Consider the following 144,179-nt stretch of genomic DNA (forward strand, 5'->3'; position numbering starts at 1 on the left):
TATAGCCATCCAAATGCAAATGCAAGTCATTTTGGATAATTATTGACCTGTCAGAATGAGCAGATCTAACAAATCATTTGAACATTATATGATAATAGATACAAAACACCATTTATAACCAATACAGGAAATTTACCATAGTAAACGCACCAAAGTGTTTATAGTTATAGCGCCACCTATAGACCGATCTCCATAAAAGTTTAAATGCTTGTTTAGAGTCATATGTCACATGTACTTACCTATTTTTGAGAATATCTAAACATCTATTGCAGCGTTAAAGGCTTTAGGTACACTTGGTCAAAGTCACATATTGATATGACCCTATTATAGCATCCAGATGCAAAAGTCATTTTTTTTGCATAATTATTTAAGAGTCAGAATGAGCAGATCTAAAAAATTATTTGAACATTATATTATAATAGATGGAAAAGACTTTTAAGGCTCTTTAACAGTTATAGCGCCACCTATGGTATGATCTCCATAAAACGTTCCATACTTCTTTAACATGTTATGCCACATATACCCAACAATTATCATGCAGTTTTGAGTTTCCCCTTAGGATTTATAGGCTTTTGAGTGTATTTTGCCACACCTCTTTTCTAAATGGCCCCATTATAGCCATCCAAATGCAAAAGTTCAACTTTTTTTCAAAGATTATTGATTTAGAGAGTCCAGAGAATTGTCCTAGACTGGTTTGGTTCTGGTCGGGTAAAAAACCAAGGATTAGTTAGCAAAAGTAGGTTTTTAACGTAATTGCGAATATTTAATGAACAATGCAATGGTTCTAGAGGCAAAGTTGTTCAGTATGAGGAGATCTATCAAATGATATGCATATTTTGTGAATGTGTGCAACACCACAACATGATTACAGAGCAATACAACTCATTAGCACCAACTAGTGGCCAATTTCTTTCAAAATTGTTACAGACCTCTGGGGCCATGAGTCAAACATGCCCACCAAGTTTCGTTCCGATCGGCCTCCGTTAACCCCGTCTTATAGGTGCTCAACTTCACTGGCAGATGGCGGCCATGTTTTTTGAGATACGCCAATGTCCTCATTTTTTTATCGTGACCAAAGACTGAGCCCATACATATGTGTACCAAGTTTGGTGACGATATCTCATTTCTTTCTTGAGTTATAGTCTTATTAATAAAATAGGCTCTGCCTTGAGCAAAATTTAATCGAAATCTAAACTTTTTTTCAATGATTATTGATAATCTGACTCCATATAACATTTATGCACTGGTTTGGGTCCGTTTGGTCAAAAAACCAGGGACTAGTTTGCAAAAGTAGGTTTTTCAAAATACCCAAAATATCTTAAAATTAGTGCCTTAAGAGCGAGCCAATCTGAGGCATGTTTCTTGTCCAACTTGAGCCAATGATTCCAACGATATAAGACACCTGAGGCATCAAAACACATCAAAACACATCAAAAATGACAGTGATGAGAAAACAGCAGTTAAGAAAGCATCTGATCATAGCGATGTGGATAAGTTTGCACAGGCTTTGCAATTCACCTGCATTACAACAGATACATCGATTAAAATTACAGTTATGATCATTTAATTTGATTATAAAGTTATAAAAAGCTATGTTCAATAGACTATAGACAATATAGATCTGTAGCCTGGATGACAGTTGAACTTAGCCCTGCCCACAACATTTGATGTTTGGAAGTTTGGCCTGCACTTGATCTGTTGTTGAGCAACTATGCTCAAACCAGAGCCGTTCGGACCAATTCAATTGTCACGGCAGGCTTTATAAAATGAAGGACAGATGTAATGTAATCATCCACATCACCAAAGAGAGCTTGGTTTGAATTCGATCTAATCCTAAACGGAGAACTTGTTCTTATAATCACCTTAACTATTTCTCTCAAAAATGATGATTGTGTAGGTAAGTATACACCGTGTATCCTTAAATTCTTTTTACGACTTTGGCAAAGATTGTTTACTCTTATCTTCTTCTACTTTTTCCAGCGTGTGTGCAGCTGAGTCCTGTTGACCCTTGGTAAATATGAAATTAAATCTTTATAACTATTGTTTTAAACATATATACAAATCTAACCTTTCATTGTAGAATATGAATTTTAAATGGGGGGGGGTCTCATTATGAAATAAATGTTTTTTTCTGTAATACACATTGCTTAACCCTTTTATTCAATACTTTTTGCAAACTCCTTTTGCCATGATAACAGCTCAGAGTCTTCTCCAATAATGCCTGATGAGTTTGGAGAACACCTGACGAGAATCTGTCCAGAATCTGTCCAGATCCTTCAGATTTTCAAATCCACATTTATGCTTCTCTTCATTTTACCCCAATAATTTTCTATTGTAGCGACTCAGGCGAATCAAACACACAATCGCCAGTTACATTTAACAAATATGTTTTGAAAGTTGTGCTCACTAGCATACCTTCCCCCAACACAACAGAGGGAGATTCTTCAGTCACCCTGGAAACCATCTGATAAGGTGTTTTATGGCCCCCAAAAGAATTCGGCCACATGAAGTCTTATACACAAAGAGTTTAAGACACAGAGCTTTTGCCTCAAATTATAGACAAACCATCTATAAATGAACATGCACCCCAGGACATTATATGTAAACACATAACTGTCTTGTAAAATGTTTATTCTGTATGGTATTTTGCATCTTTTTATCTTTGTCTTAACAAATTACTAGTTCAGATAACCTCATATATGTCATGTCTCCTATCAAATTAATGCTCACTTCACGACCTACACTTCCATGTATATCACTTATTCAGAAAATGCAGTGTGTGTTTGTTGCATTAATTATAGTATGAAGACTCAGAGACCCACTGAGTCCAACTTTTAAACAAAGAGCTATAAATTCTGCTGAGGAATTTCCCGCCGGGAAATCCCAACACTCTCATTGGTTAAGTCTAACCCTGGAGGGTGGGACTATTTCCAGACCTTAAAAAGACCAGTGAAGACAGGCTCTTCCCTCTTCCTCTTGTTCTCTTACTCCGCTCTCTTCACTTCTCCTCTCTCTCCCTGTGGGAGCCAACACCCACGGGGGGGGGGGGGGGGGGGGGGGGGCTGGCACTTAAGCCATGCCACCAATGCAGGCCCTCCAAGCAGGCCTCATCTCTTCCAAAAATCTTCTCTTCTACAATCCGATCTTCAAGAACACGAAGCATCGCTAAAGCAAACAGCCGCTTCCCTCCCAACCTCGGAAAGGACCGCCGGACACGCAGAGACACGCAGAGACACATACGCACACAAGCGAGAAGCCAAAACGAAACCAAAAAGAATGCAAGTATTCTTATTCTTACTGCTGTAAAGAGGATGTGTTATTCTCCCGTTGGGATAAATTAACTCTGTGAAGGTCGTATTTGGTTGAACTGAAGGAAAGCTGTTTCTTACCCTCCCCCACTCTCTTTGTCTCTCTCTCTCCCTCTCTCTTTGTCTCTCTCTCTTTTATCTCTCTCTAACTTCAGTCTATTCATTATTCTCTTTTATGTATTCTTTCGTTAATATCTATACTTCTACTCTCGTGATGCATATTTAGTATGTACTTTCTGTGTGAATTGTAGTGTTATTTTTTTTAGTCTGTGTTTATTAAACCTTCAAAAGACATTTAATGAGTTGAATCTGTTATTCTGCCACATACACAAAGTCAATGAAACTTGCGATCTAAACGTTACCTAACTGCTTATGCTACTATGTTAGTAAAGTAAACTGCATGACCATTTGAAATATCGAACTTATCCTGATCAGTAAAGTTAATGTTTCTTATGCGCTCGTAAAGCAGTAATCCCTTTATTGAGAATTGATTTGAAAAGTCTATAACTAATTTGCAGGACAAACTTAGTTGGATAATTTCAAGCAATTTCATAAAGGGTTACTTGTATTTAATTAAACAATTTTCCCTATCGGAAAATTTTAATACGTAATGAACAACTGGCAAATCATATTCATAAATTCATGAATATTGAATATTAAATCCCTTTTGAGTTAATTATTCCCCGAGACATTAAACTCATAAGACGTTGTTGTTACACTATGGTTCAGGTCAGGGAACTGGGATGGCCATGCTAGAAGCTTCATTTTGTGCTCAGTGACTAGTTTTTCTTTTGATTTTGGCGTTTATTTTGGATCATTGTCCTGCAGGAAGATCCAAACTTGGCCCATTATATGATTTCTAGCTGGGACAGCCAGGTTTTAATTTTTGATATGCTGGTATTTAATCTGAACAAGATGTCCAGGATCTCTGGAAGAAAAATCGGCTCACAACATTAGAGATACAGCAGTGTATTTAACAGTGGGCAGGGGGTACTTTTTTATCCCTCTGTGCACCAAACCCATCTTGAGTGATTGCTGACAAAATGCTCTTCTTTTTTTCACCACTGCTAGAAATCTTGGACCAAGGTTGGATGTTTCAACAGGAAAATGATACAACTCCCAAAACAAAACAACTGAGCACAAAATGAAGCTCTGTTATGGCCATCCCAGTTGCCTGACCTGAACCCTAAAAAAAGAGTGGGGTGAACTGAAGAGAAAAAGCACCCATGTGGATCTGGGTATCTGAAGGATCTGAACAGATTCTGTATGGAGGAATGCTCTCTGATCTCTCGTCAGGTGTTCTCCAAACTCATCAGGCATGGAGAAGACTCTGAGCTGTTATCTTGGCAAAATGAGGTTGGAAAAAGTATTTAACAAAAGGGTTGAACAATGTGTATTAAAGAACAATTTTTTTTTTCATAATGGGATTTCCCCCTCATTTATTTTTTTTCTGAAAATATTATGAAAGATTAGATTTTTGTAAAAAAAATAAAAGATCAAAATAATTAACAATGCTGATTTATTTCCACAGTCTTGTTTCGTCTTATTTACCAAGTGTATGGATAATTGTGAGCACAACTGTATTAGGCCTATGCATTTGTGGCGTTTGTGTGAGTAACACTGCACACTTTCATGGAAAATTCATTAAAATCACTATTCCATTTTAATTCTTGGTTGTCATACTCATTTCATATAAAATGTTAAAGAAAAAAGGGTATTTAAATCAACGATAGCTATATAAGATAATGAAATACAGTTATGAGCTGTAATAAAATCCAGAGGTGCACAAAATTGTTCCCATATAGCATAATGCCTGGAATTACAGTAGCATAAATGACCTGTAATCTCGTGAGTGATTGCATTTTTTTTAATTTATTTTTAAATTTATGTGATAGGCCTATGTGTAGCATGGGTATCCATTAAAGTGTAAATCTTTGTTTTAGAATAGTAATAAAATCCTCTCACAACTTTCTCGTTTTGTGAGGGTCGTAGTTTGTGGCGTCGCGTTTCTGCCAGTGCACGTAGATGTGGCGCGCGCTCATCACTTGATCAGAGAGGGGAGGGTGACGCGATCAGTCACGGCGTGCGGGAAAAACTTTGTGAGGTTTGCGTGTTGGTGTCACCCTGTTCATCTCTTGTGACAGGACAGGCGCCCGCTGGAGCTGAACGACGGCCGAAATCAGGTAAGGCACTTTTAATTAACAGGTGGGAGAATGAATAATGCAAAAGATTGATCGTGTGTTACGCAATCAAACTGTGTGTCACTGTTCTCTCACCCATGACACATGGCCATGAGTTTAATTCAGAGTTAACTGGTGGCATGCTAAGTCATGTCTAGAGAAACCACATTTGTTAAGCCTAAGTAATTACTTAAATTACAAAAAGAAACATGCACTTTAAGTTATTTGAAGAAACTGCAAAACACTTGTTGGTTATTGTTTCATATCCATATGTCAGTCTTTACCAGTTCGATAGGGTAGAAAATAACTCCTAAGATAGCACAGATACCCTTTTAAAATATGAAATAAGAATTACCAGCATGTTATAGAAAAAGTAATATTGAAATAAACAATACTGCAATATTGAAATATAATAAAATACTATAAAACAACAACAAAAGCAAGTCATTTACATGTTACCAGTAGCCCTTTTTTGGCATTTTACTCCTATATCTGCAACAGTTCAGCCAGTTATAGTGAAATAATTTAATTTAACTTTATTTAGTGTGTTAACCAGGCTGGATGGCGAAGCAAAGCATGTGTATTGTGAAGGTCTGGGCTCTTCTCAGGCACAGGAGAAAGAAGAGGTCGCTCAGGGCAGGGGCTATAGTTTGCTCTCTGAAGTCTGTCTATTCAGGCTGCTGCAGCTTTTCACAGAGAAATAGGTCGAACCTCTTTCATTGTGACCCAACTTGACTGGGAGCGGGTAATTGGCAAATCCAGAGACATTCAAATACCCTGCTGAGACCCTAATATCAGACACAAGCTTTGCATGGACTCCACAAACATGCTGAAGTACAAATAGATAAGATTCTTCTTTTTGTGCATGCAGTACACCAAACCACTAAATAACATTTGAGAATGAAACAAGAGCTGAGAAAAATGCAATCCCATCTTCATTTCTGAATTTGATTAAATTTTTGTTTGTGAACCTAAGGTTTGCTTCAGGTTTTTGGGACGGTTACAATTGGCTTATTCCTGGTATACTTTAACCTCTTAACCCTCGCCCTGTGCTGAGAAATAAATAAAAAAATGACATACCCCAAATAAAAATGTCTGCAGCTCTTAAACCCTATGGTCTATATCCATAAATGTGGTCTTATTTTAAACTAGACACTTTAAATTATGTTACCCAAAAGTCATAATAACTCAAATAGTATAGGGACCGATTAAAACAAGGGGAAATATGCATGTAAGTGACTCACGTTTTTATTTTTTTATTATTCCCTTATGGAAAAAAATATTAGATTTTAATTTTTATGCCCTGAAAATAACCTAAATATAAAACTGAATGTCTGATCATGCTTTGATTAAAATTTGAGGACGATTCTCTCAAAAATGTAGCTTCTGTAAGCTTTTATGTCAAAAAAGACTGGGCGTCCTTTCAATAAAGTCCAATTATATTAGAACATTTGTGTAATAGTAAAGAGTAGTTTTTATTCAAATAAATCTGCAATAAACTGCTAATTATAATGCATTTGCAGTCCCTGATAACTAAAACAACTATTTACAGAATTTACAAGTGTAAAAAAAACTCATTTAGTTGATAAAAACAGTCTCTTATTTAGTCTGCGCGTTGTGTGTAAGTATGTGTGCTTACACTGGCAGGCGCTGGATACGATGAATGAATACTGTGGAGACGACGCTAAGTAACAGCTAAGTAAGCATGAGGTATTCACCAATGCTTCTTACGACATCTCTTACAGAAACTACGCAAAATATTGTCTTTTGATTCGTTACTACATCCATCAATCAAATCTATGCTGGCTATGCATTGGCTAGGCATTGACTGGCTTATCCAACAAAGGACCGGCGAGTTTGACTGACAGATGCATCACCCAGTGACGCGCTCCCTTTCTATTTATGTGTCCTAGTCAGCTTTTGATTGAAGGAGAGAGACCTGGGAGGGTTTAATATAACCGGAACAGTCCACAGTACAGGGGAGATTGTCAAAATAAGGCTTACAATCGCTATTTCATTGAAAATGGACATGATTGATTACTCTTAACACAAAACGCTTATGCAAACAACGGAGGATTTTTAGTTTTTTCCCCTTATTTTTTCGTTGTTTTGGATTAAAAGTGGGATGCATTTTGAAGAGTGGACTCTTACACAGACATGTATGCTGTTGTTTTGTGGATTCGTCCGATCTGATCTGAACGTCAGGAGATGAAAGATGAGTACCGCGTTCATTATGCTAATGTTTAAATAGCCACTGCTTTAGCATTTAATTTAACCCTTTCCTCTCTGGTGTATTTATTGCAAAAACGAGTTCAGAACATGAATCTTGAGTGTTTTAGCTTTCAAATGATGCATAGTTTGTGATAGTTGATTGAACAGTTTGTATAAAACAAAAGTAATTATAAGTAGAGACACGCCCACTTGCGTCAGACGCCCCGCCCACGATCCGGTGCGGATTAAGAAGTTAATTCCTGTGGCAGAGGGAGGTCAAGGACTAATACGTAGAGTCCAAAATATTAGGAATGAGATTACAAACATTACAGAGGTTGTTGTATTGTTCTGATCCTTTTACGGTTACATTTGGGTTGTCTTTATTAAAATATTTAGGTGGGATAGGTCTTGACAAACAGATGTTTTTAATAGAAAAGCCCATTGAGGGAAATGCACAATGTATATTTTGTAATTTTTACATGTCAGTTATCAAATTATGGAAATATTTCAATTTTTAAAGAGCAGAGGATGTGCACTATGGGGTTTCAGAACCTTTGTTTTTTAACCCCCTTATAAAACTACCATCTAATTTGTCTTGTTTTGTTCCACATTTTTTAAATGCTGGTGTAATGGATTTAATTGATTTGACACAATGTCAGTGGCGAACTGTGTTATCAATCGCTGGACAGGTTAAATTTAAAATCTCTGAGAACTGTGGATACGATAATCAAGTGTATTAGGGATGCTATCCCCCTGCATTGATGTCCTTTATAAACTCAGCCCTGGTAAATTGTTTTACACCTCAGAACTTTCCTGAACTGAAGGTGATCCCTAAAGATGGAGGAGTTGGGGGTAATATAAACCACAATACATTGTTGAAGGGATATGGGGATTTGTTTTTCATAATGTGGCGAAGAAAGATCTTTACTATATTTGTGTTAAATCGGTGCATGTTGGACAATTGTAAGGAAAAACAGATACTTAATGGAGGGATAAGATCTCGATTTGTGAAGATGTGTATCCATCATGGAGAGTATTGTATAAGCCTTCTATCTCTAAGCGATGTGGAGATCTACAGTGGAGAGTACTCCATTGTGCTAGAGCCTCAAATAGCTTGGTTTCCAAGTTTAATAAGATGGTTTTATTATTTCCCTTTTGTAATGCTCACCATACTGTTTTTCATGTTTTTTGAATGCCCACGACTTGATCCTTTATTTGTGATACTTGAAAAGTTGATCACAAAACTAGGGTTTTCATATAACAATACCTTGTTTATATTGGGATATAAATATAGAAGGTCATGGCAACAACCAGTGTAAAAATGCAGGAAAAGAAGTTGGTATGGTTGCTATGTTTAAATCTTTAATAGAATCGAGTGGTCTTTGATTATACATATTATAAACAAACTGTTAATGTTGCTTTGTTTAAATGGAGATAGGGTGTGAGAGAGGCATTGGTGTCTGTGAGTGAGTACGGAAGTTTAGTTTTTACTTGGTAAAATGTGTTTTTATTTATATACAATTGTTTTGAAAATGTATTTTGTTAATAAGTGGGTTAAACCCTAAATTGTATTAAATAAAATGTGTTAAGAGTCAATTTCTTCTTATTATGCATTCAGATACACAAATTACAAATCATTTTTGTTTTAGGATTTTTAGTTATAAATTTTTAGTTATAATTGTGAGCATTTTTAGGTTTTTCTATCTATACAGAAGCGTTCCTCGCATTCCATTCTTTCCTATCGGGGTTAAGAGGGAACTTTTATTTTTTTCCAACCACAAAACTCCTTGAATTTTTTTTGTACATTCATGTTTCAAGCGTGACAAAAGTCCTAGGGTCTTGGAATACTCAGATAAACTCTCAATTTTTTATATATATATATAAAAAAAATGACCCAGTTGAAAGATAAAATTGAAGTTAAAAGGGTTTTTTGAAAAATGCCTCTGCTTTTTTTGGCCATGAATTGAAAGTCAATAGGTACAATTTTGTATTGGACCCCACTGACTTTCACTGATGAATTTTTTTTCCAATTCATTATTCTTCAAAATGTTTGAAGAAAATCAGCTCATTTGCTCCATATAGATCGATACTGCCATATAGTAGTGATTTGCTGTTCATGAACGATTCAAATCTTTAATATGACTCACGAACAATGGGTTGTCTCAGAGAGCGATTTATACATTTTTAGTTGACAGTGCATTTACAACATCCCATATGTTCTGTACAGAAAACAGAATTGATTACTTCATTTCTCGAGTCTAGGGTTTGAGTTGTTCGTTCATCAAGTCCCAGCCCCATATTGTCTCGCTTTCACCAGACCAAGCTTAATTTAAAACTGAACATTGGTTGGGGAGTCTGCTCTGTATTTTCTACTGCACAAGAGGTGTGATCAACGGGCATTATTCAAATAACTCTGCATGCAATTGGATAGTCCTTCAACCAATCAGGGCATAAGAGGCATGATCAACAGGCAACGACCCATTACTTCTCTATCCGTCATCGTGTTAAACCGGCCAATAGCGAGCCAGGTGGATAAGCCAGTCTGTGATTGGTTCCTGCAAAAGTGAAACAGAAGCAGTAGAAATGAATGTATGGGTTTCCAGACTGAGTTGCAGGGCGAAATCAAATCACCGGCAGATCAGGCTGAGTTTACCCAGTCTAAGCCCCATAGACAGGGCTATGCATTCTGTACTGGATTTATATGTCTCTCACTCACTAATAATGATTGTAAGTCCATTTAATTTCTGCAAACGGTTCTTTTGGACAGTTTGTTTCAATGAACCAGTTAAACATAAAACCATTCAGCTGTTATTTTGCGTCATTGCATAATGACGTTACTAGAACGTAATTCTAACAACTTATTTTTATGATATGCCATGAAGAAACGTTCGAATAAAGCCTTATGTGAGCACATATCGCTGATTATTATACTACCTTTTATTAACTTAGGTTAATGGTGTTAGAATTTTACTACATTTTGCAAACAAAAACTCTAAAGGCTAATTTTAGTTTAAATCTTGAAACAGTTATGTTTTCCTCAATGGTAGGTTTTGAGCGCTGCTTACCAGTGGCGTAGCATCAAATTTTGGGCCCTGGGTACAAACCATCTTGCTGGGCACCCGTACCATGTATGTGTATGTATAGAAAACGGACTTCCCTGCCTCGGGCCCTGGTTACTCAGTACCCTTTATCCCCCCAGTCCCACGCCCCTGCTGCTTACAGATACAGATGTGAGGGTCTTATTTTCATTTTCTATAGTCTAATGATAATTCGGAAAGAAAATGCGCCTAGAGTACAGATGAATGACTGAGTCTAATGTTGCTATAGTACCGAACGCAACTTCCTCATAAATCTAAACTGCACACTCTTAGGCTATAGTATTGTTTTTGTTAATATTGTGGTTATTTTGTCTCGTACATTCCGTGCAAAAGCACTTAAAGGGGGGGTGAAATGCTGTTTCCTGCATACTGAGCTTTTTACACCTTTAAAGACTTGGATTCCCATCCTAAACATAGACAAAGTTTCAAAAACTAATGTTGGACGTTTGATGGAGTATTTCTGTGTTAAAAATACTCCTTCCGGTTTCTCACAAGTTTCGGCGAGTTTTTTTCGAGTATGGGTCTAATTGACGTTAAATAGAGCGGAAGGTCCTTGTATGGGCTGTACGGGCTCTTCTCCCGGAAGGGTGCGCGCGCGCGTGACTAGAGGGAGAGAGAGGAAATGCACGCTGTAAACAATCTCTCAGGTGCAGATCCAGTCCTCCGTGAACACTTATGACGCGCCCCGGGAAGGCAGCGCTGCATTTGAACCGATTTGAACGCAGAAATGACGGGAAGCTTCAAGGCATCGCTTCAGTCGCGTCGCAAAGTGGATTTCCACGGTCACTGCTGTCACAGGACTTCACCAAATCATACCAAAGAAGTGTGTTTTTGACAGAGCGGTCCTGCTTTGGAAGATGCCGGTGAGTAAATCAACTTCAAATGTCTCTGCTATTGGCTACCGTCGCATGAGTAAACATCAGTAAACGATACGATCGCGTGCTTCGTCATTCAAATGCGCTAACGGTTACTCCATTGTTGTTCTGTATAACGTTACACTAGTCTGACGTGCAAAACCGTTCTGCTTGCTACTTCTAAGGTCTAGTCGCATACAATAGTCCATAAACCGAATCATGTCCTCATACACTGCGAGTAAAGACACAGAAATGTGGAGAGGCCATTAAATACAGTAACTTACATACCACAGAGACGGACGTCCTGATGTTGCCGTTTCTCCTGTTCAGTTTATTTCAGCCTCAGATTTGATTGTGGATCATTATCTGTATTAGCTGAGATAGATGGGTTTCTCCACGCTTGAGGACGTCACCGCTTTGCGCGCTTGTGATTCTTTAGCTCCGCCCACACGATACGCCTCCAGGCGCTCGGTTTTTTCCGGAAAGACTCGGTACAGCCCATATTTCTTTTATAAATATGATAAAACTAAAGACTTTTCGGAGATATGAAGGATGCAATACTACTCTATAGGTACTCAAGATTGACATGAGATTGACTGAAACTGAGTGTTTCACCCCCCCTTTAAGTAAACGTAGTCATTAACTTAACTGTTGACATGCATTTTAGACAGTCATGTAGTTTTAACCAATTTAAAATGCACATCCTTGAAAAATGTGCTATACTTTTTATTGATTAAATCGCATTTACTGCTGGGTTATATGGGACATTTCAGGAGCATCCATAATTTAAAATAAATTAGGGTTATTGAAATGTATCTTTATTTTACAAATAAAGTTTCAGATAAGGACATTTCTACATCCTTGCATCCTGTGGTCACTCTAGAACTAGGTTCCTCCATCTATTTAGTAAAAAAAAAAAATCGAAAGAATCGAAAAAGAAACGAAAACGATGCGGAATTGATTCTTGAAATCGATTCTGGAACCAGGAATTGAAATCGGAATCGATTCCAAAAATTTCGGAATCCAACAGCCCTAGTTTTCGGTCCGAGTCTCGTTCTTTTGTCACGTGACGTGACAGCCGTTTTGGATACAGAAATTAGTTCATTTACAACCTTCCTCACAAACAAGCGCGTCATTTTTTGTTTGTTTGTTTAGCTAGTATAATAAATGAATCCTGACACATTGGGTTGGTCAGAATGGATAGGCATAATAAAAGTGTATTGCCCATATCTTCTGATGATTTTCTAATAATAAATATATTACATCATGCAGTCAATAATACGACTAATGTTGTAATGTTGTATATGTTGAGACACTGGACCGGGGAAGCGGTCATGTGACAAAAAGAATGAGACTCAGAGTCAGACTCGAAGACTGGAGATTAACTAATCATTTCAGAACTGCATTCAGCATTGGGACTTGAACGAACGACTTGAACGAGAAGACTCGAGCGATGAACTAATCTTTTCTATTTCCGGAGGCATGTATTACATATGAGGCTGTCACGACCCAGATCAGAGATGATGCAAAACTAACGGCTCGAACCAGAAGTCACAAGGGGTGTACTAATCTTTCTTGGGAACAGGTGTGATAAATGTGAAGTGACTAAAGAAAGAACAATTTGGATCAGGAGGTGAGGTGAACTAACTGACTGCATACATAGCTCGAAGCAAGTTAAGCAATTATTAAAGGGGGGGTGAAATGCTGTTTCATGCATACTGAGCTTTTTACACTGTTAAAGACTTGGATTCCCATCCTAAACATAGACAAAGTTTCAAAAACTAATGTTGGACGTTTGATGGAGTATTTCTGTGTTAAAAATACTCCTTCCGGTTTCTCACAAGTTTCGGAGAGTTTTTTTCGAGTATGGCTCGGTTTGACGTTAATAGAGCGGAAGGTCCTTGTATGGGCCGTACGGGCTCTTCTCCTGGTAGGGTGCGCGTGCGTGACTAGAGCGAGAGAGGAAATGCACGCCAATAAACACTCGCTCAGATGCCGATCCACTCGTCCGTGAACACTTATGACGTGCCGTGCTCCCGTTCCACTTTATTCCTATGGGTGATATCAACGCTTAAGCACAGCATTCCCGGAAGGCAGCACTGCATTTGAACAGATTTGAGCACAGAAATGACGAGAAGCTTCACAACATCGCAGATTTCCACTGGTCACTGCTGTCACAGGACTTCACCAAATCATACCAAAGAAGTGTGTTTTTGACGGAGCGGTCCCAGCGATAAAGGTTCGGTCCTGCTTTGGAAGCAGCCGGTGTGTAAAACTGCTTCAAATGTCTGTGCTGTCTATCGTCGCGTGAGTAAACATCAGTAAACGACACGATCGCGTGCTTCGTCATTCAAATGCGCTAACGGTTACTCCATTGCTGTTCTCTGTATAACGTTACACTAGTCTGACGTGCAAAACCATTTTGCTTGCTACTGCTAAGGTTTAGTCGCATACAATAGTCCATAAACCAAATCATGTCCTCATAAACTGCGAGTAAACACACACAAATGTTGACAGGACACTAAATACAGTACATACCACAGAGACAGACATCCTGCTGTTGCTGTTTCTCCTGTTCAATTTATTTCAGCCTGATTCTGGATCACGTATTAGCTGAATCCCATCGATAGCATACTTGGGTTTCTCCACGCTTGAGGACATCATTGCTTTCCGCGCTTGTCATTCTTTAGCTCCGCCCACACGATACGCCTTCAGGCGCTCGTTTTTTTCCGGAAAGACTCGGTACAGCCCATATTTCTTTTATAAATATAATAAAACTAAAGACTTTTCGGAGATATGAAGGATGCAATACTACTCTATAGGTACTCAAGATTGACATGAGATTGACTGAAACCCCCCCTTTAATCATTTCTTTCTCAAAGTTTGGCCATGGCATTAGTATATTTTTTATTCCAAAAGTACTAAATGTGTTGCAAAATGTAACATTTAATTAGAGTCTGCTTAACTGAATGAAATAAACGAAAATGACTTGGAAAAAAAGGTGTTAAGGTATACAATAAGGTGATTTCGTGGAGATGCACGTACGCACAACCTGCTGCTTGCTGTGATTTATAAAGGGATTTTTGCGCAGGTTCTGGCGTACGCATGGTTTTTTTGGGGTATTTTTTTAGAATTAAAGATTTTGTACATACGTACACTTTTAGGATGAAATCTATGCGAAGTTTTATAAATGAGACCCCTGGTCATTTTGACCCATAAGGGAAGGATTTGTTGCAAAGTGCGACAGAAGGATGAGTGTTATACAAGATTCAACTAGACAACATTTTTTTAAAAAAAATGTACAGACAATTTGTTCATACTTAAAAATGTAAGGAACTGTTGAAGTAGGTGGACAGAATAAAAAAGCCATTCAAGTCTGATTCAATGAGCCACGTTTGGAGTGAAATCTATATATTTTTAAATCAAATCTTTTGCGACATTACAAATGTTTTACTGTCCCTTCTGGTGAATTGAATGCATCTTGTCCTTATTGAATATGTTTGAACATCGGCAGACTTATATTTTAATGTGGCTAAATAATTTATTTATTTGGCTTGCACTGTGCCAAAGAACGAAACTTAACCATGTTAAAAGCACTGTTAACATGTCCTCTCCAGCTACATTTTACATATGCATACATTTATTTTGGAATAGAACATTAAAAAAGTTCAATAACTGCCTCTGTTTGTTATCTGACAGGGAAGTGGATACAGGTGCGAGCGACACACTTCAGGAGGTGCTAGTGAGATTACATTGAGAAGAGGGACCCCAGAGAGGGGCCTCATTAGCATATGAATCTTATTCAGCTTGATAGAAAAGGAGCATATATGGGAACAGACCTAAAATGATACAAAGATTCATGAAAGAGGGAAAAATTGCACATTTGGCTCCTTTCACACGCAGTAAAACAGCAGTGCAGTGTGAAGCTTTCTTGATCTAATATAAACCATCACACACCTAACATAACCTGCATTGACCTGTAAAAACGTCTCACAGTAGCAGCCGTTCCTCATACTTCCCCGTTCTGTGATGACTGCATTTTTGTTGCTCTCATCGGACAGTATGTGAGTTAAATAGCATCTGAATCCTCAGTCTTTCATTTGAACCAGAGTGTAAGTGTCAAATGATTGTTTCTGTACTCCCAGTGGATTCCACTGAGTCACATGAATCACGACAAACAGGAGAGGCGGAGGATGTCTCTGGGACGACTGGAAAACGTATTTACTTCATGTTCCAGTGTAAGTGGAACATTGTCAATATGGATAGGTGGGTGGCTGGGGAAAGAGGGTGTTATTTTGAGACTGTCATGAGTGGCTCAGAGGGAAGTGTGAGCTAGAAAGGTTGTTCTATATCGGGACACACAGTGAGAGCTCTGTTGAGCTGTGTGAGATGGGCTGAATTGGACTGAAGTACACTACAAGTGCCAGCAAACCATGTCTATGTGCACTTCGGAGGAATGTGGGCCATTATGCCTGTCAATAGGGAAGACGTTTTTCAAGTGGGTTCCAAAGAGTGTACAGGACGTTGGGAGTGGGTGTCTTTTGTATGAGTGTGTATTTGTATTTGCGTGTGTGATTCGAGCCCCGATCTTTCTTGTCCTCTCACTCAATGGGTGGCATCGTTATAGAATATTGTTTCCTCTCCTCAGAAGTGCCATGGAATGCTGTGGAAACCGTGTGAGATGGTAATTACATTAGCTGCGGTCGCGGGAGAAGTCAGGACCCCATTTCCATCTACTCACTTTGATGACAAAACATCAGTGTAACACTTACTCCAAGGGTTTTTTTTATAGTAAAGATGACTAGTACACTAGAAGTGAAAATTACCAAATAACCAGGTGGATGTCATTAGTATTCGTAGGAATTTGTATTGTAAAGCCTCCCAAATCATCCCAATGGAGGCTAACGATGGAGGGAGAAGTTTGCTGCGCGTTCGATCTTTTCAGCGGGGCAAAGGATTGAATTCCAATTCCTATTTATCTGACTCCATTTAATCATAATTTCGAATTTAGGTTAGAATGCCAATTGGATTTGGTCATTTATATTTAATAGTTTAAACACACATTTCATTATTCTGTTTAACCCTTTGTTGAAATTTTACCCGTCCATAACCTAAATAGTTCCAGAGCAAGTCAGTATGTCAGTCATGTATAATGGCAATTACATAATCAATTCAAAGGTAGCCTAATCCATATAACATCAAATACTCTGAAGTAAAGAATGAAATATATGCCTGACTTCTGAAAATTACATAATGCTGGGTTATCTTTAAGCGGACCTGTTTACAAAATCACGCCCCGATCTCTTTGCAACATTCTCTAAATACCAGAACCAGCGGCAAAAACTCTTTCAAATCGAAACGTATGTTAACAATGGAAATTTGCATTAATCAAGTCCTATAGACCTCTATTGATGAAGGACCAAATGGCTGAAAGCCACACCCTATACTAAGACAAGATATCTCTAAAATCTTAAAACATTGATTATCTTTTGAGATATTTGTACCAGTTACACTGAGACATTTCAAACGATATTAAACACATATAATACTGTATCGTGTGGCTTGACATTGTAACAGAGGTGAGTGATTTTGGGTGTATTTTCCAGTGATCTCAGCATGACAGAGCATAGGAATTGGGGGAGAGAGGGGATCCACAAGGAAAGATGTAGATTAGCTGATACTGAGGTGAGGCTTGCGTCTCCAATGGTGCGTGAAGTACAGTTCAGATGTTAATTTCCTTTCTTTTCTCCAGGAGTCCATTCCTCGATTAGACATTTCGGCATCTTTCCAGCCTTTCAGTATGTAACGTTTACATAATGTAGACTGAAAGCTATGACTAGGTCATGATGATCGACTAATCTTTGACTAGTATTGGCCTTTTCTTACACACTGTTTTTGAACGTTTTGTCAAGTTAAGGTTCTAGACGCACCCTAGCGGCAGCAATTCTAATTTGCAGCGAGTGTCGTCCATAGACTTGCGAGCTGGAAAAACCAAACTCTGGTCAGGCCAATCACATCGTGCATACAGTCGTGGATGGGCTCATCATAATGACGGCAGAGTTGCGGCGGTTCCGCGTGCTTGTAAACAAAGAAGCTGGCGAACGGCGGTCTTTCAAATCGGCTTTGACCGTGACTCTGGAAGACTTGGAGTTAAGCTTTTCTTTGAGAAAAGAACAGCACTGAAGTCATTCTTAAAGGGTTCGTTCACCCAAAAATGAAATTTGTCATTAATGACTCACCCTAATGTTGTTCCTCCCCCGTAAGGCCTTCTGTTCATCTTCATGCTGTTCATCTTCGGAACACAGTTTAAGATATTTTATATTTAGTCCGAGAGTGTATGCAACTGTACACACACTATTGTCCATGTCCAGAAAGGGAATAAAAACATCATAAAAGTAGTCCATATGTGATATAATTTGGTTAGTTTGAATCTCTTGAAGCATCGAAAATACATTTTGGTCCAAAAATAACAAAAACTACGACTTTATTCAGCATTGTCTTCTCTTCCACGTTTGTTTTCAATAGGGCTGCACGTTTTCAAGTTTTTCATTAACCGTTACCCGAGGCCCTTAGCGGTTAAAACTCGGTTAACCATAGTGTGCGTCAGGGTTATTATTTTTAGTTTATTCATTTGACGCCCGACATCTCCGTAGTGAACGCGCCTATAGAGAGAAAGGCACATCTTGGATTACCTAATCAGAGAGTAGCCTATTTCTTTTCGTTTTAAATTGTTAAAAGACATTTCAAGCTTTCTTAAGATATATTTCATGTCTGTGAGGCCTACGCTGAGTTTCGTTAAATTAGGATGAGATGCGCTCCAGTTCACTGGATTAGGGCATGTAGTAAAATATGCAGCCGAGAATGATTTCACACAGCGTTTGACTCGCGCGGCTGAGCCTCTCCCGGCAGAGAGTTCAAGCATCTGTGGACTCGTCCCTTCAGCTCTGGCCATCTTGCTTTCAGTCCGCGATTAGCTTTTTTTGTTTTCTTCATTACAGTTAAAGTAACCTCTGCTTTTCGCTAGTCCCTCACAAGTTTCTCACTTCAAACTTTCTTTCTTCTGCTCCGTTATGCACAGCGCGCGCGGCTCCCGCTCTGCTTCTGCCCTAATGCGACTTATAGTCCAGTGCGACGTATGTTATTTTCCTTTTCATGACGCATTTTTTGACTGATGCGACTTATACTCCGGAGCGACTTATAGCCTGAAAAATGCGGTAAGCACTGCATTGCAATACTTACATTTTGCCCCGTTACTCTCAATTTTAAAGTGCTCCCATGCTCTACTTTTCTTTGCCCGCTTCCTTCATGTTAGAAACAAAGCTGGTCATGACTTCTTCTTGTGGATATTACAAATGTCTGGGAGCGCTCTGGCGGTCTCTATTGGTGCAAAAATATATTACAACTAAATTCAAAGCACGTCATTGACGCCACTTAACCGAGCAAAATGTTTCACTCGGTTACGAAATTTTTAAAGGTTTATCGGTTAACCTTGGACACCCCTAGTTTTCAATCCTCAAATAAAGATTTGAGTGGTTATGAATCAGCGGATGGATTCATGATTCTGATCGTGTGTCAAACTGCCAAACTGCTGAAATGATGTGACATTGGCGTTCGAATCTTCTTGACACTAGGGTGAGTCATTAATGACATAAATTTCATTTTTGGGTGAACTAACCCTTGAAGAAGGAAAGATTTGTTCAGAGTTTTGCCCGGATACGGCAAAAGTTTAATCTATCAACTAGCTCTGGTTCACGTTGCTCTGGTTGGTTGTAGCGCTATCCAATTGTGTGCAGAGGAAGTTTGGGGCAGGGAGGGAGTTATCTCCCAACTCCCTGCCAAGTTCTACTGACAATCTTTTTTGTGAAATGTAAGTTTTTATTTAATTTCATCACATTTGTGTGCAATTCAATTTTAATGATGCCACCCTGCCATCTAGATATCACAACCCATGCATACTGATTAAAAAAAAAATGTTTACTGCAAAATAATACAGTTCTACAGTTCAGGGAAGAAGGATGCTGGAACCGCCGTTTAACATTTAACAAATACTTTAATAAATATATAGACAAAACAAAAGCGATGCAGGCAGCCCCTCACTGACGGCTGTCATGCACACACATAATAAAACATACACAAAACACAACATAAAGTCCAGGCCTGGTCCTCTCTCATCCTCACTGGTTTCACTCGTCCTTATATGCCTCCGAGCTCCCTCACAAGAGAACTCGCTCCTCCCACATCCCTCGTTCGCCAACCTCACCATACCTACCCTGAACCTAACCATCAGTGTCTTTGATCTCTATTGTGACAACATTTTCTCAAGACTCGTACCAGTGTTCAAGATGGCAAATTCAGGGTTTAGAGCTACCTACCTAGCAAGTTTACTACGTCAGAAAAGTACAACTCTACAACAAATACTAATGAGATGTTGTGGATATATCAAAGTTAGAAACCTTAGATGTAAAGAAAGAATGCTGCAAAACCAGCCTTCAGAACGCCCACCAGTAGCCAAAAAAATGTTATTGACGTCAAATTCCTTTTAGAAGCAGAGATCTACAGAAAATGCAGACATGCTATTTAACTAATTCCACTAGATCTCAAGATAATAACCACTTTTCACAAGCGGTCTGGCAGAGAGGCTCAATGATGATTCATATTCATCTGAAGAATGAAAACTTACTGTCCTGGAGGGAATAGTTCCCTAACAGGCCCCAGCGGACACAGAGCTCTGACTGTGAAACCCACAGCAGGACACTGTCAGCACTATACACCAGACCTGTCTGAGAGAAATCTGTATGTAAAAGCAAGCTTTTGCTCAAATCCTTTAAAAGACTCCCTCCTTTTACTTTTACTAACTTTAGAATACCAACTAGATGGAATACTTGCACTGTCTGAACATCAAATACAAGCTAGGGTTTTCATTTGATAATGAATGTCATCACAATACAGAGTAGCCAAGCAGAAACTTTTCTGAGCTTGAATTTACACTTAAACTAACAAACTAAGTACACTATAAAAAGAGTATGTTCAATAAGTTATGACAACATATGTTTTACAAACTCATCAAAATAAGTTATGTTGAACTTTTTTTTATAAGTTATACAAGATGTAACTCATTTTCAAGTCAGTTTAACATAATCTAAGTTGAAATAACTTAAACATCCAAGTCAATTGTACTTAAAAATTTCAGGCTGTGACTTTTTTTTTTTTTTAACAGTGTAACATTTTTTTTATTATTTTGTTCTGGTTTGCTTGGTAGAGAAGACAATAATGTAGAAGTTTAGATGACCAGATTTCTGAATTTATTCTATAATAGTAATCAATTCTATTCCCTATTCAGTGGTCAGATTATAACTATAATTGAAAAACGATTTTTGTTTAACTTATCAAATGTTATTTCATGTGCTTTTGCGAATGGATCTTTACTGTTGCCAAATTAGCGTAAATTTTTGAGCATGATGTATCTTTTTCAAGTATAAGTGGGTACAACGGGCCTAAGGCTCAATGCTTTTAAAGAACACACCCTGTTTAGGCCCTGCTACATCGAACAAAATGTATTACTTTCAATTCAAATTGGTGTGGGTCATTAAGGAACCACCTAACAACCACTAACACCCTTAAACCACCCTGAACTCCCTAACAATTTAATAATAATGTGCTAAAACACCAACATCCTCTTAGCAACTGCATAGCAAAGCCCTACAACCTACAAACAATGGGGATGTAAATTTTAGAGTTTTTTTTTCCAGTTTTCTGCTATAAATAGGTTGAAGATGCCCAAAATGGATACATATAAAATATTTATCAACATACTCAAAGACAGGTCCATAATGAACTGTGTACTTGGAAACTGGCTAAATATTAAATAGACAGACATTAAGTGGGCACTCAGCCCTACAGAGCCTCATGGGATTAACTCTGTGTTTACTGAGAACAGCACAGTCTCCACTGCCCACTGACTTTCACAAAATCACCTCAAATCCATTCTCACCACGGCAGGAATCACACAAAGGAGTTTATCCCTAAGACGGTGCAAGAATCCAAACACAGACATTACCTAGGAGAAAATCTGCTGGTGGTGGCAAACGTACAGAGAAATGTGGAGTTTAGATAGATGTTGATAAATTGGATTACAGGTTTATATGCGTTTTATGTGCATTGGGGCAGTTGAATGCTTCAGGACATAATGATAGAGATTAACGATGGCTGAACCCAACAAACTGAGTAGTTTCTTTACATTTTTGATGGATAAAGCATATTTTCTTAGAGAATTATTTCGCTTTGTGAGTGTTTTTTTTTGCCTTCTTGTCTAGACAGAATTGTTCACCTAATAATGGAAATTCAATTAATATTTACTTGCCCCCCTATTGTTCCATGAAACCATATACATCGATCAGGCATAACAGTCTGACCACCTTCCTAATATTGTGTTAGTCCCCCCTTTGCTGCCAAAACGTCCCTGACCCATTGAGGCATGGACTCCACTTGATCCCTGAAGGTGTGCTGTGGTATCTGGCACTAAGACGTGAGTTTCAGAGTCTTTAAGTCCTGTAAGTTACGAGGTGGGACCTTTATGGATTGAACTTGTTTGTTCAGCACATCCCACAGATGCTCAATTGGATTGAGATCTGGGGAATTTGAAGATCAAGTCAACACCACAAACCATTCCTGAACCATTTTTGCTTTGTGGCAAGGCGCATTATCCTGCTGAAAGAGGCCACAGCCACCAGGGAATACCGTTTCCATGAAAGGTTTTAACAGGTCTGCAACAATGCTTAGGTAGGTGGTACATGTCAAAGTAACATCCACATGGATGGCAGGACCAAATGTTCCCACCAGAACATTGCTCAATGCATCATAGTGCAATGCCCACTGTTAGTGCTTTCGGTGGTGGACAGGGGTCAGCATGGGCACACTGACTGATCTGCGGTTATGCTTTTTCTCAGCTTTTTATTCAAAATGTTGCTTTTTTATGAAACTTACCCATATTCAAATGTTGATAAAAATGGAATGCATGACTAGAATAGAATACTTTTTGTTTAAAAGAAGAGGGTCAGCTCTTTATTTGGATATATTGCATGCTCAGATGACAAAATATTCTATGTGCAATAAAATATTTGTAAAAAGGGTCAAAAACCCTGGCGGTGACTGGAATCTTTTTTTTTCAAACGCTGGTGGGGAAAGAGCTAATGCAGTATTTAGAACATCACTGAAAAACCTAATAAGTTGATTTAACTCAATTTATTTGAGTAAACTTCCCCTCAGTTCAATTGAGTAATGGAGTCTCCCAAAACTTGTATATTTAAGTTCACTTAACTTGGTGCTCACGTTCACTGTACTTAAATTGTTAAGTGTACACCAGAAGTTCAGTACATGGATGGATAGATGGATGGATGGACAATGAAAAAGTCTCCATCTTAATTTGAATGAGCAACAAGCAACAGACGAGGCGAAAAGGACTGCCTTTTGTAAATGTCCTTCAATCAGTGAATTAGTTCTCTTGTTGCCAGGCAGAATTCCTTGCATGACTAATCACATCGAAGCAAGACCAGAGTGAGCAAATTTAATGAATGAATTAATTAATTATGATTTTAAGTTTATGTATTTTGTAGGTTAATAAGTTATACTAACTTATATTTTTGAGTTTCTGGACTAAACCAGTAATATTTAGTCAAGACTACTTGATTTGTTTAAGTAAAGACAACATTAGAGTTTACAGTGAGGAGTTAAAGCTCATTTGACTTTAAATAATCAGTAAGTCTTTACATGAACCACAAAATGTTAAAAACAACTTCCAGTCTAAAGCTCTCTTCAAGTCATTTAAATAAATATGTCCTGAAGGCAGATAAAGATTGGACTTATCACAACATTGGTCCTGTTAGCTGCTCATTAAAAGTTTACTCATCTTAAATACACACCTTTTTCATCACCTTCTTTAATATACTGATTAAATCTCTTGATATTTAAAAAAACAAATGTAGAATGTATTTATTTTGTATTGTATTTATTAATAATAAAATCTGTATATTTGAATTTGAATCACAACATATATGGGAAACAAATTACACAGTAGGTGTGGATTAATTTCTGCACAGTCCTTGCCCCTCTAGAGATTAAGTGTACGCTTTAGGTGAAGTGTGGATGTTGTTTGGGAATATGGTTGCTGGGCTGGGTGTTTTCCTCAACAGGCTGATACATGTGGCAAAAAATGATAACGCTGCTGTAAAGCCTCAGGGATTTCTGATTACTCATCACTCTCATTCTCTCCCACAGAGATGCACGCACGCAGACACACACCCTTTGCATATACAATGCATGCAGATACACGCTGACACACACATGCGTTCATAGTACGATATATTTTGAGACAAAGGCAAAAAAATACCCTTTGATTTGGAGTGTGTAACACACATTCTTCCATTGTCTGAGCGTAATTGTTACTGAGCTGTGCTATTCAAAAGCAAGTTTCTGTGATAAAATGAAAGGAAGATTCCAGGTGTAGCTGTGAGCAAATGTTTTTTTTTTTCCTCATTTGCTCTGGTATATATTGCCCTGTTTCAATCTCAAATTGCTGGTTATCGCTTTTGTTTACATTTTATTCGGTTTTATTTTTATTTTATACAATTGCTAGGACACATTTCTTAATACTTGGGTCACTTTTTCAAAACTCTTCACACAGTTCTTCTAGCTGAAGCTCATGCTTTACTCCTTGCTGTGTAAAATATAGAAAATGGACAAGAGCAAAATTTCTTAATCTTCACAGACTCAAAATGCTGCCTTCAGGCGCTTAAATCTGTAAAGACTAATCATCCCATAATTATAATTATATTAGCTAAATTAGATCTTTTACGCAAGGATAAACTTCAGTTTCTTTTTCTGCTGGAAAGATCATAGCAGAAAGTTTCAGATCATATTGGTTATTCTAGTAATGAGAAAGCAGACATCGCTGCAAAAGGGGAAACCTCAACTTGAATATTTCAGTGTGTCAAGTTCCACGGATATCAGACCAGTAACTAACTCTTATATTAATAACGTGGCAGATGGAATTTGATGAATGCCACAGAAATAAGTTGCATGAAATAAATCCTTTTTTTATACTAATTTAAAATCAAGTGATTTCAAGTTGTTTTACTAGGTGCCATTTAAAAATCAAATTTACAGAGTTTTAGTGTCAGTACTGCATAACTACTATATAATGTTGGATATAATGTATAATAATGCAATAGGGAAATATTTGTATTTGGTCCTGATAATGCCAAATGTCTTATGTTTCCAGTCAAAAGTTATTTTAAATATATCTAGTCAGTGACTGCAAGCATATTTGTCTAAAATTACTTCCGCCATTTTCCTGTGCACTGAAATACAAGCACCAAGTCCATGCCTATTAATTTCCAACCCCAATGTAATACCAAATTTAGAATTTTAGTTAACAGAACATTTTTTGTTAACCTTTCACTATGTCTTTGAGTATCGCAATAATATTGTATTGTGAGTTCAGTATCGTGATATGTATCGAATCGTGACATGAGGGTATCATTGCAGCCCTAATATTTATTAAAGGGATAGTTCACGCATATTGTTCCAAACCTGTATGAATTTCTTTGTTCTGTTGAACACAAAAGTAGATATTTTAATGAATGTTGTTAATCAAACAGTTGGCGGTAGCCTTTTACTTCCATAGTAGGAAAAAAAATACTATGGAAGTCAATAGCTATTGTTAACTGCCTGTATTATCTAGTGTGCTTGGTCGAAACATTATCTAGTGTGCTTGGTCGAACAGTAAAAAACATTTTAAAGGTGCAGTGTACATTTTAACGGTTCATTATGTAAGGTCTTTATACACCAGTGAAAACATAGTTACTCTGTGTATATTATATTCCATTTATGTCAATAGATCCTCATAAATATTACAATTAATATTAACAGAATATTTTGTAAAAATTTTGGCATGCGAAAACTCATTCTGAACGAATCGACAACTTTGAGGCATTATTCATTTTGTAGGCTACATACAATATTCTAAGATTAGCGTAAACGCTGAATAGTTGTGATGCATGACAGGTGAGCGCATCCGTCTCTGGCTCAGCGCCAGCCAAAGCTTGAACGCAGATTTAAATTGAGCTGTTGATGATGTGAAGCACTGAACATTTTAATCACATTATCATGTTATTTTTGTGTGTTTACTCTCTTCTGGAAGCTGCATTCAAATCCACTCGACTCAAATATCTGAGGGGGCACGTGGCCCTCGGTTTGAATGGGCAGGACACCTCTGGGGATACTTTGTATCCACTGTGCAAAGAATTGCGTGCTTTTTTTCTCTCAGTCACTCACACTCATGCTTTATTTATTACTGATGCTTCACCTCAATGAATTGGTCTAAAGCTGTGAGAGACATCTCACTCCTTAAAGTTAAGTGTTTTTCTTTATCTTTGCACATTTGGCGGTATCCGCCGCTTAACTTTTAAGCTGCTTATCCCGGGGATTTTCAGCAACACCTTTGTGCTTTGGTCTGTCCATTTTGAGAGATGGAGAAGAAGGGGGGAGGGGTAAAGTGATATTTACCGCTCGGAAGACATACCAATGGACCGTTGTCCTTGCATGATTGACCATGATAGGCCAGTCCTTCGTAAACAAACAAACCAACATAAAGTGCATCTGCCCACCGCAAAGTTTGTTTGAATTTTTTTTAGTTATTAAAACTGCTGCAAAAGATCCTCTACTCAATTCTCCTGTCATCATCTTTGCTTCGTTTGGATTGATGGAGTTTGTTTGCTAGCTGCTGCCTCGTTTATCTTGTGTCTTCTTACTTTTTATCATCTGTTTTTCTCCTTTTCTATGTCATCTATGATTCTATGTCATCCTCATCTATGTTTTTCTCCTTTTCTCCTTATCATACTACACACAATAGACATATTCAAGACAACAACAACAAAAATCATATTTTAGACAATTGTACCATGACAATTGCACTGATTGCACGGTTGACCATGTTATTTCAATATAATGACACCCACCGAGGGCTGATGTACTGAGTCTTCATCTAGCGTGAGAATCCTTTTATCACTTTAATAGATCGGTTAAATTACACCACTGACTTTTATGGTTCTATTGTAAGTGATTATTTTAACTTTACACTTTCATCAGCTTCTCCTTCTCTATTCATCTTCTCTTTCTTTCGTTTCTCTCCCGCCCTCTCTCTGTTCACTTTCGGTCTGACCTGACACACTGCAGTCCTTCTCGACCTGCTGTTAATTTGGTCTTTCAGCAAACCTCACAGACTAGAACAAACACACTCATTCATGCGTTTCCAAAATGCTAATGCGGCTGGTTCCCGGCACATTTTCAAGGAGTTCCCATGTCATGGCACGGTGTAATTCCTCACACAGAGAGCCATTAGTGCAGGCAGCCTACAAGCTAACAGTGGCCAACAAGACCCTGACATAGACTGGCCTCTGGTAAACAGGTGCCTAAATGCATTTGGCACAGACAAGAAAATGCATCTCTATTGCTTGTGTGCTAGAAGGGTATATTGGTGCAGGTTTTTTTGTTATTTCTGTGTGATAGGAGAAAAGTCACTACTCTAGTAAATACTTAGCATTTAACTTCCAAATGGTAACCAGTGGCAGCCTGTCTGGGGAGGCTTTTAATGTAATATTAATAAAATTCAGGTTTGGAATGTGAATTTCTTGTTTGTTTCTTGTTAACTTCGCCACTTTAACACCATAAAATAATATTGAAGTCGAAAACGCCGCAGCTCCTCCACCACATAAATCTGCCGTTTGGAAAACTGCTAAGGTGAGGATAGAGAAGAAGATGGGGAATCAATAGCTGTAGAATTGTACCTCTGTTGAGCAGAAATTATTATTGTTACTTAAAATGTACTGAAAACTTAACTTTTAAACATTTTTCACTCAGAATTTGCTTGTAAATATCAGAAATATTTTCAAAGAAACGTTAAGTAACACTGAATTAAACGTGAAGTACATAAACTGGAACTTTGGCAAGACCTTTTTTAACTGTTATTAATCATGCTCTTTAGTGTTGGAGCTGCATCTGGTTTTAACTATTGAGTGAATTTGATTGACAGGCTGTGGTTTCCTGTTTATCTGCTGCAGGGTTCTGTCACAACATGTTGTGAAGATTATAATTGAAAAAAAATGTTTGGGGTAAATCATCATGAAATGCTCTGCAAGTTGGGGCAGAATGCTCATCCAGATTTTTACAGCTGATGATCTTGGTTCAATCTTGGAACAAGCAAAAATGCCATAAAATTCATTTTGTTCTCTAGTATATCTGAGAAGAGCTTATCTGGAAATGAGTCCTGGACATTCCTATGAAGGGCACATTCACCTCCCGCACTTCTTTACCTACAAGAAATGAACTAAATGTTCACTGATAGAATCTGATTCTGGCCGCCTGATCTAGATAAAACATTTATACCTTGGTCTTGTTCTTGTTTTGTGTACACAGACAGCACAGACCCATTAAATGAAGAAGGAAAACCGATAGGTTCTTTTATTGAGTCAGGTTTCATAACCCTTACACAAGATTTTATATTTCTGCTTTTACTGTTCGCAATCTTGTTTCTAAGTAACACGTCTGTCATTAGTGTGAACAGAACACATCGACAAAAATAACACTGCATCCATCAAATAATATGATGAACAAACAGTTACGCTTGAATACTATTTTTTTAACAAATTTTTCCAGATACTAAATATTTTTTTGGAGATACTGGTACTGAATGACTTCAATTATTTATGATATCTATGATAAATATACACTATTCCAATCTGGTGGTGTTGCATGGCCTCAAATCTGATGTAAATTATATTTGAAAATAGGCCAAATCAGATTGTAAAAGATAAATTATATTTGGACTACTTCCACCAGCGAATGTATCATCAGGGACATGACCAGTTTGTCAACAAATATTTCGATATCATGAATCGGATTTATTGTTGTTTGTTTTTAAATAGTCCTTCCAAATCCCTTCAAGCCAACCTTAGTTTAGAGGCGGACAGTAATGGGGTGTTTTTACTTTCCAAGTAATTGTATTTTTCAAGTATATGTACTTTTATCAGTGTTCTTCTTCTGAAAACATTTACTTCACAACATTCCAAAACATAATATTGTACTTTTTACTGCACTGCGTTTCATATTGAATATCATTTAATACTTAATTACATTAAAAATGTAGTGCTATATACTTTTACTCAAGTAAAAGTTATAAAATTTTTGCTTTTGTACAAGTAAGAAAGTACTATGTGTTAAATGTAATCGAGTTTAAGGTAAAAAACAACAACTTTTATTTATGAAATGTAGTGCAGTAAAAAGTATGACATTATACAATATATTATGCTTTGGAATGCAGAGAAGTAAAAGTTTTCCAAAGAAAAACCCTGATAAAGTATACTTGAAAAATGTGCTTGAGTAGAAAGTAAAAATACTCCACTACTGTCCACCTCTGCCTTAGTATTTGCACATTTTCTGATTTGGGAAAGGTGTAAATATCAATAAATTACACATATTTTGCAGTAAGATTTTTACTAGCTTTGTTAAATTTATGTAAAAAAAAAAAAAAAAAAAAAAACTTTTATTTGCTCTACTACTTGGTTGTATCTAAGTTTTAGGGGTCTTTTTTTCTCCGCTAAGACTCAATGTGGGCTTGCAGTGGTAGAATGTTGCATGAGAGGGTTTTTCTCTTTTCTGGCTGTGTATTATTGAAATGATTAAAGCAGGTGCTGTGCGAGAGTGCTGACGGCCCAGGATGTCTCTGAATGGTAACGAGATGAATGGGAGGTTCCGTCACTCTCTTCCTGTCTGTCCCAGATACTTCCAAACTTTTACTGCGTTGCTGTGAGGCAAAGATTAAGAGCGCTTCCCCTTCACTCTCTTTCTCATCCCTTCATCTCTCTCTCTCTCTCTCTCTCTCTCTCTCTCTCTCTCTCTCTCTCTCTCTCTCTCTCTCTCTCTCTCTATCTCTCCCCATCCCAAATACCTGAATACTGTTTGATGCATTTACAGAATTTTGCACTTGGCATGAAAAGTGCCGTGTTGACTAAACTGAATGTGAACGGAAGGATGTGTTGCAGCAGGTCTAGCCATATGGAAGAAATAACACATTAACTAATACAGATGGAGAGTTTAAATTGTGCTTTTGGATCTGTAATGTAGCACAGTGGGATTCAAAAGGTTCTGATTCAGTATCCAGACAAACATTTTGTGAATGGCTTCTAAATGTCTCAGCATTTTCTGTTCTGTTAACTGTCAGCAGCCAATAATTCAACACAAAAAACCAAAGTGGTCTTGTCGTCACAATCCGTGCTTATCATTTTAGTAAACTCGTATTCTGTAGGATCGTGGATCTTGCCTTCATTTATTTGGAATTGTATTTTTGGTTATAAGGATGAAAGCCATTATAAGGATCAGTCAACCATGTTGGCAGCTGTATTTTGTTTTCCCATGCATACCGTTCCATATTTCTTCCAAACAGTGTATTATGTTGAGTATGAATTTCACAATTCAAATAAATAAATAAAAAATAAATAAATAAATATAATAATAATATATATATATATATATATATATATATATATATATATATATATATATATATATATATATATATATATATATAATTATTATTATTATTATTATATTTATTTATTTATTTTATTTATATATATAAACCTGCATGAAATTAGCGCTGTAATATTTTTTTGTAATTAATCTTTATTTACACTGTTGACCCCCTTCCCTTATCCATTAACCCACCCTTTAAACTACCCAAACCTTCTGTATTCAACTTACGGAAAAAGCATACCTGACGCGATGATGTAGGAAGTACTCTAAGCATTTTGAACTGTGAGAGACGTTACACTTTCTTCGTAAGCTGAATACGGAAGGCGGTCTGGCAGAACCGTCTTAACGTCTTAAATATGGATATTTTTCTCAAACAAAAACATCGCTTCACTTCAGAAGGCCTTTATTAACCCCCTGGAGCAGTGTGAAGTATGTTTATGATGGATGGATGGACTTTTTTGAGCTTCAAACTTGAGCCCCTTTCAATTGGAAACATCAGGATATTTGTGACCATGGACCATAAAACCAGTCATAAACGTACATTTTTTGAAATTGAGATTTATTCGGAATCATCTGAAAACTGAATAAAAAGTCCTTAGCAATCCATTTTACTATTACTAATAATTTGTATGTATATTTATGGTAGGAAATTTACAAAATGTCTTAATGGAACATGATCTATACTAATATCCTACACTGTAAAAAAAAAAAAAAAAATGGCTCCAATTGAAAATTTTCTAGTGACTGATCACATCTAAATTTTTCTGTTGGACGAATTGAAATTCTGTGAATTGATACAATTTATTTTAAAGAAATTAAATTAAATTCAGCCTTTTTTTTTCTTTTTTTTTTCTTTTTTTTTTACAGTGAAGTGCTTTTTGTCATAAAAGAAAAATATAATTTTGACCCATCCATTTTGCTCAGTATTGTTGGCTTTTTCCACAAATATACATGTGCAATGTACGATGTATGGTCCATGGTCACATTTATTAATATTAGTCTGATTGTCTTCATCAAAAAGAAGAATGTCATGTACACTTAGGATGTCTTGAGTGTATGTAAATCATTGACATTTTTTCACTTTAAAGTGAACTAATCCTTTAAGGACACATAATATAAAGTTTGACCATTATTTTTGTTTCCAAGTATTTGCCAGGGAAATTATTTTAATATATTAATATATTATTTAAAAATAAAATCTTAAATTAAATAATCTAATAGTTATTAAATATTTTGTGTAATCTCAAACATGACAATTTATTATAATTTCAGCATGTTATTGAATATGGCAATTCATGTATTTGATCTGGGCAGTTTAGATCTGCTACACAGATGCACTGCTGTGAGCATGTAAGATATGCTGCTGCTGCATAAATATACATAAATAAATCCCATAGCAGATCTAGGTAGGTGGAGCTGTGGAGGTGGAGGGTTTCAGAGGACTAGCCTACAACAAAACACTGAACCAGACTATTTTAAATGTTAAGCATGTAATCTCATTGGCTGCAGCAGAATCAGCTCAGGCCAATCAGCTTGCGGGTGATGATGTAATTGCTTGCAGATTGAATGTGGATGACCTATCAGCCTGCACCATATAGAGTTTCATGACTTAACTAGAATATACTTTTTGGCTGTGTTCTCTGGAGTATTATTATATTTAGATGGACAGTGTGCCTAACATCTGGGAAATATTGGGTCTTTTTAGCCAAATGATGGGATAATGGGACACACCTCATGAAACTGGGATGTCTGGTCTCCCATCTCGCTGTTAAACCATTAACTCCATTATAAGATTGAGAAAGCCATTAATGTCTTTTCATGAAGCTGCATTGGTCATGTCAGACTAAATGGAAATTAATGTAATGGACGTTTTTATTATAAATGCTGCTTTATTGTGTGACTCACTATAGCGCTTTGTGATCCTATGGTATTCTTTTTGAAAATGGGCTTTCTAGAAACAGGATAGGTAGCCACACGCTTCACATTGACTTGCCATGCCTCCGTGTTTGCTTAGCCCTCAAGTCACCTCCCTACTTCTGGTATTACTGGTTCTAGCTTTCAGTGAGTTGTCAGAGGTCTGGAATAATGTACACAAGTGTTTGTGTTTCAGTGAATGGAGTTCAAGCTTGTTTGATCTCAGTGTTTTGGTGCAGGTGAGAGGGATAGTAGCGTGAGAGGAGAAAAGTGTCTGAAGGTAAGAGCGTCTGTCTAATGCAGTTCATAATTGTTTTATTTTATTGTACTGCTTACTATACAGAAACTATGTATTTTGTGTATTTTTGTTTCTTTTAAAGTGATAGTATGCTATAACATTTACGGTATGTCAGTGTAACTTTGGTATTTTGACAGCAGACACGCACATGTGATTTTACAGATACCAAAAGAATGTTAAAGGTTAACCCAAAAAATGTTCGGAAGCTAACATATAGAAATAATTAGCTTGTTTCAACATGAAAATCACATGTTCATGCACATACATATATATGTGTGTGTGCCTCTGAAATGCTTTAGAGTTTGGAGCTGCACACAGGATTCGTAACTGATTTGCTTTGAAATTTGCTGAGCATTATCTGCATGATCTGCTAATTAGATTTTGATTTGTTTACATTTTTGTGTATACAGTAGCCTCAAATATATTTGAATATGTAAGCTACACTTAAGAATGTAGTTTACAAGATGTGTGTATCTGCAATCAAATTTTGCTAACAAATGATGCTGACTTCCTTTTTCTCAGCTGTTTTTATGTCTTTTACTGTTATTCAAGATTATTTTTTATCAGTTTACGCAGGTGTTTCAAATATTAACTATGAAATTGATCATGAACTAATAATTATCCACAATCAGAAAATTACACATTTGCTGTTTTCATTTTTAACAGTAGGTTTTTTTCAAGTATTTAAATTCTATAACACATTTTGTGAATTGTTTTGATCGAACTTTGGTATGATTGGTTTGGTATTTTGTTCATACACTACTATTCAAAAGTGTGGTGTCTGTATGGTTTTTACTAAATAAATGTATACTTTTATTAAACAAGGATGCATTAAATTAATCAAAAGTGATAGTAAAGACATGTATAATGTTACAAAAGATTTCTTAAATATTAAGCAAAACAACTGTTTTCAAAATTGATAATAATAATAATGTTTCTTAAAGGACAACTCCGGTGAGAAATGACCCTAGGGGTAATTAACACATTGTTCCAGAGTAGATCGTTCTCTGGGATGCGTTTTAATGAAAATCGAATGTAAAGAGTTTTTTCTCTAAAAACAGATTAGCTTATGAAGCGAGTGTATGGGGCACAGAGTAAGAAAAAATAATCACTAATACAAGGCTCAAAATAGCCCCACACTAACACGGCAGCATAATGAGGGTTCCTACATGCAAACCGAAGCATTGAACACTTTGTAAGTGTATAAACGGTGTAATAAGAAGATACTTTATAAAGACAGTCCATTACGCGTATACAGACAGAAGCCATCTTGGAAAACAGTCTCGACGAATCGAGCCACGAACGCTGTTGCTATGCGATGAACTGTGACACATCATATGGGACCCCTTCTTCCCTTGTAGTTAGTCAACCATATATTTCAATAAACAGATATAATTCATGCATTTCCATGTAATTAGATTTCACAAACTTAATTCCTATTGCTCAGCTCGTTCGTGGCTCGATTCATCAAGACTGTTTTCCAAGATGGCTTCTGTCTGTATACGCGTAATGGACTGTCTTTATAAAGTATCTTCTTATTAAACCGTTTGTACACTTACAAAGTTCTCAATGCTTCGGTTTGCATGTAGAGACCCTCATTATGCTACTGTGTTAGTGTGAGGCTATTTTGAGCCTTGTTAGTGGTATTAACTAGCGATTTAATTTTACTTATTCTATTCCCCATACACTCACGATATAAGCTAATCTGTTTTTAGAGATAAAACTCTTTACATTCGATTGTCATGAAAACGCATCCCAGAGAACGATCTACTCGGTGACCTTGTGTTAGTTTTCCTTTAAGCATCAAATCATCTTATTATAATGATTTCTTAAGAATTATGTGATACTGAAGACACGTAAAAAGAGAGAGAGAGAGAGAGAGAGAGAGAGAGAGAGAGAGAGCGAGAGAGAGCGAGAGAGAGCGAGAGAGAGCGAGAGAGAGCGAGAGAGAGCGAGAGAGAGCGAGAGAGAGCGCGAGAGAGAGAGAGAGAGAGAGAGAGAGAGAGAGAGAGAGAGAGCGAGAGAGAGAGCGAGAGAGAGAGCGAGAGAGAGCGAGAGAGAGCGAGAGAGAGAGAGAGAGAGAAACATACAGTGGAGTCTATTAATTGCTATAAACAGCTTGCTTGTTGCTCATTGACCAGTCAGGAACTCACAGTGTATCCTCGCAGATGGCCCCTCAGGGTGGTTTGAGTGAGTGAGTGAGAGTGGGAATACTTACATGGGTTGCAACTTGTCCAAAACTTTTCACACGCAAAAACAGTCAACATGACGAATCTCGCGTAATTGGTTTCATATGTGACAGGTGTAAGCCTTACGCACAGGCCTTCAGTGGGTCGATATACCTGCTTCTATAATTACAGGTGCCTTTATGTTGTGGCTTCCGGCATGAATGAATGTTTCTGTGTCTGATTATCAGTTGTCTTTCCAGGCTGCTTGGATTGTCTTCGCTTCCTCTCTGGTATTTTTAAACCTTTGTTAGTGTAGTCAAAATGCTTTTATGATGTTGTAAAAGCTCCGGTACAAAGAAAAAGAGATATGTTTGTGAATCATGTTTGCTGTAGACAAAGGTCAAAAGGCAGCTATCGCAGCAGGGTGTCCTTTGTTTGCAGGGACGCTGGCATTCTATGAACATGTTGAAGTTAAAAAGTCTTTGGAATTCAGAGACAGTATCCTGGCACAACATTGCTGGTCGCTTATTGAGAGACATGTCTTAATAGATGAACTTATATGACCCATCGTTTCAAGCTATGTCTTGAACATCTGCTCGTCTTTACAAGATGTCATGCACGAGAAAAACCGGTTGGAGGTTGAATTTACAGACTATCTATCCATCCATCCATCTGTGTCTGGCTGTTGTCGAATTATATTTTATTGTAAATAAAAAAACACATTGTACTAGAAAACACCATTTCAGTTTTTTTTTCTATTTCTTAGTTTAATTTAATATGTTACATGTCATTTTTGCATAATTGTTAAATTTACTAGCATTTTCAAAATGGTAATATTATCCATCCATCCATCCATCCATCCATCCATCCATCCATCCATCCATCCATCCATCCATCCATCCATCCATCCATCCATCCATCCATCCATCCATCCTGTGATGGATTGGGGCTGAGTCTCAGTCAGGTTAGTTTGTTTGTGTATTCTATTTTAATTTAAATCAGTTTTTTGTTTGCAGTAAGGAAATAAAACTCACAACAATATTATTTTGGGTTTAATAAACTTTATTTAAACTTTCGTTTGGAGTTAAGTGCGCACACTCTTTAACGAGTAGTTGGAGTTTATTCTTACCCTTCTTTTGTTTGTCTGTTTTGTTATGGCTGAGTCCCGTGAGCTGGTGCGCCGTCTAAAGGGGTTCGGGCGGAAACACTGGACATATATATACTGTTCCGGCCCGTAATCTAGCCGCACCATTCCTGGTTCTGCCTGGGGGGGAGGACTCCAAGAACTCTTCCTCTTGTTTTGATATATATAGGAAGTAAATGCATAAAATGGAGTAATGTGACGAAGTGTTATGTAATGTATTTGTTTCCAGTTTTGTTTGATGTTTTCATATGTTTGTATTTTGTGTAATGGCCATTATTTGTGTATCTGTTTTCCCCTTTTTGTGTTAATTGGTGCTGGCCACCAATGTATAAAGGTATGTCTGGTGTTTGTAAGTGTTAGTGTTGTTCTGTGAGGGAACGGGTCCTGTAGTTCTTAGACCTCTGTTGTATTTCTTTTTAGAGGCAGATACAGAGACTTATGTTTATTGTATAAGTTGTTTGTTTGGTTGTTTTTTTTCTCTTATATTTTGGTTTAGCTCAGTTAGGTTAACATTTGCTTTGTATTTTGTTAATCCTATTCTGTTGCAATAAACCCCTAAACGCAAGTATTAGCCTGCTGCCTCCATGCTCTTTATCCATTTACTGGCCACATCTATCACAATTGGTGGCAGTGGTGGGATGTGCCAGTAGGGGGCAGCAGTAAGTTGGTTTCCCCTCTCCTTTCATTGGACAAAATGGGGCCGAAGAAAGCCGTGAAGGGCGACGAGATGGCCGTATCCGCAAGGGGAGGTGTTGAGGCTGAAGTTCCGCTAGTTTTAGGTGACTCACAGAATGTTACCGTAGAGGAGTTACGAGACATGTTCCGGGCACATATGAAAATGCAGCAAGATAGAGATGAACGACTAGACCAGGAAACTGCACGGCAAGAGAATAGATGGAAGGCTTTGCAACATCAGTTCAGGCAGCTTCAGGACGAAGTGCACACAAGAACGACACCAATTTCTCCCCCGGGTCTTCAGTACACCCCTTTGAATCAAGAGAGTGGGCAGGGAGATGTGCGGGGGTCGTCAGCCGTTGGGAGTCAAGTTGTAGAACAGGCAAGGGCTATGACTGAACCACGTCTACAGCCACTTAATGAGGACGATGACGTGGAGCATTTCCTTACTACCTTCGAGCGGATAGCCACAGCGTGTCGCTGGCCGAGAACGGATTGGGCCGTGAGGTTAGTACTGCTGCTTACTGGCAAAGCTCGTAGTGCTTATGTGAACATGGATATTAATGAATCTCTTGTCTATGATTGTGTGAAATCAGCAGTTCTAAAGAAATATGACATTAACCCAGAGACCTATCGTTTGAGGTTTCGGTCTGCAGTAGTTGGAGCTGATGAGACCCCTAAGGAGCTCTATGTGCGTCTTAAGGACACTTTTAACAAGTGGGTTCAGCCCCAGGATCGGAGTAAGGAGGAAGTTACGGAGGTAATCATTATGGAGCAATATCTCCGTGTGCTTGCCCCAGAGCTGCAAACATGGGTTAAGGAGCATAACCCGGATTCGGCGGCAAAGGCTGCAGAACTGGCAGATGTGTTTGTTGCAGCACGACGAAGAGGTCAACCCTGGACTTACAACCAATGGAAAGCATTCAAAGACCCCAAGCGACCCAGTAAGAGATCTGTATCACCAATGAAGACGAATGTAATGGCAGGTAAGTCTGTGGGTGATAATGGTGGTCTTATTAGTGGGAACCCAAGATTTAACACCAAGGTTATTGTGTGCTATCAGTGTGGGCAGGAGGGACATACTAAGCCTAGGTGCCCTAACAAGCCGTCCACGCATGCAAATCTCTGTGGGGTACCTAGACCTGAAGAACCTACTTGTAGGGTGAATGTTTCTTTGCATCATGTGACTGTGTGTTTGAATGGGCAGGAAGTGAGTGCTTTAGTGGATACTGGGAGTATGCAGACACTGGTCAAGTCGGAATTAGTTCCAGCCCATCTGTGGAAACACACATCTCCGGTTGCGATTAAGTGTGTTCATGGTGATGAAAGGTATTATCCTACAGCTGATGTTTATGTGACTGTGCAGGGACAGACTTATCTGCTGGAAGTGGGCCTATCACCTGAGTTGCCTTATCCGATGGTTCTGGGTCAGGATCTTCCGGTTTTATGTGATCTCCTTCCTTTGCAGGCTTGTAATGCAGCTGTGACACGGGCCATGGCTAAGACTAGTGAGGAGGAGGTAGGAGTACTTGGGTCCTTACCTTTTTTTGAGGCAGACCTTGAAGGAAAGCCAGGAAAGTCTCGGAAGTCCCGGAGTCAGAGGAAGTGTGAAAAGTTTCGACGGGTTGTGGTGAGTGAAAGGGAGTCTGCCCCTGAGAATACTTTGGGATATAAAGTACCTCGAGACATAGTACAGTTGCAGAAACATGACGACACAATTGGTCCCCTGTACAAGTTGGTAGAGAAGGGAACACTGGCTGGACAGGCAGAGGTGAGAGTCAGTCAGGGAATTTTTTTTTCCTGCAAGGGTGTTTTGTTTCGGAAACGTAGTTCAGAGCATCAGTTGGTAGTCCCCAGGGAGGGTAGAGAACTAGTCCTTTCTTTGGGTCATTCGGTACCTTGGTCAGGTCATTTAGGTAGGCATAAGACAACTGCACGTATCCTTCGGCACTTTTATTGGCCAGGCATGAGAAGGGACATAGCTGTCTACTGTAGAACTTGTCCGCAATGTCAACAGACCTCCCTGAGGGTTCCTCCTAGAGCACCTCTTGAGCCTCTCCCCATTATTGGGGTACCCTTTGATCAGTTGGGCATGGATATTGTAGGACCCTTAGAGAAGACCAAGGCAGGCAACCGTTACATGTTGGTCGTTACAGACTACGCCACAAAATATCCTGAAGTTTTCCCCCTCAAATCCATCAAGGCGAGAGTAGTAGCATGTTCCCTCATACAATTATTCTCCAGAGTGGGGTTTCCTAAAGCTATTCTTACAGACCAAGGGTCTAACTTTATGTCAGAACTGTTGAAACAGGTGTATAAACTATTGGGTATAAAAGGAATAAGAACCACCCCGTATCACCCACAGACTGATGGCTTAACCGAACGCTTTAACCAAACGCTGAAACAAATGCTGCGCAAGTTTGTCACAGACAAAAGTGATGACTGGGATCAGTGGCTCCCATATCTGCTTTTTGCCTACAGGGAAGTTCCCCAGATCTCAACTGGATTTTCCCCGTTTGAATTATTGTATGGACGGGAGGTTCGGGGACCGTTGATGCTGTTGAAGGACATGTGGAATGGGGAACAAGACCGTGTAAGTCACACTAATGTTGTTGACTATGTTGTTCAGATGCGGGAGAAGCTGGAAGCCATGAGTGTGTTGGCCCATGAGCATATGGCAGAGGCACAGAAACGACAAAAGACCTGGTATGACCAGAAAGCCAGAACACGGAACTTTGAGCCAGGCAATCAGGTATTGGTGATGCTGCCCACTGATGCGAGCAGGTTAACTGCCAAATGGCGTGGTCCGTTTGAAGTGGTGAGGAAGTTAGGGCCGGTTACATATGAAGTTGCCACCCCTGGTCAGAAGCGTTCGAAGTGGACTTTACATGTTAACCTACTCAAAGAGTGGTTTGCTAGACCAAGGGATGCAGCAGGGGTGTTCCTGATCCGGAAGGTAGAAGATGAGGAAGAGGTGGAGGCTCAGTATCTACCAGTTCCATCTCCTTCTAGTCTATCCCTGAGTCACCTGACCCAAAGTCAACAGTTTGAAATCCAAAGACTGTGTGATTCCCAAGTGTTCCAGAAGAGGCCGGGCCATACCAGCTTAGTTGAGCATGATATTGTGCTTCGAGAAGGAGCGAGTCCAAAACGCCTGAGCTATAGAATACCCGAGCGCCTCTTGGAAGCTTTGCGCAAGGAGTTAGATGAAATGCTAGCCATGGACATTGTGGAACCCTCAAGAAGTGAGTGGTGCAGCCCAGTGGTGTTGGTGCCCAAAAAGGATGGCAGCCTACGGTTTTGCATTGACTTTAGGTATCTTAACTCAGTGTCAAAGTTTGATTCTTATCCGACCCCAAGAATCGATGACCTCATTGACCGTTTGGGTAAAGCCAACTATTTAACCACTATAGACTTGGCTAAAGGTTACTGGCAGGTCCCGTTGAGTGCAAGGTCCCGGGAACTCACGGCATTCCGGACCCCCTGGGGTCTTTATCATTTTTGCAAGATGCCCTTTGGCCTTCATGGGGCTGCTGCAACTTTCCAGCGGCTCATTGATCAGGTACTTGCTGGTTTGACTGACTTTACAGCTGCTTACTTGGACGACATTGTTGTTTACAGTTCAACTTGGGAAGAGCATCTGCAGCATATGGAAGTGGTTATTAACCAGATTCGATCGGCTGGGCTCACCATCAATCCTTCCAAGTGTTCCATCGCCAGGGCAGAGACTGAGTACTTGGGGTATGTGATTGGCCGTGGGGTTATGAGACCTCAAGTTCAAAGAATCCAGGCAATACAGAATTGCCCCAAGCCTCAGACAAAGTCGCAGATAAGATCTTTTCTCGGAATGGCAAATTGGTACAGGCGGTTCGTACCCAACTTCTCTGTGAGAGCAGCTCTCCTTACAGATTTGACAAGGAAAAACTGTCCGAACCAGATTCGGTGGACGGAGGATGCAGAGCGGGCTTTTCAGGATATTAAGAATGCGCTGTGTCTGGGGCCAGTCTTAAGTTGTCCTGATTTTGATCAGTCCTTTGTATTGCAAACTGATGCATCAGATGTTGGAGTAGGAGCCGTTCTTCTTCAGGGGACGCAAGAAGATCGACATCCTGTAGCTTATATCAGTCGCAAGTTATTCCCCAGAGAAGTGCGGTACTCTACAGTGGAAAAGGAATGTTTGGCAGTAAAATGGGCCCTTGATACATTCAAGTATTATCTTCTTGGACGTGAGTTTGTGATTGAGACTGACCATAAAGCATTGCAGTGGATGAACCAGATGAAAGATTCGAATGCCAGGATTACACGCTGGTATCTGTCTATCCAGCCATATCGGTTTTCCATTCAGCATGTCCCAGGCCGAGACAAGGTGATGGCGGACTTTCTTTCCCGCCTGCCGGCGTGAAACCAGAAGTGGGGGAGTGTGTGATGGATTGGGGCTGAGTCTCAGTCAGGTTAGTTTGTTTGTGTATTCTATTTTAATTTAAATCAGTTTTTTGTTTGCAGTAAGGAAATAAAACTCACAACAATATTATTTTGGGTTTAATAAACTTTATTTAAACTTTCGTTTGGAGTTAAGTGCGCACACTCTTTAACGAGTAGTTGGAGTTTATTCTTACCCTTCTTTTGTTTGTCTGTTTTGTTATGGCTGAGTCCCGTGAGCTGGTGCGCCGTCTAAAGGGGTTCGGGCGGAAACACTGGACATATATATACTGTTCCGGCCCGTAATCTAGCCGCACCATTCCTGGTTCTGCCTGGGGGGGAGGACTCCAAGAACTCTTCCTCTTGTTTTGATATATATAGGAAGTAAATGCATAAAATGGAGTAATGTGACGAAGTGTTATGTAATGTATTTGTTTCCAGTTTTGTTTGATGTTTTCATATGTTTGTATTTTGTGTAATGGCCATTATTTGTGTATCTGTTTTCCCCTTTTTGTGTTAATTGGTGCTGGCCACCAATGTATAAAGGTATGTCTGGTGTTTGTAAGTGTTAGTGTTGTTCTGTGAGGGAACGGGTCCTGTAGTTCTTAGACCTCTGTTGTATTTCTTTTTAGAGGCAGATACAGAGACTTATGTTTATTGTATAAGTTGTTTGTTTGGTTGTTTTTTTTCTCTTATATTTTGGTTTAGCTCAGTTAGGTTAACATTTGCTTTGTATTTTGTTAATCCTATTCTGTTGCAATAAACCCCTAAACGCAAGTATTAGCCTGCTGCCTCCATGCTCTTTATCCATTTACTGGCCACATCTATCACACATCCATCCATCCATCCATCCATCCATCCATCCATCCCTTATGTGTTTTTTTTAAACAGTCAGTGTTTATTATTTGTGTGTGAGTATTTTTTAGTGGCTCTTTCTGCAAGTTACATCAAAACGCTAGTAAGCGGTGACAAGTGAATCTTTTAGAGTGTTGAGTCATTTACAGGCCATGCAGGCTACTAACAATATAGCATATAATTGGCTAAGTGAAGGCTCAAAACAAAGCGAGAAAGGATGACAGACAGAATCACAAGCGATCAAGTCTGCTAAAAGTATGGTAGAGGTAAAGTGAATATCTGGCATTATCTGGGAATAGCTTGGGCCTATTCATATTATGTAACCGTATGTAAACTCAAGATGCACATTTTGTTCTTTTCTTATTGTTGCCATTATTTTATTCTCTTTGAATTCAAGAGGTTCACACCACAAAACTGTCATGCACAAAGTGTGCATGATGAACATAGTTTTTGCTTTCTCGGGAAGTAGAGTCGCATTGGAGGACCAACCCTCAGCCTCATTTTTAGTCCATAGAATATTATTTGACTATTATGTTCTTCTTGTCATTATCTCGGACAAATTTGAAGTAATGCGCATACGTCCATCTTGCGAATGTACAGTCTTCTACTGCCATCTTCACCCATTAGCCGCTTTTCCACTGACCAGCCCGAGCACAGAGGCCGAAATCATGCCTCGCAACACTCCTGTAAAACCCGCCCTAAACATGCCTTCACAAGACTATGTCACACAATATAAACAACAAGAGGGAGATTAATGAAATAAATCACTATACAAATATATCATAAGATGTCATTCATGCTTTATTTACAAACTTGGACACATGGCTATTGACTGTCCACGAACAGGTAGCCTAACTTACGTGCATTTTTTTATTTGGTAATGTTTTGAGGTATGGCTGTTTTTTGTTTTGTTTTTGTTTTTTGAACAATTACATTTCGGGCTAAAAGTGTGTTGTAACGCAAGCTTTACTGAACATGTACTACTAATGCCATACACTACTGCATTACTGCAACACTGGTCATTTACTCAACCAATAAAAAACACACGCAAAAAACACACCGATTCACTCAGGAACGAAACACTGTGAGTTGCAATAGTTCTGCTATTGGTTTAAATTTGCCCCCGAACCAAAGTAATTGGCAATATCTAAAACATACAGTAATTTACTCAATATTAACCTTTATAAAAGCAATCACACAATTGTTTCCGCTTGTTACCACAATACCTTTTGCTGTCATTGCTAGTTGTATGGTGCACTTTTCAATGTAATGTTTACATTGTGGTGTACACCTTGTATGCAAAGTTTAAGATTATATATAAAGTTTGTGTCCATTCTGGACTCATTGCTTGCTTTGTGTGTACAGTTCACAATCCGGGATCATGTGTTGATCCCGTTAAGTGAGTGTGTCCTTCACTTTATTTGTACTTTCTACATGCCATATGGTAGTAGAAAGCATTAAGTAAAAACAGGTGAGTCAAACAGACCACAAAATGACACAAAGCACTTAAAAAAATCATTATTCTTCACTCATTAGTCCCCAAAATGACCGTATCAATAGCCTTATACGATTGCGACTTTCAAAACGTGCAGTTTTATCAACAAGAAATAGTTTTGTCTCGGCATGATGCAATCGGCATGCATCCGACCCTATAAGACAGCATTAAGAATTAAGACAATAGTCTCCATTAGGATATACTAAGAGGATTTTCACTGTTGACACTCTGCATGCAATCACAAATCAGAGGAGTTTCCTTCTTGACTACTCGTTCCTGTTTATTACACAAAGATAAAATCATCCCAAGGTTTGTTTTCAGTCAAATAGCTCAGTGTCAAAGTCTCTTTGGACTGCTGTGTTTTCATGTCAAGGCTGTTCTGATGTGTTGAGCTGTGTAGACAGGGACTCCAGCACTTTCCGGACCATTCTTTAATGGTTTGTGAATGGCACGGCGGATCAGGCTTTATTTGAATCTTTGTCAAAGGTTTAGCAAGCCTTGTATCCCGGTGAGAGGCTTTACCGACATATGTCTCTTCACTGAATCCCCTTTAGTGCTTTACTGGAGTGCCGGGGCATGTTTTCGGACTCTCTCTCTCTTTCTCTCTCTCTCTTTCTCTCCCTGTGTAGGAATTTGAGGGACATGCTGAGAGTTTGGATGCTCAGTCCGAATGCAGTTAATACTATCACTGCTACCTCTGGGAATTACTTTCTTGACTGCATGTGTGTGAGTGTGACTCCTATGTAAGTACAGAGTCTCCTTGTTCTGTTTAGTTGGCTATTTGTCTAATGGATTAAAGTGTGGAGTTGTGTGGTGACAGTGAAGCAAATGAGAAAGGTGTAACCGTAAGCCTCAGCAGTTTTCCTCTGATGTTAGTCAAGGATATCTTTTTTCTATATCCAGCCTCCGGGATTAGTGGATGAAGTATCCAGTCATGTGCATCAGTGAGTTTGTCTTACTCAGACTCATTGTTTGATTAACTTGCCGCGCATGTTTGCAAATTGTTCATTCGAAATAGATCTGCAAATAATTACAGTATGATTTGATGTAGATGTCTTCGCTTCAGTTAGAAGTGCTAAAGCTTGCAGTCAGAAGGGTTTTTCCATGTTATCTTAAGAAGCTTCAGGCACTTGTTAGGGGTCTGGAGAGGTCACCAAACTACATCTCTTTAAGCTAAAGATTTGTAGGTCAAAGGGTTGATATTGAAGCTACAACATTGGAAAGCAATAGGGCTAAAAATGTTGATTTCCACTCCTTGTCCTTACATACACTGATTTTTTTTTTTTTTTTTTAAATGGCTCCAATTGAAAATTTTCTAGTGATTGATCACTTCTACATTTTTTCAGTTTGCTGAATTGAAATTCTGTAAATTGATACAATTTAATTTAATTCGGACAACTGAAACATAGACTTGAAAAGGTTCAATTGGAGACAATCTATTTTACAATGTATATATATATATATATATACATATATATATATATATATATATATATATATATATATATATATATATATATATATATATATATATACATATGTTAAAATAGATTTATTTTTATTTTTATTGAAGACTGATGTGTCGTAAATTGTGTCAAAAAAGACATAATAAAATAAGAAGAAATATTAAGGCGCCTGCATCGCTGTTGTCAGTGCATATAGTGTGCTGATTCCTCGAGTCCGTCTAGATGTTTTGATTGCTCTTCATGACACAGGACAAGACCTCCAAATTATGAGCCAGGGGCAAAAGTAAGAGAATCCATCACCTCTGGCCACTCCTGGATAAGGAGAGTTAATCTTGGTCGATGCTGGTAATTTGTGGAGGCGGCTTGACTCTGTGCATCTTGTGAGTGTGAATGATTGTGTGGAATGAGCCTGCGGCGCGAGCGTGCTCAGCCTTCACGGAGACGTGAAGGCAAACAACACACACGGGTCAGTGAAATAAACAACATGAAATTCTTTTCTCAGCTGATGTCTTTCGTTTAAACCTTGCAACCTTTGTGTCTTGACTTTGCACATGCTGAAAAGTTCACCTTTTCTGAAGCTTTTTTGAAGCTATTAATGTTAACTTGTGTCATTTTAAACCTTTTATACCACATATACCTTTTAACCTTTTATAACACATTTTCAATATGTGAGCAGGCCCTAAAACTAACTTTTTGACACACCTGCCAATGGCCGGTGAAAATATTACTTACATGCCATGAATCATAATAGTCTTTATTAATCTTTGAAGCTTCAAAAGTTATTTAGTCACGAGGGATTAGTGGTTGTTCTGTCTTTTGTTGTTTGATTAAAATTAAAAACGCAGACAGCAGCAGGAATATTACACTGCTGTCTCTTTAAGACCCAATGCACAGATCCAATATACTGATAAACTTTTTTTTCTCAACTGCTTACGCTCACTTTAGACATAACTTATGTAACATAACTGATGTTTATGAGGATACTTGCCAAGATGGGCATTTTTAAATTATTTAATTTGAATATGTCTGTTCAAGCGCAAGAAGACGTAAAGTAGACCTCAGTTCAGTATGTCTGAGACACTAGAGAAACAAATTGAGTTCCCTTTTGAGCTTTTGTGACAAGGCAGCACTGTCCAGTCATTTATCCCAAGTGTTCTCACAGCATTGTTAGAATTCATTCAAATGTTAGTTACCGGCCAACTGGCGAATGACACCATTTCATACTCACCAATGCTGATTTTTACTCGCATTTGGAACTTGGTGAGTGTTCATTTTAATTTTTTTATGTGAGTGTATAGGGGTGTGCTATATTAACAACAAACAAAAAAATCTTGGTAATTAGACAATATTTTGAGTGTTTTTGAGCTGGTAACTTGACATGTTGAGGCATGTGGTGGACAGCTGACTTGTCAATTTTCATATTCTTCATGCTTTATGTAAAGTGGTTGGTTTACAGTACTAACAGAAATCAATGTTCCATTAAGGGGTGATTTTTATCCCTGATGATTTTTATCAATAAATTCAGTTAGAATATTAGGCACTATAGGACTGTTACAGATCAGCATCAACACAATTCTAATAGTACACAGAAAGTGCGCAGAATTTGAAACTGAAGTGCTTTTAGGTACATTTGCACAGACTGTATAATGCAGGTCTGAGAATGTTTTAAAAATAAAATGTTGAATATTGAAATATGAAATAATAATAATAATAAAAATTAAATGATACTTTAAATAAGAAATGAAAGTGACTGAAAATATGAAATTTCACAGGCAGTTATGACGCGTTTCCATTATTATTAGCATTGCAAATCTAGTAAAGTTTTTCATAACATTTATTTAAAAAAAAAAGACAATTTTTTATTAACACTGCAACACTGTGTTTTTAAAACAATGGCTGAGGGAGTGATGGAAAATTTTGAATTTTAAAATATTACCATTGAAGCAGTTTTGTTAAAATATTATACTTTTTTTTAATAGAAAATTACAAAATATTATTCTGTGCTACATAATGAGGGTTTCTTTTAAATTGGCTGAATTTTCTTCATTAGGTAAGATACCATGTTGTTTTAACCAGGCATTTTTTAAAACCCAAAAACATCACAATTGATTTTACAACATGCTCAGCATAAAAGAAGTCACTGCATGTATAAATTGTTTAATGTATTTTTAAATCGATACCATAAAAGAAGCAGCACATCATTGACCTAATTCCTGGATTTTATTTCAGGCTGTGTTGATAAAATATATCAATATCAATACACTTTTGAGGTGAAATAGTTTTGAAAAGCATCTCACCTGCTATATTTTCAACAAGATTAACGGTTAAAAGTGACCAGCTCCTCAAATCTCCTCTCAGTTTCACTGTAGAAGGATTTATGACAACTTGTTCTCTGTTCTGACTTTTTGTAGTCTTTTATGTCTCTATAGATCTTTTCCTTGGAGGAGTCAGTGAAGAGCTCTTGCTAAAAGAACAACTTTCCAAGGGTTTTTTCAGCCTTTCCGTCACCTTTGCCCTTTTTATCTGCTGGCTGAAATGAGGGGGCTCAGGAGCCTTAGTGTCGGGCTCCTGTCGGCCTTCTTCTCCACTTCCTTTGGTCTTTTTTTCCCTCCTCACGGTAAGTACCAGGACAGTTAAATTGCTTTCGTACTTTTGTTCTTATCAGTGCAACAGTTCAACTTGAGGCTATGGTCATTATTCAACACTATTAAATGTTATTATCCAGTAAACTCTTCCAGAAAAAAGCTTCCTTTTAGCATAAATGACTATCTCAACAGCTCTTTTATTCTTTGACCTCTTTCCTGCAGTGGAGCAGCTGCCGACCATCACTGCTCAGACCTCGGGCTCTCTCATTGCCTTGCCATATGATGAGAACATCCTGTTCAAGTGTGAAGCCAAAGGCAACCCAAGACCTACGTAAGTGAGATGTCCTGCACTTAAAGTGTTAATTCCCACCAAAATGGAAATTATGTCATCAATTACTCACCCTTGTGTTGTTCATTATGTAAGGTGAAAGACATAATGAACCATTATGTTTTATTACCTTAGAATGAGCCATTTTTATCTACATACACCGCGGGTAACCTTACAGTGAAGTCACCATTTTGTGCTGCAATGTTTCTACAGTAGCCCTAAACGGACAAACTTTTCTACAGATCACTAGTCACACACTGCGGTCTCGAACAATGACATTTTTGTCCTGTGTCAGCCCCCCGTAGCTTTGTGCTATGTGCTTCCAAAGGGAGGGGTGAGCTGTAGGTGATTGCGATTCACAACCTCACCACTAGATGCCCCTAAAACTTGCACAGTGCACCTTTAAACAAATGGAAAGAACGTTCAAACTGTGAACAAACAAATATATTCTATAACAGAGATTGTTTTAGTTACTCAGTATGTATTGTTAGTAATGTTTATATAGTGTAATATTTGTGAATTCGATTATGTACTACTGATCCATTTCCTTTGGGTGCCGTCAAGATTAATCTCTGGTACACTTGCCCACAAGAGCCCGCCCACACGCTGTTCTGATTGGCTGTAGTTTTTGATTGATTTGTCGCATCTCGTAGTCGCATTGCATCTGTTGTGGAAAGACAAGTTGCTTGTCCCTGGAATCTTATCCCATCGCATGTAGTTAGGACACGGTGTAATGATGACTGACAGACTTAAGTACACGTGACAAATGTACAGCATGTCATTTTAGATTTGCTTTAATGTATTTACCACGTCCAAATGTTGCTGTAGATAGATGCAAATTAGGAATTGCAGTGAAGAAACAAAGGCCACTTTCATACAGCAGACGAATACGGTTCTCAGCCCTGTATTTGAGTCCTTAGTATGGTTACGTTCACACACATTACAGTTATTTACGGGAGTGACAACCGCATTCAATAACCGAACTCACACCCATACATTTTCAGGGCTCACAAAGACATTCTCTGAAAACCTGCGTTGTGCTAATGGAACCGCACTGGACAACTAGTTGTCTGTCACGTCATACAGTGCAGAAGAGCCCCTTTTTGTGTGTGGTCACTTTCGTGTCATTTGAAGGTTCTAGATCTAGTCCCTGTTCTCCACTGAAGCGACTCCTGTCAGTTTTGAGTTCTATGCACGACTAAATACGTGTCATGCATGAGAGGCTGCAAAAGGATGTAAGGCACGAGTGGAAGTGTTAAAGGTCTGGCTAGCGTGTTTGCACAGCTTCTGTCAGTTAATGAAGATTAGACTGATAAACTTGCGACTCACTCTCTCAAAAAAAAAAAAAAAAAAAAAAGAGTACAAATTGTACCTACCTGAAACATTGTCCTCCCTGATTTTTCAGAGTTTTTACCCCGTGCGAGTCAAAGTACTCTCAGAAGTGTTATTCTGCCATACATTGTAGTTCTCCTTTTTAACCCGCTAATAAAAGCACCACGTTTTATTTTATGTCACCATACTTGATCGTTCAACTATTAGTGTAACTGTATTTAAATGGGGAAACGTGGAGGTGTTTGGTCGCTTCTAACTTGATCTCTGTTTGGTTCCATAGTGAATGAACTGGGCTTAGTGGGCTAAGCTAAATGCTATCAGATCGTCACCGCGCGTCAGAGAGATTAAGGGTGTACTCACACTAGCCAGTTTGAACCGGGCCCGGGACAATCGTACTCGGGCCCTGTTCATGGCAACCGTGCCTAGTGTGAGTACACCCTAAGTGCACACACTCAGATGAGAGAGGTGTGTATCAACTTGTTTTAGTTAAGGGAATAACCTAGTTTAATATGAAAAAGTGGTGAAGTATGCCAAACATATTTGTTGCAGAATGTACAGCGGGGAAAAACTCTGACACTTCAAAATGTTCATAAAGGGATCATTGGTTCTTGCAGAAGCTCAAATGTGATGGTGTAACACGCAACAAAGAATTTCAATGGTTCTGGCGTGTCAAGCAAACATGCATGAGTTTCCGTTTACCGAATGAGTGCACACTAGCATGTTCTCTGATCAATGTTAATATGTGAATACAAACCTAAAAGTACGAGTAAATGATGACCGAATTTTCATTTTTGGGTGAACTATCCCTTTAAGGTTGTCATTGCAGACAGCTAAACCAGAGAAGTACCCAAATAAAATTGTGGAATTTCTTTGTGCAAAATGTGAGGTGAAAATTAGGTGTTTTTCTCTCACCGTGAATATTCTTTATTTTATTTTATTTTTTATAATTCTCTGTATTGTATTCACTTCAAACGTGCAGGGAAAGTTAATTAAACAGAAAGGATGTACAAAGAAAAAGAGTTGAAACAGGAATCTTGTTTAATATGACACTAATAAGAAATCTATAAACTATACTTAGACCTTTTCTTTTAATTTGATGAAACAACCTATTTTTTTCATTTTCTTGTGGGTGGAATAAAAGTATTAGTGTTGCTGAAAGCTGCCTGTTGTGTGATTTTAATTAAACAGGTACCACTGGACAAAAGATGGGAAGGATTTTGACCCACATAAAGACCCTCGGATCATTAAAGAAGCAAATAGTGGGACATTTGTTATACCCAACAATAAAGATAAAGTGAAATACCAAGGAAAGTACAGATGTTATGCCTCAAACAAGCTCGGAACGGCAATATCAGAGGAAGCAGAGTTTACTGTGCCTAGTAAGTCATTGCACATAAATATCCTGTCTCACACATCATCTTGGCTGCTTATCATGAAACGAGTGGTAGGAATCCAGAAAATCTAATATTTAGAATTTCCTCAGATCTGTTCCAGGACATTTGCATATTACATGTGTCGCCTTGAGCACATCAAGCATGATGTTGCTGGACTTGTTTTTAATCTTGAGCATTTATTTCTGCCAGTTTCAATAGAAGGCTACCAAGTGACTGAATTTAAATGCAATTTATTTGTTTTTGTGCTTGCTGATAGTGGTACCCAAGTTTCCCAAAGAGAAGACAGAGCCAGTGGTAGTCACAGAGGGTGAATCGGTGGTTTTGGAGTGTAACCCCCCACAAGGGATTCCACCTTGGCAGCTGTACTGGATGACCAATGGTAATTCAATATACTTTAAATCGGTTTCACATCAAATTGCCTTAGAATAATTCACGAGTTCACACTTACATATGAGTCAGATAGAATAAACGGTATGCGTATTTTTGCGTGCTGTCCGAGGAGAGGGCTCTGAGCTCGGTATTTGGACCGAACCCAGAGTACTCCCCCTGTATTTCTGGTTAGGAAAGTAACCAGGTGAATGTGAGGATGACAGGGTTGGGGAGGGAATCTGAAAACCTGTCAAGAAACATTGGAGTTGACTGGGTATTTATGTGACCCTCCACTTGAGCTGATTGGTAGACGTGTTGATAACTGATTGCTGACAGATGGTTGGAATGACATCATGATTGGATAGATCATTTGAACGTGCTCCTCCCGAGTTTAGTTTTTAAATGACACATCATATATGCACTTTCAAATATTCTTCAAATCTCAGCTGCTACAACAAACATTACTGTTTCTTATATGTCAATCAACACCTTGGCCACAGTAAAAATGAATGCAGGCATACACCGGTCAGGCATAACATTATGACCACCTTCCTAATATTGTTTTGGTCCTCAAGCCCGACCCGTCGAGGCACGGACTCCACTAGACCCCTGAATGTGTGTGGTATCTGGCACCAAGATGTTAGCAACTGCAGCTATGTAGCCCCATACTTAACAATCTGTGTTCCACTGTGTATTCTGACACCTTTCTATCAGAACCAGCATTAACTTCTTCAGCAATTTGAGCTAGAGTAGCTCGTCTGTTTGATCAGAACACATGGGCCAGCCTTCGCGCCTCACGTGCATCAATGACCCTATTGCCGGTTCACCACTGTTTCTGCCTCGGACTACTTTTGATAGATACTGACCACTGCAGGGAACACCAAGAATACCGCACAAGAGCTGAAGTTTTGAAGATGCTCTGACCCAGTCGTCTAACATCACAATTTATCCCTTTGTTAAACTTACTTAAATCCTTAATCTTGCCCATTTGTCCTGCTTCTAACACATCAACTTTGAGGACAAAATGTTTAGTTGCTGCCTAATATACCCCATCCACTAACAGGTGCCATGATGAAGAGATAGTCAGTGTTATTCACTTCACCTGTCAGTGGTCAAAATGTTATACCAGATCAGTGTATATTTCAACCAACTGTAACTAAAACTAGCATTTTACTGGCGCCAGTCTTGAGTTCATGAATGCCTGTACTAATAATAGGCTTTTGATGATAAACATGTTTACATATTACATGATGCAAATGGTGAAGAATGCTTATGATTAATACTTACTGTAAGCACAAGATATGTGGCATTTGAAGAATTTCATCTTTTCAGTCAAGCCAGTAAAAGAGTAGATCGGCCGGTCTCAACTGGTCGCAGCTGAACGCAGAAAAAAATCATCCTATACAAGTAAACAAATATCATTAAAGGGTTAGTTCACCCAAAAATGAAATTGATATCATTAATGACTCACCCTAATGTTGTTCCACACCCGTAAGACCTCTGTTCATCTTCAGACACAGTTTAAGATATTTTATATTTAGTCAGAGAGATTCTGTCTCGCCATTGAAAACGTATGCTCAGTATAATGTCCCTTTCCAGAAGGACCAGAAAGGTAATAAACATCGTCAAAGTAGTCCATATGTGACATCAGTTAGTTAATTAGAATCTCTTGAAGCATTGAAAATACATTTTGGTCCCAAAATAAAGAAAACTACGACTTTATTCAGCATTTTCTTCTCTTCCAGGTTTGTTTTCAATCCTCAAAAAAAGATTCAAATTGTTATGAATCAGCGTATTGATTCATGATTCGGATTGCGTGTCAAACTGCTGAAATCACGTGACATTGGCGATCCAAATCATGAATCAATACGCTGATTCATAACCGTTCGAATCTTTGTTTGAGGATTGAAAACAAACACAGATGTCACATATGGACTACTTTATTGATGTTTTTATTCCCTTTCTGGTCCTTCTGGAAAAGGACAGTAAACTGTGCACATTTTTTATCAATGGAGAGGCAGAATCTTTCGGAGTAAATATAAAATGTCTTAAATTAGTCATTAATGACATCAATTTCATTTTTGGGTGAACTAACCCTTTAATAACTAACCATTAAAAGGTATTAAAATGAACATAATGTGGATAGGCCCAATAATATGCTTCACATTTAGTTTCTAAATGTGTCTTTACTTTTTTTCTCTTCATTTTTGTCTTGGTTTCCAATTCGAATATCTAAACATCCTTAAACAAGATAAGGTAACTTAGATTTAGATTTCAGAGTAATCAAATGAACTTAATCAGGTTTTGGCTTAGTGGTGGTAAGAAAAATACATTTTCATTATCTCTTTAAATTAATTTCCTCCCACATTTAGAAATGTAAAAAAAAGTTGTATTTGTTTTTTGCAGTGTTATTATTGTACGTGTCTTCATTTCTTGAGCTGAAGAGGTGGCTTAATCATGTTGAGCCACCTACATTTGATGTGAGGTACAAGAATATCTGAGCATTCGAAGCTCTACCCATGATGCCTGTTATCTGCTGTGCAGTCTGTCAGATGGGACTATTTCTGGGCGGTTCATGTTAATCTAACAATCCTCTCTGTATTGTTCTCAGATCTTCGGCACATTGAGCAGAATGAGAGGGTGTCCATGGGCCTCAATGGGAATCTGTACTTCTCTAATACACTGGTGTCAGACAGCAACGATGACTACTGCTGTTTTGCCTCCTTTTCCAGGATACGCACAATTGTTCAGAAACCCCGCATGGTCCTGAGGGTCAAGTCAAGTACGTGCCAAGAATCTCTGTAGAGAGTACAAGCAACATGCAATGGTTTAAAGAAAAATTTAATAGAAAAGAGTTTTATACTTGTGTGTGTATACACATTTTGTATATATTTTTCGTTTCCGAAAGAAATCTCTTGCTCTCACCATGCAAGGCTGCATTTGCTTCACTAGAAATATAGTAAAAACTGTTATATTGCGAAATATTATTACAAATCAAAATAGTTTTTTGAATATATTTTATTCCTGTGATGCAAAGCTTCTCTATGAATATGACGGACATATTTTTGCAGCTAGATGAAGCACAGCAGGTGTTTTTAAAACGATTTTTAGTCATGAAAATGAAATTCAAATGCAAACCGTGAGATGCACAACAGCTAAACAAATTATACATATATTAACAATACAACATTTTGATTGACTCTCAGTAATTATCTCTCAGAATGTATTCACATTTGGCTCATTTGGAGCGTTTGTTTCAGAACCTGGTACGCTGTATCACTTAGTTTGGTTTGTTAAACATAAATGAATGCGGCAATCATGCTCGGATAGGTATCATTCATCAGTCAGAGCGGGAATGACGGCTACATCCGTATAAGTGTTTGTGTGTGTCTTGACAGACACCGATAAAGCCACAATAAGTTTCCGGAGCGAATTTGTCAATCCAACCTAATGGATGACGCAGAAGAACTCGCATGTGACTTGCATAAACACATTTTGGTACGCTTTGAAATGTTGACTTGTGAAAGCAAACCAAAATTTGAATTTAATTGTATTATATATTTTTTGTTTATTTAACAGGGACAATGCAGAATAACAATTTCAAGCAGCCAATGCGTTACATGCAGGCTTCTAGCCAAAGACTAATTTGCAGCCCCAGTCCCTGTTTCAGATCAAAGCAAACAATCTACAAAAGGTTATTGATGATGGTGGTAGATTAGTTCCAAAAGCAAAGCTCAAATGGCTGTAGTGGCGATTCAATAAAGTGGATGCAATTTATAGATGATGATTTATACACTTGGTTTTAGTGTATTGTCAGCATTATGTGCTTTAGCGTGCTAATACATAAGAGTAACTGTTGGACAAACATTTGCATCTCTATCTTAACCCCCTTTAATGTCAACATGTACTCTATTTACATTCTTAAACTTGACATACTTCACCTGCACCTACCCCTGCCTGTTAAACACTTTATTCCCACTATTCTAAGATAATTTGGCACTTAATTTCCACTTTTCTGTTTTTTATTTAAAATAAACGAGGCTGATATGCAATGGGAAAGAAAGAAAAAAGTCCGATTCAGTGGGGCACTGAATCGGTAATGCCACCTTCCTTGCTCTTCACACCGCTGATTTCTGATGGATAAAATAAAGTTCTGACCTACACCCCCCCCCCCCCCCCCCTTTATGTATATTACAAATTAGTTCGCTGAGAAATATAGACGTTAATACAATATGTTTAGCACAGTTAAGAATATAAAACCTTATCGTTCTAATCAGTTTGGATGACCACTCTGAGCGTTTTTTACTTTGTATTTTCTTGTAGACGTTTCTGTGGGTTTTTGTGCTTATTTATTATCATTTGAATGTGCTGAAAATGTCAAAAAACTGCTGTATTTTTTTATTTTTTTAAATAGTAAATTCAAACCAAGGGGAGGATGACATCATGAGTGGTAAGTCACATATAAGAAGGTTGAATATTTAGTCAAATGTGCTGTGTGTGAAATATGCAAAACCTTTAATTTATCTCTCATTTTTGGGGGCTTTTCTTTGTGCTGCAAGAAGTTTAAGATAAAGCTTTGCCAGGCTTCAGCACTTGCTAGTTTGTCAGCTATTTTCAGAGTTCAGATTGTGTGTTCTAGAGTTTTTTTCAGTTTGAGATATGGGCTTTTCTAGGAATATCTGACTGTCAATTTGCAAAGTGTAATGACCTGTTTTTCAAAGAATATATCTTGAATTATGTTTATTTTCCTCATCAATTTGGCCCATTTTTCTTATTCAGACGTAAAGGTGGTTTTCTGTTTTTAATCCACGTCAAGGCCATTTAACATCATTTTTCCCCATTCAGTTCAGAAGAGGAAGCCGAACATTTTGGTTCCCTCAAGTCATACAACAACATACCTAAAAAAAGAAGAAGAGCTGGAGCTGGAGTGTATCGCAGAAGGGCTGTGAGTTCTCTTCTCTATGGTCACTTAGGGCTTACAAACACACCAAAGTAACCAATCATTTCCACTGACAGACAGACTGACGGCATTTTTTTCAACTTTTCTTAGGCCTACACCGGAGGTAGAATGGATCAAGATGTGGGAAAGTTTGCCAAAGCGCTCACAAATCAAAAACTTTGGAAAGCTTCTGAGTATACCAAATGTCACAGAACTGGATGAAGGGAAATACATGTGCAAAGCCAAGAATGACCTTGGTGAAGCTGTGCATCATTTCCAAGTTGTTGTGGAAGGTATGTTAACATTTAGAAGTTTTGAGATGTACTTTAATGATTCTCAGTTATTCTAGTCAGTAAATCTGTTTGACACAGGCCATAACCACCAAGCCCCCTGCAATATTTAGACATGGCCAAATTGCCCTCCACCCAATATTTGGAATTCTTGCACTGCTGCTGCTCTTCATTACACGCCGACTTTTGGGGACTTTAACCATATCCCCCAGAGTTAGATAAGTCCATAAATACCATTCTCATCTCCGCGCGTGCCATAACTCTGTCTGACGCTCCCACCGCTAGCCTAGCTTAGCACAAAGACTGGAGGTAAACGGCTCATCTAGCCTACTTCTCAATAAGTGACAAAATAATGCCTACATTTTCCTATTTACATGTTGCTATATATTTAGTTATAGTGAAAGCACTAATGTAAAGACAGTCAAATTGACAGACAGCATGCCACAGGTCAAATTGCCAGATATCAAACTTTACCTAACTATTGAATCAGTCTACAGTTTACAGAAAACATTTTGTTTACTTATGGCTTAACTATACCGTCGTTGTCACAATGTTGGCGCTAGCCTGCGGCTAACTAATGATAAATTACCACTTTTTTATTTTTTTACCTTGGCTTAAGTCAGGTAATAGACCAGCTTATAGGTTCACTACAAAGGGCAAGTATTATATATAATTATCGCAAACTTGTGTGGTTGCAGCGATAGCTCTCGACGCAGCAGATTGTCTTGTTTGAATGACATGTGGAGTTAATAAATCCTTATCTTGAGCAAATAAAGCAAGCTGACATTCAGTACGATCATATATTTTATTTTGAATACATACAAATGTCATTTATTTCTTTTAGTTTGTCAATGCACTTTTTTTGCAGAGCACATTAAGAATTACGAGCTTATGAACGAATCTGGAAATTAAGCAAAATAACGGAGAAAAAAAGAGAATTAGTCCTCAGATGCCATGTCTATAATTTATAGCAAAAAAATCTAGCTTGAATTCGATCTCAAGCTAATTCATTAAAAGCAGTAATTAACGTTAACGTTACTCCACCACCTGCTGACATTAACACACCCCAGCCCGTTATAGCTTGCAGCCACATATGTCATCGGTCGATGTTCTTTAACGGATGAGATCCTGTGGAAATCCTGAAAAACTTGAGTCCGCAACTGGTGCGATTTTCACAGTTCACGATGCAAGTAGGCATTTTTTTTCTTGACGAGAAATTCTCTGGTTAACATACAATTCAATGGAATGGAATGAACTTTCTGACCCCGACATGTGCACTGCGAACTGTGAACTCACTCAGTTTCAGTCAATCTCATGTCAATCTTGAGTACCTATAGAGTAGTATTGCATCCTTCATATCTCCGAAAAGTCTTCAGTTTTATTATATTTATAAAAGAAATATGGGCTGTACCGAGTCTTTCCGGAAAAAAACGAGCGCCTGGAGGCGTATCATGTGGGCGGAGCTAAAGAATGACGAGCGCGCAAAGCAGTGACGTCCTCAAGCGTGGAGAAACCCATGGCTATCGAGCTCAGCTAATACAGATAATGATCCAGAATCATTCGGAGGCTGAAATAAATTGAACAGGAGAAACAGCAACAGCAGGACGTCCGTCTCTGTGGTATGTACTGTATTTAGGGGCCTGTCAACATTTGTGTGTGTTTACTCGCAGTTTATGAGGACATGATTCGGTTTATGGACTATTGTATGTGACTAAACCTTAGCAGTAGCAAGCAAAACGGTTTTGCACGTCAGATAGTGTAACGTTATACATAGAACAGCAATGGAGTAACCGTTAGCGCATTTGAATGACGAAGCACGCGATCGTGTCGTTTACTGATGTTTACTCACGCGACGAGCCAATAGGAGAGACATTTGAAGCAGTTTTACTCACCGGCTGCTTCCAAAGCAGGACCGAACCTTTATCGCTGGGACCGCTCCGTCAAAAACACACTTCGTTGGTATGGTTTGGTGAAGTCCTGACAGCAGTGACTTGCTGTGGTGAAGCGTTAAAGTCACTTGATGTCACCCATAGGAATATAGTGGAGCGTGGAGTGTTTATGGGCGTGCATTTCCTCTCTCGCTCTAGTCACACGCACACACCATTCCGGGAGAAGAGCCCGTACGGCCCATACAAGGACCTTCCGCTCTATTAACATCAAACCGACCCATACTCGAAAAAAACTCTCTGAAACTTGTGAGAAACCAGAAGGAGTATTTTTGACACGTCCAAAATTAGTTTTTGAAACTTTGTCTATGTTTAGGATGGGAATCCAAGTCTTTAACAGTGTAAAAAGCTCAGTATGCATGAAACAGCATTTCACCCCCCCCCCCCCCAAATGCGTTTTATTGCAAATCTGTTTTTGCTTTTCAAACTCTGAAAGGTTTCAGTTTAATATGTTGCAGACTTTTATTAATTAAAAAAAATTAAATTATCCTAAATTATACTGATGATAATAAATAATATAATAATATCGGGTTTGTTTTTGAAGCTGCGGTTGCTGCTTTGCCTCACGAGAGTTGGCAACACTGATGCGTCGGTCGCTTTAACATTGAGAGAAAGTGAGGTGAACTGTGTGAATTGTCTTGCGACAGAAATGTTAAACGACCAACAGTAACATTCAGTGATGAAAACTTCAAATATGGCAGTTTTAAATTGAAAATATGCATTTATGCGATTCATTAATACACATAGTATTTGCAAACAGCCCGTCCTGCATTCAATACATGGTTATGGCCTTAGTTTGACAAAAATAAATATTCTAGAATGTTTGAAAATGCCAAAGAATGTTAAAACTATGATTTCCAGTAGCAAGGAATTGCTCCGGTTAAGTGCAGCCTCTATAAAAATAAATGTAAAATCATTATCCAGTAATCACAAACACAAACAAAGCTTCTGTACTAAGAGTCTATATATAAAAAAATTGTATGTTTACTATTTAATGCAGTAACACACACACACACACACACACACACACACACACACACACACACACACACACACACACACACACACACACACACACACACACACAAAAAACACACATCTGAATGAAAACCAAACTGCAGGTTGATCTCATAAAATCAACACTAAATAAAATGGTCATGTCCCTTTCAAACGCAGGAGGGCAGTATTGCTCTAAGTAGGAAGTTGTTTTAATCCGTATTCATATGCTGTGTCTCAGAGCCACCCAGCTGGCAGGAGGAGCCAGTGAAGAGTCAGTTAGCAGGGATTGGATCTGACATCCACATCAAGTGTTCTGCTGCAGGAAAACCACAACCCACAATCACCTGGAAGAGGAACGGCCAACCCCTTGATGGTGTGTTAAACCCCCTCATCCCCCACCCTTATCATGGCCATTTGACTGAAATTGTCAGCTCAAAGCCACTCTGCCAAATGTGCAATTACTGGCTGTGTGAACAGTCTGTTGTTCCGTTTTGGTTTTTCCTCATCATTAAGACTCTGTAAACATCAGTGAATATGTCGACCCCTGTATTCACACACAATTTACATGCTCTGTTAAAATGATACATCAGTAGTGAGTAGACCAGAGCATAATATGCAGCAAAAGTCAATGATGTCTCTTCCAGATATGTACCTCACAAGTGTAGTGTTGCTATAGCTAATGATATGAAATATTACTATATAGACAGCACTCTATGAGATATTTCTCAGAGTGGATTTTTGTTAGAAATGTGTTTGTTTTTATGTCAGTTTCTGTATAGACATATACCTTCAAGTCTTGGCTATTGAACATGTCCAGTGTTATCACTCACAGAAAAAAGGCAATAGCATTTATATTTAAATGCCTGAATAGCCACTATTTGGTGGCTTTTCAGCAAAATGTAAATCTTTATGAAACACAAAAATATTATTAAGCAGCACAACTATTTTCAGCATTGATAATAAGAAAGCATGTTTCTTGAGTAACAACTCTGCATATTAGAATGATTTCTGAATGATCATGTGACACTGAAGACTGGAGTAAGGATGCTGAAAGTCCAGCTTTGACGTCACATGAATAAATTATATTTTAAAATATACTGAGATAAAAATTAAAAAAACTATGGAAGCCCGTTTCCGCCACTAAATAATAATAAAAAAAAAGTAATTGCAACTCACAATAAATTCACAATTGCGTAATAGTCACAATTCTGACTTTTTTTCTCACAATTGCGAGTTTTAAAGCCAGAATTCTGAGATATAAACTCGCAATTCCGTGACAGTCACAATCTGACATTTTCCACACAATTGCAAGTTATAAAGTCATAATTCTAACTTTATATCACGCCATTGCGAGTTTATATCTCAGAATTGTGACTTTATAACTCGCAATTGTGAGAAAAAAAGTCTGAATTCTGAGATTAAAAGTCGCTATTTTTTTATTTAGTGGCAGAAATGGGCTTCCATAAAAAACTGTAATTTCAAATTGTAATAATATTTGGCATCATAAAAAAAATCATATTAAAACCAAACTTTCGAATGTAGTGTGAATGTAGCCCCAGGTCTCTTCTCTCGGGTGCCAATTTAATTTTTTTTTACCCCAGATTTTCTTTCTACCAATCACAAAATGCTTGACGACAGAATAATCATAGTCGGAGCGGAGCAGAGAGACACCGCTGTGTACCAGTGTGAGGCCTCCAACAAACACGGGACCCTACTTGCCAATGCCAACGTGCTTGTCATGAGTGAGTACTTAACTTACCTATAGACAATGAAAATCATATTGCAATGTTTAAAATGCTAGGTCACCTCTACTGATGTGCAACCTATCTAATCTACATGTATCAATTAATCATCGCACCAGAAGAGAAGATTGTGGTCCTCATTGAAATTTTTTGGGCTTTGATTATATTATGATGCTCTTGCTGACACGTAAAGGCTTAAGGGTTTCAGCAGCTGTTCATTCGTAATTGACGTAGAAGAGAGAGAGAGTGTGTGTGTGTGTGTGTGTGTGTGTGTGTGTGTGTGTGTGTGTGTGTGTGTGTGTGTGTGTGTACGTACGAACTACTTCAGTCTCTGTTTTCTGTTTGTAGATCTGGCAGAAGAAGAGAGCTCTTTTATATGCTAATAGATTTTTTACAGTTTAATTGTGATTTCGGGAGTGTACCTTGGATTCATGAGCCTCGGCCATATGCCACACTGGTTGTTTGATGTTTATCTGTGTGAACTTTTGACTAATGGTCCGGCTTTCTCTCAGATCACCCTCCTTTGATTCTGACGCGGAATTATCTGGAGTACGCTACCATGTTAGGCAAGAGTGTGATTATGGACTGCAAAGTCTTTAGCTCACCACCTGCCACCCTTAACTGGTGAGTTTTGTATAAAGCTCTCTGTTTCTAACACTGTGTCCTAACCAGACGCAACATAAGCCACAAGTCAGGGGTCTCTTTTCTGTTCAACATTCCGCTTTTGTCCTTTATACGTATTCCTGAAATGGTGAGCACACTGAAATCTCATTAAACTGATGTGCAGGAGTTATATTAAACATCAAACTTGGACAATTGATTGTGGGAGAATTGGATATTATACAGTAGGACAAATTCAACAATTTGCTAAAGGGAAACCTTGAAAATCATGCCATCCAATAAAGCATTATAGAAGCCATGTCAGTACAAGAAAAGTACATGTAAATACCTGATATGTTTTTTAGTTTTATGCAGAGAGCTGCTATGATTGGCTGCTTTGTGATTGATTGTTGCATCCTGCATTTTGCCACTGCAGAAAAAAAAAAATCTTCTTCACCGAACAGAAAAACTATCAATTTTATGTCACACCTAGTTGGGACGTGTACGAGTGTTAATTAAGTTCATTGATTGTACATAATATTTAAAATATCTAGGCCTATATTTAAGATTTATGTATTTGAATCGCATACAAATTTAATCCATTTGGATATTTCTCAGTTTTTCAAATCTTTTAAACTTAATATGATGCATATTTGCCAGTTTTGCATAAATTAAACGGATAAGAATGAGATTTATGTACTAATCAGAGGTGGAAAAAGTACACAACTTCATTACTTGAGTAAAAGTAAAAGTACTACTGGTCAAATATTACTCCGTTACAAGTGAAAGTTGTAAAAACAGATTTTTACTCAAGTTAAAGTACAGAAGTATTTGTTTTCAAAAGTACTCAAGTATCAAAGTAAATTTCCTTTTTTATGCCAACGCATTATTTTATTATTGTTGTATAAATGCACACTGTCATCATGGTTTAAGTCATTCAGTGATGCTCCATCTGACATACTAGCATACGACTAACTTAAACTCATTTGAATTTTTAAAATAATGTCAGATTTAAAAAATAGTAAAGCAAAGGATATATTCGGACTTGATACATCACTTTTAAAAGAACACAAAACTATTCTAACTCCTCCACTAACCATAGCTGTGAATCAATCCATAAATGAAAACAATTTTCCTTTGGCGCTAAAAAAAGCAGTAGTCAAGCCAATTTTCAAGTCAGGGGACAAGCTCTGTGTCTCAAACTATAGACCTATTAGCATTCTGCCAGCCATCTCCAAGATCTTTGAGAAGGTGGTGGCAGAACAGCTAGTAGAGCATCTTAACCACACTGATGCATTACATCCTTGCCAGTTTGGGTTCAGGAAAAGATACTCCACAGAGTCTGCATGCTGCTACCTACTAGAAGACATCAAATCCAGTCTTGATGGTGGAGGTGTGGTAGGGGCGGTCTTTCTAGACTTGAAAAAGGCCTTCGATACAGTTAATCATCAGCTGCTCATTAGCAAATTATCTGATTTTGCTCTTGACACAAATACAATAACATGGATTCAATCTTACCTTAATGACAGACAACAATGTGTTGGGGTTGACAATAAAAAATCACCATTAAGACCTTGTAGCATGGGAGTGCCACAAGGTTCCATTTTGGGCCCCCTGCTTTTTACCCTTTACATAAATGACCTACCAGCTGTGTGTAAGAGTAAAATTATTATGTATGCTGACGATACGGTGCTATATGCACATGGTAAAACTGCGGAAGAAGTCGCTTACAAACTGACTAAAGAGATGAAGAAAGTTTGTTTGTGGCTGAAAAACTCATGCCTCACTCTAAATTTGGGTAAGACTGTTTCTATGTTTTTCACAAATCGTTTTAAAATACAAATTTACCCTAATATTTTAATTGATGGACAAATTGTTTCAAATCAAGAACAGGTAAAATATTTAGGTGTCATATTGGAACCAAATTTAGGCTTTAAAAAGCATATAAAAAAATTAACAAATACAATAAAACTTAATATGGCGCAGTTCAGATACATTAGAAATTCCTTTACAATCGAGGCCTCAGGGGCCTATTTAAATGCCATGATTGTTCCTCATTTTCGCTATTGTTTGACAAGTTGGTCACAGGCTACTAAAACTGCACTCAAACCACTTGAGTCATTATATAAAAGCTCACTAAAGATTCACGATAAGAAAAGCAGACGATACCATCACTGTCATATTCTTGTAAAATACCAGTTTCTCAGCTTTGAAAATCTGATAATTCACACCAATCTTTGTTTGATGTATAAGATACTTCATGACAACGCTGCTCCTCCACTAAAAGAATTCATATCTTTGGGCTCTGAAATAACAGCTCGAGCCACACGATCTACAGTGCGAGGTGAATGCAGGATCCCGAAACGCAGGACAGTGTTTGGAAACTGCTTTTTCTTGTGTGGCCGCTCGTCAGTGGAACATATTGCCTACAGAGCTAAAAAAAAGCACAAATTTTTATACCTTCACACGCCAAGTAAAGAAATGGCTTTTATCAAATCAAATTTGTTCCCACATGTGACTAGATATGTGTATGTGTGTAAGTGTGTGTTCTAAGGTCAAAGTATGTGAAAGGTGTGAACATGAATGTTTGTACAATTTCTGTTTTGTTTTATTTATTTATTTATTTTTTTGGCAAGTATGAATTTTATTTCTCATGTTTGTTTATATATTGTAGCTTAACATCAGCCTGCCCAGGGACTACGGGTGAAAATTAGCTCTTGAGCTAAAACCTGGTACTATGCATCTCTCCCTTTGAGGTTAATGTTTATTGTACGCTGTCCCTGTTTCTTAAATAAATAAATAAAAAAAAAAAAAAAAAAATACTTGTATATAAGTTACAACACCCTTTACAAAGCTGCTGTCACTTTAAGGCCAAATGCACGGATCCAATACACTGATACACATCTGATATTCTCCCAACTTTACTCTTCTCTTTCTCCCAGATGTTTATATTGTTAATATTTTAGAAGACATGCACCAAGTGTATGCCAACTAAACTAATCGTGATTTTTTTTTTTAAACTGAAACATACTTTCAAAGTATGGCTATGGGTGCACACACTTGTGCCTAAGAACCGTCTTCTTCCATTTTGCTATGAAGAGATCAGTGTTCAAAAAAAGTTGGGAAAATATATATGACCCTATAAGAGTGATTCCTGACAAAAATTTTCATTCCTGAAAAAAACTTTTAAAGATGGAAAAAAAATCATCCTCCGACTTTCAGAGCTGCTGCAGAAATGACTTTAGACCTAGATAGAAATCTAGTGGAGTAAAAAGTACGATATTTGTCTTTCAAATGTAGTGAAGTAAAAGTCATAAGTTTCCAGAAAAAAATATACTCCAGTAAAGTACAGATACTCAAAAAGTATTTTATATATTTATCATAAATAAATAAAACTATTTTGAAAATATGATTATTTAATCAAATATTAGAAATGGGTCTTTGAGAAACATCTGCCAAAATGTAGGAGGGGCTAACGTTTCCATTGCTTGATGATAATGATTGCCATGCTTCATTTCATGTCCATTCTATTGTAATAAATACAATTATTACTATATAATTGCAAAACCTGTAAAAAAAAAACATTTTTATTAACCTAATTTTAGACATTTGTGCTGACCTCATCCATCCATCCATCCATCCATCCATCCATCCATCCATCCATCCATCCATCATCAATCCACATATATATATATATATATATATATATATATATATATATATATATATATATATATATATATATATATATATATATATATATATATATATATATATATATTATATATATATATTATAGACATTTGTGCTGACCTAATCCATCCATCCATCCATCCATCCATCCATCCATCCATCCATCCATCAATCCATCAATCATCAATCCACACATATATATTTATTATATATATATATATATATATATATATATATATATATATATATATATAATATAGACATTTGTGCTGACCTAATCCATCCATCCATCCATCCATCCATCCATCCATCCATCCATCCATCCATCCATCCATCCATCCATCCATCCATCCATCCATCCATCCATCCATCCATCAATCAATCATCAATCCACTAGAGAGAACAGACATTTCATAAGGGCTATAGATCTTGCAGTGTCTTTTCTCAATATTGTCCCTTTTTCATTCACTTAATTCACTTGACCCTACTGGGTCTGCATCCACCCATAATCTGAGGACCAGCTACAGTGATAATGCAGTGCTGAAAAACCCTGCCAAAAATGATTTAGCATGTAATAAAATGTTAATTGAGAGTTCATAAAAAAATTAAAAAATAATAATAATAATTATATATATGCAGACCCAGTAGGGTCAAGTGAATTAAGTGAATGAAAAAGGGACAATATTGAGAAAAGACACTGCAAGATCTATAGCCCTTATGAAATGTCTGTTCTCTCTAGGGGATCCTCCTTTTGCACTCATATTTATACTCTTTTTCTTCTGTGAAAAGTTTCCTTTCAAAACCTTTGGTCAATTTTGAAAGTCATGTTACAAAAAAACAAAAATAGCCTACATTGGATTCAGTTTTATCATCAGAGCATCTGTAGTCATTTCAGTAAAGGCCATTCCCATGGGCCCCTATTTCAGAAGACCTGTGAAGAGTTCAGTGTTTGTTTTGTAGGAGAAGAGAAGACCCAGAGGGCTCTGTAGATGGAGAGGGATATTCTCTCCTGAAGAATGGCTCCCTGCAGATTCACAAAGTCGAGATGGAAGATATGGGCCAGTACAAATGTTTGGCAAGCAACTCTGAGGGCACCGCCAGCATCACCACTGAACTTTTCATCAAAGGTTAGCCACCTTCCTTAATCAAAAAGCTTTGTCTTTTGGTCATTACTGAAACTAAAGGCCTGCCATTGATAGATTCAACTAGGATCGTAGAACCTCCCCAAGACATGAAGGTCAAAGGAGGATCTATGGCCGAGGTGGAGTGTCAGGTGGAGTGCGACCCCACCCTCAGAAGAGAGCTGGAGATCTTGTGGCTGAAAGATGGGATAAATATCCTCTCTAACTTCTCAGAAAGGTGGGCGACCTGTTTTCCCTTAGTGGTGTAGCTTGTCCCTCATGTTTCAACTTTGAATTCATAGAAGCCATTCTCCATTTAAGTAAATCCCCATTGTGCTGTCAAAATAGGAAGGATTAGCGTGAGCCGTGACATTTTAACATTTTATTTATAGTTTTATCAGTGTTGGAATCATGGATTAAGTACTTACACTTTGTAGTCATGTAACAGAGCGGAGCTAGATGTAATTGTAAGCTTTTATCAGTAATAGTACGCTTTTATGGGGGAAATGTCTCCTGAAAATCAAAAGGTACTTCAGCTAATGAGCAGGAGCTTTAACCTCTTTCTACTATAGGCTAGAATATGATGTCGAACAGGATTTTCTGTGTAAATGCAGTGTAATACTGAGCCATATTTAGGGCCCGAGCACCAATGTTGCGAGGACCCTCTTGGCTCTGTTTATTTGTTAATGTGGCTACTAGTTATTTGCTTCAAGACAAATTATGTTTGCATTTTTACCTCAGGTCACCAATAGCAGGCTGTGATTCAGATCCACACCCCAGATTAGTTCCACCCGAACCGCTAATGATTTTTTCATTAATTTAAAAAATTGTAGACAAACACACACAGCGAACAGAACAGAGCTGTGCACTGATTGTCATGACAACATTTAGCGCCATTCTTGTTTGGCTTTTCATACAGAACAAAAGCCACAGAGCCGCCTCTGACAACTACATCTACACCATCTTGAGACAAACTAGATCCAGTACAATCAATGGAGATGTCTAAACTATAAGTGGCCGTTTCATTTGACAGATGCCTGGTTTCTATTTTTGTCGAGCTGCACAGCAACTTCAGCCACTTTATTCTCCTGGTCTGCTTGAAAATGTGTATTTTGTGGGAATTTGATTGCTTTGAATTTTGCGTTAAGGTTTATTTGCAGATATTCATGAGATTCAAAGTCAATAAATCTCTTCAAATGTCAGATAATTTGACCTTTCATGATAAACACAAACTAGGATAATCCAGGTTGTAAAATGTCATGTGGTGTGACTCACTTAATTAATAAGGCATAATTTATTTAAAAAATACTGTTTACCTTAAAACAAATGTATTTAAAAACCTCATTGAAGGTTTAAGGAAAATATGGTAATGCTTTAGTTTGGGGACCAAATCTAGCTATTAAGCATTGCTTATTAGCTTGCATATTACTAGCATATTGGCTGTTTATTAGTACTTAAGCACATTTTAATGCCTTATTCTACATAAACATATTTTACATCCCTTAATCCTACCCCATGAATAAACTTAACAACTACAACTATCCTACTAACTATTAATAAGCAGTAAATGAGGAGTCTTAGATTGAGGCGAAAGTCATATTTAATAGTGAATACGTGATCGCCAAACTAAAGTGTGACTGAAGACATTTATTAACTTATATGCTGGAAAGAAACTTAGGAGGAATTAAATATAAACATTTGTTGAAAATTTGACAAAAAAAAGTTCGTCAGAACAATATTAAACCAACATAAATGCAAAGAGCACACTTCCAAGAACTTGGCACATCTTTTTAACTAGATAAAAGATTTTTCTTCATCTCTGACACTCTTATATGTCGACAACAATTGTTGACATATAAAATCATTGTTTCTTACCTTTTGTTTTACTATTGACTATTGCTGCCAAACATAGAAATATGCAATACATATTCCTGGAATGCACATTGCTTATTTTATTTCATTTCATAGCCATGAAAGATACTGGCTCTTGAAACAATGTACGGTTTGTTTTTGAAGGACATTTAGAGACTTGGAACTACTACATGAATGAAGTAATTGTGAGCCTGATGTCTCATTTATGAATTCATGAGTTTTATTTTGACAAACTATCACATCTAAAACTATTATTGTATAATAATATTAGTTTTTTAATACATCATATACCTATTTTGGGTTATTTGCAGATATTCCACAGATGATGGAATTCTCAAGATTATCAATGTGAGCTACAGCGATCAAGGGGAGTACACCTGCATTGCTCGAACATCACTGGACAAAGATACAGCTTCTGCATACATAACTGTGTTAGGTACGATTGAAGGACCGTGCTTTGACCGTGTTTTGCACGATTGTGTTATGTTTATATACTACTTTAATACCACAATAACAGAACTGCTTTGAAAAACTATTTTCAGATAGTGGTTCAGCAATCTCTACGAACGACTGTAGAGAAAACACAACACACAGTTGTTTTGTGATCATCGTTGCACCAGTTATTTCTTGAAGCGATTCTCTTTCTCTTACTAACGGCCTTCAGATATAGTTATTTTGATATGAAGCATGTTTATAGTCTTGTGTCTGAAATGTGACAGATGTCCCTGATCCTCCGGTTCAACTGACGCTCACTGATCACAAAGACCGCAGTGTGAGGCTCAACTGGGCGGCCGCCAGTGATCATAACAGTCCCATAAAAGGTAAAATTCATCTAAAAATATACTGTAATGTGAGGGTTGCAGAACAAAAGCAAAACACTTCCATTAGTGTACCCTTCATGTGTAATGGTACACATTTTCAGTGCTTCTGAGCTAGGCTTTTGCTTTAAGCAGATTTCTCTTCTCTCAGAAGTCGTTTTCATGGACGTTGCTTATACTCAAACATTGCTCTACAATATTTGAAGGGGGCTCCCAATGGGATTGCGCCACAGTGTATTGAGAGCATGCACTTTGCATATTCAATGAGTGCTGTGCTCTGTTCCTATGACTAGAGTTCATCATCCAGTATGAAGAGAACCACTGGGAGCCAGGGATTTGGAAGGAGCTTCTACGAGTGGCTAGCAGCCAGTTCTCAGCCCCCTTGACGCTCTACGGCCACATTAACTACCAGTTCAGAGTCATCGCTGCCAATGCTATAGGGAGGAGTCGGCCCAGCATGCCCTCCGAAAGATATAAGACACCGCCTTGTGGTAGGGATCCTCGCAGACTTGCTTTCGTAACATGTTTCCATTCAATATCTAGGCTCTCCTTGATTCACCTTGGACTTGTTTGAAGTGCCTGTCTCAGTGTTTTTGTGGGGATTTACCCTGAGAAAATTATACAGATGTCTATAAAAGCTCCATAAATTTTAATGCTCTTTTAAGCGAGCGCCGTCTCGGACTATCAATGACTGCATGCTCGTCATTATGTGTGATACACATTGGCAGTGTTAGAGGGCAATGGTATTATTGACTGAGACAGATGTTAAATAATTCATATCCACATTTGTACAGCTCCCGACAGGAACCCAGAAAACATTAAGATTGAGGGTCGCCTGCCACATCAGATGGACATCAGCTGGGAGGTAATAAAATGCAAACAGCATTGTCAAAAAATTGGAATGCATATGCATATATGCATGGCTTGGAAGCCAAAGAAGGCAAACACCCTCACGCAGGGAGGCCTGGGAACTTAATGTTCCTGGAGCTTTTATGAAGTCTGGCGTCTCGTTGTTTTAAGGCCATAACAACTTAATTTGCACTGGCAGTCAAGTATATGAGCAAATCTCCATTCACAAGTCATTTGATGCTCTATTTATGAGTCAGAATTCGTTCAGATTGCAATTCTGAAGGAAAGCCAAGCGAGGCACCCCAGGAACTATCCCACGCCAAATTTCTTCTAACCCATCAGCAAATGTCTCTCGCACTCTTTCACTCTTTTCAGATGTTCCAAATGCTCAGTAATGTTTGCAGTGCACTGACCCACTTTTCCCTTCAATCACCAGCATCTCTCGCCTGTGGAGCACAACGGTCCCGGTCTGGAATACAAACTGAGCTACAGGCTCCTGGGTGTCGAGGACAGTTGGAAAGAACAGATGGTGAAGAGACAAGCATTTGAGGTGCGAGACACACCAACGTTCGTCCCCTACGAGGTCAAGATCCAGGCCTTCAACCAACACGGGTGGGCACCAGAACCCAGAGCGGTGACTGGTTATTCCGGGGAAGACAGTGAGTGTAACAGCACATTAATATATTCATCTCGCAGACGTGTGACACCGCCACGATTAGCCAACAATAAACACTTAAGATGGGAGATTAGTTGGGAGAGTGATTTAATCCACTCTTTACCAGGATCAGCCATTTCTGCAGAGCTTTTACAATGTGCTTTTAGGGATCAGACACATTCTTTGCCAAGCACTTATGTGATTATCTTTTGTTTTATTACATTTTTCTTGCCCTTGTCTCTAGTCGACATTTGGTATTGTTTAGAGGATGATGCAACAGGTTGGGCTGATTTTGTCCTTATTATTCCTGCAAAGAAGGTTATCCCTGTTTTTCCCATTGCAAAGTGCAGGGATGCAAACTTGTCACCTTTTTTTAGCTAAAAAAAATGTTTTTGAATCCAAAATAGTGTGATTCATGTAATGCCGATGAGAACGATTTATAAATACTGCTCTATAAGACCTCTGTCACCGCAAGCGTTGTAAAGTTTGAGTAATAACGTACATTATAAAACGCTTAGTTCCAGTCCTTGATTCTGATTGGTCAATAGGTGTGTTTTATTCACAATAAAACACGGCTATGACCTCTTCACCCAACCGTTCTTTGTATCACTGCACAACACCCTTAGCAACCACTCTTCTCATATTGTTTGTTCTCATTGATATTGATCAAGGATGCTTGAGAGAGAGATTGAGTGACCGAGTGTATTACCTGCATTCAGATATGCATATTCCAAAGGTCAGTTCTATGTTCATCATAAAGCAATCCATTGAATGTCCGCTGCTGCGATATCTTTTATTTTTACCAGTAAAGGGGTTATCTCATGTCCTGACAGTGACAGCGCTCATTTATCAGTTGCGTCTTGTTCCAGTGTTCACACAACAGGTTTTAGTCCTTTTAATATAAAAGTGTTCAGTAGTGAGTGATTTATTACGGCTATTGTTGCTGTCACTGATCTATAGTATATAAAGAACATTTATTTGTATAGATCAGGGGTTGCCGTTTACAGTCAGGGACTTTTTTTTTTTCCACGGAAGCATGTATTTACTTTATGAAAGTTGCATTGATACATATATTTTGGCTTTAACTCTTTCCCCGCTAGCATTTTTAAAAAAAAGTTGCCAGCCACCGCCAGGGGTTTAGACAATTTTCATTAAATTGAATTAGAACATTTTGTTTAATGAATATCTGAACATGCAATATATCAAAATAAATAGCTGACGCTCTTCTTTAAAAAAATAATAATCATGCATTCTCTATTTATCAACACTTGAATATGGGTAAGTTTCATAAAAAAGCAACATTTTGAGCAAAAAGCTGAGAAAATCACGTTTTTGTGAAAGACTGTTTCCAGATCAGATTCAGAGCGATGATCAAACACAGACGGGGTACGTCGATACCATCATTTACATGTATGCAATTAGCAGACGCTTTTATCCAAAGCGACTTACAACTCAGGAGAACAGGAAGCGATCCGTCAAGAAGAGGCAAAGAAACACAAAAAGTTGTCCCAAATACCAAGATTTGTATACCGCTCAGAGTAGCAAAAAACAGAAAAGGGAAGAAGAAAGGAGAAATAGAGGAGGAAAGGCCTTAAAAAGAAAAATTATTTTTTAATGTAAGATTAAGTGCTGATGGAAGAGATGAGTTTTTACCTGTCATTTGAATGAAGCGAGTGATTCTGTCGTGCGTATGGAGGACGGAAGATCGTTCCACCAACCAGGAACAACAAAAGAAAAAGTTCTAGAGAGGGATTTCATGCCTCTCTGTGATGGTATCACAAGCCATCAACACTCCTAATGCTTGCACAGTCCTATAGCTCGTCCTGGGTCCACATTTCATTCACTAACATTAGATCGGATTAGATTGGACCATGCGATTGCTTGTTTTACTCAAGCGCCAACCTCCCCCAGGTTTTGGTCACTTGGAGTGACAGGTGAATAGCCATTTTTGCGCTGTCTGTTAGTCATCACATCACCACGTCTCGCCTTTTTATCCCTTTTTCTGTTATCCGGGAGTGACGCGCGATGATGATGATTTCAACCTTCAGAATCCTATGGTTGACGTCAGGATCACTAAATCCATATTTTTTTTTACAGTCTATGCTTTTACTGGATCTTCCTCATGTGTGCTTCCTCATGTGTGTGATCAGGAGATTCAGTACTCATTCAGAAGATGCATAATAGCGGCCCCCTAGCGTCTGACAGTGAAAACACGGAAAAATCAGTTTTTGGCTAGGCAGCGTTGCCGCACAAATAACGGAAAATTACATTTTTGGCAGGGAAAGAGTTAACGTTTTTATTGTGTGGTAACTGTTTTATTAAAGCAATAAGCCCCATGAAGCTGTGGTTTTTCACCTCAGATGAGTTTGCATCTCTGAAAGAGCCTTTCCCATGTACCCACATTTCTCTGTGGATAGCTTTGTTAGCACGTGTGTGTTCCTGGAAACAGTAAGTGTGTTATTCAATTATAGTCCATTCACCCCCTCTCCCAATCTCCCTCGCATATGTGGCTTTATTTGCTTCAGGAAATGGTTATGTGTATGTGAATTTGTGAAATATTACCCTTTTGCGCCAGTTGTGAAAGTGTAGCCTTAAACAGATGTGCCTTCTGATATCCCTTCTAGTGCCCTTGGCTCCTCCTGAAAATGTATCTGTGGAGGTGTTGAACTCTACACTGCTGAGGGTCAACTGGTCACCGGTGCCTCAAACCACCCTGAGGGGCCATCTTGGAGGATACACTGTGAGTTCCTGACTGGTCAATGAGCAACAAGCAAGCTGTTTATAGCAATTAATAGACTCCACTGTATGTTTCCCTCCCCCCCCCCCCCTCTCTCTCTCTCATATCCATATATATATCCTTATCAACACCCTCTTCCTCCTGTCTTTTTCTCTCAGGTGCACTTGTGGCGAACTCAAAGTCTGTTGACGTCTAAGAGAATCCACTTGGAGAAACAGTCTCTCACCGTCGCTGGAAACAGGAGTCACACCATAGTGCCTGAACTGAAGCCATTCTCTGAATATAGCCTGACTGTCAACGTCTTTAACCGGAGAGGGAATGGGCCCAACAGCAGTCCCATCTCTTTCACAACTCCACAGGGAGGCAAGAACGCTTTGACAGTACACACATTTTAAAATTCAGTGGTTTGAGCGTTATTTGTTCACAAATGGTCCAAAGTATACTGCTAAACATACAGGGTTGGGAAAGTTATTTTTAAAAATGTATTTCACTATAGATTAAAGGTAATTTGTAATGTATTTAGTAAGATTACACAAGTTTTGTAACCTAATCTAAATACTTTAGAATACTTTGTAATACTTATAAGATACTAATACTAATAAGGTATGTAACAAAGAGACCACTAAGTGTCCTATGTAATATACATACATACATTTACACATTATACTGTTCAAAAGTTTTCTCAGTACAGAAGTCTGAACTGTGAGATATAATCTTGCAATTGTGAGAATAAAATGACCTAAACAAATGAAAACATGAAAACAGTAGTGGATCATCCAGGTAACGAAAGTTAAGATTTAAGGGTATGTACATTTTCGAATTTGGCAATATGTATAAATTAATGTATTCATTTAGTCTTGTGGAGTATATGTAAACATCTATTATGTGAAATAGCTTATTCAGGACAGTGCTAAATAAAAGTAATGTGACATTTTTACAATTGATTACAATTTTGCATATTCTGCAAAGAGTCTGAAACTAATGAGCAGAAATGTTTTTTAGGATGCTGTTTACAATTGCCCGTTATAGTTTTAAATCAGCACTAGGTAACTTTTCAACCTTCATAATATATTTTTTAAGACTCTTGTGATGATAAATCGACTTACAATAGGTTGAATGACACGGCTGCCATAGCCTTATGGGGTCTGTATCGTTTTTAATCGTACTTTTAAAGTTCGGGTTTCGGGTAGTAACTCGAGAACAAAAAGAACTACACAATTCGACTGCTTTACAGCATATACGTCACTTCCACCAACAGCCACACTTCCTTACATTCGGACGTGCGAGCCCAACTTTGTTCGTCGGATAATATAGTCATGTCCGAAGCAGCACAGACAAATAAGAAAGATAAGGTTTTGTTGGAGGAAAGCAATAAGAGGAAACGAGAGAGTGCTGTGATTAAAGGCAGGACGAGGATCAACATGTGACCAGCGTTTGCTCGTCGGCGTGAGCTGAAGGAGGCGTGCCCGACCGATGCTGTCCTGCTTGTTACGGTGATTACCTACCACTCAAACATTGAACTGAAGTATCATATAGATTCTGTAAAATGGTAACCAATAGACTACTATAATGACGCTGGCTTGTAAACGTGAGCATGGTGATTATTTGGCATTTGAAAAAAAATAAAACCCATGAAATGATATTCATATGACATGCTGAAACATATGCCACTGACTGTACCTGGGATGAAGACATTTCACACGCGACGCCAGAAGAACACCTTCATGTGAACTCCTCCTGCAGTGTTCAGGGGAACTGTTAGTGCTGCACTAACCCACGGCGCCGCTTTTATGAAGTTATTTGGCCCGCACCGCACCACTGTATATATTTTTACAACCCGCCGCGCACCCGCGACCATTAAATAGACATACGGGGTCCGCGGGTTATGAGACGACCCGCGCATCACTAGTTCAGGGCTATCAGGGTTGTCATGTCAACAAATGCACGCGCGATGGCATCCCCTGTTGAAGGATGACAGAGCTTACGACAGTAGTTGAGGACATTATTAAAATTTAATTTTGTATTTTAAATACCTAACTAAGTTACATGTATTTCATTACTCCCCAATCTTGTGAACATAACATGAAGACAGTGACTTAAATACGATAGAAATACGGAATACAATGCAGTGCTATTTCAGCAGAATAAAAACGCTGTTTTTTGCACGTAAATGCCGTTGGCAAAAGTGGCGCAAGTTTTTAAACAGTTTCCAAGTTTAAGATACATACTGACCGATTGTGCTGCTGCTCTTCCCACAGTTCCTGAGAAACCTCCCATCCTGAGAGCCTCAAACTCCCAGAAAGACTCCATCACGTTGGTGTGGGCGCCTCCGCACGAAACCAACGGCTTTCTCACGGGATACTTGCTGCAATACCAGACAGGTATGACACTCGAAGATTTGCATCATCTGTCTATATGAATTGGATATAAACCAGCTTAACTGTACTCTATATACTGCTAAGTTTGGGGCCAATACATTTATATGTTTTTAAAAGAAGTTCACATGGCTGCATTTATTTATTTACTGACCCCAAATGTTTTCACTGACCCAGAAATCTTTTATAATATCTTTTTTTAGTAGTTAATGAGACTCTGGGTGAGCTGAACTCTGTGAACATCAGCGGGCCAGATACAACACAATGGGTCTTGCATGATCTACAGGAAGACAGGTATAAGTTCCACCTGAAAGCGTGTACGCAAGTTGGCTGCGGGTCAGCCATCAGTGAGGATGGAAGCACCGGCCCTGAAGCATGTAAGTGTGCCCGGAAGCAACTATAAGCAGATTCCCAGGAGCTATAATAGATCTGGTGTCAGAATCTAAATTGAAGTGCCCATGCTGAGAGACAAACATCTGATACAAGCAAAGTTAGTGTTCTAATTAGCACAGCCGCAAGGTGTTCGAAAGTGATTAAGCAGCAGTTATGGAACTAAAGATGTTGCTGTTGGCAAGATCTTGTTCCTTAAAGAAGGAGGATTAGATTATTGCTTAAGTGCTACACAGCCTATCAGAGCCTAGTGACCAATGCATTGACCGATCAATGAGGCCTTAGTAAAAATATTTGCTTCTAGATGTGTTTTTACTTACTGGATAATTGATTTTGTATCGCCAGTATTGCATTTCTCTGTAGGCCACAATTTAGTTATGCATTGCATGTTTCGATGTGTTTCTTTAAACTGATCTGTCTTCTTATCAAACAACTTTTGTTTCTCATAAACTAGTTACCATGCTCGAAAAATCACTTCCTGAAGTTTCCACAGTCTCTGCTCAGACTTCAACAGAGCGCTGTATGTATCATGCACTGTAGTTTGTAGCATTTTGCAACTTAGTTAGTAGTCAGTTAGTAATTGCTATTTTTGAGAATGTTACTTTTGCTGTGCATTGGGCATCTGCATTTTTGGAGACCAGCATTTTAAAGTTATCAGTAAAACGTGTCCTCCTATGGACATAACACTTAGTGATTTTGAAGTCACTGAAAGAAGATTTAGGGCCCTATCATACACCTGGCTTAATGCAATGCCAGTGTTTTTTGCTAGTTTCAACCCGACACAGTTATCATTTTCACGTCCAGCGTCACATTGTTTAAATGCACTTGCTCCCATATTTTCACCCATGGGCGTGCTGGTCTGAAAACAAGGTGTGTTCAGGTGCATTGTTGGCATGTTGCTGTTTACTGAAAATGATACTATTGACCAACAAAAAGGGCGTGTGTTATTTAAAGGGCGCATTGTGCACCCGCCTATACTCGGCTTGTTAAGCACATTCGCAGCAGCACACAAACATTTTTAAATACTAAAAAAGGATTCCTCTCCGGAGAAGCGTTCAGTCTTTCCGCTCGCAAATTCCTCCGTGTAAATAGCGAATCTACCGTGGTGCAAGCACAACTGGATTTTAAAGGGAATGGGAGATGACTCTGATCGGTTTATTTCACATTACGGCCAAAACACGGCCATGACTCATTAAGAGACTAGATACAACCCTTTTGGGCTATGCACCTGGTGTGCCAACTGTTTTTTTTCCATCATTAAACTAGCAAAAGTGGATTCGGACCATAGACAGTAAAAGAAATGGACAGAGCGTTCCCATTGACTTCAATGGCGGAAAATGAGGCCAATCAGAGGCACTCACATCCTGATGGCTGAGTGCACTGCGCAGGCTCAGACTGAGCTTGACGACGTAGATGTGACGTGAGCAACCTGTCTGACAGTTGTAGGTCTTCTAGTAGTTGGGGAAAGTGAAATCTGAATCACGTTGTTTAAATATTTTCTTCCGTTGCTTTTGGCTCACTATGGGCTTCTCCCCATTCTTCCCGCTTGACTTTATCAGACTTTATGTCTCCACGTCCCCCAGACTGTCTCACAGACAGTAAAATATTGTTTCTGAGCGTCTCCTCCTGTCTATATGGTAATTTCTCAAATATGCGACAGTCGCGTTGGTTATGACGCAATCGTTAGCCTATTTTTACAAAAACAGCTTATTTGGGGTGATGGTGTAAGATACAAGGTAACGGAGCCTTTTATATTTATTGTCGTGTTTCTTTAGAAATAAACAATGGACAAATGGAGTCTTTAAACACCTCAGATGTAAAGTTATTCACTGTCAAAGTGACGTAAAAATGAATAAGATATGGGATGCTAACAGCAGGTGATGGCTTGGTTAGCAATGGCAGCCCCTATGGGTGGAACGCTTTCTGAGTGCTAGATTACCACCTTGATTCGGACATGACCTAAATGCACCATGAGGTTTAGACCATGCGCTTGAATCTATAAAATAGGGCCCTTAATGCTTATCTGCCACAGTCATAGAACATTTATTATTAATTTGTTTAGCTACTTATTATAATAACAATTATATATATATATATATATATATATATATATATATATTATCAACATTGATCTGTTCTGTCTTCTTAAGATGAACTGTCAACATCTGAAGTGGCATCTTCTGAGTTGAGTATGTACCAGCCGATTTGAAGCTGTTTTTGTGACCTAAAATCTTAATTAGTATATTTAACCCCTACATTATCATGTCTAAAATAACTGTTATTTGTTACATTATCTATTAACGGCATGGAAACACATTCTAGTCTTAACATTAGTTATAGCATCAGTAGTTGTACTAATTTTAGCAACATAAATATTTAGTTATGAATAAATAAACATCTGTTGTTGTTGAATTACAATTATTGCTGTATCAAAAGTCCCTGCAAAACTCCATAATTAATGTAGGAAATAATTCCTGCAAACTATTCCATCAAAAATCCACTTAGTGACAGCTGGTTCAAGTATACTTTAGCTTAATTGCTGTTGGCGTTTGCTTTGTCTTTTATGGGCCGCTCTGCAAGCCAGTACTATCTCCGAACCCCTGCTAAAACAGCAAAAACATGCTTTATCAGCTGCTGACAAGAACACATCATTCAATAGTGTTCATTTTGTAAAGACCAGCTGTATACTTATAGTCCAAATGCACAAAAAAACAGGACATTATAATCTCCCATTTATTTTCTTCTTATGCACGACTCTATTATTAGTTGCATTTTATTATTTGCAGTTCTCATGCATGTGGTTTGAACTCTCTCTCTCTTGCAGGGCAACCTTTCTCTTTCACCTCATCTAATACAGACACTCCTTCTGTCAATGCCACCTTTCCTACCTTAGGTATTCATCCATTCGTCTATATACACAGTTAACCATCATTTTCATACATTCAACATTTCCATACTTGAGTGAAACTTGCATTTAAAGTCAACATGAAATAAAAATGTACAGTATTTACTACATGTTCCTGGTCTTATTAAGAATTATGAATTAGTGCATCAGCGCAAAGAAAGACATTTAGCTAATTACATGGTCAACAGTGTAATTAGATATCTTATTACTAATTACTTACTAAATCCCATATCAACCTCAGCCAGTTGAACAGTACAAGGGCAGTCATGAAACTGCTCTTTTAATTCTTAAAATGAATATTTAAAAACAAATTCTTATTTCTTCCAAAGCATTTAAAACTGGGCTGTCAGTGATGCGCAGGTTGATCCAAAATAAGCGGGCGCCTGCGGTCACCCTGCGGTTATGAGTCATCTAAAAATATTTGTAATGATATTCGAGTTGCGGTCGGTCGGGTCGTTTGAAATACAGATGCCAATTAAACCTTTGTCATTTATATTAGTAGGGTTCTAGAAACAATTTACTATGAAATACATTGGCAAGGAGGATCCTCTGCGTTCCAGTATAAGTGCAGCTAGTGAGCGCAACATTCAGCTCCACCGGCTGTGTCAGAGGCGAGAAGAAACCGGCTCAACTCGGGGACGGCTGATTCAATATTATTTCTACACAGTGCGAGGAATACAAAAAATAAGTAGGCTAATCTTCTGTTTTAGGCCACCAACGGCACCTTATAGCCCTTTTAACCCCTTTCCTGACTCGGGACAACATGCCGGGTGCGGTTTTCTGTCATTAGTTACTCACACTCGTCGTTCCAAAACCCGTAAGACCTCCGTTCATCTCCGGAACACAAATGAAGATATTTTTGATGAAATCTGAGAGATCTCTGACCCCACATAGACAGCTATACAACGACCACTTTCAAGGCCCAGAAAGGTATTAAAGACATTGTTTAAATAGTCTGTGACTACAGTGGTTCAAACTTAATGTTATGAAGTGACAATAACTCTCTTTGTGCACATTTTTTTTTATTTTACGGTGAACTAACCCTTTAAATCCACTATAGTATTATAGAAATGTTCGGTAGACTATACAGTATATAATGCAATTACAGCTGAAGTAACAAATTAATAATTCTGTACTTTCTCAATTTATTTACAGTAATGAATTACTTAGTAATGCATTACACCCAACACTGGTTATGTAAGAGCTGTTTCATGTTGACTTAAACAATGTTTCATTTCTTTATATAACGCAATCCAAATGGTGGGTGTACTGGGTTTCTTTTGCAGGAACTAACCTTTTAAGAGTTTTCCTGTCTTTTCTTCTATATCTTCATCTCTGTGTATTTCTCTCAGTTGTTCTCAACATATCCACCTTTGTAAGTGACACCTCTGCAAGAATCAGCTGGAGAACCAGTGGAGAACGGTCTGATTCACAGCTCTATATTTCAATAATGAATCACCGTAAGAATGTCACTCCTCAATGTTTTGTCAGGATTTAAAGTTTACAATATTGAACTTTCCGTAAATTGTAGACATACTTGTAGTGCATCTAGGGCTGCAACTAAAAACTATTTTTATGATCAATTCATCTGTTGGTTATGTCTTAGATTAAGTGAATATTTAACATTTTGATCAATTTACAGAGTAGTTATACAGATAATGTATAATGATATATATGATTTGCAAACATGTAATAAATGTTCCTATTTAAAGTGCAGAAACAACATCAAAAGCTCTCAGTTTGAAAGCAGCACCTACTGAATAACCAAAGTCAAAGTAATAATATAAAAGAAATTCATTCTTGACTATTTTCTTTGTGGATTTTTATTTGCAGCCCTAGTATCAGTTTTACTCTAACCTTTATTTTTTTCTAACCTTTCAAAGTGTGGCTTTTCACTATCATAGCTATCACCTCTTTCTGCTGGGTGGTGGCCTGACGTTATCTGGTTATGCGGTTGTTCCTTCAGGTGATGGTATCTGGCAGATTTCAGAGGCTTTAAATACATCGAAAGGTTTCCACGTCGTTGAAGGGCTCAGCCCAGGAACTGTGTACACAGTCCGGCTGCAGACTTCACGCAGGGTTGATGGCCCTAGCATTTTTGAAGAGGTTTTCAAGACTAGTAAAGGTGAGAAGCTAGAGACCTGCTGTAGAACAGCATTAGAGGTATCACTGACATGTGATGGTCTTTCTGCGGGTGCATTAGCACTAAGGACATTCAAAGATTCTTCCATTTCTTTGACTAAGAATTTTTTTTAAAAACATTAGACTTAACTATAATGGGATCTTAATATGCCCTGTAGTGTGTGTGTGTGTGTGTGAGCATCAAAAAGTAAGAATGCTGAATGTTTCATGTGAAGGGTAGGTTTAGGGGCAGGGGCAGTGTAAGGGGATAGAAAATACTGACTGTACGGTATAAAATCCCCACATTTCACAAAAACAAACTTGTGTGAGTGTGAGTGTGTGTGTGTGTGTGTGTGTGTGTAATTTACACCAGCAGCTCTGATTTTAGGTTTCATAGGACTGAAAATAAATTAACAGTAAACAAATTTGTATTTCATTAACTGACAAAATGTTAAAGGGGAGGAATTATGTTTTTTTTTTTTTTTTTTTTACATTTTTATCTTTCTGTAGGGATTTATGTTCCCTGAGAATTCTCGATTGTTGTCTGGAGTTCTTCCCCGAACAAACACGTCACAATATTCCTCATTTAAATAATGCCCAAGACATAAGCAAAAAAAGGGCAAGGCCTGGTTGTGTTGTGTTAGTAGTGTGCTGGCGCCATGTTCAAGATGCTGTTTTTTTCCAGCCCGGATCTAACACGGTTATGGTGTAACTGTTGACCAATCACAACACAATGGTCCAGCCATCCAATCAGAGCACACTGCGCACTTTTCGGAAAGAGGGGCTTTATAGACACATGAACTAAACAGAGCATTACTGACAGACTGGGGAAAGGTGCTGCAACAATGTCAAAAAATATTTTTTTGAACATTCATCTATGAAAACATTATAGTATAGCCCAAAAACAAAATCAATTTTTTGTAAAAAGGCATAATAGGTCTTCTTTAATATTACATCGTCCTCTTGTGTTTTGTATAACATAACCTCAAGGCCCACTTTTTGTCAGAGTTTTGCTCTAACTCTACTCAAACACACCTCAGTTAGCTGATCAATGTCTTCAGGATTACTAGAAAGTGGACCTGGAAGTCCAGAGTTGAGATCCCCTCATGAGGTCTTATCATAAGGAATCAATTGTCTTGATCTTTGGGATAAAAGCATTGATTTTACTGTGAATTTGCAAAAGTTCTACTCTAGACTAAACAACCTTTTATAGAAACTAGGCTGTAAAACATCCACAACTTTCTGATTAATTCATTTAGACAGATGACGGAAACTCGTCAATGATGCCTACTCTGTATTTGCAGAAATTTGAGGTAATGCAAAGGGGAGAGCATAGAGGATGTTATTCACAACACCAGAAGAGGTTAGGATAATGCAACAGAGATATGTATAACTGCTAGATGTAGCACCTACTGCTCTGCATATCCTTCAGACGAATCGGAATATAAGAAACAAATGATAAAAATGTATTTGCAACAGGATTCCTGATAATTTCATTTTTACAGCAAACCCACAGGCTATGAGACGGCAGCAAAAAACAGCTTATTTAAGTCAGCAAGTAGGTTGGAAATTTGTGTTCCAAAAATGTATTGAACATTTGGAAGTTAACAATTTTTGCCACATTCACAACAAGTAATTAAAAATATATACGACGCACAAATGCTCTTCTCCGGGTTCTAATTGTTCTCATTTGACAACCCACATCAGAAGTTGCCGCAGGAATTGTATTTAAAAATGCCATTTGAGGTTATGATTGTTTTTATCTTGTAACCCAACAAGACAATATTTGTTAATGTTTTCAAGTTTGCATCAGTGTGATTGTGCTCATGAATCATATTTTTTCCAAAAACAAACTCTCTTTTGTCCTTGTAGCCTCAAGTACACAAGTGGCGGGATCCCAGGAGTGGTTTGTGGGGATGATGTGCGCGGTGGCTTTACTAACTCTGCTTGTCCTCATCGGCTGTTTTGTGCTCAAGAACAAAGGCGGCAAGTACGCAGGTAAGACACAAACAGCTTTAGAGGTCACACAGAGCCTCTGTCCAAACTCACAGTAGTCTATAGCATCTAGACCTTAGCTCATTGCTTTTGTGTGGCTCTGTCGCACCAACCATAGACTTATTACTAGCTGCCTCAGACAGATATCTTGTGATCAGTGAGCTTCACTGGTATAATACCACAAAAAAAAGTGAATAACACAGATTATCTCTTCATCACGGCACCTGTTAGAGGGCGTCATATATGTGGTAGCTAGTGAACATTTTGTCCTCAAAGTTAGAAGCAGTAAAAATGATGAAAAAAATGAAAAAAATGATTTGAGCAAGTGACAAGGGCCAAATTGTGATGTTAGACGACTGGGTCAGAGCGTCTCCAAAACTGCTGCTCTTGTGGGGTGTTCCCGGTCGGTGTTCCCTGCAGTGGTCTGTATCTATCAAAAGTGGCTCAAGAAAGGAACAGTGGTGAACTGGCGATAGGGTCATGGGCGGCCAAGGCTCATTGATGCATGTGGGGAGGGAAGGCTGGCCCATGTGTTCTGATCAAACAGACAAGCTACTGTAGCTCAAATTGCTCAAGAAGTTAATGCTGGTTCTGATAGATAGTTGTCAAAATTCACAGTGCATTTGTTGCATATTGGGGTACATAGCTGCACACCAGTCAGGGTGTCCATGCCGACCCCTGACCACCACTGAAAGCGCCAACTGTGGGCATGGACCACGGAGCAATGGAAGAAGGTGGCCTGGTCTGATGAATAATGTCTTCTTTTTCATCACGTGGATGGCCTGGTGTGTGGGTGCGCCCCTGGGGAACACATGGCACCAGGATGCACTATAGGAAGAAGGCAAGCCAGCAGAGGCAGAGTGATGCTATGGGCAATGTTTCACTATGGCTGTTAGCTATACTTTACATTATATGATTGGTTATATATACCTTAGCAAGCTGAAAATAATCAATGCTACTCTAGTAAGGTTCAGCTTACACTGTATTTTATCTTAAAGGCAGTAAGTGTCCTTGATATGCTTCAATGCAGCAAAAAAGGAAATGTTCTCCAAAATTTGTGAAGTATTGAATCAATGTGAAGTGGATATCCATATTATCTCTTATAAAAAACAACAATGTATCAAAAATATCAAGAAAATACAGAAAATATCATATTGAAAATATCAAGGCATGAAGTTTTAAAAGCAACTGAGATATATCAGTAAGCAAGGCACTTTCCTTGAATGTTGTAAATTCATTACAATTAAATACTCAAAAGTAGTACAATATAATTTATAAAATTAATAATCTTTCCTATTTTTTTCTTGGCAGTGAAGGAAAAGGAGGAATCTCCTGCTGATCCGGAATCTCACAGCATGGGCGAAGAAACCCCCTGCGAGTACAGGTCAGAGAGCCACACTAGTTCTGTTATTGATCTCGACGCAAATTCTTCGTCGCACTGAGTTCCTGCTATGACATCATTTCTTAATGCCTTTATCTCCTGCTATCAAACCCTGCATGCATGGCCTTTCCTTGGAGCCATAAGGAAAGCATTGCTCTCACTATAGCCTACAGACACAGGTAGTGAACGAAAGCTTTGTTTAGTTCAAAAGTCAGATCTTTAGTGTAGTGTGTGTGATAATAGTTGTCGTATTGTGTTTAGCTTATATTACAACTTCAAAAGGTTCCCTCAGTTATAGAAATTGTACAATTTCTAAATTTCCATGCAGGAAAATAAATACAATTTAAAGCGAAAAAAATCATGACAAAGATCATGAAAGATTTTTATAGTGTATATAACATATATGTCTTTTTTTTCAATGACTAGATGAACACTATTACAATCGTGAAATATTGCTCTTAAAGAGTGTTTGTGTCTGGTGAGAATTTTACTGGAGACATTTGCATACTAAGTATAATAATAGACACGTACCTGACATACAAATGGAAATCTGTTCATTGATAAATTAATAAATACATAAACAAAACCAAAAAACTGACTCCAAACAGTAGTCAGTGTGTTTACTATTTGGAGTCAGCAAGATTTTTTTAATGAATATATTTATTTCGAAAGGACGCATTAAATTGATCAAAAGCAACAGATTATTTTGTAAGTATTCATTTTTACTATTTTAAATAAATGCTGTTCTGTTTCCTTCTTATGAAAGGAAACCTAAAATATATTTCATGATTTCCACAAAATGTTAAAAATCACAACCGTTTTTAACATGATAATAGTTATTTAATGTTTCTTGGGCTGCAAATCAGAATATAAGAATGGTTCCTGAAGGATCATGTTTTTCTGAAAACGCAGCTTTGTATCACAGGAATAAATTACATTTGAAATACAACTACATTTTGAAAATACAAACAGTTTTTGATGAGTATGAGAGACTTCCTTAAAATCTTACTGCCCCCAAACTTTTGGACATCAGTAATCTGGAAATGTCATGGAAATTTGTTGGCAAGAAATTGTGAAAACCCTACAAAATATGTTGTGATTGTTGGAACATCAACCAGTCATATCCATGACACTGGGCCACAACCAGGTGCAAACAAGTAGCACATTAAAAACCGATTCGAAAAACAGACCAGAGTGAAAGGGGGGAAAAAGAGGTGTGCAGTTAGCATGCATACTTGTATACAGAGTAGCTTAAATCCGTAAATGTCTTTCCATCTCATTACAATTAGAAATACCCGTTTTATTCCTCCCTCAGGAAAGAAATGCAGCTTTAGCAGAGGCTCGTAGTCTGATCTCTATGCTACCCTTGTTTGGGGAGTTACAGCACCAGACACACTCAAACATCTGCTATCTGAAGTAACCCAATAGGGAAGTGCGTCCCATACCAGCTGTGGAGTATGACGGTAGCCTCAGAGGCTTTCGAAACTGCATTACTCTGGCTTACACAAGGAGGCCACTGATTTATTACACTTATGGGAATAGAAGAGCTGGTTTATCATGTTACGCCATTGATGATATTCATTTGATGCGATGAAATATGATATAGTACATTGAATTCTGGGATATGATAGATAGAAGAGGGGGATAGAGAAAAGTAAAATTCAAATTAATCGGTCAGTAGATATTGCGTGAGAAATACTGAGTGAAGATGAATATATAGTAGAAGTATAGTCATGGGTGAAGTGAATATCTCTCAAGGCCACATATTAAGGTCTGGGTTGATTAGATGGTAAGCAAACAGTCAGTTCTCGTAATCAATGTGTTAGATATCAGAGAAATGGGCAGGAATAAAGATCTGAGTGCATGGGCATCAGAAGCAAAATAATGCAGTAGGGTCCTCCCCCAGAAAAGTTTTACTGGAGTAGATGCCATTTATATTACATGCAAACAGGGGCGTGGGACTGGGGGGATAAAGGGTACTGAGTAACCAGGGCCCAAGGCAGGGAAGTCCGTTTTCTATACATACACATACATGGTACGGGGGCCCAGCAAGATGGTTTGTACCCAGGGCCCAAAATTTGGTGCTACGCCACTGCATGCAAATAACATACCTTATTTACTAAACAGCAGACAAAATGATAGAAGACACCAAATTATTTGCAATGGCAATAGTGTAGGGGTAAGGGTCATAGCAGAGAGTTTTGACACACATCGACCCAAGGTTCAAATCTGCCTTTTGCAGAACTCGCTCCCTTTTCCCATCGCTTATCAGATCAGAAACACATTTATTTTCAATAAAAATTAAGCGGAAATAAAGCGTCTAACGAGTGGTTAATAATAAAGTGTTTATCGGTTAGTGGTAGGTAAACAGACATGTGCTGAATTAGAGACGGTAAAAGTGAGCGGGCCCAATATCATTAGTCTTAAAAATGGTTAGTCGTACAATGGTTCCGGCGCCCATGTCTGAATGACTTTGAAAAGGGCCAAGGGCTTATATAGTTAGCTCCCGGTCAGCAGTGGTGAGAATTTACCAGCAGTGGTCCGAGGAGGGAAAAACTACAAACTGACGGCAGGGTGTTAGGCGCCCAAGGCTCATTGATGCACGAGGGCAACCTCTCCGTCTGGTCTGAGCCACCGGAAGTCAACAGAATTCACACCAAATTTTAAGGATGGTTATATGGGAGAACTTTGTCACAACACAGTGCTGCAGACCAATCAGAGTGCCCATGACATTCACCATCGAAAGGGTCTAATGGGCACGTGAGCATTACTACCGGACCTTGGAGAAGTGGAAAGAGGTCACCTGGTCAGATGAGTCCCATTTTCTTTTATATCACGGGGATGACTGGATGCACCATGGGACGATGACAGGCCAGTGAAGGGAGTGTGATGCTCTGCTCAATGTTCTGCTGAGAAAGTCTTAGTCCAGCTATTCATGTGGGCATAATTTGACACATGCCACCTACATAAACATTGCTGCAGACCAGGTACACCCCTTTATGACCGTGGTGTTCCCTGGTGGAAGTGGCCTCTTTCAGCAGGATAATGCACCCTGCCACACTGCACACGTTGTTCAGGAATGGTTTGAGGGACATGATGGAAGAGGTCAAGGTGTTGCCCTGACCTCCAAATTCCCCAGATCTCAGTCCATCTGTGTGTTGTGCTGCTCCAACAAGTTCAATCCACAGTGGCTCCAACTCACATCTTACAGGACTTTAACGATCTGCAAATACATACATGAACATTCAAAAGTTTGGGGTCAGTAATAATTAGGGCCCAAGCCCTGAAAGGGCGCAGAGCCCTATTGTTCTTCTAAGGATTATTTTTCTTTTTTTTTGTTATTATTATTATTTATTATTTTTTTACGCGACTATTTGGGCATTTTTGGGGCCCTTCCCATGCTCGAAAACTCTTGAAACTTTGCACACGCATCAGAATGCGCGGCCATCAGGGCCGGGCTGAGGCTGGTACCCGGGCGTGGCAGGGGGGCTCGACAGCGCCCCCTAAAGTGGGGTCTGAAAACGTGGTCTATAAATCAAACACACTTGCACGTACATATATGAAACTCGGTACACATATAGAGCTCATCGGGCCGAACAACTTTCGTGCTCTAAGTTATGCGTCAGCACAACAGGAAGTGAACTATTATGGGTTGTTCGGAAAACGCATGCTCTGGAATTTACGATACTCCTCCTAGACGATTCACCAGATCAGCACCAAACTCGGTCAGCCTGAAGTCAAGACACTGAGGATGCTAAATTGCGAGCAACTTTTTGATATCTCAAACGGTTTGGCCGTGGCGAAGAGACGAATTTATGGCGAGAAAAGGGAAACAGGAAGTGTGTAATAACTTCTGCATACATTAATTCATTTTGATTAAACTTCTGCTGTGTGTTCGTTGTAAGAGGCCGATCACATGGATATGACTTTTGTGAGTCAAAGTTATAGCGCCACCAACTGGCAGCAGGAAGTGTCACTTTTGTCCAAAGTGGGGGGTTAGTTTTATCTGCAGTCACCAAACTCGGTATATATATAGTACTTTTCGAGCCGGACAACTTTCTCATTTACAGTCATTAGCTCTGACCAACAGGAAGTCAGATAATTTGGTTGGAAGATAACACAAAGTGGAAAGCGAGCTCTGAGTTTTTACCTTCTCCTCAAAAGCGATTCATTCAATCTCCTCCAAACTCGGACAACATGAAGTAAATATACAGAAGATGCTAAAATGCGAACGGTTATTGGATATCTCAAACGGTGTTCTCGTAGCAAAAGCCTAAAAAACACAAAATAGGGACACAAGTGCCTGGTTCATAAATAAGGCTATACTCCCACCTGCTGGTTATTCTATATATCACACTGGCTGTTTTTCTGTTTTTTTTCTTCTGTTTTTTCAACACTCATGCTCTCCCTTAAATGACCAGTAGAGGGCAATATTGTATAAGTTTTCAAGCAAAAAACCTTGCCTCTCTGGGTGTGTGAATGGTTTTCTAACCTGGTGAGGACTTAAACGGGAATGCACACAGACTCATGGGGACTTCCCAATGGGTACAAAAGCTTATAAATCAGACAGAATGAGTTCTTTTGAAGAAAGTTTTGTGTGATGGGTAGGTTTAGGGGTAGGAGCAGTGTAGATGACAGAATATATGGTTTGTACAGCATAAAAACCATTAGCCTACGTCTATGAGTCCCCAGAAAGATAGTGAACCAGACATGAGTGTGTGTGTATGTGTGTGTGTTTGTGGGTGGGTGTGTGTTGTGGATGGGGGATGGTGGGTGGGCTTAACTGATAAGAGTTGCCTGCAGCATACTTTAGCATTACTACTGTGTGTGTGTGTGTGCGTGTGTGTGCGTGTGTTCTTTTTTCTAGCCTGGTGGGGACTTCAACCTGAATGCACACAGACTCATGGGGACATGTGTCACTGATTTCTACAGTGTGTGTGTGTGTGTGTGTGTGTGTGTGTGTGTGTGTGTGTGTGTGTGTGTGTGTGTGTGTGTGTGTGTCTGTGTGTGTCTGTGTGTGTGAGCCACTCTTCTGTCTAAAAAGATTACCTCTCAATGCTGTGCTTTGGCCTGCATTAAAGGATTAAACATTTTATTCTGGGTTTGAATAAAAAAAATAATGTATAAAACCAGTTTATTTGTAGGGCATTGACAATATTGTTTTATATAATTAGTTAAATAATTGTGTTAATACAAATAATTATTAATAAAAAAATATAAATATAAAAAAACATTACTAACAAAAGAAAAAAACACATTTAATTGTATTTAAAAAAAGAAAGAAAAAAAAAGTAGTGTGTGTAACTTAAAAAAAATGAGAAGATTAATGCCTTTTGTTTAAATATAAATATAGAATAACTAAATATAGAATAACCAGAAGGTGGGAGTGTAGCCTTATTCAGTAACCAGGTTGGATATGTCCTAGAGAAAACTGTTTTGATAAAACTATTGTTGTTATTGCAAAACAGTGTTTTCAGACAGTGAAATAAAAACAATGTTCTCTCACTGTTTAGATTTTGTGTCTGTCATTCCCCTCCCCCTCTCAGGATCACTCTATGTGTGTGTGTGTGTGTGTGTGTGTGTGTGTGTGTGTGTGTGTGTGTGTGTGTGTGTGTGTGTGTGTGTGTGTGTGTGTGTGTGTGTGTGTGTGTGTGTGTGTGTGTGTGTGTGTGTGTGGAGGGGGTCTCTCACTCTGTGTGTGTCGCCTTGTCTCTTGTTTTTTCATAATTTAACCCTTTCATATCATAATTGCTATCAGCAATATCTATCACTTTATTGTGAAAAATAAGTTAAAAAATGTATTATATATATATATGTATATATATAAATAATACTGGTTTTCTGAACTTACAATATTTTGAGCTGCAAAAAATACATTTGCACATAATTGAAAGTGATATCCTAATACATTTAACTGTTTTCTATAACATGGGCTTTAAAGAAGGTCATGTGCTGTGTTTGCAAAGATCACGTATGACACCTCTTTAAACTAATTATTTATTGATAGAATTCAAATGGATAAAAAAATTAAATTTCACATGAATTTATAAAAGTGGCTGATAAACAATGACCAGTAGAGGGCAATATTGTATAAGTTTTCAAGCAAAAAACCTTGCCTCTGTGTGTGTGTGTGTGAATGATTTTCTAGCCTGGTGGGGACTTAAACCTGAATGCACACAGACTCATGGGGACTTCCCAATGGGTACAAAAGCTTATAAATCCGACAGAATGAGTTCTTTTGAAAATGTGAAAATGCAGAAAGTTGTGTGATGGGCAGGTTTAGGGGTAGGAGCAGTGTAGGAGGACAGAATATGGTTTGTACAGCATAAAAACCATTACGTCTATGGTGAGTCCCCAAAAAGATAGTGAACCAGACATGTGTGTGTGTGTGTGTGTGTGTGTTGTGGATGGGGGATGGTGGATTGGCTTAACTGATAAGAGTTGCCTGCAGCATACTTCAGCATTACTACTGTGTGTGTGTGTGTGTGTGTGTGTGTGTGTGTGTGTGTGCGTGCGTGTGTGTGTTCTTTTTAGCCTGGTGGGGACTTCAACCTGAATGCACACAGACTCATGGGGACTCGTGTCACTGTAGGGATCTAAACTGAGGTCCCAATGGGTACAAAAGCTTATAAATCAGACAGAATGAGTTACTTTGAAAATGTGATTATACAGAAAGTTTCCTGTGATGGGCAGGGGCAGTGTAGGAGGACAGAATATACGGTTTGTACAGCATAAAAACCATTATGTCTATGCTGAGTCCCCAAAAAGATAGTGAACCAGACGTGTGTGTGTGTGTGTGTGTGTTGGGAGGGGGGAGGGGGGGGGGCATGGGGGATGGTGGATGGGCTGAGCTGATAAGGGTTGCCTGCAGCATACTTCAGCAATACTACTGTGTGTGTGAGAGTGTGTGTGTGTGTGTGTGTGTGTGTGTGTGTGTGTGTGTGTGTGTGTGTGTGTGTGTGTGTGTGTGTGTTATTTTTTTCTAGCCTGGTGGGGACTTCAACCTGAATGCACACAGACTCATGGGGACACGTGTCACTGATTTCTACAGTGTGTGTCTGTGTGTGTGTGTGTGTGTGTGTGTGTGTGTGTGTGTGTGTGTGTGTGTGTGTGTGTGTGTGTGTGTGTGTGAGCCACTCTTCTGTCTAAAAAGATTACCTCTCTATGCTGTGCTTTGGCCTGCATTAAAGGATTAAACATATTATTCTGGGTTTGAATAAAAAAATAAATGTATAAAACCAGTTTATATGTAGGGCATTGACAATATTGTTTTATATAATTAGTTTTTTTTAGACACACTTTGTGTGTCACCTTGTCTCTTGTTTTTTCATAATTTAACCCTTTCATATCATAGGCTATCAGCAATATCTATCACTTTATTGTGAAAAATAAGTTTAAAAAATTTATTATATATATAACACTGGTCTTCTGAACTTACAAAATTTTAAGCTGCAAAAAATACATTTGCACATAATTGAAAGTGATATCCTAATACTTTTAATTGTTTTCTATAACATGGGCTTTAAAGAAGGTCATGTGCTGTGTTTGCAAAGATCATAGCATATGGTCATAGCAGCACCAGTTGCTGCAGTTAATGAGGTGAATTCAAATGACTTTGACATAGTCCCTTTATTTATTTTCCCATATTAAATGCCTATTGGCCTGCTGTGCACAGGTAAGCTGATGCCACCGGGGTGGCGGTGCCCCCGGCTTGGGCCCGTCATCGCTGCTCGCAGCTTTAATTTTTTTATTAATTTTTTTCAGCAAGGACAATGTTTCTTCTAATGCCAATAATTGCTTTTTTCTTAACTACCAAGAATCAGTTCCTCAAACAAGCTTAATTATCAAGCGGTTTCCACAAAAATATTAAGCAGCACAACTGTTTTCAACATTGATGATAAGAAATGTTTCTTGAGCAGCAACTCAGCATATTAGATTCTGAAGGATCATGAGACACTGAACACTGGAGTGATGATGCTGAAAATCCAGAAATATGTTAAGATACAGAAAATATATTTTAAATTGTAATATTATTTCAAAATATTACATTTTTTTCTTCTTCTGTATTTTATTCAAAATTTGATTGTGTGTGTGTGTGTGTGTGTGTGTTTGTTTTTGTGAAATATATGGACACAAATTTGTATAATGACATGGGTATGACAGGTATTACAAGGAGAGGGTGAAATATGAGGACACTACCCATTTCTCCACTTTTCAAAAGGCTTATTAATCATACAGAATGAGTTTTTTTGATAAAGTAAAAAGGCAGAATGTTTCCCGTGATGGGTAGGTTTTGGGGCAGGGGCTGTGTAGGGGGATAGAAAATAAACGGTTTGTACGATATAAAATCCCTTATGCCTATGGAATGTCCCCACATTTCACAAAAACAAACGTGTGTGTTTACCAACAGATTATTGTTAAATAGTATCGTTTTTATCTGCACCAAATAACCGGCACAGGATGACGCAATGCAGCCCCCATTGTTAAGTGTTCTACTATGGTCAGCAGGACTATTATTTCTAAAATGAAAAGAGGACAAATGTCAGTTTATCCTAATAAATGTTCTGTCTGGATTTATTTTATCGCTCTCCAAGTCGTTGTGGCATCTCATAGTAATTGGGAGCTTACGAGGTGACCTTACAGACACCTGCTTGCTGGCAGTGTGCCTGCTCTCAAATTGGCAGCTAATTTTGGTTTGTCCCATCATTCCTCAGGGACTAAAGTAACCTGACAGGCTGTTTGTCTACAGGCACATAAAGCGTCTCTTAAGTCGGTCCTCTCATTGGCTGGCGTGACCGGTGCTCTGTGATTTTTCTCTCTAGCTTTCTGTCTCAGTTTTGAGAATTGCCATCAGGCCTTGAAGTCTTTGCAATTAGTAATTAGCAGAAAGCAATGATTGCATCCTTCCCCTACACCCCTCCTTCCCCGCACTGTCTGCCAGCTTTGACTAGTATCATCTTCTGAGCTCATTTTGACTCCTTTTTCTTGGTATTTGACAGTGACAATGATGAGAAGCCGCTGAAGAGCAGCCAGCAATTGCTCAGAGACATCAAAGAGGATGATAGCAGTGAGGACAGCTCTGTGATATCAGACGACGAGGACTGCGAATTCAACGAAGACGGGTCGTTCATCGGCGAGTACTCAGGACACAAGCGTAGGGTGTCCACCGAGGTGAACGGACATGCCCCTGTGACTTCCTAATGCTGGTTCAAACTTACGAACTTTTAAACAATTTAACAGGGAGAAAGAAAAGTTTGTTTGTATGATGCGCCTTGAATGTGCCTATGTTTTTTTAAGAGTTTGCTTTTGCACGAACGGCCACTTCTTTACAGTATTAATATGAAGGGTGATGACAGGTGATAGTTCTGCACGACATGAATATTTTTCCATCATTTACTCATCGCTACGTTGTTACGAACTCAAATGATGACTTTCTGAGACGTTTAGCAGAATGTTCAAGCTGCGCTTTCCAAACAATAAAAATGAGTGGCGACCAGGGGCTGCAAAGCTCCAAACATTATCTATCATTAATGTTCAGTCTTTTATATGATACAACATTTAAAGGGTTAGTTCACCCAAAAATGAAATTTATGTCATTAATGACTCACCCTAATGTCGTTCCACATCTGAAGTTCATCTTCAGAACACAGTTTAAGATATTGTATATTTAGTCGGAGAGCGTATGCAAGTGTATGCACACTATACTGTCCATGTCCAGAAAGGGAAGTATTGATTCATGATTAGGATCACGCGTCAAACTTCTGAAATCACGTGACATTGGCGATCCGAATCATGAATCAATACGCTGATTCATGACCGTTTGAATCTTTATTTGAGGATTGAAAACAAACGCAGAAGAGAAGACAATGCTGAATAAAGTCATAGTTTTTCTTATTTTTGGACCAAAATGTATTTTGGATGCTTTAAAGGTCCTGTTCTTCGCGATTCCATCTTTCAAACTTTAGTTAGTGTGTAATGTTGCTGTTGGAGCATAAATAATACCTGTAAAATTATAAAGCTCAAAGTTCAATGCCAAGCGACATATTTTATTTAACAGAAGTTCCTTCTTAAAGCCTACAGCGAACGGCCGGCTTGGACTACACCCCTGCGCTTCCTGCTTTAATGACGTCACTAGAACCGTTTGTTGACTAACCCTCCGCCCACAAGTACACGCAAAAAAGGGGGCATGGTCTTGTTGCTCTCCCACGTTGAGAAGAGCGCATTCAGCGCTTGCATCTCCCCGTTATGGTAAGAGGCGGGACCTTTCCGGGCAAAGTGCGCTAAGCTGCTGTCCAATCACAACACTGGAAGCGCTGGCCCAATCAGAACTCGTAACGTGTTTCTGAAGGAGGGACTTCATAGAACAAGGAAATCATCAGGCCGTTTTTAGGACAGAGGAAACAGCACTGTACAGATAAGTAAATTGTGTGGAAAATACTGTGTTTTTTTACACGCGAAACATGATCTCATGTTATATTGCACACTGTAAACATAATCAAAGCTTCGAAAACACGCGAAGAACGGGACCTTTAAGAGATTCTAATTAACCAACTGATGTCACATATGGACTACTTTGATGATGTTTTTATTCCCTTTCTGGACATGGTCAGTATAGTGTGCATACACTTCCATACACTCTCGGACTAAATATAAAATATCTTAAACTGTGTTTCGAAGATGAACGGAGGTCTTACATTAGAACTTGTTGGGTGAACTAACCCTTTAAGTCATTACTCTCAAATCTCATTCACATTTGCGCATGTTCAAATATGGCACATCAAATAATATCACAACAGGTTTGACATAACGGTAAGTAAATGAAGACATAATGTACATTGTTGGGCGAGCTAATTGTTTAACAGATTTTATAAAACTTGGTCCCACTTTATATTAAGTGTCTTTAACTTCAATGTACTTACATTTAAATTGATCATTTGATACAAATGTACTTATTGCATACATACATATTTTTATTTTGCATTGTATCTATAGGGGAAAAAATACCTGCATGTAATTGCATCTATAACTAAAGGGATAGTTCACCCAAAAATTAAAACGTTGTCCCTAAAATTACCCAAATCCCATCTCAACAGCAGTGGTTTTCAATTCAACATGAACACAATAAATATACATTGTACATCACAATTATAATTTTTTTGCGTAAGTACATGGTAGTAACATAAACGACACCTAATATAAAGTGTGACCTGAAACATTATTTGCAGGTTTTCCCAGAAACAAAACAAACAGATTTGTGCACCTTAGAATTAATGTGGATTACACGTTTGCAGACGGATTAGGTAACGTTTTCATTTTTCCTGCTGGAGAAAAATAAATAATTCATGGCCTGTCACAAAACTGATATCTTGACAGCACAATTTTCGGTTACATGTTCGCTTGTGTGGGCAATCACGTAACCTCTCTGCACGCCTCTCAGCAAGATACTGACACAATGAAACAAAACAATTATGTTCTGACTCTTCAGTATATCTACGAAAACATATTTCTGTTTAACCATGTATTTGATTAAAACTGACACTGGCATTGCCATGGGGGAAAAAAAGAAAGAGAAAGGTCAACATTGAGTGCTTAGACCATAATTCTATATAGTTTATATAATATGTAAACATATTTTTTACCGCATGTAAGCTACCACCATACGAGGTTTATGTTATCAATAACATGCATTATCTTCTTGAAACACTGAGATTCGATCGAAGTCAATATACTTTCGGTGTCTTCAGCAAATCTTTTCCATTTTTTAATTCTGTTTCGCCTCCAAAATGAGATGATACAAGAAGAAGGGTGTGTATCATCAAAATCCATGTTTCTAATAATATATCACATCCGGGCTGTAATCCAACAGTGTCAATCCAACTTCAAATCAAACCTATTTATTTTTACAGAGAGAAAAAAGCCCTTCTGCAGATTTATATGTTTTTTTTGCTATCAAGATGTTTGCTATTTTTGTATTTAGTTGAGAGATTCTAGTGTCGAGATGTTCCTTTGTGCAATGTACATACCTGTAGATGATGTGTGTTGTTTGTTTTTGGTAAGTTTTTTTTTTCTTTTTTTCTTTTTTCTGCCTGAAAATGTTGCTTATACCTACTAAATACTCAGGAGTTTCTGAATAGAAAATGCTGTGCAAAATGTTTATCTTTATGATTCCTGAGAAATATGTTTACCCACACGTTTGCTATATTTTGTATTCCCGCACAATACTATGAAATGTTGACTATCAAGACACATTTTGTTACACTGAACCGAATCCATTTCAGGTTTCACCACAGAAACACACAGGACAATAAAACGACTATTAAACGGTTATTATAAATGATATATAATGATCTTATATTGAGATTGTATTTCTATTTTTATTCATATTTAACAATGAGCACAACTGAAAAAAAAAAAATCCATCTGAAATCCCGGTAAACTGCTTCCACTGAACTGTGAGGGAGTTTCAGCAGTGTTTTTCTGTGGACGTATTTTACTTCACAACATTCCAAAGCGTAATATTGTACTTTTTACTGCACTACATTTCATATTGAATATCATTTAATACTTAAATTACAAAATGTAAAGGTAATTTAAAGTTTATTTTGATTACAAGTAAGAAAGTACAATACTTTTAATGGAATTATTGAAAGGTAAAAATAAATAAACAATGTATTTATGAAATGTAGTGCAGTAAAATGTAGTAGTTGAGTAGAAAGTAAAAATACTCCACTACTGTCCGCCTCTGCGTGCTCTTGTGGAAAGTGCCTTGTGTGACCTTTGACTCTGTACAATGTGCGATGCACCAATTAAAAGACAGACAGTGGTTTTGAGGGCACAACCTCTACAATTATAACCAGTGCTAAAGCACATCCTGATGAATCTGAACACCTCCCACAACGCTGAAAAGGACTAGAACATGTACAAGAGGGTCACCGGATCAGGATCTGAAACACGCTGACCTAGAGTCAATGAAGTGGACAAGTTCTTTTGTCTCCTTCTCATATCTTAAATTGCATTATCAGGTACACGTTTGTAATGTATTGATGAGAAGCCTTCACGGATAAAAAAACAAAACAAAAACACATGAAAATTATAAATTAAAACTCTAACAACTTCAACCAAAGCTATAATACAGAGGGTAAGGTTCAGCTAAATGTTTCATCGTCCCGCTCACATTAAAATATATAAAAGTGCCTCTGTTATGCTAATTAAAGGTTCAAAATGATGTTTTGAAGTTTTCCTACAATAGATTTGCATCCAAGGTTAAAACAAACAACAGTTTTTGTTCTCATAATATATATTACACCATATTTTATTTCTCACAGTGTTTAAAACTAATAATAATGATCAATTATTCTCTAAACCTTTTCTGAAAGATTACTCTGCTCTGATTGGTCAGATGGTTCAGTCTGTTGTGATTGGTCTACTCTGCTCTGATTGGTCAGATGGCTCAGTCTGTTGTGATTGGTCTACTCTGCTCTGATTGGTCAGATGGCCCAGTCTGTTGTGATTGGTCTACTCTGCTCTGATTGGTCAGATGGGTCAATCTGTTGTGATTGGTCTACTCTGCTCTGATTGGTCAGATGGGTCAATCTGTTGTGATTGGTCTACTCTGCTCTGATTGGTCAGATGGCTCAGTCTGTTGTAATTGTCGATTTGCTTTGGCAGCGCAGAAAACACCATATCCTCCAGACATGTCAACAACACAATTATTTTGAAGTGTTTGAGGATCAAAGTAAACATTGTTCCCGGGCAGCCAATGAATACCATAGGCTGGCATTATGCAGATGCGTCACAAACCTACGTAGGATTGTGTAGGAAGTAAGAATGGAATTACTGAGGACTCATTCAGAGTTAGAGTAAAGGCAATTCAGATTCGGTTCTTAGTTTTGGACACTTTGATAGTTGAAACTTTTAAGACCTTTTACACCCACAGACATCTCATTAAAGGTAATGTCCATTTCTCCATTTTAATATAAGCCAAGTCCTTGGCCTGAAAAGGCTTGGAGACCTAGGTATAGCTTTTTGAAATATAATATAGAGCTATACAACAGTATATAAAATATAATTGGACAAAAAAAATCTTTTGAATCCAGGGTGAAATATTCTTCTGTGTTTCAGTGCACAAATACTGGATTTACTGTGACAAGCTGTCATGGTAACCTCGGCCTGCTACATGGTCTACATAGACTCTTACGTTATGGAAATTGATGTTTATGACAACTGAAATAAGACTCGATAAACTATAAACCATACTTATTCTTTTTAAAACACAGAAATGCTTTTACCTTCATCACAAATCCCAATTTCAAAGAAACCTCCACTGCAATTTTGCAATGTTCTTATTACTTTTAGAGGCGACTCATTTCTCTAACAAATTGGATATGGTGGATATTGGAGGAGGAAGCTGTCAACAGTAAATCCACCCTTCGCTTTCTACAGTCAGGCTGGAGTGAGTGTCATGGCTTCAAATTAAATTAAAAACATATTAAATAAAATACTGTTTAAGATGATTTGAGCTTTGTGACAGCACGTTGTCCTGCTGGAAGTAGCCATCAGAAGATGAGTATACTGGTCATAAAGCGATGGACATGGTCGGCAACAACTCGGGTAGGCTATGGTGTTTAAACAATGGTCAATTGGTATTAAAGGTGGGATAGGTAGGACTGATCTAAAACACTTTTGTCCAAATTTGTTTAAACTTTCCTTATATGTCAATACATAATTAAAATGTAAGTACTCTGAAAAGGAGAGTATAAAAATCGAGTGGCTCTAGACTTTTTAATCTGCAAAAAACACAGCGCATTATTGTATAAGCGCGTTCATGTGTTTTGGGGGCGTGGCTTTGGAAAGAGCCCAGAAGGGAGAAGGTGGAGTGAATGGAAATAATGAGCTGTCTATAAAACGGTCGTGAGAGGTCTACAGACACTCATTTTGTATACTTTCTTTTTCAGAGTACTTACATTTTAATTATGTATTGATATATAAAGAAAGTTTAAACAAATTTGGAAAAAAAAAGTTTTTTAACCAATTCCTACCTATCCTACCTTTAAAGGCCCAAAGTGTGCCAAGAAAATATCATTACACCACCAGTAGCCTGAACCGTTGATTCAAGGCAGGATGCATCCATGCTTTCATATTGTTTATACCAAATTCTGTCCATCTGAATTCTGCAGCAGAAATTGAGACTCATCAAACCAGATAATATTTTTCCAGTCTTCTATGTTGGTGAGCCGGTGTGAACTTTATCCTCAGTTTGCAGTTCTTAGCTGACAGCAGTGGCACCGGTGTGTCTTCTGAGCTGCTCGTCTGCTTTGAGATTTGACGTGTTGTTAGTTCAGAGATGCTCTTCTGTAGACCTCTGCTGGAACAAGTGGGTATTTGAGTTACTGTTGTCTTTCCTGGCCATTCTTCTCTGACTTCAACAAGGCATTATACACCCACAGAACTGCCGCTCACTGGATTTTTTCTATTTTTCTGACCGTTCTCTGTAAACCCTTGAGATGATCGTGTATGAAAATCCCAGTAGATCAGAAGTTTCTTAAATACTCAGATCAGCCCGTCTGGCACCAACAACCATGGCATGGTCAGACTCGCATAAATCACTTTTTTGAACTTCAACAGATTGTCTTCATCACGTCTACATTCCTAAATGTTGCTTTAATTAATAAAATAAAAGCCTGATATAGGGTTTATGCTAAGAACAACAATAAGTTTGCCAACAGAGTAACAAATAAAGTTTGGTAAATGTGAAATAAAAATGAAAATTTTAAATAAGGTCGACTAAGATGTGAAATTAAGACACTTGTACAAAATGTATCATCAAGTACATTTACAGTCACATCGATGACAAACCCACTGGCTGCTGATTAAGAAAATAATTTGTTGGAAGTCAGTCAAATTCAGTTATTATAGGCCATGTGAGTGTCTGATCTCATGCAGACTAAGCAGGTGAATTGCCATTATTCCACCCAAAGCTCTTTAAGATTAAATAGGCATCTAACTATAATCAGATGACTCCATGGCTAAAGCACTTGAAAAGCACCCAATGCTTAGTGCTGAAATAAAGTCATTCACAGTGATAATCCCTGCTTCGTGCTGGATTATTCTTTTATCCTTTCTAAAATTGCTTTCTCTGTAGAGCAATGAAACCCACTAAACAACAACAAAAGATTAACCCCCCCACACACATCTGCAGGCCGCAGCCTTGTCAGAAAAGAATCTATCAAGGTTATCAAGGCTATCAGATTCAACATGTAACACACAGGTAGAGCTTATAGTGAACCGTCGTGGGCATCTGAGGTCAGTGCACCTGAATTATACATGACTGACAGCATACAACTCTACTTTGTTTACCCTTTTGTTTTTATAATATTCATCCATCCCTTCCCAGTTCTTTTGGTTATCTGCTGTGTTCACTTGCTACCGATGTAACTGATTTCTGCAGGCATGTGAAATATGAGTCGTGCTTTCAGCCGAAAAACAAACAAAAAAAACACTGTCACAAAATCTGTGGGTTTATTTTGTCTGTGTTTTCCTCTGTCAGGTAAAATATGTCTGATACGGCTATGAATAACAAATTTTGTTATTCTCGACTTTTTAATTAATCATTTGAACCAGTCTGAAGTCACCATTAATTAGAATCTGAGTAATGTCATCAACGATTCACTTTCTCAAATGAATCATTCTACTGAGATTTAAAGGCTCAGTTATCTTCTGCACTGCTGTTCTCTAACATTTGAAAGTTAGTACTGAGGTAGTTGACACAAATATATTATTACTTACATATATATATATATATATATATATATATATATATATATATATATAATTTAATTGTTTTGGCCTCTGTGTTTTGTTTGTTTTTGTTGATTGGGAGTTCCTTGCTTAAAGGTCACCTCAGTCATGTCCTCAGCATTTAACCCATCCAAGTTAGTGGACACACATTAGGAATATTGAGTAGTGAACACACACACACACACACACACACACACACACACACACACACACACACACACACACACACACACACACACACACACACACACACACACACACACACACACACACACACACACACACACACACACACACACTAGGGGTGTAACGGTTCACAAAATTCACGGTTCGGTTCAATACGATACACCGGTGTCACGGTTCGGTTCGGTATGTTTTAGATACAGCAAAAAGAAAAAATTGGCAGATAAATTACCTTTTTTATTATTTTTTTATTAAAACTAACAAAGTATGATTTTTTTTTTTTTTACATTGAACAATGATGGAGCTATACTTTACCCATCTTCTGTGTAGTTACAGGAATAAGACATTAGCTCTTTACATTAGCGTGTGCGGTGTGCGTTGCAGGAGCCCCACACCCTGTAGTGCTTCCACATATGCTGCGTTTGCAGTCCGCAACTGATCCGCTGTTGCATATCACAAACACAGCATTGATTCATTATTTTTTATTTAAAATCCAAACGTTTATACTGAACATGCCTCGTCAGAATTCCAATTATCTTTGTTTACTCTTTAATAGAAGTCAGGTTACGTAGCCTACTACATTTAAACAACATTTTATTAAATTCATTTATTCATATTTATATACTTTAGATTTAGCTCACACAAGTGGCAAAACATTTAAACATAGGTTATAGCCTCAAATCACAAACATTTTAAATTAGAAACTTACAATAGTCTATACAAAAACAGCCGACTCTCGTCTTATCTTTCGTTTTTACACCCTTTTAAAAGAAATCCTGCAGGTCAAAAAGAACTTTGCTTTTCACCTCCAAGAAAGTACGAGTGCTCTCCATTATGGCAATTTTTTTTTAACCTAAATGCCAGGTAAGGTGTCGTTTTGTTGCTTTACTTGAGAGAAAAAAAGCCATGTGTTGACTTTGAAACAAGAGTATATTTTACATTATATGCATCTGTGGTGAAATTACTAGATTTTCGCGTCAGTACATGTTTATTTTAATGCGAACAATGTTCAATCACTTTAATGCAGCAGCGCAGCGCAGCAAAAAATAGACTCGGTACGTAAACGATCCGTGCACTGCTGCAGACGCAACGCTCCAGGAACAGACTGACGGACAGCACCCGCGTGCAGTTTGAAAGCTGTAATCCGTTAACATGGGTACGGGAAAAATATCTCATATCCGCGGCTATAAATGGACCACTCGCCGCGGTGATGTCTTTTGCCATTTGAATAAGTTGGAAATGTCTGTCTAAATGCTGCGGGGATAGTTTGTGGGATAGTTTGTGGCTGTTTCTCCTTTTTATCGTCTTGTTGTCGGCGTAAATGAGTTGATTGACATGACATGAATTATTCCCGCTGCTGTACCATCAGCAAATGCGACATACCGTTGTTTTTGAATCCATCAATCTTGCCAACACCATCATAGCTTACAAAGAATCCAAAGTTCACCCAAACACCAGACCTGTTGGTTATTGGAGGATCTTCTATTTCTGGTTTGTTAAACGCAATAGCCATTTTGCGACGAGCATTTTTTTTTTCTTTCACTTCGGCGGTGTCAGGGGCATTGGCTGACGCATATTATTATATTTCACACACTTTTATATTTTCCAAATCTAATTAATTAGTCCAAGAACCGTTCGGTACATGATGCGTACCGCGTACCGAACCGAAAGCCTCGTACCGAACGGTTCAATACGAATACGCGTATCGTTACACCCCTAACACACACACACACACACACACACACACACACTGCAATTCGTGGACACGGATTAGGCCACGACTGCTCCCAATAAAGGTTCAAAACCACGATCTCTGGGTCAGTTGCCTGTCTCTCATCTTGTTGCGCCGTTGGGCAGAATTTTCATCAGAATATACAGTATATATATATTACAATATTACTATTTTTATCAAATAAATGCAGCCTTTGTGAGCACGAAACTTTAAAAAACATTCTGACCACAGCATTTTGAATGCTAGTGTAGCTTGATCTTAATAGCTACTTGTTCTGCTGAGTAGCATTTAGCTTAGCTTAGCTATTGTTTACAAAGTATCTTGCAGCTTAGCTAGCTATATTTTAGCGTTCCCATCAACACTCACTATAGAACAAACAGTGTATGGAATTGTAATGCGTCTATGCTAAGTAATAGCAATAAGATTAATGCTTACCTAAATCTTCAACCAATCTTCAGCGTTCATTATCCTGCCCATTATGCTTGGTAGCTTGATTAACTAAGTCTGGCTGGATTGTTTGCTTGACTATTTTACTGGAATACATGGCAAAGCTATAGTTTTTGTCCTAAAATGTGTCGTTAAAGTAAGCATACCTTTTAGTTTCCCTGTTTTCTAGCTGTCAAAAAAAGAAAGCATCAAGGTTGAGGAAACTCATGAATGCATAGAGAGGAACATCCTCTGTGAATCAATGCTGTGGAAGTCTCACGAGAGCGTTGGGTACAGGAGGTTATCGTTACCACACATAAAACTGTATTTAAAGTGTTTTAGGAAGTACCTCAGATGGTGATCCTGAAGCAGTGCACAGTGACCCTCTCTTGGGTCAACATAAACACTGTTTTCACTCATCGAGCATAAACAAAGACCCTAACCTTGACCCGAACCCCATTAGATTTAGACACAGTAGCTCTCAAAGCCCTATTAAATAATAAAATCAGATTGTAAATAAAAACACCAGGGCTCACTGAAGACAAGGTTTGATCTACCAATTATTCCAGAGCCGGGACACACGCTGTGGAGTTTTTATTAATAATAAACGAGTGGTTCACGAGGAGGTAAACTATGACAGGTGTCATATTTCAAGATTTCCTGGATTGCTTTGTTAATAAACATCAGTTTTTTTTTAGTTTTTTTTAAAGAGAACTACTCTCAAACAAACAAACCAGTCAAGTTGTTAATTTCAGTGGAAAAAAAATACTTATATGTTGCTATTAAAATGTGGTTAGGTTCACATAGTTATAAACAAGAATAACAATATATAACACTGAAAAATATATATATAAACTTAATTTCCAACAGAAAATGTTCAACATAAAAAGAAGTATCCATCCACACTGATTTTCTCCATCATCAAATCTTTTCACCTTGGGTTTGTTGTACCGATGTTTACGCTAATTTTTTGTCTTTCTTTCCAAACACACACAAGAAGATACAAGGAAACAACGCCAGATCATACCTGTGTGAAACGTTTTTGTGTGCATGCGTCTAATCTGCCAGTTGGCACGAGTGAGAATATTTTCATGGACAAAGAAAAGGTACTCCTCTCTAAAAACATACAAATAAAGATACTTTTAGATGTTTAATTGCTATTTGGAGCATTCAAATTGCTAGATGAGGGCTTAATGACATTTTTTTTTTTTAGAAAAAACCTCAAAATCGACCAAAATTTAGCTTGTAGCTCAAAATTATCCAATGTGCAGTCCAACTGCTTTTGCCAGCACGAGTCACTGTAAATGGTCCATAATTTTCATTGTTTGTATTGTTAAACTACATTTCAACTACATATACTGGCGTATCTACAAAAAGAGCAGCCAATGAGCGTGAGGATTCTCTCTGGTGTTTAGTGAAACACGGCGGATCATATCATTTCAGCACGGCGAAATACACTTAGGGGTGTGACCCACACAATATTTAATTAAAACCCTATTTAAAGAAAACTATTATGAGTACAGATTTCATCAAATGAGAGTGTACTCTATTCAGATGAGCCTTCACAATGCATCTTTGATAAATAACTTAGATTACATAGATATACATATATTTCATTTACAGCCAGTGGCCACACATGTTGGCATGCAATCTCTATATAGTGAAAAATCAATGATGGTGACAGTTGTGGTAGCAAAAATTATGGCTGTATAAAAAAAGCAAAGAAAATATACAATGAGGGAGGAGAATTTTATAGCTCTATTCTAAAACCTAGTGAGCTACCTTGCTGTCTGATATCTATAGATAGATTGTTATCCTACCTGTGAAAAAAAGAGAAAATATCTAGATACTCTAAAACATATCTCTTTGTCTCTAATAATTTGGTTACCTTTTTTTAAAAGTATACTATAGTATACTTCTTTTTCACAAGGGAAGGTCTGTGAAAACATAACATTTCCACACCCTCATGTTGTTCCAAACCTGTATGCCTGACAGAACACATAAGTTTTGTCTGTAAATATATATATACACTCACCTAAAGGATTATTAGGAACATCATACTAATACTGTGTTTGACCCCCTTTCGCCTTCAGAACTGCCTTAATTCTACGTGACATTGATTCAACAAGGTGCTGAAAGCATTCTTTAGAAATGTCGGCCCATATTGATAGGATAGCATCTTGCAGTTGATGGAGATTTGTGGGATGCACATCCAGGGCACGAAGCTCCCGTTCCACCACATCCCAAAGATGCTCTCTTGGTTTGAGATCTGGTGACTGTGGATGCCATTTTAGTACTGTGAACTCATTCTCATGTTCAAGAAACCAATTTGAAATGATTCAAGCTTTGTGACAGGGTGCATTATCCTACTGGAAGTAGCCATCAGAGGATGGGTACATGGTGGACATAAAGGGATGGACATGGTCAGAAACAATGCTCAGGTAGGCCGTGGCATTTAAACAATGCCCAATTGGCACTAAGGGGCCTAAAATGTGCCAAGAAAACATCCCCCACACCATTACACCACCACCACCAGACTGCACAGTGGTAACAAGGCATGATGGATCCATGTTCTCATTCTGTTTATGCCAAATTCTGACTCTACCATCTGAATGTCTCAACAGAAATTGAGACTCATTAGACCAGGCAACATTTTTCTAGTCTTCAACTGTCCAATTTTTTTTTGAGCTTGTGCAAATTTTAGCCTCTTTTCCCTATTTGTAGTGGAGTTGTGGTACCCGGTGGGGTCTTCTGCTGTTGTAGCCCATCCGCCTCAAGGTTGTGCATGTTGAGGCTTTACAAATGCTTTGCTGCATACCTCAGTTGTAATGAGTGGTTATTTCAGTCAAAGTTGCACTTCTATCAGCTTGAATCAGTCGGCTCATTCACCTCTGATCTCTAGCATCAACAAGGCATTTTCACCCACAGGACTGCCGCATACTGGATGTTTTTTCCCTTTTCACACCATTCTTTGTAAACCCTAGAAATGGTTGTGCGTGAAAATCCCAGTAACTGAGCAGATTGTGAAATACTCAGACTGGTGTGTGTGTGTTTGTGTGTGTGTGTGTGTGTGTGTGTGTGTGTGTGTGTGTGTGTGTGTGTGTGTGTGTGTGTGTGTGTGTGTGTGTGTGTGTGTGTGTGTGTGTGTGTGTGTGTGTGTGTGTGTGTGTGTGTGTGTGTGTGTGTGTGTGTATGTATATGCACACCAGTCTTTTGACCTTATTCAACGGAAGAAATGGTGCTGGGAATACTAGATGAGATTTGTCTGGTATGAGGTAGAAAAGAACAAATACTGTTCGGTTTCTCATTGAAACCAATCGTTTTGTGTCTTAAAGGGTTAGTTCACTCAAAAATGAAAATTCTATCAATAATTACTGTAAGACCTCCGTTCATCTATAGAACACAAATTAAGATATTTTTGTTGAAATCCAATGGCTCAGAAAGGTCTTCATTGACACGAATGTCATTTCTTCTCTCAAGACCCATAAAAGGCACTAAAGACGTCATTACAAAGTCCATCTCACTACAGTGGCTCTACAATAATTTTATGAAGCGACGAGAATAGTTTTTTTGCGCAAAAAAAACCCCTAAATAACGACTTATATAGTGATAAGCCGATTTCAAAACAAAGTTTTGAATGTTATGAATCAATTTATCGATTCAGGATTCGGGTCACCAATGCCACGTGATTTCAGCAGTCTGGCGGTTTGACATGTGAGCATGAATCAATACACTGATTCATAACCATTCGAAACTGTTTTGAAATCGGCCCATTACTATATAAGTCATTTTTTAGTTTTTTTTTTTGCACAAAATATATTCTCATTGCTTCATACAATTATTGTAGAACCACTGTAGTGAGATGGGCTTTGTAACGACGTCCAGGGGCGTCGGACTGGGGGGATAAAGGGTACCAAGTAACCAGGGCCCGAGGCAGGGGGGGCCCTTAGAAGTCAGTTTTCTATACATACACATATATGGTACGGGGGCCCAGCAAGATGGTTTGTACCCAGGGCCCAAAATTTGGGGCTACGCCACTGACGACGTCCTGTTGACACATGCAAAAACGAACCATCAAGTCAATGTCATTATTAAATGGGGACTTTTTTAAATATAACTCAGATTGTATTCATCTGAAAGAAGAATGTCATAACACTGGGATGACTTGAGGGTAAATCATGGGTTCATTTTTATTTTTGGATGAACGATCCCTTAAAGTGGCTTTTTATTTAAACAATATCATATTATCTGCCAGAAGTTTTTTATTTTTTATTTTAACAATATACTTTTAATATTTTAAGTTTGCTACAAAGTGCTTCCTCTGAAAAGATCCATGATAATGTCTAATGCGTTGTAGAGACTGTCAAGAGACTGTCTTACAGAAACATCCACATCCTTTAGTGATTTTAGTTCCTCTGTTCTTCTGCTGGTCCTGTTCTCACATTAGGCTGAAACTTAATTTGTCTCACTAGAAAGGCAATTATGCTAAGACGCCTGTTAGAAGTCATTACTTCCTGGTACAACGCTTTAGATAGTGACTGTGCGATCACACATGTCAGCAAGCCAATCAGAGCAAACGCTGTGGCATCAGCAGGAACAAGGAAACTCTCAGCCATGAAAGAAATAATGAGAGCCAAGCGATGTTAATAAGCTTACATAGCACGACTGGCTAATGGAGTGAGAACCTCTACTACATTCTACTATTTATCGCTCATTCAGTATTCATGAGGTACTACACATAAACAGCCACATGTTTTTATATCTTTCACTGCTTTTAAACACACTAAAACAACTGAAATCACATAAAATAACTGTTCTGTTTCGGAAAGGTTTACAATGCACATAGAAATTTATTGTGAAAAGTGAAATTAAAAGGATCTACATTTCTGTATATAGAGCCTTGCACATGACATGGGGGAAACCAAGATATTCTGCCTACAAATTAAAGGGTACATAACACACACAGTTTCTCACAGTATCATGTTAGTACTGCATCCTTCATATCTCCGAATAGTCCTTAGTTTTAACATATTTATAAAAGAAGGATAAGTGTACCCATTCTTTCCTAAAACAGCCGAACTCAGAACGCTAAAGAGACACAAAGTACATCATGGCATTATCCCTGGATAACTTTCGATTCACTATACGTTTGTGTTGTTGACATTATGCACTTGGACGCCGATTGCCAACAAAACATATTTGATGCCGTTTCACTCACCGCCTGCGGTTTTAACTCATGACCAGGAAGAAACAAACACACTTGCAGAACTCCGGAAATACAAACTGCATCCACTGTTTCCTTAACACTGAGTTATATGGGAAGCTGAACAGGGTTATCTTTCCCTCACACAAAAAAAAAAACACACTTCTTTACTGACATTGTTGATTTTGTGGTAAAAAGAAAAGAAAAAAAAAGACAACGGTGCTGACATATAGGGGGTGCTCAGATAGGAGGTGGTTGGTACCAATATAGCTCATAACCCCCGCCCTTAGTGTATTCTAATGGACGCGAAACCAATTAAATAATCAAATTACACTTCATATAATTTTTTCCCAAAATTGGTTTCTGTCATTTTAGCCCGTTTTTATTACGCTTAATTCATTTCATGTAATCGTTTTTTAAAATAAGTTTGGTTTTAATTAGTTATTTGATGCAATAAACATGAGTGTGACATCAAGATTGACGGCTTCTCTGAATGATGTTGTCACTGAGGAACCAACAGACTTTTGGGGGGATTTTCGGGAGGAGATTGTAGCTTAAGCTTTAATTTCTACATTTCTTTAACTGTTTATTTCACACCAACATAATGAATTGTTCTGCATCTGCGAGAGTGTGGGCTCTACTTTCTTCTCTCTACTGTGCAGACGCCGGTCCTGAGGTCACTACTGTGCAGACTCTCAGAATCTGTCAGCACCATATTCAGTGGAAGAAAATGAAGTTGCGTCCATATTTTGTTATGGTATATGGTCCTGTCCTATGCAAAGCATGCTGGGAATTAGAAATCCACTGCTTAATTCCTGAAGTTATCATGAAAATTGTATTACTACAACCTTATAAAAAAAAAATATGCAGAAATGTTAGTTTAAATTACAGATAATATTAAAGGTGTCATGAACTGGCTTTAAAAAAATGTATACTGTTGTCTGAGGTCAACTAATGAAGTTTGTGTGGTTTTTACATTCAAAAACATCATAACTAATAAGTAATAAGGTATTTTCTACACTGGTTTTGAGGCTCTCTCCTGAATGCTGGGTTTTGATGGGCGTGACGCACTGGAGACTTGGAAGTAAACACCCACGGCTAGGATTGGATGAGAATTAAATATTTAATGAGCTTCAGCTCCTCTGTTCAGTTCAGTTCAGATGAGGGAGGGATTGATTTGAAAGTGACAACCGGGACTCTCTCACAGGGCTCGTAAACGTATTTATCTAACAAACACAATGATTTATTTCTCATCCATCCGCGATTGATTGGAATATTATTTCTGTTTTACAAGGCCCGCACGATCGGTGGATATAAGAGTGAACACACACACACACACATGCGCCCAGATCAAGAAAATATTATTTCTGCCGAAAACGTAAGCCCATCTGGAAAACATACAGCCCCAGGAATACTATTACGTATAAAAAAAGACGTTTTACTCACATAAGTTTGTTGCATCATTCCTGTCGGACCCAATATAGAAGGCACAACATTGTGTCTGCAAATCCAGCACTTGAGACGTGATTGTAAACGATTCCGCAGTGAAAGGAAACAAACACACAAACGTTCTTCACCACGTGAGCTGGAACTTCATTAAAAATAAATGAAGTATCACACATTCCTAATATTATGATCCAAAGGAAACTTATGCAGCGACTGTGTTCTTCCACAATATCTTGCTATCTTCAATGTGTTTATTGCTGTTGGCGAGCGATCAGAACAGCTCCATTAGTCGGTGAACGGGGCTCCTGAATAACACGTGCTTATTATTCTGTAGAGGCGTTGTTTCGCCACTAGATGACGTCAGGATGAAGCACACGATCGTTTTCTGGGCCGGGTGTCTATAAAAGCTTTTCTTTGACTAACAAGGAAGTTTTCAGCTCTGAAATTTACAGAATATTCTTATATTACCATGACCTTGAAAGTTGATTTCTCAATTCATCACCCCTTTAAATTGATGTTATGATCAGCTAGTGTTAATTTCGTCGATGAGACGAAATATGTTCGTCAACAACCTTTTTTCCCATGACTAAGACGAGACGATGACCAGACTGCACCAATGTCCAAAAACGCTGACTAAGACTAAATTAACATGCATTAATGTTGAGGAAAAAGGACAAGACTAAAAGGTTTTGTATAAAATAAAAATCTAGGATCTTCTAAGATAAAATCTCTTCATTTTCGTCTACAATCGTCTGTACTTTTCCATCATGAGACCAGAGCTGTTATGCCTTCAAAATATTATGTATGAATTTGCGCTGTTGCTCAAGTTCAGGTCTCGTCTCAGTCTTTTGTTGGTGCCATCCTGTGGCTGCAACACGAAACTACATAGAGCAAGAAAACAGTTGCCAACTGTCACACATTTTGAATGAGTCACGCAATTCAGGCTCTGACTCACGCTCTCACTCTGGCAAAGAAAGTCTCACACCAAATTTGTAACGTTTTAATATGAAATTCAAATAAAAATTAGTTTTTTGGCACACTTAATGTGGCATAATAGTTAAAGGAAGTGTATGTAAGATTGTGGCCAAAACTGGTACTGCAATCACTATCCCCTCGCCCCCTCCCCACTGACTCAAGGTTGCAGATAGGCTGCAGCTGTAGTAACTAGAGCAGATCTGGCAACCTGGATGCTGATTGGTAAATAGGTGGAGGGCGGAGCTTCAGGCCAAAACACAACATGTCAACATTCCCATCAGTTGAGGGCTGCAACAACAACTTTAAAATGACGATATCCTGGCCGGATTACTTTTGTCAGTGATAGAAATATTTGAAGTTAAGAAACACAAGAAAAGTTTAAAATAGTGCTTAAAAAGTCTAACTTATTTTCCCTTATATGTACAATAGGCTATATACCGGTATAGAATTGATACTGATATGAAATCGATACATTTAATCGATTAGTTGCATTTTGCATTCAACAAAAATCATTCATCAAGTGTATTTTGTCTGGTAATTATGACATTTAACCAATATTTGACATGTGTGAAACATTTTTTGACTGACATGGTATTAGAAAGAAGTATGTAAAAGAAGACTAAAATGTTTTAACAAAAAATTGACTAAGATATATTGAGTTTTCTTTTGACTAAAACTAGACTAAAATGACAAGACTTTTAGTCGACTAAAACTTGACTAAGATACCTTGAGTTGTCTTTTGACTAAAACTAGACTAAAATGACTAAAACTTGACAGGACATTTAGCACAAGACTAAGACTAAATTAAAATAGGTGACAAAATAACTTTGTTATCAACATTATGTCAAAAGAACTCTACAAAATAATGTTTACAACTTAAAAAGGTTTAACTAAAACAATCAATTAGAATTAGAATCAACCATGCATTTATTTAAGTTGTGGTAACAGGTCCCCTGAATTCATTTTTAGAGTGCACCATATGCAAATATTTGTTGGGATTGAATCCAAGAATGTCCATGTATGAGATAGAGAAAAACAGTCATAAAATAATCTATGATTAACAAACAGTTTTGTGTGAAGCAGCAGCAGTTACATCCAGGCCAGAAGGTGTCAGTATAAAGTCATTTACAGCTGGAATGAAGAAGTTCCGCGAAACAAATGTTTAGTTTAAACCTTTTAAAAAAAAATTTTATCCTATTTTTTACAAATCATTAATAGAAGCGTTTTAAGTATTTGCAGTATTTTTACAGAGCAACTGCAAGCAAATTAATATACACGAAAGTTGCCAAAATGCATTCAGCTAATTAAAAGTACTCAACAGCAAGGGGTTGGATGGAAAAGCCAATATTCCATTTTAATGTGGTCACTCTTAACAGGACCTAATGAGATCTGCCGATCAGTCATTACAAGAAAAAGAGTTAACTTCAAAGCGCCTCAGACACTAATGAGGGAGGAAAATGTTGTGCTATAGTAGCCTACAATGAGGTGTGAGTGTTGAAGTCTGACTACACACAAACTTTCTGATATATTTCATGCAGCGCTTGCAGATAACATTCATTAAAAATGCATGAAGGCATCAATAAACACAATCATTTGCATTTGACGAAAAAGCACTACTTTTGATCATTTTATATTTAGTTTTATTTGACATGGATGTGGTTTGTGAGGTAAATATGTGTGGAATGTGAGTGGAAAATAAAACACAAAACGGCAAGATTGAACATAAAATGGAAAGGCCAAATAATCAAATAATTCTGATATGATTAAAGAGCCATAATGTTGCTTTTTAGTGTCTTCAGAATGCTTTTTTATAAGCATACGTTACTTTCAAAGCCTATCTCTTTCAGTTTTAGCATTTTTAGGTTGTGATCTAGTTTCCTACATTTTGACTAGCAACCTTTGGTTTCAGAACAGTTACTGAATAATTAGTTATATATTGGAGAAACGCCACGATGATCGGGGAGGGGGGTGGGGGTGGGGGGACAGCAAAGGAGGAAAACAGCAAAGCTGAGATTTAATCAAAAAGATTAATAACAGATTGGCCGGCTGTGTTTAAATCTACTGCACTCCAGCAGTTTTAATAGGATCAGAGACGTGGGGATTCACTGCTTGTAATGTTGAGGTAGAATAAAATGCAGTTAATTGCACTACTGTCACCCATTAAAACGCAGTAATGGGGTTCTATACAATCTTCCCCGCAAAGCTCTCTCTGTCGAAAAGCATTTACCTTTTCAGCAACATAGAAACACTGCCTTTAGTCTCACAATACCAGACCTCTACCTGACACTATAAAATACCCACACGGAATGTCTTTACTGCACAAAACTCCTTCATGCTTCCCTTTTTCCTCTTATGCCATATGATCTGACAAATTTCTTTACTGTATTGCATTGTATGTCAACAAACATCCAATATGGAACCAGTTATAACATGATTTTCTTATGTAAAGATGTTTGGTCATGCTAAACATTGTCATTGCTCTTGCGCTACTTTTTGAACTGACTTATTTAGTAATTTAATAAAGAAAGAAAAAATAATAAGAGAATAAACCAGAACTTTTTGAAATGTGCTCAGGCATAAGCTGAGACACATACACCTTATTAATTATAATTGATTACTAACACAATGGAAAACAATAAAGATAAAGTCATAAACAATGGACCTTAAGAGCTACAGTTAACCACTGACTGGTGGGAGGTTAAGAGTTTGCTTTCATAAGGTTAGGTAACATGTGTTTTTAACTCCCAACATTTAAAATTAATCATTTGATAAAATGCACTTACATAGGCTTCAAGATGTTCATTTTTAAATGTTGACCTTTCCCTTACACCGTAAGCATTGGCAGTTCAGTGGTAGAATTTTCACCTGCCATGCAAGAATTTTAACACAGAAGGGGCAGTTGTGGCCAAATGGTAAGAGTTATGGGTTCGAGTCTCAGTACTGGCAGGATATGTAGGTGGGAGGAGTAAATGAACAGCACTCTCTTCCACTCTCATTACCTACAACTGAGGTGCCCTTAAAGCTACACTGTGTAACTTTTTTTGTTTATTCTTAGCTAAAAACACTTAGTTCTTTCAAAAATATATGTGCTCATTAATGTATATTTACTTCTTTCAAGTAATAAAGTATTCTCGCAAGTTTATAATATGCCATTAAAATACATACGGGTGAGGGGTTCGAATGCTAGTCGCCATGTTGCTCCTCCATCTTGAAAGTACATTAGCCAAAGAGGGACATACCCGTAAATTCAAGCTTCGCCTTTCGGGGTTTTAACACTCGATGGTACCATGATGAATGTGAAGAGGGGGATTGCTATGTTAATCTTGGACTAAATCAGGAGTTAAAACGAAATCTGAATTGAGTGGAACAGAAACTATTTACTATTATTAAATAGAAATTATTATTCACAGGTCATATACCTTTACACCGCTAGATGGGGGAAAATATCACAGTGTAGCTTTAAGGGTACAGTTCCATTGTTCATGAACAGATTGCTTAAAAAAAAACAAAAACAAAAACATAGCTGTCTGTGTTATTAACTCATATTTAAATAGTCCATGTTTTCTACCCTGCAGCAATACATTGGTTGACTTTCCTCGGGCCTTTGTTTGTGATCATGAATATTTAATGAGCATTCGATGGAGGAACCACAAAAGTGGCTGGAGTGAGGTTCTCTGTTCATCCCTTTAAAACATGTAGGGGGAAAGAAAAACATTACAGTAGTAACACACACTATCTTACGGTAGGTTGACTCATTAAACTGAGTCACTGTGAATATGTCTCTGGACACATGCTGCTCTTAAAACACAAGGGTAAGACTTTTGAAAACTTTTGAAATTGTAAGCAGAAATACTGCAGATCAAGAGGTAAATGTTTGACAGCTTAGCATGACCCAGGTATCCACTACTGGCAGATCTGAAGATATCACCTGAAGTCAAAAAGTATTCTTCTGGTTTGACAGGCATTTTATGTCAAGAAACATATAAATTGCAATTATTTCTTTATATAGTGGAAGTTTTACAGTTTTTGTTAATTAATGTATTTACCTTACTTTTTTAAGTATTATCCACCCATCTTGTTGAGTTTTTCAAAGTCGCGTGATGAGGGTCTTTTGCACCAGAAGAACCTTTTCATAGATCTATTGGTGGAAATACCATGGATTTTGGCGTGTTCACACTGAACTTCACATGAACTAGGAATTAGGGATTTTAATTGAACTCCTTTTGGTAGCCTTGATGCCAGCTGAACTTTGCCCTGCCCACAACATTTAACGTTGGAAAGTTTGGTCTGGTCTGGTCTTGATCCGTTGCGGAGTAACTATGCTCAAACCAGAGCTGTTTGGATCATTTAAATTTTCAGGGTACAATGATATTATACTTTATACAATGATAGAGAGATAACATAACGTAATCATCCGTCACCAAAGAGCGCTTGGGTTGAATTCATTCTAATCCTAAACAGAGAACTTGTTCGTATATGCATTCACCTTCACTATTTCTCTCAAAAATGATGATTGTGTTGGTAAGTACTCTGTGTATCCTTATTAGTTTTTTACAACACCGGCAAAGATTGTTACACTCATCTTCTTCTTCTACTTCCCTCAGCGTGTGCAGTTGAGTTCTGTTTACAACTATATGCGTCACCCATCACTTACGTGTCGATCTGATTGGTTGTGTCCAATTTTTTGGTCAATCCAATTTTGTGCAGGGGCATTTTCTCTCCTGGTTCGGTTGAAACATCCCATAATCACAGCCCAATGGAGCAGTATCAGACTCATATTCTGACTAGAATCTGAGTATGATGATGTCAGGTGATCATTTTGGTGCAATTTAGCTCCTACTTCTGAGTACGGTCTAACCCAGCACAATAGGAACTACCAGTGATGTAATGCATGCAAAACGGCATTAAAAAAAGCCGTCTACACACACATATTATAGCCTATACATTTACTCCAAAAACTCTTCAAACATGGAAAACCATGATAAATGGACCTCTCAACCTATCTAATGTATCTAAATCTATCTAAACCTAGCAAAATCTAATGCTATTTTGAGGGAACCAAGCAAAACATGATTATGTATTTCTGCTCGGCAAGCGACAGTATACATCAACCTCACAACAATAGCTAATACTATTTTTTCTAATAACACATTAGACAGGACTGTTAAACAGATCATAAGCGAATGAAGACGGAAAATGTGAGAGCTGTGTGCGGAAAACCATTTATCAAAACCATTTATCATGGTTTTCCTCTGGCATTCTCGTCAAAATAAAAGTCAACATTTAGTTCTCTGGGAACCACCCTGGTTCGTAGATACCCGGTGCGAAAAGCCCCTATGGTCAGATCATAAATTGGGGCAACATTTAGATTCAAGTGACTGATTGCTGCTTTTATTAGTTTCTGTTCTTTTCAGTCTGTATAACTGCTGAGCTCCAGTTCTATCAAGTAGTGTGAGAGAGAACCAGACATGTGGGCAGCAGAAAGGCGTTTTGAGGAAGCATGCAGTTCTCTTTCTTCTTCTAAATAAGCCGTGCCATGAGGCATTTTTGAAAAGCTTTTAGTGATGATCAACCCACTGGTGCTATTTATTCATGGTACCATTTGCTGCAGGCGTCTATTTGAATACACTCCACATTTTCATAACTGTCTATAGTCGAGCGTAAATGTGGGCCAGCATTTGTTGCCTGATGTAACTTACAGCCACAAAACATGATGGTCACCACTAGCTAGACTGCAAGACTGCTGAAGCATCCCATTCTGCTATCATGCTGAATAACTGTTTGGTTGTTCACAATCTTCTTTCCCACGCATTTGCTCTGAAAAGCACCCAAAGCTGTGCTGAACCACTTCGCCACTGACCAGGATGTTGCCATCAGAAGGATTGGTTTCCAAACATTCAATATTCTTGATGTTGAGACAAAAGTCATATTAGCTGAGGCGGTCATTCCATGTCTGGATTTGGTGTTCCAGTTTTTCCAGGTTGGTGGCAGCCAGCATAATTTTGTTGCCATAGAGCATAGCCCACGGACACAACTGAAAGATCAACTAAAAAGACATACAAATATGACATAACTCCCCCCTCCCAGTGGGCAGGAACCCTGGGGTCTTGGAGGTCACGGGCAGGGGAGCAGGGTGATGCTGGTTGGTTAGCAAGCTTCCAAGGTGGTGCAAGTGCTCAGGAGATCAGTGCTCTCAACTCCGGTCAGGGGCCGGAGCCCTCTCTCGGCTCCGGTCAGGGGCCGGAGCACTCTCTCGGCTCCGGTCAGGGGCCGGAGCACTCTCTCGACTCCGGTCAGGGGCCGGAGCACTCTCTCGGCTCCGGTCAGGGGCCGGAGCACTCTCTCGGCTCCGGTCAGGGGCCGGAGCACTCTCTCGGCTCCGGTCAGGGGCCGGAGCACTCTCTCGGCTCCGGTCAGGGGCCGGAGCACTCTCTCGGCTCCGGTCAGGGGCCGGAGCACTCTCTCGGCTCCGGTCAGGGGCCGGAGCACTCTCTCGACTCCGGTCAGGGGCCGGAGCACTCTCTCGACTCCGGTCAGGGGCCGGAGCACTCTCTCGACTCCGGTCAGGGGCCGGAGCACTCTCTCGACTTGGGCCGGAGGGAGACTGAACCCTCTCTCAACTTGGGCCGGAAGGAAATGGAGCCCTCTCTCGACTTGGGCCGGAAGGAGACGGAGCCCTCTCTCGACTTGGGCCGGAGGGAGACTGAACCCTCTCTCGACTTGGGCCGGAAGGAGACGGAGCCCTCTCTCGACTTGGGCCGGAAAGAGACGGAGCCCTCTCTCGACTTGGGCCGGAAGGAGACGGAGCCCTCTCTCGACTTGGGCCGGAAGGAGACGGAACCCTCTCTCGACTTGGGCCGGAAGGAGACGGAGCCCTCTCTCGACTTGGGCCGGAAGGAGACGGAGCCCTCTCTCGACTTGGGCCGGAAGGAGACGGAGCCCTCTCTCGACTTGGGCCGGAAGGAGACGGAACCCTCTCTCGACTTGGGCCGGAAGGAGACGGAGCTCTCTCTCGACTTGGGCCGGAAGGAGACCGAGCCCTCTCTCGACTCCGGTCAGAAACATGTTGGCTTAAAAAGAAGAACTAGAATCAATCCATTCACTCTGGGTGTCATTTCTTTGACTTTTTAATGAAGCATTATGTCATGCAACATTATGTCTTGTGGCAGTTCATAACTATTTCATGTTTTTTGGGGCAATGTATGTCAAATCTGTAGGGGATTGATTCGGATCAAATAACTCAAAGGGGTATTCAATTACAGTGAAAGGAACCGTAATACATATTAAATGATCAAAATTAATATTTACTACTTCATCAACTATTCGTACAGCGATACGTTGAAATTAGCGTACATTATCAATCTTGAATCGGGATATTACCCGTTACAACAGCAATAATATAAATTTTATGTTCACTGTTGTGAGGTCAGGTAACACAATCGATCAGTTTGAGGCAGTAACTTATAAACACAGCCAAAGACACTTGTATAGATGTCACGTCACAAACACAAAGGAAAATGGTGCGAGGACTCAAGTGCAAGGAAAGGTGATTTATTTACTACATAAAACAAACTCAAAACAAAACCCACAAGGTGGCAAAATACATAATCAAACATACCTCAAAACATACCAACTAGGAAATCACAGGGACCGGGAGACGAAGACATAACAACGATCTCACAAAGACTGAAAAACACCAGGAGCTTATAAAAGGGGACAAATAAGGCAAGGAACGAGGGAACACAGGTGGGAGAAATCAAACACTAATTAGATAACAAGGGGGGAGGGATCAGACAATGACAATGCACAAATGGCCATACTAACAAAACCCACATGTGCACACAAGACAGGACAGGCATGTGACAATAGATGAAAAGGGTAAATAAATGTTTATTGAACTACTCTTAACACACAAACTAATGAAAACACACATTCATACAGTTACTGGGAAAGGGATGTTTGTTAATGGAAAGGAGTGTAGTCCCAATGTTTTTTCGCTTAGATACGATTTTTTTTTCTTCAGTTCAGCCTAGAGGTCTTCACGGGGCACCCGAGACCCGTGGACCCGGGATCCGACCCGGGACCCGTACGGGTTCGGGTCTATTTTTTAAATGGTCAGCCGGGTCCGGGTCGGGTCCTAATCTATTACTTCGGTTCCCGGGTCTGTTAATGTTGTAGCCTATGTAATACGTCAATCGGACTCGCAGAACACCTGGCCGTGAGAGTCAGCGCGGCTTGTGTGTTTTGTGTAACTTACAAATTGCTAAATTAGGATAAGAAAAGTGTGAGCCGGGAAATGAGGTTTAGAAATGCACAACAACAACAAAAACACAAGCGCTCTCTCTCGCGCGCGCGCTCTCTCTCTCTCTCTCGCGCGCTCTCTCAGCCGTTTAGAAAGCGGGCAGATTTAATGCATGCGCGCGGTAATAATGTACTCAAGAATATATTTCAAATCAGCAACAAGACCTCAGGTGAACTGTCACATAAATGTTTTCTGTGATGCTCAAATTGCATAAAAAAAGCTTATATTTCAGGTTGCTCCAGCTGACGCGCAGTCTCAAGCGCGTGTCATGTTTCTATGGCAACCCGAGCTTCCGCAGTGACTGTAATGACTTTAAAAATAATATGAATGAACCGTCTTGTTTAATCTTAAAGTTCTGCTAGTCAGACTTGGCTCAGAGAGATTATGGCAAATAAATAATGGTAACGCAAGCGGCCATGGCACTAAACGAGCAATAGTTATTAGTTCAAAAGGGCAAACAGTCAAAGTTATTATGCGAATTAACTCATAAATCCGTCACTGTGAAATAAAATTGACTTTTACAGCTGAAATGAGTGAATTAAGCATGCTTGGAACAATTAATGAGGAATATTGTAATACATCACAATCAAGGTAAAAGGGAGACAAAGGCTATCGTTAGGTAGGCTGACTGAGACAAAGTTATTTTTCGCAGATTGTTCATTAACTTGTTAACAGCAGTAACGTTATATTGTGTAATATGAGACAATCGGGTCCAGTCGCGTCTGTGTCTTCCCGGCGGGTTCGGTTCCAGCTATCAAATAATAGACGGGTCCATGTCGGTTCCGGGTAATATATTTTTGGCATTTTTCGGATCTGCACGGGTCCGGGTCCAGTTTTTGAAATAATAGACGGGTCCGGGTCGGGTCTGTGTTGAACATTGCGGGTCTCTTCGGGTTCGGGTGCAAATTTTTGGACCCGTGAAGACCTCTAGTTCAGCCAGAATGAAGAGTCATGTTCTTGCGTCTGAATGCTCCTACGAGCATGGGTTCCTCTTAGGACGCCGTTGCTCGGCTGGTAGTCAGTTGTTCTGTTCAGAGGGACAGAGTTGGTTTTGAAGGGTAAATGCCGGATGCTAGATAGCATTAGCTATTTTGTGTTTAAAATGTTGCCTTTCTTTATGAAACGTATGCTGGGTACACACCAAAAGATAACTGGACTGATTTTGGCCGATTTCCCCCCTTCCAACAATCCTAGCTCTGTCCCGATTATCTTGATGGTTTTAGAGATTATCTTATCAGATTTTCCTGTGGTGTGAAGTGTGTTAAGAGTGTCCGAACCTGCTCAGAAGAACATCGAAGCTGCCCCGATCGCGAATCGTAAATGTTCAACATGTTGAATATTTACGATCAGAAATCCGGATGTGTGGGGGGAACCCAGAGGACAAACGCGTGCACACTCACGTGAAATTAAATAATAATATCCAATCAGAAAGCAGGCTACGGTGTCAACAGTTCTATTTAATTCTAACATATCTTCAAACATTCTCTAATAACATCATAGTCATGGACTGTAAGAAACTCTGACTATAAAAACTATTATTTAAAGTTTATTTAATAAGGCAATTTCAAAGAGAATAATATCTATTTTTCAAGAGACACCCGAGAACAACATTTCATAAAGCTACATTGTGTAACTTTTTTAGTTTATTCTTAGCTAAAAACACTTGTTCTTTCAAAAAATATATGTGCTCATTAATGTATATTTACTTCTTTTATTTAATAAAGTAGTCTCGTAAGTTTATAATATGCCATTAAAATACATACGGGTGAGGGGTTCGAATGCTGGTCGCCATGTTGCCCCTCCATCTTGAAAGTACATTAGCCAAAGAGGGACATATCCATAAATTCAAGCTTCGCCTTTCGCTTTTTAACACTCGATGGCAGTCATGAACGAGGTCGAACTGGAAGCCATGTTAATCTTGGACAAAATAGGCCACCGTAGGAGTTTTTGTTTTGTTTTGTTTTTTACCATTACTAGCTCACTCTGTAACATGTGCAGACCGTTCCCGCCATCTCCACGACTTCACCCAAACCCTTTTTTTTTCTTTTGCGTGAATTTTCTGTGAATATCATTCCAAAGACTATCATTGCGATTTCTTCCTGCATATCATCCGCCGTGCTTATTCTGAAGCCAGAGACACACTGTAAGCGTGGAGTTTCTGTTGCGTGCGTGCCGTTTAATATACTTTACTACTTGAAAGAAGTAAATATACATTAATGAGCACATATATTTTTTGAAAGGACTAAGTGTTTTTAGCTAAGAATAAACTAAAAAAGTTACACAGTGTAGCTTTAAGAAATGTTGTTCTCGAGTGTCTCTTGAAAAATAGATATTATTGCCTTTGCACACCAGAAGCGTAGGATATCTGACACGGCGCTGCTGCTATTGATGTACAGGGAATTGGCCTATACTTCATGTATACTTCATGTTAAATATAAATATACTGTATAACCTACTGATACAGTAAAGAAAACGTCGGCACTCGGCAGTGAATAAACTATACGGTATTGATGGCATAATAGGCTGCAGAATATTTCGTTCTGAATTAACATGCAATATTTGAAAATCGATAATTATTATTATTTATTTAAATTACAGTTATATTTGCATTTATGTCACAACCTAAAGACTTTTAAACATCAAAATGTAATTTATTAATATGTATTTGTCAAAATGACATCTAAACATATTTTCCTACATTGCAAAAAATGCTCTATATAGTATTTTTTTTCTTGTTCCAGTCCAAATATCTTAAATCAAGATGCATTTAATAGATAAGTAAAATGACATAAGATATTGTTGCCTGTTTTATGGAGAGAGAAAAAAATCTAAATTAAGTTTTTTTTTGTTGCTTAAAACAGGAAAAATGATCGGCCAATGGTGTGAGAAAAATAATCTTATTTCTGTTTTGGACGGAAACAAGAAACAAGATTTCAATCAGAAACAAGATCATTTTGACATATATGTTTTCCTAGGCCTGGCTCCTTGGCCAATATTGTATATTGTGTAATTGCGTTTGGAGTCAATTGTTTGATTTGTTTTTTATTTTATAATTTGGTACATTTATGTATTATTCAAGATTAAAGTGATAGGGACATAATAATAGCAAAGAGAGCCTGTTTGCTTGTATCCTGCAGAGGATTTGCAATCAGTTAGTACTCATGTGTAGACAATAGCTGGGAAGACAGAGTTATCTGAGCGGACGGGACGGAGACCTGTCAAGACTTACTGCAGGGGGTTCAAAGTGTAAATGAGGTGCCAAAGCTGCTGACTGCAGCAGAAGGATTCGCTCTGTTCTGGGGAGATAGAGCCACAGGAATTAAAAGAGCATCTGTCAGATGGAATGAGACCCGAAAGAAAGCTCTTAAAGCTGGCAGATGATTGTAAATATCCCTGTGGGTTTATGCCGCTCTGGGCATTTCACCCAAACTTTTAAACCTGGAGCAAAACCTGGACATACAAAAAGTTTAGCTGTGTGCTTTGGACATGATGAGGCAATGTTGAACAACATCACAACATATAATATATATATATATATATATATATATATATATATATATATATATATATATATATATATATATATATATCAGGAAAAAAACGTATTTAATGTATAAGACCTTAGTCTTAGAAAGTGACTCATTTTAGCAGTAAATATAATACAGGTGCTGGTCATATAATTAGAATATCATCAAAAAGTTAATTTATTTCCATTCAGAAAGTGAAACTTGTAAATTATATTCATTCATTACACACAGACTGATATATTTCACATATTTATTTCTTTTAATTTTGATGATTATGGCTGACAACTAAGGAAAATCCTGAATTCCGTATCTTAATATTACTTAGGGCCAAAACAAATAAAAGGATTTTAAGAAATCTTGGCCAACTGAAAAGTATGAACATGAAAAGTATGAGCATGTACAGCACTCAATACTTAGTTATGGCTCCTTTTGCCTAAATTACTACAGCGATGCGGCGTGGCATGGAGTCGATCAGTCTGTGGCAGTGCTCAGGTGTTATGAGAGCCCAGGTTGCTCTGATAGTGGCCTTCAGCTCTTCTGCATTGTTGGGTCTGGCATATCTCATCTTCCTCTTCACAATACCCCATAGATTTTATATGGGGTTAAGGTCAGGCGAGTTTGCTGGCCAATTAAGAACAGGGATACCAGGTTCCTTAAACCGGGTACTGGTTGCTTTGGCACTGTGTGCAGTCCTGTTATAAAATGAATTCTGCATCTCCATTAAAATGGTCAGCAGGAAGCATGAAGTGTTCTAAAACGTCCTGGCTACATTGACCTTGGACCTCAGAAAACACAGTGGACCAACACCAGCAGATGACATGGCACCCCAAACCATCACTTTACACTGGACCTCAAGTAATGTGGATTGTGTGCCTCTCCTCTCTTCCTACAAACACTAGGACACTGATGCACAACATAACTTTGGACCACTCAGCAGTCCTTTTTGTCTTTAGTCCAGGCAAGACGCTTCTGACGCTGTCTATTGTTCAAAACTGACCTGACACAAGGAATGCACCAGATGAAAGGATGAAACCCATGTCTTGTATACGTCTGTGCGTAGTGCTTCTTGAAACACTGACTCCCGCTGCAGTCCACATTTTTGAATGGGTTTTATTTCACAATCCTCTCCAGGGTGCGGTTATCCCTATTGCTTGTATACTTTTTTTTCTACCACATCTTTTCCTTCCATTCACCTCTCTATTAATGTGCTTGGACACAGAGCTCTGTGAACAACCAGCCTCTTTTGCAACAACATTTTGTGTCTTGCCCTCCTTGTGCAAGGTGTCAATGGTCATTTTTTGGAGAACTGCCAAGTCAACAGTCACCCCTATGATTGTGTAGTCTACATAACTAGACTGAGAGACCAATTAATAGCCTTTATTTTGAGATAATTGGCTGATTAGAGTGTGGCACCAGGTGGCTTCAATATTGAACCTTTTCACAATATTCTAATTTTCTGAGATACTGAAATTTTTTATTTGGGATTTTCCTTAGTTGTCCATCATAATCATTAAAATGAAAAGAAATAAACATTTGAAATATATCTGTCTTTGTGTAATGAATGAATATAATATACAAGTTTCACTTTCTGAATGGAATTAGTGAAATAAATTAACTTTTTGATGATGTTCTAATTATAACTGACCAGCACCTGTATATAGACAAGCTTAAGAAGTTTAGATAATCAGAGATATGTTAATTAAAAAGGGCTGGATTTCTTAATAACATTGCTTATCTTAAAATCATCTTCAGTAAAGTTTTGCGTTTTTCTAGCAACATGAAGTTAAGGTCGTTTTTAACTTAAAAACATCACTACAGAAACTTTCACTGAATATAGATGAGATATTCAGTATGAGAATATAGTAAGACAAATAATTATGTTAGACAAGGTTTCACTGTTATTAGTCAACTGCACATACATCACCAATTAAATGCATGTTATGTTATGTTATGTCATATGCCATGGCATGTTGATCACTATAATTCTGTAGTTACCATGTGTAATTCTGCTTGTCATACTGGACATTTCATCTGTAGTCAAGTTTATAAATACATGTGTTCATTTAGTGCACAGTTACTCAAATCTCAGTATATACAGTGTGTGTGTGTGTGTGTGTGTGTGTGTGTGTGTGTGTGTGTGTGTGTGTGTGTGTGTGTGTGTGTGTGTGTGTGTGTGTGTGTGTGTGTCTGTGTGTGTGTGTGTGTGTGTGTGTGTGTGTGTGTGTGTGTGTGTGTGTGTGTGTTTATCGGGCATAAAATAATGACCTGATAATATTAGTGTTGCCTTTTGCTGCCAAAACAGCCCTGACCCATCGAGACATGGACTTCACTACACTCCTGCGGTGTGCTGTGGTATCTGGCACCAAGATGATCCAAGTAGATCCTTTAAGTTCTGTAAGTTTGAGGTGGGGCTTCCATGGATCGAACTTGTTTGTTCAGCACATCCCACAGATGCTCGATTGGATTGAGATCTGGGGAATTTGGAGGCCAAGTCAACACCTCAGACTCATTGTGCTCCTCAAATCCAAGGCACATTATCCTGCTGAAAGAGGCCACAGCCACCAGTAAATACCATTTCCATGAAAGGGTGTACATGGTTTGCAACAATGCTTAGGTAGGTGGTGCAGGTCAAAGTAACCTCCACATGGATGACAGGACCCAAGGTTTCCTAGCAGAACATTGCCCAAAGCATCAAACTGCATCGACAGGCTTGCCTTCCCATTGTGCATCCTGGTGCCTCGTGTTCCCCAGGTAAGCAATGCACATGCAGCAGCCCATCCAAGTGATGTAAAATAAAATGTCATCATCAGACCAGGCCGCCTTCTTCCATTGCTCCATCGTCCAGATGTGATGCTCACATGCCCACTATTGGCATTTTTGGTGGTGGACAGGGGTTAGCATGGATACCCTGACTGGTCTGCAGCCCCCATCCTTTCCTCCAGGGACTACCGGGCACTGGTTGTGGAAGCAGAAAGGATTTTCCTTGCCAACTGGCAGCAGTTTGTGCATGTGCTGTTGCCCCCTCAGCACATGCCTGCCCCATGTCCGCCCCCGGTGGATGACCACGGCACTGCAGCTGCTGTGACAGCCCGCCGACAGCATGAGCACTGCTGGTGTTATTACCATTCTAGGTTTGGGGCCAAGACTAAACAGTGTCATCAGCCTTGCAGTTTTGGAGCCCAGGGAAAAGCCAGAGCCGGCGCTCATTAGCAGCTATGGGTGCTGGCCGTGACTGCAAGCTGTTATTCATCACTGATGCCTTGTCTGGCCGACAGCTGCTGGTTGATTCTGGGGATCAGCGCAGCATCCTGCCAGCGAAGATTGTGGATACCATGGCTGACGGGCATGGCCCCCTGATGGATGCCGGTAACGGCACACCCATTCGTACTTATGTTATGAGGTATGTGGAAGTGTGTTTCAGTGGGCAGCGTTTCGGCTGGGATTTCATCATCGCCACTGTGTCTACGTCTCTCCTGGGGGCAGACAATGCCACCACCCCCGATCGGTACCCTGTGCTGCACATACAGGACTTCTCCGCCCACCTGGCCGGCGCCACCATCTTTTCAAAGGTGGACCTGGTTCGCGGTTACCACCAGGTGCCAGTCCACCCGCAGGATGTCCCCAAGACAGCAGTCATCACGCTCTTTGGCCTTTTTGAGTTTCTATGGATGCCTTTCGGCCTCAAGGGGGCAGTGCAGACGTTTCAGCACCTTATGGACTCTGTGCTGCAGGACATGCCTTTCCTGTTTGTTTATTTGCGCGTCCATAGACGGCCACCTGGTGCATCTCCAGCAGTTGTTCGGCCGACTCAGTGAGCATGGTCTCATCATCAACCTGGCCAACTGCGAGTTTGGCCGGTCGTCCATCACTTTCCTCTGCCACCACGTCACCCCGCAGGGGGCCATTCCCCTCCCTGCCAAGGTGGGCGCCGTAGCCAGTTTCCCATGCCCACGCACTGCGAAGTCTTTGCAGGAGTTTCTGGGCAGGAGTTTCTGGGTATGGTGAACTTCTACAACCGTTTCCTCCCCCATGCAGCCCAACTCATGCGACCCTTGTACGACGCCTTGCGGGATTGGTCCCCCCGGAGATGACTTTTCATGTTGCCAAAACTGCGCTGTCCAATGCTGCTCTGCTGGCGCACCCTCTGCAGGGCATCAAGACGGCCAGCGGCGGGTCCATTACTCTCAAACTTTGTATCAAAAAGATCCAATAACTATCATAAAAGCATTGTAAAAAATAACTAACTGAGTGTCTAATTCAAATTTAAGTCTTCTGAAGAGACACAATGGCTTGATGAATATATTTAACATAAGGCACATACTGTAGTAAACACAGACGTTCAAATGATTGCGAGACGTGAAAAAAACAGTGTATCGTTACACCCCTAGTATAAAGCTATTCAAAACATCATTCAATGTAAATTGTGATTGTCGTATGAAATAATCGCAATTACAATTTCAGGGGAAAATATGGATATTTATTTCAAAAGGTTACTGCATGGGCTCATACACAAAATATGCTAGATTTAAATGTAATTGCTGTTTCCCTCATACAAATGTTGTTCTCCATATGTCTTTCTAACCTTTTCTCCTCAGCTGCAGCAGTGCTGTGTCCTCTGCTCCCGCAGGAGCTCAGTTTCTCTGGCTAATTTCTCCTCAGCTGCAGCAGTGCTGTTTCCTCTGCTCCCGCAGGAGCTCAGTTTCTCTGGCTAATTTCTCCTCAGCCGCAGCAGTGCTGTTTCCTCTGCTCCCGCAGGAGCTCAGTTTCTCTGGCTAATTTCTCCACCGCCGCAGCAGTGCTGTTTCCTCTGCTCCCGCAGGAGCTCAGTTTCTCTGGCTAATTTCTCCTCAGCCGCAGCAGTGCTGTTTCCTCTGCTCCCGCAGGAGCTCAGTTTCTCTGGCTAATTTCTCCACCGCCGCAGCAGTGCTGTTTCCTCTGCTCCCGCAGGAGCTCAGTTTCTCTGGCTAATTTCTTCACTGCCGCAGCAGTGCTGTTCCCTCTGCTCCCGCAGGAGCTCAGTTTCTCTGGCTAATTTCTACACTGCCGCAGCAGTGCTGTTCCCTCTGCTCCCGTAGGAGCTCAGTTTCTCTGGCTAATTTCTACACTGCCGCAACAGTGCTGTTTCCTCTGCTCCCGCAGGAGCTCAGTTTCTCTGGCTAATTTCTCCACTGCCGCAGCAGTGCTGTTCCCTCTGCTCCTGCAGGAGCTCAGTTTCTCTGGCTAATTTCTCCACTGCCGCAGCAGTGCTGTTTCCTCTGCTCCCGCAGGAGCTCAGTTTCTCTGGCTAATTTCTCCACTGCCGCAGCAGTGCTGTTTCCTCTGTTCCCGCAGGAGCTCAGTTTCTCTGGCTAATTTCTCCTCAGCTGCAGCAGTGCTGTTCCCTCTGCTCCTGCAGGAGCTCAGTTTCTCTGGCTAATTTCTCCACTGCCACAGCAGTGCTGTTCCCTCTGCTCCCGCAGGAGCTCAGTTTCTCTGGCTAATTTCTCCACTGCCACAGCAGTGCTGTTCCCTCTGCTCCCACAGGAGCTCAGTTTCTCTGGCAAAATTTTCCACTGCCGCTGCAGTGCTGTTTCCTCTGCTCCCGCAGGAGCTCAGTTTCTCTGGCTAATTTCTCCACTGCTGCAGCAGTGCTGTTTCCTCTGCTCCCACAGGAGCTCAGTTTCGCTGGCTAATTTCTCCACTGCCGCAGCAGTGCTGTTCCCTCTGCTCCCACAGGAGCTCAGTTTCTCTGGCTAATTTCTCCACTGCCGCTGCAGTGCTGTTTCCTCTGCTCCCGCAGGAGCTCAGTTTCTCTGGCTAATTTCACCACTGCCGCAGCAGTGCTGTTTCCTCTGCTCCCACAGGAGCTCAGTTTCGCTGGCTAATTTATCATCTGCCACAGCAGTGCTGTTCCCTCTGCTCCCACAGGAGCTCAGTTTCTCTGGCTAATTTCTCCACTGCCGCTGCAGTGCTGTTTCCTCTGCTCCCACAGGAGCTCAGTTTCTCTGGCTAATTTCACCACTGCCGCAGCAGTGCTGTTTCCTCTGCTCCCACAGGAGCTCAGTTTCTCTGGCTAATTTCTCCACTGCCGCTGCAGTGCTGTTTCCTCTGCTCCCGCAGGAGCTCAGTTTCTCTGGCTAATTTCACCACTGCCGCAGCAGTGCTGTTTCCTCTGCTCCCACAGGAGCTCAGTTTCGCTGGCTAATTTCTCATCTGCCACAGCAGTGCTGTTCCCTCTGCTCCCACAGGAGCTCAGTTTCTCTGGCTAATTTCTCCACTGCCGCTGCAGTGCTGTTTCCTCTGCTCCCACAGGAGCTCAGTTTCGCTGGCTAATTTCTCCACTGCCACAGCAGTGCTGTTCCCTCTGCTCCCACAGGAGCTCAGTTTCTCTGGCTAATTTCACCACTGCTGCAGCAGTGCTGTTCCCTCTGCTCCCACAGGAGCTCAGTTTCTCTGGCTAATTTCACCACTGCTGCAGCAGTGCTGTTTCTTCTGCTCCCGCAGGAGCTCAGCTTCTCTGGCTAATTTCTTCACTGCTGCAGCAGTGCTGTTCCCTCCGCTCGCGCATGAGCTCAGTTTCTCTGGCTGACCTTTTCTAGGGGGTGGGGGTAATCTGGGTTCGGGCCAAATTCCGAGCCCGGAGCCCTCCCCCGGACAGCGCGCCAAATACGCATAATCTTTACTCTATTTAATTTGATGTAAGTGTGAACTAGTGAATTTATTTTACTTAATTGCCATTTGCACTACATTTTATTACATTAAATTAAATAACATTAAGTAAAATGTTTAAGTTAACAAACCATTTGTTTTTAGACTACATGATTTATTTATGTTGTATTAACTGAAACTGGGCAATGGATTTCTAGTTCCCAGCATGCTTTGCATGGGGATAGATCAGGAGAGAAAATGTTGAAATTAAGTGTTGTTTAATGTGTTTTTAGTAAAGGGAAAGACCTGTTATATTTGACATTTAAAAGCATTTATGTTATGTGCATTTTTGAGGTTACCATTATCGTGAAGTGTAGACCTTTTGGTTTGGCTGTGGGTGGCCACATGAAATGGATCTTTTATTCTCAATTAGTTCTAGCTATGCTAATGCCAGTGATGAGTTATAATAACTTGATAATTTCTTGTATTCTACAATACAAGAATACAATACAATACTGTACTGCTGAGAGCTGGGACCAAAGTTCCAAAGGCTACTCACCCTTACGCAACAAAAATATATTTCTCAATATATTAGTTGACAATATATTTCTCAATATATTAGTTGACAATATATTTCATGTGTCTCCATATATTGTGAAATTTACATGGTAATATATCATATGATATATTATATAATAATATATTATATATGCAAGTTATATATTGCAATATATGGGACAATACTGCAATTATTGCCGTTTTCATATATTGACTAAATACATATCATTATACTATTCAATATATTGCTATGTATATTGAAATATATCCTACAATATATGCAATTATATATTGAAAGAGTCATTGTATATATATGTAAATATATATGTAAAATTATATGAGATAATATACCTCAATGTACTGGATAATATAATCAGATTTATATGGGAACATATGTCTTAAATATATTGATTTATATTACATAGTATACAATTATCATATATATTGTATACATGTAAATATGAAATAATCTAATGTACACTGTCTGTCATATATTTTAAAATATAACAGATTAAAATATAATATAGAAATTAGGGCCGCGACTCGATTAAAAAAAATAATCTAATTAATTAGAGGCTTTGTAATTAATTAATCGCATTTTAATTGCATATAAATATTTGACCTGAGAACAATGAGAAGTAATTTTTCAAATGTATTTTTAGTATACCATTGAATAATGACTGAATACATAAGCTTAATCAACAAAATATTGTTTATTTATTTCAGTCCAGCAGACCAGTGCATGTTTGCCAGTTTAGCAAAAGCATATTTGTGATATTTGAGGATCGATGTGCTGCGGTGATACGCGAATTCCTTGTTGTATAGCTTGCACACAACCATGCTCTTGACGACGCTTCCATTCTTTGGTTTTTTAAAACAAAATTTCCCATCCACGGGGCCAAGCAAAGCAGTCTCATCAGCTTCTTCGTTCCATAGCTTCGTTCATGTTCACATGGTTCGTTGTTGTCGTGACTCCGGAGCGCTAGTTGGTGTTCCAGTATAATTGGTCCGTCAAAACTCATTCATTGAAAAACGTTCCGCGGTGCAAAAATAAGTGTGGTAAAAAAATTTTTTTTTTTTTTTTGCGTAATTAATTAACGCGTTAAAGTCACGTAATTAACGTTAAAGTCCCGGGCCTAATAGAAATATTTTCTAAATATAGAAAATATATTGAATGTCATGCACCATCATATTTTCTAAATATAGAAAATATATTGAATGTCATGCACCATCTGATTTGGGCTATTGTTAATCAACCTCTGTAAACATATGCAGGAGCTTGCTTAACTCACAAAAAATACTTTGTTTCAATAAACATACATGAAATAATTCAGTTTTGCTTGTATATCAATGTATTTTAATATATGAATCAATATATAGCAATAGGTTGTCCATCCATATATTGTTATATATTTTCAAATATATGAGGAAGTTTCTGATACATTGAAATATATTTTCTAATGTATTGCAATATAAATTCTAGTATATTGCAATATATTTTTGTTTCGTAAGGGCAAATCCTGCAGTGCCAGACGTGTCCCCCTGCTTAAGCCAGCACATGTCCGGGTCCATCTGAAGAGAGTATTTGGATGATCCAGAAGAGGATTGGGAGAATGCCCTATAGTCAGATGAAACCAAAACAGAACTTTTTGGTAAAAAACTCAACTTGTCGTGTTTGGAGGAGGAAGAATGCCGAGTTGCATGGGGGTGGAAACATCATGCTTTGGAGCTGTTTATCTGCAAAAGGGCAAGGACAACTGATCCATGTAAAGGAAAGAATGGGGCCATGTATCGTGAGATTTTGAGTAAAAACATCCTTCCATCAGAAAGGGCATTGAAGATGAAACGTGGTTAGGTCTTTCAGCATAACAATGATCCCAAACACACCGCCCGGGCAACGAAGGAGTGGCTTCGAAGCATTTCAAAGTCCTGGAGTGACCTAGCCAGTTTCCAGATCTCAACCCCATAGAAAATCTTTGGAGGGAGTTGAAAATCCGTGTTGCCCAGCAACAGCCCAAAAACATCACTGCTTTAGAGGAGATCTGCATGGAGGAAAGGGCCAAAAAACGTTTGACCTCTGTCATTGCCAACAAAGGGTATATAAAAAAAGTTTTGAGATGAACTTTTGTTATTGACCACATACTTATTTTTCACCATCATTTGCAAATAAATTCTTTAAAAATCAGACAATGTGATTTTGCTGGATTTTTTTCTTTTTCTCATTCGGTCTCTCATAGGTGAAGTGTACCTATGATGAAAATTACAGGCCTCTCTCATCTTTTTAAGTGCGAGAACTTGCACAAATGGTGGCTAAATAAATTATTTTTGCTCCACTGTGTGTGATATATATGATAATTTAGTTTGAGGGCCAGCAAAGAATTTACACTACCAATTCATCAGTCCTACCCCTCACAATTAAACAATCATGGAACAATTAGTATGTGTGTAGTATTACAGCTACTTACAATCTAAGCACAATCTCACCTCTGTACCAAAATGTAACCAAAATAATTGTAATCATCAGTACATCATTTTTTTTTGTATATATTATTATTTTTTAATCGTTTAGCTCTTTTTTTTTTTTAGATTCAATCAATTCTAATAATGCAAAATACTAGCCATATGTGCCTGCAAATCCAAGAAAAGTGGTGACTTGAGTGCTGCATTATACTGAAAGCTGTGGGTGTTTTTATTTGGCAGAGAATTGCTGTGGCAACAGGCATTGAATGGCTTGATTTGCTGTCACTATAAGGATGTTTTGGAGACCTGCAAGTTGTGTCCTGGGGTTAGAGCTCATACCGCAATGGTACACGATTCAAAAGTCACTTATAGATAACATCTATCTATAAAATCCTACAAATCCTTTATTTTGAGCTGAATTTAATATCAAATCTATCCCAAGCCAACACAAAAGCTGACCTCCCACCAGTGTTTCTTTTTATTATCTAGTCTTTGTGGATTCACTCCTGTTTTTTTTTCTCTCCCAGAGATATATGCAGAGAATGTCATCTCTTCTCTCCTGTGAACATCTCACCATAAGTGACACATCTATATCAGGATGTTGTTGTTGGCCGTGGTTCTTTCTTTAACACCAGCACAGACCGTGTTCGCCATCAGACTCATATATCTCGGTGTGCGCAAAGCTGTCTAAACAGGATTGTTGGATGGGAAGCCCATAAGCGGTACTAAATGGGTAATGGGTAATAAAGTCTCATGGAAGTGATTCAAAATACTCGACATCCTCCGGGCAGTTTTTAACACCCTGTCTGTATTAACTCTTATGACTGTACACTCAGCAGAAGCACACTAAACCGCTGAGGACACCGCAGTTATCATCCACAATAATGACAAACCACATGCAAGAAGCAGTCAGAAGATCTGACCGCGAGGTACAAATGTGCAAAGGGAGAATAAAGTTTTGGATTCTGATTACACTGGATGTGATGTACGGCAGCAAACTCGCTGTGAGTTTAAGGACACACGTTTAGCCTTGGCCTAAAGGAAGGTGTTCTTCTGTCCTGGTGGATGTGATCAATGGTGTGATGAGGGGCGGTTGGCACAATTGAATATCAGTGAAAGTGCAATTTTGTTCATGAAATATTCATCAGCAGTATTGGAAAGAATGTACAAGTGTTGGATGATTTATACTCTCAAGCAAAATGGTAATACTACTCCCAGCGTGTCTGCGGCGCCTCAGAGGAAAGTATCATTTTGGTACAAAACGAACCCCTTTCATTGATTATGCTTAAAGCTCTAGAACTTCCAAAAAAGGAAGCTTACATGGAGGCAAGATATGAATTTACATCAGCTAGCTCTATATGAAATACTTTTCCAATATATTCTATTTTATCGCAAGAAAATTGAGAGCTTTTCATGTTCTTGTTATGAGAACCTATAGAAATAGGAAAAGTATTACATTATAGCCGCTTTAAAATTCATCAGCAGTTCATTTCTTTGCAAATGCACAAACATTGTTTATGCCTGTTTGGGATGCAGAATCCTGGCAGATTTAACTGATGGAAACCTAGTTTTTCAAGATGCAATGTCCAAAAACAAGCACAATGTGTTGCTTTTGAGTAATTTTCTGCTACAATCAAGTATTAAAAATAGCCTATCTGGTCAAAACATCACAATAAGGACAATACAATATTTCATTCACTGAAATAGAATTGGCTTCATTAAAACAGTTTTCAGCTAGATGGAGTGACCTCCACATTTTTTTAACAGGCAGACTTAATAAACATATTTAAAGAGCTCAGCATAAAAATCCTGTTGTGCTTTTGTACTCACTAGTCTATGAAACTGCCCTCACAGTTAGCCACTGTTGCTATTGCAAAGCATAACTCATTTATCAGAAGTAATGTCCACATTATAAACAAAGCACAGATGCACCTACTAGCATGAAGCTGGCCAATGAACTGAGTGGATACTAAGGAAGACACAAACATATGAACCCAGTGCAGGATACTGCAGAATAAATACCATTACTGCACAAAGCCCCGCAAGTGCCATTTCCACTTTCACAGTAAGTCAGCTCTGCTGTCTGTCGAGGTTGAGTCACAGCTCCTTAGAGTCACAGTAAATGAGAGCGAGCTGCACTTAAATACAAATAAGACTGATGTCCATGGACACAAGCGGTGGACTAAGGCAGTTTTATATCACTCGTGAAATGCACTGTTCAGCGTAAATGCAACACACATGCTAGTAACGGCTTCTGGTCTTTAAAACGCCTATAAAAGCACATTTCAAACCAGTTGTTTCAGTAAACCATAAAAGTTATTAACTTGAACACAAAGACATAAATGTTGCTTAAAATGATGCATGCTGCACAAGGGTAGGGCAAAATTCATAATTTATGAATTGGTTTACTCATTCAATTCATGAATTTGAGATAGAAAGGTTTTTTTTTTAAATTAAATTAAAAAAATTATTTTAGTCAAAGTCAAATTGAATAATTATAATTAGATACGTATATTAAAATAAACAAATGTATAATAAGTGCCACAAATATTTAAAGTGTTTTCAGAATTGTATAAGGATAACCAACTCATACAGCAGTTCAAATTTAACAAAATTTAAATAATGAGTAAACAATCTTTCTTCCAAAATCTGTTTTTGTCCTACCCTGATTCTGTAACTCTTTGGGGAACCAGGAACAAACTGAAAACCAGAGGATCCAAAATCAAACATAAACATTAATCTTCACTTCTCAAGAACAGGCAGACAGGCAACGGAAACACACACACTTAGCATAAAGCTTGGAACATACTCTGCAAGAACAAAGAAATTTGTTAGTTTTCTCAAGGTGGCAAGAGCAAGAACAAAGTTAGTTCTAGCCAATACATTCCATACTTCACGAGAAAAACAGGTGCCGATCATCTGCATTTCTCTGCATTAACCACGCCCACATTAAATGTCTGACCAATCACACAATAGTTCTCGGACACCCGCAAGAAAAAAGTTCTGCTTAGACAATGTGTCGAGAACAAGCTGCGAGAACTCCGAAAACCAGGACTGCGAGATCAAAATGACTTAATTTTGTTCTCGCAGCCCTGGGAACGAGAACATTTTCTCTGTTCTTGCGGAGTATGTTGCAGCCTTAACAGTGAAGATGAGGGTGCAACTTGAAACAGATAATTAAACACAGCTGAACCAAACTATACTAACAAGGGTTACTAAGGAAACAGACAAGTGGCGGGAAACTGTGAGAAAAGAACATGTGACAAATCAAAACACAACTGAAAGACCAAAACACAAACCGAACCATGAAATTACCCCCCCCCCCCCCCCCTTCCGGAAGGCACAACCTTGCATTAACCCTTAAATGCATGACTGTTTCGATAAACATTCTTACATATTCGGGTCGTTAGCGACCCAGATCTATATTTAACATGGATAGACCTCTACCTGTCGTGATTATACAGTATATAAAACTCCTGATATTAGAGTAACAGCTACAGAAGAATAAAATAAAACCTATTTCGTTCCCTTTTGGAGCTTGGAAGGGTTCAGTTTGAGCAGATGTTTAATACCATCATCATATGTCCTCGTCAGAGCTCGTTTACCAGTATATTCAGCATCTGCCTCATATTCGTGATCTCCAGCATATTCTCCAAACTCATTTTCAACGTCTTCAAAATCAATATTTTGATCACTGACAGCTTCTTGAGCACATCCATCATCAAGAGACAGTGACACTAATATTTGATTGTGTTCAGTACTTGCTCTCTGCTGTAAATCACTGAGCCATTTCAAGTTTTGCAGATTATAATTATTATTGTTTCGTTTTCTGTCAGAGGTAACTATGAGTGAAACGTCACTTCATCATTGGGTATCAGACATTGCCACCTTGTGGAATAAAGGTGAATTGCGCCATATTTTGTCATTATAGATTCATTTATTATTGTGCAAAAAATATATACGTACAATCCTACACACCTCGGGTCGTTAGCGACCCTATACAATTTTGACAAAAAACTAGTGAAAAAACAGGTATTCAATTATAATTCTATAATTTTTTCTTGTTTTATTGTTTAAAATTGATTGATTGAGGAATACTAAGAAGGTTGATGTCTAACTTTAAAAAATGAATAAGGAGCATGGTATTGAATGACGTCTCGGGTCGCTAAAGACCCGAGGTATGCATTTAAGGGTTAAAAGGAGGTGGGCACCAACCCTTGAGGACAAAGGCGATCCGGGCTCTACCAACTGTCTAGCAAGCCTCCAGGACACGGTGGCTCTGGCAGCTCAGGGGACCAGGGTGCCCCCTTCCCAACCCCCTCAAAAATCTTCTTGGGAGGCACTACGGACTCTGTAGCGAGGATAGGAAGGACAGAGTCCTCTTTAGACTCCTTACAGGAGACGGAGTCCTTTCTGGACTAGGAACAGGAGCAGGGTCCTCTGTGAAATGGGGACAGGAGGTGGACCTGGACTCTGGTCATGGGCTGGAGCCCTCACTGTACTCTGGTTGGGAGATGTCACTGGATTCTGGATGTGGACAGAAGATGCCGCTGGACTCTGGACATGTAAAAGAGACGTTGCTGTACTGTGGACGTGGACCGGAGACGGTTCTGTCCAGAAGTATATGAACCAGTTATCAATCCCTGGCTCTGGCATTGCTGGAGTCGCAGTGAGACTTCCAGGCCATATTCCAGGATGACAATGTCAAGATTCATCAGCTCAAACTGTGAAAGAATGTTTGGGAGGGAGCATGAAGGATCATTTTCACATATGATTTGGCACCTCTGAGTCCAGACCTTGAATTTATTGAAAGTCTTTAGGATGTGCTGGAGGAGACTTGACAGAGTGCTGGACTCTTGCAGAGGATTGATGCATCCTCTTTATGGAAATAAATGTTTTGATGTTATTTCCATCAAGAGTTGCATCCGTTTTTGGTCCAGATCTTGAATTGCATGTATGTATGCAATAGTCAAGTCTCCTAAAGCACATCCCAAAGACTTTAAAGGAATTTAAGGTCTGGACTCAGAGGTGCCAATTCATGTGTGAAAATGATTCTTCATGCTCCCTCCAAACCATTGTTTCAGAGTCTGAGCCTGATGAATCTTGACATTGTCATCCTGGAATGTGGCCATGATGTGTCTTCCTACATGGTTGTTTAAGAAATGAAAAGGCATTAATATGGCAAGAATAAAAGTTATGCCTTCTTTATTTGCATATACCTTTGGGCGGTGTTATGAAACTGCCCTCACAGACTGACGTAGATTTGTGGGTCCATGTTTAAATGAAGTGTTTTAGGAAGGAGTGGCTGAGCCTTAACTTTTAGAAAGAATATCTCTTTTGGTTTGTAACTTTGAGCTTTGTAACTCTGCAATTCTTAAACACACACACACAAACAAATACATAACACATTAAATGAAAAGGAAAACAAGACTATAAAAAAAAAATTATTAGCAGGATAACCATTTTTATCCGCACAGTGCAAAAGCACAACCAAAACAAAGTTCTTCTGTAAAATGCATGCACTTTTGTTTTGAACTGCCAGGGGGCCAAAAGTTACATAGTGTACCTTTAACTTTAAACTGATTCATATTTGATTCTTCAAACTGATCACAATGCATACATGCGACTCTGGTGATTAAGGTTCTGTTAAATATGGCTACCTAAAAGCATCCCAGATCCCAGAAAGAATGATCCATGACACTGAGTTTCCCAATATGATTTCCATCGTGGCCTTAAGTGATGCACTTAACACCAGGTTGCTTTGGGGAAAATGTCCCTCTAATGTTCTTTTCGAACTGTCACTTTGAATAGGAGAAAATAAATAACTAAATAAAGAATAACTAAAAAATCCGCGTATCATTACATACAGCCCAAATACTCGGGTATTAATGATGCATTCATCAATTTAACGCATGCATTCCCATGTTCATATGAAATGTTGACAAACTTCATATTGAATGTGAGTGAATCAATATTACAAACACTGTGAAAAGAGGGCACCGGGGTGATCTATTGTAAGAAAGCCCTTGAGTGAGGAAGCTACGACAATATTTCACTGGAGCATGAGATAAGTGTTCACTCTTGGGGCCCTCTTTCACTGAGCATCAGCTAAACCGCTCCACAGATGCGATAAGCTACTTAAGTGCTATCAATGTTCAGCCCTGCTCCCATTCTCGCAATGCACCATGAGATCTTCTAACAACAATGGGCCCGACATACCCTCCATCACTGCCATAGATGCCAACAAAAACTCAGCAGAGCCTTCACTCTGGGGAGCCATCACTGTCCATCAGACGCCCTCAGCTCAGTTCATCATTACTGCCCTTCAATTTATAAACCTAATGTGCCGTATCTGCTTCTCAATGCTTATTTAGCTGCTTTCACTGCATCCCATCATATCGAGCAAATGACTGCATCAGGTAGGGCCTTTTAAAAAGGCATGCCGTAATCTGCTCCAATACCGCCAGTTATCTGAAGAGCCCATTATGGACTGAGCCATGATTGTTCTGCACGCAGGTCAGTTATCTTTGATTACATGGAGGGAAAAGCCAACACCCACTCTTATTATGGCTGCAATTCCATAAAGAGCAGTAGGATTGGATGTGCCTGCTACGTATATAACATTATGACAGATCTACAAATAAGACTTTTACTCAGTCACACAAATATTGCCATAGGCAAGGAGAAAACACTAGGCAGGGCGGCCGTTTGCCCGTTATTCATGTGTCCCTGGGGTCTCGGTTTGAGTCGAGTTGATTTGTATGCGTGTTTGTTCTCCGAGCTCTGCAGAGGAGAATGCTGGGCTCTTTTTTTTTTCTTCCCGGCACTGGTTCGCTTGTTGCCGAAGATCAGTAGATCTCGACGTGACGTTTCCCTGGAGGCCATGCAAAAGATACGAAAGACTCCAGAGCTCATTACGCCAATTTCAAAATAGCCATTTCAAATCTATATTGGAGAAGGTTTTAGTTTCTCTTTGTTAATAATAGAACACGTACCTTTCGTTTTGCCTGAAAGTTCTTTAAAATTCGGAATCTATGAATTTGTAAACCAAAATAGGTTTAAATTACATTCGTTAGGAAACTAAACAAGCCCGAATGAATTGAGAAAACCAAAGTGCGACATTCAGAAAGAACATCAGAAAAGTAACCTGTCATGCTTTGTTGCTCATAATGAGGTAAATGTGCAGCGCACCCAAAGGTTAATTAAGTCTGAGAATGACACTTTTGTTTCTTCAAAGAAGAGCTGGGGTGAGTCATGTACTATAATTGCATAGTGAAAAATATCAAAGCCACATGCCCTTGAGCTATGCAGTGACCCTTTTGACATAAGGGACAGAGAGAGGGTATGTTGTCATCATCATTTCTGTTGTGGTCTGATTGCCTATAAAAATTATTTAAAGGTAACACTTTAAAAAAGTAACATCACACTAAAGCCATATCACCCAAGCAACATCAAAAGTCCACTGGACATCTACAAGTAAGGACAAATTTGTCGATTTGTCTGATTTCCGACTAATCAATTTGCATTTTAGTTGCTATTTACGTGTTTGGCTTTTTTAACATTTCTTTTTAGATAAATTGGTCCCCATGAACCACGAGTATTTCTCCATCAAATGCATTTATCACATGAGCTGTTGTTATTTGCATCAGAAAAGCTATTCGGATGTAAAACTGTTATGAATTCAGAATTGCCAGAAACACTCATGAATAACAAGGTAGAGACCTTTGTACAATCAGATTTAATCAGCAGCTGCCTGTCCACTTCTACAATCTGCATAACTGTTTGTGAGAGAAAACCTTTTTGAAGAAGCTGAATGGGCAAGCTGTGAAACATATGGGCAAGAGGCCTGAGACCGTGAGAAGGATTTCTGCTTCACTTCAATATTTCATAAAAGCACGGTGCATTTGGGTAATTGATGCAAGGCCGTTAATAAGCGAGCAGGGTAGGGGTTGTAAGCACAGCTGGACACTTCAGATGATCATCCCTCGCTGGGACTCCCGTTAATTTTTTTTTTGATGCGATTCAGAACACAAGAGCTTGAAATCTAAAAGAAGTCAGAGGAATGTGTGACTGCAGTGGGCTGGAGCAAAATGAAAGCTGCATCCTCTGAGGAAAACAAAAGTGTACGAGATAAGTCCATCTGACATCTGGAGTAGGGATGTGTGACGTTACATAATGATATTTTAATCTCTGTGCTAAATACTTCACATTGGGTGAGTATGAAAGTTGTTTTGCATCATAAAATGCAACATAAGAATTAGATTGCATTGCTTAAGGTTCAGAGCACTCTCGTTGTGTGACTAAAATGTCTGCTGCTGGCTCTGTTGTACGATGTCCTCTTGTGAAAACTGCAATCTGAAAAAATGCCAACAAAAACACAATTGTTGTATTTAAAATATTAACCAACTGTTGTATTGAAAATAGTAGATTTTAGCTAATTGTAATAAAACATAAGATGTAATTTAAATATAAATATAAATGTGTATACACAGTATAATATATACTATTAGTGTAATTTATACAACACTTCTTTCTGGTTCTCGAATCTGATTGGATCTTTTTCAGCTGTGCGATATTCTAGTGATAAAAGCACTATAACCGTGTCACCGTTTGTATCACTCCACTTGTGGCGACTGTCATGGCGGTCGAGCAAGTCCACCATGAGTTTCAAAAATGCTACTGTTGTTGTGTCACAAAATGTTTTAAAGGGGTCCTGAATTGAGAAATCAACTTTCCCTTGAGCTTTTTATATATAAAAGGTCATGGTAATATAAGAATATCCTGTAAGTTTGAAAGCTGAAAACTTCCTTGTCAGTCAAAGGAAAGCTTTTATTGACACCAGCCCCAGCAAATAATCAGGCCCCGTCCACAAGAAGTCAGAGCTTTCCCAATCCGATCTTTTTTTCCCCTCGTTTCAAGAAATATCTGCGTCCACATGAGATAACCGGAACCGACTAAAAACGATGTAGTTTGCATGCCAGGCCAGTGTGTGGCCTGGCGCTGTAATTCTGCCACAGAAATACACTAACATGACACAGGACTTAACCGGATGTGGTATGTTTTATGTGGTATGTTTTAATGCTTAGAAGCTCGATCCGGTTAATAGAGCTTAACTGGATCGAGCTTCTAAGCATTAAAACATACCACATAAGCTTCATTTGTATTCCAGAATGCATGGATGAACTTTATTTTTAAGGAATATCCAGCTCATGTGGGGAAGACATTGCTCGTTTGTTCCTTATTTCACATGGATTCATTTGTAAACAAGAATGGATTTGCAGAGAGGATGAGATTACATGAATAAATGAAACAACACACTAATGTGAGTAAAACATTTTTTTATATGTGGTAGTATTGCATTGTTACAGATCGTTTGATATTAGGGCTGTAACGATGTGTTTTATTAATGCCTACACCTACCCCAACCCAAAACATACCCTTATAATAATGCAGATACGTTAATTAAATGACGCGATATTAATGTGCGCATGCCCAGTGCCCGTAGTTGTATCCTTTAACTCTTTCACCGTGCTGGACGTAGTGTGATGACATCACCGTTTCAGAAAATATACGGATTCGCTGTACACATGAAAACGGAAGATTGCCGTTTTCAGATTTATCCACTTTGGGACCCGGTTTCAAAAAATATCGGATTCATGCTTCTAAAATGCCGGATCCGTGTGGACAAAACGCTGATATGGTACAAAATGTATACGTATACAGCTAAATGCGTCTCTGTGTGGACGGGGCCTCAATCTCAGAATATGCCAACCCTTGACATCAGTGTGTTGACAAACACCGCCTCAACAGAACATGAACAACGCCTGAACTAACCATGAATAACACCTCTGTTCAGCATTAGTTCATCTTTTGGTAACATTAATTAATATAAATACAGCTGTTCATGGTTTGTTCATGTTAGTTCACAGTGCATTAACTAATGTTACCAAGATTTTAATAATGCATTAGTAAATGGCAAAATTAATATTAACAAAGATAAATAAATGCTTTATAAGAGCAGTTCATTATTAGTGCTAACCAATGAAACTTATTGTAAAGTGTTTCTGGGTTTGTTGCCGACTCTCTGACCTCTGAAGACCGCTGCTCATATCTTCACTTGTTTTTGTTCCCCCATTCTGTTCTTATTGTTTATAATGCTCTTGGTAATGTTTTATGTCCCTTAATAAATATTCCAGATTTTCCTAAATTGTTCTTTGTGTGTATTTTTCCTGTGGGGGGAGAGGGGGTGGGGTTTATGGTGTATGTATATTTGAGCAATATCTGCATAGCTGACCTATAACCAATCAAATCACTATGCTATAAGGCCTAGGGTGGGCTACGTTTTAAAAGTAACCAATAAAATCACTTTACTGGGTTTTCAATGTGCCCTGTCCTCCAATAGCAGTTTGGGTTTTGGGAGTGGTTTTAAAAGAACAACCAATCCAGTTTGAGTTGAAAGGCCAATAAGGGATGGGAGGCAAATGTGCTCAGAGGTGTGAAAATGTCTCCTGAAAAAACCTGATGGGATTACTTGCCATGGCAACAAATGGCTGTAGCATGGAAGTATACGGCCACAACATACATCCGATTTGGTATCATTCCGGATGTATACGGCTATATACCGATCCATGGAATTTGACCTATCCGGCCAGTATACTCTTGGATTCTTCCGAATTTCAGCAGTGTATACAGGAGTATACGGGTCCGGATACACCTTTATTCATGCAGTGTAATTCACACCCTGACTAAGACACATAAGGGGAAGCATTTTAATAATCCTATGAATGCATATAAGAAAATATATAATTGAATTGAATTAATCGAATCATATCGAATTTTAATGGGAATTGTCTCGAATCGAATCAGTCTGAATTGGCAAAAATCGTTCTTTAATCGAATCGAAAACCTATGAATCGTGAATCGAATCAATTCGCTGTCAACCCAAAGATTCACAGCCCTATTTGATATCTATTGATCATGGGTACATGTCTAACTGAACATGACTTAGCACACTGTCACAGGCTGAAGAATCCTTTATTGAGGTGTTGTTGGATCATTGTGCTGCAATTTGGATCCGACCCAGGGCTCGCAAAGCCCGAAGTCCCGGAGCTATGTGTTTCCAGGCGGGCTACCAAAACATATCTTAAATAGTTAAATAACATTCCTTTCTGGATGTTGTTTACTCATATGTGATATGTGTTGTTCACTCTCTTGACTTGATATTTGTGGATAGTAGGGGTGTCCCCAACTAAGGATTTACACATTCGAATCAGAATTTTCGAATCTCTCTATGGTCGACTGATAGTCGAAGAATCTGGGTGTTTGTAAACTGTAGACTGGGAAAAAAAAAAAAAAAAAAACGGTATAAACGGATTGGGAAGGGCAGGACACTAGTCAGCAGGAGGCTAAGACTATTTATATTTTACTTTACACACGGCACACAGCCACCACTTTTAATAAAATGGTCAAAACTAGGCTACACTACACATTCGTAAATTAACCGTTCTCTCATAACATTTAAAAGCTGCGATCGAAACACAGAATATCACACAAATATATAAAAGAAAATTTTGGTAAATAACCCTAAAAAAATACCTGCCTAGAGAGGAAAATAACACTTTGAGTGTGTTTATATGCACGTTCTTCAGCCGATTGTGCATAAAGGGGGTCGCACACCGGACTGAGGCTCAGCACCGTGTCTCAGGATCTCACACCAGGCAGACGTGAACATTACGTGCCGCGCGCGAGCTCAATTTTGAATCACTGCACGATGAGTGTATCTTGTAGCACAGGGTGAAATCAGTATATACATTCACGATTTGAGGGAAATATACATT

At 38.7% G+C, this 144,179-nt stretch overlaps 1 protein-coding gene across 9 annotated transcripts; it reads left to right on the top strand.

The window, feature by feature from the left end:
* The first annotated feature begins 5,375 nt into the window (after positions 1-5,375).
* On the top strand, positions 5,376-93,753 carry chl1a (cell adhesion molecule L1-like a). Of its 9 annotated transcripts, XM_067446648.1 has the most exons (32): positions 43,874-43,947; positions 44,920-45,136; positions 47,100-47,287; positions 47,478-47,586; positions 50,104-50,294; positions 50,566-50,688; positions 53,290-53,460; positions 55,093-55,128; positions 55,524-55,623; positions 55,729-55,910; positions 59,091-59,225; positions 60,454-60,594; positions 61,107-61,218; positions 65,848-66,014; positions 66,087-66,246; positions 68,192-68,316; positions 68,600-68,701; positions 68,992-69,189; positions 69,493-69,563; positions 69,984-70,206; positions 72,827-72,942; positions 73,098-73,302; positions 75,198-75,320; positions 75,518-75,691; positions 76,159-76,224; positions 77,855-77,893; positions 78,529-78,597; positions 79,962-80,069; positions 80,576-80,734; positions 82,603-82,728; positions 84,037-84,109; positions 93,106-93,753. In XM_067446648.1, exons 3-32 carry the CDS (start codon positions 47,206-47,208, stop codon positions 93,305-93,307), a joined length of 3,888 nt encoding a protein of 1,295 aa, XP_067302749.1. In that variant the 5' UTR covers positions 43,874-43,947; positions 44,920-45,136; positions 47,100-47,205; the 3' UTR covers positions 93,308-93,753. The 9 variants fall into 9 exon arrangements, with proteins under 9 accessions (XP_067302747.1, XP_067302752.1, XP_067302750.1 ...); XM_067446646.1 differs by lacking the exons at positions 43,874-43,947; positions 44,920-45,136 and adding an exon at positions 5,376-5,491; XM_067446647.1 differs by lacking the exon at positions 44,920-45,136 and having other exon boundaries at positions 43,843-43,947.
* Positions 93,754-144,179: the final 50,426 nt, after the last annotated feature.

This window comes from Pseudorasbora parva, chromosome 6, assembly GCF_024679245.1.
Source record: "Pseudorasbora parva isolate DD20220531a chromosome 6, ASM2467924v1, whole genome shotgun sequence".
NCBI lineage: Eukaryota > Metazoa > Chordata > Actinopteri > Cypriniformes > Gobionidae > Pseudorasbora > Pseudorasbora parva.

What these genes read in the sequence shown, in the direction of transcription:
- chl1a (XM_067446646.1), top strand. Translation starts at nt 47,206, where the DNA reads ATGAGGGGGCTCAGGAGCCTTAGTGTCGGGCTCCTGTCGGCCTTCTTC. An exon ending in TCTTTTTTTCCCTCCTCACG is followed by an intron (nt 47,288 to 47,477) that starts GTAAGTACCAGG and finishes TCTTTCCTGCAG; the next exon opens with TGGAGCAGCTGCCGACCATC. An exon ending in AGTGGCATCTTCTGAGTTGA is followed by an intron (nt 77,894 to 78,528) that starts GTATGTACCAGC and finishes TCTCTCTTGCAG; the next exon opens with GGCAACCTTTCTCTTTCACC.